The sequence below is a fragment of the Gopherus flavomarginatus genome, chromosome 4 (assembly GCF_025201925.1).
Source record: "Gopherus flavomarginatus isolate rGopFla2 chromosome 4, rGopFla2.mat.asm, whole genome shotgun sequence".
In the NCBI taxonomy this organism is placed as follows: Eukaryota; Metazoa; Chordata; order Testudines; family Testudinidae; genus Gopherus; species Gopherus flavomarginatus.
The window spans coordinates 206663295-206805243 of record NC_066620.1 but is presented as its reverse complement, the minus strand read 5'-3'; the positions used below and the strand labels follow the sequence as shown (position 1 = coordinate 206805243).

Genomic DNA, 141949 nt, shown 5'->3' with positions numbered 1-141949 from the left:
TTTCTCTGTTCGCTGTGCCACACTTCTTATTAGTAGCTCAGTCACCCAAGACTGAAATTCCTGCCTTAACTTCTCAGTGCCTCAGTTTCCCTACCTCCAAGAGGTGATACGCAGCTTGAGCTGCTGAAGTAGTTAGAGACCCTCGGATGGAAGATGGTAAATCAATTGGATACTTCCAATCAAATCCATCTTCTAGTGAGGCCTGTTGAATTGCAGAGATCTCTGCCCAGGCAGCCTGCCTGCACCCCGTTGCGGGGTTTACTGTCATCCATGCAATGCATGGAAGGCGCAAAGCTCTTGAAGTGCTCAGTGTCGCTGTTGATTGGCTGGCCCTGGAGACAGTAGCTGTGCTGTGTCGATAGCGTTTGATCGCTGTGGTCTGTCGGGATAGAGCCTGGAATGTCGGTTCTGGCTCTGCTATTCTAGAGCTGGGGAATTGCTTGATTTAATGCTGCCTTCTCCCAGGCATGCCCACTTTTGGGGCTCAGTTGAGCATTGGTGGCCCAGGCTTTGCTATGGGAGCGTGCGCTTCAGGACCTGCTCCCTTCCATCTCGCTCAGGGTCGGGTTTCTGGTATTGTTTTTGGTTCTGTTTCCTGGGGTGTGACGTAGGGAGTGCTGTCTCGCTCAGTGTCGCAGCCGCACCTCCCACTTGGCCTGTCGTTCGCTTGGACCCTGCTAACCAGAGGGCAGATGGATCCGTTTTGTGACTGAACACCAATGAAAACGCAGCCTTAGCTCTTGGTTCCAGATGGCTTGGTTGCCTTGTTTCCAACCTTTCTCCAGCTGAGGCTGGAGTCCCAGAGAGCATGGGAGCGATCAGAGCTCCGTGCTCCTGCAGTGAGGAACTGGAAACTAATACTTGCCTACCTCTCCTTCCTGCCCTCCACTGACAGACTTCACACTCACCTCTACGGCCATGCTAACCTCTCCCCGCCTGAGCTCCCAGTGCAAGCCTCCTCTCTTCTGGTTCTGGGCCCAAAGGTCGGATTGAGACCCAGCAGCAGTGTGAAGGTCAGACCCAGGGATGTGGCTTCCCAATCCCAGCCTTCCAGAGTTCTGGCCTTCCTCCCCACACTGGGCAGCCCTTGCTCAGCCCCAGTCTCGGCACCCTCCTGAACCCTAGAAGGCTCTTAGAGTAGCCAGCTTGCCAACAACTGAACTCACGTGGGATTTCAAGGAGCAGAGAGACCATGCACAGATGCTGGATGGACACTTGGGGTTAACATGCACAATACAGACACATCATTTTGAAAAATTTTAGCCCTGGTATCCTTGAGGTTTTGTGAGCAGGATAGAATTAACCCTGATGTGCTTACCAAGCTCTCAGCCCAAAACATGGACTTTACAGGATGTATCTATAGATGTGTGCCATCTGCAACAGCTTCCATTTGATTACTAAAGCTGCTTTTCCTCCCCACCCAAGGAGTGTTAACAAGCAGCTGCCGCTCTCCTCAGTGGTTCTGGCATGGCTAATCCCTGTGTCTGTCACCAGTAGGAGGGATTATTGTAAAGATCTGCTGGCTAAATCTGTTTACAATCTACAGCGCTTTGCACCCAGCACAGGGCTGAGGTTATTCTGGGGAGCCTGGGCATTCGTTTGTGAACCAAAGCCAGTCAACGTACTGTGCTGGTATCCCTAAGTGCCCATTAAAACCAAATAGTTTTCAAAGGCAAACACTAATGCTTTAGCCCTCTGTGATTCCTTCCCTTTTTAAGAGCAAGAGGCTGGGGTGTGTGAGTGAGGGCCTGTCCCTCAGCCTGATGTATTGCTCAGGCATATGGGGGCTTTGTCACACTATGACTAGAAATCCTGGCTCCTCGTTACAAGGCTCTGTGTAAAGCATCCTTAGATTGAACTGATCTTGCGTGATCACAGTGTGCAAGGATGAATGGAGCATGCTTCATCCTGAAGGACCTGGGAGCACTTCGGAGACGAACAAACGGGGCACGTCAGGGCTCAGGGAGTGTAATTCTGTCCTGATCGCTAGTTGTCACAACATGTCTGTACGCCTGTCCCCTCCCTGCGCTTTCCAGTGGGGCGCTTTGTTTCTTAGTCTGGCTGTTGGCATGGCTGCTCCGTAGTTAAGCTTAAATCCAGTTTAAGTCCGCTCCGTGATGTGACGACATGACTAGAATGTGGTCCCGTCTACCCCTTTGCCATTTCCCTTTTAAGCTTAGTCTTTTGCAGCAAGGTGAAGGCCCCAAAGAAACAGCTGATGCCTCTTGATTACCCACAGAAGTGGTGCAGTGGGGCAGGGTAATCTCCTCCCCCCATGCTGCCCTGATTTAAGGGATCTGCTCTAGGCGATGAGCTGCAATGATTAACAGGGGAGCTAATAGTGGTACCGGACTTCACCTGCAAACTGGATTGGACCGAAAGTACCAGCCTTGCCCAGGACACCAGCAAATCATAGTCTCCACCCACCTAGTCTCATAAATCAGTTTAGACTGTTGGCTGAGCAGAGGATCTGGACTTAACCAGCATGCACTGCAATGTGATTGGAGTTGGGACCTGTGACCCGGGGGAAAGAGGTTGCTGACAGGACTGGACTTTGTCTCCTGAACCGAGTTCCGTGTGATTGGTTACTGAGCAGTCGGCTTTGTGGAGCAAAGGCAGCTGGCTAGGAAGAGGCAGAGGGATACAAACAGATGTAGCTGGCTTTAAACAGGGGACCCTTTGCCATGAGCCATACAGAGCTGGGATTTCAGTGGGGACCGTTCCTGCAGGGTGGATTGTTCTGAGGATATGGGGAGGGGAACCTATACCTGGTTCATTGAAAATATTATGATTTACTTTAACCAGGTGTGTTTTTTTTTCTCTTTAACAGGCAACAGCCAAGACTGCCTTCCTATTCATCTTACCTCAGTACAACCTTAGCGTGCCTACAGCAGGTAAGAGCATCCACATCAAAGCAGCAGCCCTGCATACAAATCCTCCGCAGGACCTCAGCAGACTATGCCACTCACCCTCGTTACTAAGCATCCCCAGCTGCGTGGGATAGTCTCACATTCCATAAACGTACGTGACACGGGGGATTTTCTCATAGTAAAAAGCTACTTTAAAAAAACCAGGCTAGCAGTTAGGGAGCAGCTCAGTTACTGTTTATCTGGGCTGTTAATCCTCATGTGTCAGGACATAAACTTCCCTCTAGCTGGGGTCAGGAAGAAAATTTCCCTAATAATACACAGTAATAGTAATGCTTCTTCCATCCCTCTCCCACAAAAGCACTTGGCCAAACCAATCGAGGCACTTCACAGCATAATCCTCCCAAACTGTCTTAACATTCAGACAAAAAATAATTGCCTGGCTGTATGCACCAGATGTTTTTATTGTCTGCTAAGGAGCATTTGTTTGAGACAGCGTGTTGGACTTCATGGGCTATTGTCCTTTTCTGGTTTGCCAATTCCTACAACTTTCAATTCTTGATGTAGTTAGTTGCTGGATGGAAAGAAAAGAAAAAGAGAACAAGATCACTGAAAAACATTATTGTTTAATGAAGTCATACGTGAGTGCCCCAGTAAAAGAAATGCAACACAATCTACCATGCTCTGTTCAGACATATAGTAAATGCCAGTCCTTTTCCCCAAAGAACTCGCAGTTTCTGATCATCCTAGCCGCTGGAGATGGAAAAGATCTATTAGGCTGTCTTGCCTGTCTCTTACCCAGAGCTCTTCCTACAATATCTCTTCCAGTGCTCTGTCCAGTCTTGCTTTCATTGTCCTAAGTAATGACCCATCTGCTGTGTTCTCTGGGAGACTAGGTTTAAGCGTTTGCTATATGTAGCTTGGTTAAATGGTGCTTGAGGGGATGAGTGTCTGGTGCGTGACAATCTGCAGATATTTAATGTGTGTAAGCGCCAAGGAAGGAAAGGAGTTGTGAGAACTAAGGGCTGGTCTGCAATGAAATGTTACATCTGCATAGCTACCACTGGGGGAATGGGGGGTGACGCTTGAAAAACTCACCCCTCTGAGAGATCAAGTTAATTTAATCCAACACCCGTGTAGACAACCCTAGATCAGAGGAAGAATTCTTCTGCCAGTTCAGCCACCACCTCTTCAGGAGGTGGATTAACTAGAGTGATGGGACAGTCTCTCCCTGTCGCTGTCGTTGCTGTCTACACTGAAGTGTTGCAGTTGTGTTGCTGTAGCATTTGGAGTGAAGACATAGCCTAACAGTGTGGGGTATAACTAAGGCTAATGAGATGAAAGGGGACAGTTTCTGATCATGACACTAATGTTTAGGCTAGAAGGGCCCACTCTGATCATCTAGTTTGACCCGTATAGTGCAGGCCAGAGAATTCCACCCAGCGAATACTGCAGTAGAGTGAATTCTGTGAACCTAAGGCATAATCTCCCAAGGGAAGTAGGGGAAGCCCTGTTGTTTGGGACATGTAAAAACAGGACCAACCATTGGGTATTTTAGGGAACAGCTCCGAATTGGCAGCAGGGAGATGGAGTAGCTAGCTTCATAGGGCCCCTTCCATCTCTGACCCAATTGTTCTGTAGTGCAGTAGAACATACTTGTAGAAAACTTCTGTTGCTAGCTTCAGTTTTTCTTGGCTCAGCTTCATCTCCATCTCGAGATGAAGACACTGTCACACTAGCTGCTCATAAATCCAACAGACCCTAATTAAGTTACTCAGAGGTACCTTCTCCTGCAGTTAGCAAAAGAACAATTGCAGGTAGAAAGGTATGTGAAATACTTTAAAGGAAATGGGATGGTCCAACTGTGGTGTGTCGAGTAATGAAACTGCTAAAAGCCTCTCAAATCCTGCAACGTTTATTATAGGAATTACCAGACTATCTCAGACCCAAGCTCCATGGAGCCCAGTATCCTTCCTCTGATAGTGGCCAGCAGCAGATTCCTCAGAGGAAGATGTAAGAACCATGGCAGATCACACACAGGTTTTGTCCCTGTCTATGAGGGCTAATATCCTTTACAAAATGTTGTCTTTAATTAGAACTCTGGATATTCTTGTTATGAAGATAAACATCCAGCACTTTGAAACTTGCAAAGTTCTTGGCCTCAGCAATTTCCTGTGGCAATGAGTTCCACAGCTGAAGTTTTACATGTAGTAGTATTTCCTGTTGTTTTTTGAAATTGCCACCTTTCAACTTCATTGCATGTCCCTTGATTCTTGTGTTATGAGGCAGGAGAGTAGATGCTCTCAATCCACCTTCTTTAGACCAGTAATTTATTTTATCCTTTTTTTATCAGCACTCAGCTTATTCATCTGTAAGGTATCAGTCCCTTCCTAGGAGAGTTTTTCCAGGCCCTTGATCATTCTCAACTCTTCTCTCAGCCCCATCCAGTTCTTCAGTACTTATTTTAATAACTTAAATGTGATCAGATACCACAAGTAGCTGGGATTATACAGACTCCATATTTAAAATGTGACTCATGCTGTCTGGAGTAGCTCACAATTGTGAGTGCCAGTCTCAGTTCAGACTGTCAGAAAACAGGGTAGACACCCCAAACTGGTGGTATATTCGATAATTGGATTTTACCAAGCCAAGAACAATTGTGAACTTCTGGATCACTATATTAGCCTTACCTTGGAGTCACAAGCCGTTCCCTTAGGCTGTCCAGCCAATTTTGCCACTCAGACGAACTGGACTTTGTGAAATGGTCCCTGATACCAAATATCACTTGACATTATGTTACTCCCAACCTCAAAGGGTCAGTCACTTACTCCGGACTCAATCTCACACCAAAGATAGCTCTGGTAGCCAATTTTTCTAGTAAACTAACTAAAGGTCTTTTAGCTAAGAAAGGAAATGAGTTACTGAGAGGTTAAAACAGATAAAATACATTAACAGGAGAGTCAAAGTTTGCAAATCCAAAATGCTAGTGGAGATGTGGTGATCTGCAAGTTTTCCGTACCCCTCTCAGGGTTACCCAAAACAACTTTGAGGATCTTTGTCTTGTTTCTGGAGTGCTCTCCTACGAGTGTCCAAACAGTCCAGAGATACATGCTCCATCCCTGGATCCATCCTTACACCTGCTTTCTGTGGAAGGCAATCTGGCAAGTGTTTTCATCACAGCATGGGCTCTCTCTTTGCGGACTAAATACAAACTGAGCTTGTGACTTTCCATTGTCAAACACAACAAACCACACTTTGAAGTTAGCAGTCTTTTACATTTCCAAGGCCTCAATCTCGTGTGATGTATAAACCTAACGTAAAGACAATGTGATAGCCAGAAACAATCCATTAGTTTTCATGGAATTTATACATCCAGTACATTCACATTTTAACACTAACACACACTTTAATCTAGGGCATGGTCTACATGGGGGATCAATCTAAGATACGCAACTTCAACTACGAGAATAGTGTAGCTGAAGGCGACTTTGCTTAGATTGAATTAAAATATTACTTACGTCACATCCTCAGGGCATGCCGCGGCTCCTCCGTAAACTTTGCTTCTGCCTCTTGCTGAGCTGGAGTTCAGCAGTCGACAGGAGAGCGGTCGGGGATTGATTTTATCACATCTACACTATATGCGATAAATCGATCCCTGATAGATCAATCACTACCTGCCGATTTGGTGGGTAGTGTAGACGTACCCGAGTTTTATCTCGTTACCAGCTACACATAGTGTAAAGTGATAGTAAATGACAGGTTATAGGTAAGTGAAGACAATAATATTAACATTTCTTTGATATTCAAGGTGCTTTGGTCCATGGCTTTGATCTGAGCTGGCCTGTCAATGTGTCATTGACGTTGTCCACATTTGTTAGGCCTCAAACACCAAATTTGGCCCATTTAAAATGAGTCCTGCCTGTTTAAAAGATTAGGCCCCACTGTTTAAAAGTACTTAAGCGTTGCTGTTCTCAGCATCAAGATGCCTATCTGGTTTAGGAGCCTAAATCTTATTTTCAAAAGGGATTTAGGCACTTAGGAGTCTAATCACATCAGCTGCTTTTCAGAATCCCCTTAGGTGCAGATCTACATCTTTAGACACCTAAATCCCTTTGGAAATTTTGCCCAAAATGTTCATTAAAGATACACAGATTAAAGCTGTCAGTACAAACTATTTTAGAATATAAAAACCTAAGAATGCCCATACTAGGTTAGGCCAATGATCCATCTAGCCCAATATCCTGTCTTCCGACAGTGGCTGTTGCCAGATGCTTCAAAAGAAAATAACAGGACAATTATCAACTGATCCAGCCCCTGTCATCCAGTCCCAGTATCTGGCAGTCAGAGGCTTAGGGACACCCAGAGCCATGGGATTACATTCCTGACCAATCTGGGTAGTAACCTTTGACTTATCCTCCATGAACTTCTCTAATTCTTTTGGCCTTCACAATATCCCCCAGCAATGAGTTCCACAGGTTGATTGTGCATTGCCTGAAGAAGTACTTCCTTTTGTTTGTTTTAAACCTTCTGGCTATTCATTTCGTTGGGTGACCCCTCGTTCTTGTGTTATGTGAAGGGATGAATAACACTTCCTTACTCACGTTCTCCACGCAATTCAGGATTTCATAGAGCTCTATCGTATCACTTCTTAGATGTCTCTTTTCCAAGCTGAACAGTCCCAGTCGTTTTAGTCTCTCCTCAAATGGAAGCTCACGTTCATTATCATTTTGGTTGCCCTTCTCTATCTTTTCAATTTCTATTATCTCTTTTGAGATGAGGTGACCAGGACTGCACGCAGTATTCAAGGTGTGGGTGTACCATGGATTTATATAATGGCATGATATTTACTGTCGTCTTATCTATCCCTTTCCTAATAGTGCCTAACATTAGTTTTTTTGACTGCCGCTGCACAGTGAGTGGATGTTTTCAGAGAACTAGTCACAATGACCCCAAGATCTTTCTTCAGTGGTAACAGCTAAGTTAGACCCCATCATTTTGTATGTATTGTTGGGATTCTGTTTTCCAATGTACATTGCTTTGCATTTATCCACATCGAATTTCATCTGCCACTTTTTTTGTCCAGTCACTGTTTTTTGTGAGGTCCCTTTGTAGCTCTTCACAGTCAGCTTTCGCTTTAACTACCTTGAGTAATTTTGTATCACTGGCAAATTTTGTCACCTCACTGTTTACCCCTTTTTCCTGATCATTTATAAATATGTTGAACAGCACTGGTTCCAGTACCGATCGCTTCGGGACACCACTGTTTACCTCTCTCCCTTGGGAAAACTCACTGTTTATTCCTGCTCTTTGTTTCCTGTCTTTTAACCAGTTACTTATCCATGAGAGGACCTTCCCTCTTATCGCAGGACAGCTTACTTTGCTTAAGAGCCTTTGCTGAGAGAGCTTTCCATACTGCCTTTCCCAGCTCCCTCGCAAATCTTCCCTGAGCTGCTGCTGTTTGCTAGCTCCTCTGCTCACTTAGGAGCTGGCTTTTTAAACCCTCTGCTCTTCCTGAGTAGCCCTGCCTCCTGGTTAAAGGATCCTTGCACAGATATTAAGAGAGGGTGGAAACACTTAACATAAGCTACTACAGGAGAGTTAAGGCAGTTTAGCGTAGGGTTCGTCTACCTGGAGAAGCTATTGTGAAAGAAGCTGGGGTATGAATTTAAAGTGCAGTGGCTATTGTGCACTAGCCCCCATGAGGACATTTTTATTCTGCATTAAGAGTGTGTGTCTACTGTGGAGCTGAAGGCATAATTTCCAGCTCAGCTAGACATACACACGCTAGCATTGACCAAGCTAGTGCACCAAAAATAACAGTGTAGCCGCAGCAGCACAGATAGTGGCCAGAGTACATACCTATGGGATTGTATGAGGGTGCCCACCAGCTCATGCTGCTGTTCGTGCAGCCAGGGCTATGCTGCTGGTTTGCTTGGTAGAGCATTAGCTCAGTGGAAGCTGGAATGCATGTGTCTGCCTGAGCTGGAAATTACACTTCCAGCTGCTGTGTAGACGTACCCCGCCGAGTTTAGTTTAATCCTCTTCCAAAGTGGATTAACCTAGACTGGACAAAGGCATTCTGAAGTGGAGTAAGTGTGTCCATGCAGGGAGTTTTGCTGAGTGGCTACTCTGCACTTAGCTGTCCTGGGCTATTTCCCCATACAGACAACCCCTGCATGTTCCAGTGGCTTTACAAGGGAAAAGTAAAAATGGTGCCGCCTTTTTCAACAGATCAGCTCCCTGTATGTAGTCAAGCTGTGCTTGCAGACTTCAGTCACAACCTGGTTCCTAAACTTGATCCCGTTTAGGAAGTGCTGTGCTGACCCAGCTGTGGGAGGGTCAGCGGGGTTCCGGTCTGGTTTGTTCATCACCAGAATTTCTACCGGAGACACAGGTTGTGCTCTCCGTCACGCCAGTGAGTAAATCTGCGGTAACTCCATTGATTCAGGCAGCAGACATGGCCTGCACGCTCTGTATTATAGCTGCTAGTGCCTGCGTCCAAGAGAATCCTACCCGAGGTCTGATCTCAGGCAGAGCTTGCTGAGGTGGCAGTTAGGGAAAGCTGCAGTTCACTTGTGAACTGAGCAGTCTTGTCAAGGTTCAGGGAGAGGCGACCTGGGAATCCTCCTGGGCCCTTTTAGACCCCGATTCTGCAAGGTACATCAGCCTGCGAAGGAATCTCGTGGGGTTCCTCATGTGCCCTGCTGAATGAGTCTTACACTTATATCTTGAATAGTGATGCCTTAGACTCGCAGGCCCCAGCGAAGCTAAGCCCCTAGTGTGGGCTTAAGTGCATCTCTGTTCAGCCAAGCACCTACATGTGAGTTTAACCCTTAGCTTCAGTGCTCTGCTCAGTTGAGCCCACTCTTGGCAGGGGCCCTAAATGTGGGTTGCATTAACCAATACTGAATGAGAGGCATCTCTGTGCTTTTCTCAACATGAGCAAGTTCCTCTTTTGGGGGAGTTCAGTGCTACCATTCATGCCCTAATCCTAGTCCTTCCTGTTGATGTGACCCCATAGTCATAGGCGCCGACTCCATGGGTCCTCCAGGGCTGAAGCACCCACGGAAAAAAATTAGTGGGTGCTCAGTACCCATCAGCAGCCCAAGCTGCCCTCCTGCCCCCCCCCCCAAGTCCTGCCCACCAGCAGCCCCACCCATCAACTCCTCCCCCTCCCTCCCAGCTGTTCCAGGGTGTGCATGAGGTGCTGGGAGGGAGAGGGAGGAACAAGGATAGGGTGCGCTTGGAGGGGTGGGCAGAAAGAGGTGGGGAAAAGCCCGGGAAGGGGTGGGGCCTTGGGGGAAGGGGTGGGGTGGGCAGGGCCGGTGCAAGGCTATTTTGCTCCCTAGGTGAAACTTCCAACCCCCCCCCCCCCCGCACATCGGTTCATTGAGGGGCCTGAGGGGCAAATCCCAACGAGCCTTTATAGACCCCAGGGGCCAGCCGTGCCCAGAGGCTGCTCCCCAGACCAGGTTCCCCGCTCCCTGAATTCCCCTGGAGGGTGCACAGCCCCCCCGCCCGGCAGCCCTTCCTCTGAGTCTACTGACTGGCTTTGCTGGCCTTGGGCTGCTGCAGCAGCTTGGCAGGGAGTTGCCGCCTCCGGAGGCACTGGAGAGCCAGAGCATTGGCTTGCGGAGGCGGCGAGCCCCAGCCAGGAGGAGCCAGCGTGGTGCAGGGGGGTAGCAGCCCTGCAAAGGCGGCAGCTCAGCCGCTAGTGGGGAGCAGCCACACCCACACACACACCCCTCCTGCCCAGGCTGTGGCCCAGTGCTCTCTTCTCTCCACCTCCCCCAGCATTTGAGTATAACCCTGAGGTCCTACTGTAATTATGCAAAGCGTGGGTCATTAATGGTGGCTTGGAATCTTGATGGCTCCTATTGACTAGGACAGTTGACTGTAAATGGCCCTGTTTGCCTGCAAGCCTGCCTGTCTAGGTGTAGGCCAGCCCGTGGGTAAGGAAAAATGAGGTCTTGCAGTGACATGACCATGTCACCTGATACTGGAATCCATCTTAAACCTGGTGCTTTTCCATTTAGAAGGAGGGGTGGGGATCCCGAGAGACAAAGGATTCCCACCTTGTGCCAAAGCTATAAAAAGGAGTGGAGCAGGACAAACGGGGGTCCCAGTCATCAGAAAGCCCCTGCTTTTCACCTAAGTTGCCTGCTGGAACTAACAAGGACTGTACCAGGCCAAAGGATTGGGCCCAGATTAGGAAGGAGTCTAGTCTGTGAAAGAAGCTTATTGGAACATCTCTGAGGGTGAGATATTACCTGTAATCAGTTTCTTAATGTACTAGGCTTAGACTTGCGTGTTTTGTTTTATTTTGCTTGGTAACTTGTTCTGTCTGTTATTACTTGAAACCACTTAAATCCTACTTTTTATATGTAATAAACTCACTTTTGTTTATTAATTAATCCAAAATAAGCAATTTAATACCTGGGGGAGCAGACAGCTGTGCATATCTCTATCGGTGTTATAGAGGGCGAACAGTTTATGAGTTTACCCTGTATAAGTTTTATACAGAGTAAAACGGATTTATTTGGGGTTTGGATCCCATTGGGAGCCAGGTGTCTGGGTGCTGGAGATGGGTGACCTGCTGAGCAGTTCTTGGTTAGTCTGCTGCTTTGGGGGCATAGACCAGACCTGGGTCTGTGTTGCAGCAGGCTAACGTGTCTGGCTCAACAAAGCAGGGTTCTGGAGTCCCAAGCCAGCGGGGAAAATGGGCTCAGAGGTAAATTAAGCACAGCAGGTGACAGTCCCAAGGGGGTGTCTGTGACCGAACCCGTGTCACAGTGATGTAGTCAAGCAGGGTCTGTACACAGCTGTTTGCTTTGATACCCTGGTAGTGATTTTAAGTGAGTTTTAAGTGTAGTGACTGGAGAACAGTCAAAGTGGTTACTGGTTTGTTATTTTCTGTTTGCTTATTTCAAGAAAGGGAAGTAGGAACAGAAAAACAGGAAAATGAGTGGAAGCAGTGAAGTGATTGCAAAGTTGGAGCTTTTTAGCTGCAAGTTTTAGAAAAGGAGAGGGAGCACCAGAGATTAATGCAACTGAAAGAACTGGAGATAAAAGAGAAAGAAAGAGTCAGACAGAGAGGAGGCTGCATACAGAAGGGCTATGGAGGCAGAGGCAGCCAGGGAGAAAGCTGCACACCAGCAAGTTCTGGAACTCAGGCAGCTGGAGGCTGACGAAAAAAGGTAGGATAAGGAGTGAAAGAAGCAGCAAGCCCTGGAGTTAAAAGACAGATCTTGAGGCCCAGAAACAGGCTCAGATTGAAGTACAGAAAGCTTCCCCAGAGAAGAAGGAAAGAAAGAGGCAGCTAGTCCTGGAGTTAAGACACAGAGATTGAAGCCCAGATTGCAACCCAGAAGCATGAACTAGCTGTAATGGAGTGGAAGAGACAAAACCCTTCAGCAGCTGGCTCCACTTCTCAAAAAATCCACAAATGGGAACGAGTATGCCCGCAGTATGATGAATCCAGTGATATTGCCGAATATTTCATCACCTTTGAGAGAGACTGCACTCTCCTTGTGATTCCTGAAGATTAAAAAATGACTAATTTGGTTGCAAAATTTACTGGGAGAGCTCTGGACATATTCAATAAGATGCCTATAGTTTGAAGCATCATCAATAGTAAATTTAAGGAACTGGTTTTGAAACAGTTCCAGATTACACCTGAAACCTCTGCCAAGATCCTGGCTCCTCAGCTGGGCAACCGGCCAACCATGGTCCACATGGGTTGCTAACTGGGTTAGGCTTTTTGGGTGCTCATGAGAAATGGGCTTTAGGCCTGACCATCTGCTCCCCCCTCCATCTCGGCTATTGTATGCTAGTGACTCTCTCATGGGGTGGGGTGGATGTAGCTTTAGAGGAGGAAGCCTGTGGCTCCAGGTCAGCGGTGAACTCTACCCTCTAGCCCTGGGTCTGGGCTGAGGCACCAGCAGGGGTTGGGCGAGGGACATCTTCACTTGGAATCTGAATAGTGAGAAGTCACTGGTCTCTCGCTCTTTGAACAGTGACTACTGTGAGCTGTGGAATTAAAACCCTCTCTTATAAGAGTCCCTTGTCAAGTGGTTCTGTCTGTCGTGTGGGTAGTATTCCAGAAAACCTGCCCCAGGAGCCAGGCTTGCTGGAGGACTGTCCTGCGAGTGGTAGTTGTCAGCCAGCTGCACCCTTTTGTGACTGGGTGTCGTTCCCCTCCCTGCCCCCTTTTGGGTGATGCTTAAAACATCCAAGGGACAAATCTGAAGCTGGCTGTCTTATGCCCGTCGTAACCATAGTGTCTGAGCACCAACACTCCTGTGAGGCAGGGCACTTTCCCACAGCCCGGGAAGGCCGCAGCTATCTAGCACTACCGTGTGTGTTTCTAGTCCCATGGGAACAAGGGTGCCATTGACAGGGCAAAGCTTCACTTTGACTTCTGTCAAAAGGAAGGATGGCCCAATGGATAGGCTGCTAGTCTGGGACTCAGGAGACTTGGGCTCCCATGCTGGCTGTGCCACAGACTTCCTGTGTGTCCTTAGTCACTTGGTCTCTCTGTGCCTCAGTTCCCCATGTGTACAGTGGGGATAATAGCACTGCTCTGCCTCCCGGGGGTGTTAGGAGGATAAATCCATTGAAGACCGCAAGGCACTAGGGAGCTGTATCTTAGCTCAGCTACGTGTCAGTATGGGGGGAGCTTTCCCTGCCGCTGCCCATGCTGGGCCCTGATGAACAGAGGCCTCCAGGCTTGGCATGCAGCTTCTTTTTAAAAAAAATCATTTCATCTCTGGGTGCCTTTAAAACCTTACCCCTGCCCCCGTCTTTGGCGTCGGAAAACAATGGCCTCTTGGTCTAGCCCCAACGGCTGCTGTGATGATGTTTGTCTCTCTCCCCAGATGGCGAGCTAGTTCACTACCGCTACGGGCTAAAGGACTTGATCACCATCCTCTTCTACATCTTCATAGCAATCATCCTGCATATGGTGTTGCAGGACTACGTCTTGGATGTAAGTTCTGCTTCGGTTCTGAGGGAAAATCCCTGGAAGGCGTCTAAAGAGCCCGCAGGCCTCTATGTTGAGTTTTAGTGGCCGCAACTGGCCTCTGCATGTTGGCTGACCTTTCTGTGCTGGTTGGTTTGATTGGGGCAGCGGGGGGGTGTCTCTGGGGCTGACATGGTGGCAGGTGAGCTTTCACTTCAGGGGCAGGAGGGAGTGGCTGGTGTTGGGGAGTGAGGAGAGTGAATTGGTGGCATTGTGGCTTATGCCCTCTCTCTCATTTTTCCTCTAGAAAATCAACAGGCGGCTCCATCTCTCCAAGGTCAAACACAGCAAGTTCAACGAATCGGGGCAGCTGGTAGCGTTCCATCTCACCTCCATGATCTGGTGCTTGTATGTAGTGGTGACGGTAAGCTATGGCCGAGGACCCGGCCGAGACACGGCATGGTCCATTTCAGGTTTCCTTTTACAGAGATTGGACCTAGGTTGAAGGAGTCTGCAGCAGATACCTGCTCACATGGGTTCTTTAGCAATCCCTCTGCTGGGTGTTTTCTGTGCATGTTGGTTTGAGGCAGGCATTGCCCATACTCTCATTGGTAGGAATCCCTCCAAAGTTACTTACTGTGCGGGGTCGGGGAGTCTCAAGAGAGCAGGCGACCAGACTCCAGAGCTGCACATACAGTGGAGGCTCCGTGTACTGCTTGGCGAGCTGGACTTGGTCTCTGTCAGAGTTCGGGGATTGCACAGCAGATGGAAAATTCTGTGTCCGTTTCGCTGAGCTAAAAACGGGCTTGAATGAACTCAATTTGAGAGTGAATCATGTAGTTGGTGCGGCAACAACTGTGCTGTTCATTTTGACATTGCATTTAATTGATTTGAAGCTGTCTCCAAACTTTAAGTTGTCAATGTGACACCAACTCTGTATTGTCAAGACGTAATAATAATAATAATGATAATAAATACTGGCCTTTTACATAGCACTTTTTATGACCAGCTTGCAAAGCACACAATGAAACTGCATTGTACAAGTTGTCACAGGGAGCAATGGAGGATCTTGGCGTCTTGGGGAGGAGTAGGCGATAGTTTGTGACCAGCCCATGGAATGAGCACATTAGTTGGGTGTTTCTGCAAAAACTGTCAGCAGTGAGACAGCAGCGCTGGCATTTAAACTGTCACTTTAGGATTCAGAGTCAATACGTGTGCACGCACACGCACACACACAGTTAACCCCTCTAAGCTGTTGTTTCAGGCTGCCGGCAGACTCAGGCAGACATCACCATGTCAGTTTACATTTGGTTCATGTTTTCAAGGTTGTCTTTGCAAGCATGAAGGCTAGAAACATAGGATGAAATTCTGGCCCCACTAAAGCCAGGGGAAGTTTTACCGCTGACTATAAGGGCACCAGGGTTTCACCTAGCCTGTGTTGTAGGGAAAGATTCTGGAGCACATTTCTATAAGTGGAAGATTCTCAGGCAAAACCCCTAACCATGGAATTGCATTGTATCCTGGGCCCTGCTTTACAATCTCTTGGCAGGCTGCTCTCTTCCCCCTCTCTGGGAAGTCTGTTGTTCTGGCTTTCTGCTATGTGAGGCCCTTTTATTCAAGATGAGAGAGCTGGAAACGTTCAACCAGCGGAGCCATCTGATCGACTGGAGCCAACACATAGTACTGTATAGTCAACAAAGCTGCTGCAAGGAGTAGCTGTGGATGGGGCTAGCTGTGTGCATTTTAGCAAGAGCAGCTCTCTTAACCCCGGATACCAAAGCCCCTGGAATGAGCAGAGAGACGGGGATAAACTCTGCTAAACACAGTTAAGGTCTCTGAACTCCAAGTGTCTTTGTGCCAATTGCTATTCTGCTCACATTCTGATTCCAAGCTGGGGGAGCAGCATAGCATAAAAGACTGGAGATGCCAGGAGACTTTAACATGCATGAAAATGTAAACTGACTTTCCACTGGATTTGGATCAGTTTGCTGGGGGGCAGGGGGCTAGATAAGCAAGAGGCATTGTGCAAACATACTGTAATATGCGGGTTTAAAGCATTAGCCAGTGTCCCCCATCCATGCCCCCCTCTCCTCCGAAAAATCCCAACTGAAACCTACATAATTTCAACTTTAATGCCACAGAACATAAATGCAGTGGACAAAAGTCAGGCAATGCAAAAGTTAAGGATCCTCCTGGCAAGGCTAACTCAGCCGGGTGTGTGTGGAGGGGAGGTATGTTTGGATTGCTCTTAAATACAAGTCTCACACAAAAAGCTTCATGCAAAGAATTGAAAGGGTGCTAACAGTTCCTAGAGAGAGTTACCACTTTAACCACTTAATTGTATTAAGCCTCTCATATCTCCCAATGTCAGGAATGCCCCAGTATGTGGGATCCAGCCAGTGCTGGATAATAACTGACTATTCACTATCGCAAATTACATGCAACTCCAGCCCCTCGGTAAATAACCCTAAACTCCATCTACAGCACCTGCTCCACCACCCTAGCACCCATGTCCTTCCCAGCAGGCTGACAGCTGCATGCTGCCTCCGGCCCCAACTCCACCTCCAGAACGGCTGGCTCCACCCCCGTTTTACCTCTCCAGACGTAAGGCACCTCCACTGTGCTCTGAGAGGGGTGGGGGGGAGGTGGGTGGAGGGGGGATGGCTGTGACCAAGGAACCAGCTGTTCTCCACATCCCTCTTTCTCAGCCTGTAGTACTTTAAAGTCCATTCATTCCTGAGACGCCTGTGGCTGGTGGGTGCTCCTGTGAATGATATGGGGTCTGGTCCATTGAAACAGCTGGAAAAGCTACCGTTGGCTTCAACTGGCTTTGCATCCGCCCTATGGTGCCTGCTCTCTCATTGCTGGCAGTGGTCACCCTGTATCTTGTCAGTGCAGCGTTAACCCTTTGGACACTGCCCATATATGTACCTATTTCTGCTCCCCTCTCCCTCCCACCAGGAAAGGCTGGTGTCTGTAGGGTTAAAAAGACTCTGTCCATCCTCCAGCATCTCTTATGCCCCCGAGAGTGAATTAGCAGCATCCTTCTTGTTTGAGTGCTTCACGGCTACAGTCTCTTCACCCGCCAGCACCATCCTGCTTCAGATGTTTCCATTAGCCAGGGGTGGCAGAACTGGTAGGCAGGGGGGCTAGAGCTCCTGCAATGGAAATATTGTGGGGGCGCTGCCCCTGCATCAGCTTGCACGTGCCCAGGTGGATTGGGAGGGAGGGGGTTGCAGAGGTGAGGGCTGAACCCAGAGGGGCTAGACTTGCTGCATCAGGGCCTAGGACTGGGTCGAGAAGCTGAAATGGAAGCCCCAGGACTGTCCTTCCAAGCCTGAAGCTGGCTGCCCGCTCCCACCCCTGGCCAAGTCTCAGTACCTCCCCATACTCCTCCTCCTATTCCTTTGTCCCCCTCCACATTTTGCAGGGAGCTTCCACCCTCCTGCCTCTAACTGGGGGCTGCAGCCTCCTCTGTAAACATCCCAAGCTGCTGCTGTGCCAGGGAGCCCCGAGGGGCGGGCGCACCAGCTGACTGAAAGTAGCTTCTGAGCTTTCTCACTCTGTGCGCTCTGTCTCCCAGCCAGCCCCTCTCTCTGGCTGCAGCTCGGTATCCAGGGCAGTTTTGCAGAGAAGATGCTGTAAACGAGGGTGAAGTATCAGAGCTGGCCCTGGCTGCCTGTTTCGCCTCCAGATCCCAACTTCCCCCTAACTTCAATTTGGCCGCAGGTGGAATTATGTCCGACAAAGGCAAGATCTGTTGGGCTCCAGGGTGCCTCTGTTCTCCCGCACTTTCCTTAAGGGAGGGGGAGTTGATGGGAAGAGATTTCCCTTTGGTTTAGGGTAACCAGACAGCAAGTGTGAAAAATCAGGATGGGGTGGGGGGTAATAGGAGCCTATATAAGAAAAAGACCCGAAATTGGGACTGTCCCTATAAAATCGGGACATCTGGTCACCCTACTTTGGTTTGGGAGTGTGGGCTTGTCTACACGGCGAGAAAGCCTGGAATAGTTAGTGTGCACCCTAGCCAATCTGCACTAACCCCTGTGTGGACACTCTTACTCTGCACTAACAGCGCCTCAGTATGCTTCAGCTAATACGCTTCCAAGGTGCCCAGTCAGGGTGTCCACATGAGGATCTAGCACAGGGTAGCCATTGCGCTGTAAAATCACACCCTGGCTTAATGCACACTAGCTGCTCTGTGCAGACAAGCCCTGAATATTGAGCCACTTGTATCTCTCAATTCCAAAGCAGCCTGCAGTGTTGAAGACACATGTCTGGCAAACCAAAGGAAATATGGATTCCATGCAAAGGTGCTGCATTAAAAGAGCATTCAAGTTTGCAGAGCAAAGCACTATAAAATAAATCTGGGACTGTCCAAATTCAGGTTTCCTGCACAAGCATTATTATTTATTTGTATCATCCTAGCAGCCCGGAGCCCCAGAAGCCAGGACCGCATTGTGCTAGGCACAGTGCAAACACAGAATGAAAAGAGGGTCCCTGCCCCAAAGATCTTACAGTCCAAGACAAGTGACTACAGATGGATACAGGCCCACAGAGGAGCACAAAGAAACACTGAGACATAACTTGAACTTCATCCCTTTGGGCTTATGATGGATTTTAATTACAAGATCGCATCCGGTTACCTCTACCGGACCCAGAGCTCGTTCAGTGCGCTGGCCGGATGGTGCACACTGTTGTAAGCCATTTATAGCTTGGTGGAATCTTTCACTGGATCCCTAAAAGGCAAATGAGACCATCTCTGTCGTTGAACTATCAGGTTTCTGCCCTTTCTCACTGAGAGATTAGCTGGGCTGCAGCAGCTTTATCACAGAAAACGCTCCCTGCGTACAAAAATGGCTGAAGAAGTTTTGCCCAATCTTTATTTCAGTTCCCCTTCAGATGCAGAGGAGACCTGGAGAGGTGCAGCCCCATTATGTGGAAGTTGGACAAAATTATTAACAGCCGTAAGAAGCCTATTAGAATGGCAGTGTTTTGGCAACCTTAATGCTGGCCTTACCTAACGTGCTTCAGCTTGTAGTAATTGCAGCCGCTCTGAAAGGATCCAGCCTCCAGGCCCCTTTTCTCGGTGTCTCGTTATTGACCCGGCATTTAGCCCGTGCGGTTAGAACTGGCACTGACGTGAGTAACCTCAGAGCTGACACGGGCCGATGATTTCATTTGCCTAGAACTTGCCTCTCCTCTTCTCTTTCAGGAAGGATACTTATCAAACCCAAGAAGCTGGTGGGAAAACTACCCTCATGTTTTTCTCCCGTAAGCGCTCTGTTCTTCAGCTGACCATTTCCTTCCTCTTTTTAGGTTAATGTGGGGACGTGGCTTGAAAGTCAGTGCCGTGTGAATAGGCAGCATTTACCTTGCTGTGTATTTTCAAAGCACTGTACAAAGGATCTCACAGCCCCTTCCCATGCTGGGATTGCCGGTAAACCCTGCTTTCTACAAAGGTCTTGGGGGACATTTGAAATCTTAATACAAATTCAGGGGGTGGCGGGGTGTAGGGGTGGGCATTGTGTGTTCAGGCGCTTCAGAGCACGTCTGCCCAGGTGGTCTGGGACCCGAGAGGCCTGGGTTCAGTTCTGAGCTCCCAGTGACTTCGGGCAAGTCACTTAACTTCTGTGCCTTAGTTTCCCATCTGTAAAATAGGGATAATTCTCCCGTTCTCATAGGGATGCTGTAACGATGAATTTGGGAAGGTTTGTGAGGATGGGGGATAGATAAGTACCCAGCCGGAAAGAGGGAGCTCCAGTCAGTGTATAGCCAATGTCTGAGAACCATGGGTTCAGAAATTCAGTAGTCATCTGTCCACTCATTAGGATGCTAATAGGGGCAGAGAGATTGGGATTTGCCCAGCCACTCAGCAGCAGAGCTGGGGTTAGAAGTTAGGAGGTTCCTGGCTCCCACTTCCATGCTAGATCCCCAGGAGGAGCTCAGTGCGGTTAGGGGCTGGATGCAGGAATCCCTGGGTGGAATTTGCTGACCTGTGTTACGCAGGAGGTCAGCCTAGGAGGTGACCACAGTGCTCCTCCTGGCCTTGAAATCTGTGACTCTACGTTGTCCTGGCCCAGGACTCCCGGATCCCGTGAATGATTAAACCTTTATATCTGGCCCCTCCTTCCTATGTGTGCACTCCTCTGAATGCTAGTGGGTAACCCGCTCGTAGTGTATGTGCAAAACAGTAGGGTGTGGAGTGCTCTGCGGTGCCCCGTGCAGTGCAAGTGGAGCTTCAGCACCTGCAGGCCAAATCCAGAACGAGTCTGAGGCTGCCAGGCCTGCCAGCGGACACCCAGTGTTGCATTTTGGCTGCTGGCAAATTCTCCTCTCTCTTCCCTCGGGTGCCATAGCTATTAGCTCTTGAAAAGCAGGAACTCCTTGACTACTTCGCCTATGGCCCTAGGCCGGTGCCTTTTTCCCAATCCTCAAAAAAGAGATAACAAAACCAGCCCGAACCTGGCCTTCATCCCCCAGACTGTTTGGGAACCGCTGCTGCCTGCAGGCTCTCTGCCTTGCCCAAGGCTTCCAGGGAAAGTCGGCAGGGGACATACCTCCTGCTGAGTTAATTGGTGTAGTAGATCAGGCAGTCTTCTCCCCCAGCTGGGACTGGGGTAGCTGGTTTGATTTCCAGGGGTCAGCCTGGGGCATGTGCTTTCTGCTCAGAGGAGTTCTCCCCACAACCCCCAAAGGGGTGATGCCCCATCCCAGTCCATCGTATGGGGAGTATTTACACACCTTGAACTTCCAGTCTGGAGCTGGGTTTGCCTGCTAGGCTTTCACCTGTCCTGTCCTTGCGTTTCAGGTTCCAAGTGAAGTTTTTCTACCTTTGCCAGCTGGCCTACTGGCTGCATGCACTGCCTGAACTGTACTTCCAGAAGGTGCGCAAGGTGAGTGCCGGACAGGCCGCACTGCAGGCTTTGCAAAGGCTGCCTCATCCGGTGGAACCACTGGCCAGTGGATTTGCAGTAGCTTTAAGAAGCAAAATGCCAGACTGCATGTGTGGATCCTGGGGAGAAGTGCAAGGCTGGGAAAGGCACAGCTGCTGTGCGTTCCCCTTAGACTTACTGGGAGTGAGCTTGGCAGCTGCTTTCTCTCATCTGGCATAGGTGCCCATGCTACCACATTGCCTTTACACTTGGCCAATTAGATGGAATCTTCACAGCCGCAGGATGACGTTGCACATACCACCGGGAGCACTCCACAAATCTTAGAGGAGCAGGGAGAGCCCCGGACTTACCTCCGTGCTTTGCTGCTCCATTGTGTGCACTGATTCAGATTTCCAAATGTGGACGGTTGAGCTTAATCTTAAACCTTTGTTCCTTTGCCAGGAGGAGATTCCTCGTCACCTGCGGTACATCAGCCTGTACCTGATGCATATAGCTGGAGCATACCTCTTAAAGTGAGTGTTGTGGAGTTTGCTTTAGGGGGCCTGCTAAGAATGATGGGAAAATCCTGGTTTCCAGAGGGCGGGTGCTCAGTACTTGCTGAGGGTTGGGCAGCCAAAATCGCTAGTCGCTGTGAAAATCTTGGCCAACACATTGAGACTTGAGTAAGGGAGGTGATTTAAGAACCAGTAATAAACGCAACAAATGATTAGGCTGTGGAACTCCCAGCTACAGTGTGTTACTGAAGTCGACAGTTTCCAGATAGGATAATAGCTACTCTTAAGAATGAAATTGTCATGTCACGTCAGCTAGAACGGGTGACATGCCGGCACCTAATACTTTCAGAGCATCATACAACGCAAAAGTCTGCGAGCTGTAAGTCTCAGGCTGGAAGGTATGATCCTCTTTTTGGTGTCAGGAAAGTCTTTTCTCACAGGGTTGGTATTGCACAGTTGGACAAATGCATTCTAAAGGCTTTCATATGTGAGAAGAAGCAGGGTCCGGTGACTAGTGCGCTGGACTACAATTCAAGAGACCTTGGCTTCTGTTCCCGGCTCTGCTACCGATCTGCTCAGTGATAGTGGGCTCTGTGCCTCAGTTTCTCCTTAAACCATGTCATGTCTATTTCAATTGTAACCTGTCTGGGACAGGCATGTGTAAGTCCAAGGCCCAGCATAACTGAAGACTGAAGAATTTAGTCCGCAGAACAAACACAAAATAGTGGTAATATGGCAGATGGCTGACTGGAGCTCAGGTCTGTTCCAGTATGGCAATGCTTGTGTCTTCTCTCTTTAGCCTAACCCGCCTGGGGCTTATCCTCTTGCTGCTGCAGTACTTTGCTGAATTCCTCTTCCACATGGCCCGTCTCTTCTACTTCACGGACGAGAACAACGAGAAGCTGTAAGTGTGCCGAGCTGAGAGGAAAGATTCGCCCCTTGCCGGCCAGAACGGTCATCAAATGGAATCTAGGAGGAGCAGGGGAGTCTGTCTTCCTTCTCCAGAACGGATCTGCAAGGGGTCTCTCACCTTGGGGCTGGAGGGAGAGGTCATGCGTGCTTCATTTCCTGACTAGCTTGTTGGGAGTGGGCTGGGAGATCTCCACAGCATAGGTATGAAGAGGGCACTCGAGGCCGGATTAACTCCAGGTTTGATTTGGTAGGTATAAGAACACCTGATCAGTGGAGCCTGTGAAGAGCCTGGGACCTTGTGTAGTCATGTACAGTGGTGCAAAGTTGGGGAGGTGGTGTGGTCTAGTGGATAGATCATGGGCCTGGGAATCAGGAGACTTGGGTTTTATCCCTAGCTCTACTGCTGGCCTTCTGAGAGATATTGGGCCAGTCCCATCTTGTCCCCGTGCCTCTGTTTACCCTCCCACCCTTTGTCTTGTCTATTTAAACTCATCAAGACATACTCTCACTAGGTGTATGTGTAGGGCCTAGCGCAGTGGGGCCCTGATCTCAGTTAGGGCAGCAGCGTGCTTTCCTAACACAAAGAATAATGAATATAGAAAGATACTGGAATGGTAGTGACATTTGATGCTCCTGTTGCAGTGGGGTGCATGACCATGCACAGCAAAGGGTATCAGAGAATCGGACCCGAAGTCCACCCTGGGCCTGAAATTCACTAGTGCCAACTGTGGGCAAATGTGCCAGGAGACCCTACGTGCATGCACCAAGTGATGTGTTCTGGAGTGGAAGGTTGACAGCCTTGGGGACTTAAGCTCTGCCCATCCTGTTCAGCATGGGCACCAGCCAACCAGCCTCCCGCTTGACTTGGCAGGGCCATCTCATGCGTGGCCTGTTCAGGCAATGGCACCCGTGCTGAGGCTGCAGGAATGGGGCCGGCTGTGACAGTTGCATAGCACTCCTAGGCTGAAGTAACCTCTCTTCCCCCAAAGTTCAACCCTGTTAAAGGTGGGTCCCCATGAACAATGTGCTGCTCCTGGGCGTCTTGAGGCCGTTTCCTGGCCTGAATGTCTGCGTCTCGCGACTCCTGCTGCCCTGGGTAGGCTGGGTGTGCGCCCCCACTGCAGATGGAGGCTTGTCCCAGTGACGTTCCTGTTTGAATTCACACAGGTTTAATGCCTGGGCAGTGGTGTTCGTGGTCACCCGGCTCTTCACCCTCACCCTTTCCGTGCTGGTCATTGGCTTTGGGCTGGCTCGGGTGGAGAACCAGATGTTCGACCTGGAGAAAGGAAACTTCAACACTCTGCCTTCCAGGTAAGACATGGCCACATGCTGCTCCATCAGCTTCCTGCCCGTAGGCTGAAATTCTCTGCCGGATTGCTTAACGCATGCTCACATAGTCAGGAAAGGGACTGATGAAAGCAGTAGGGATGCCCGTGTTCAGGTTCTCTACCCATCCACTCTCACTCGACTCCTCAGGGCTGGCTGCAAAGTCAGAGGGGTCTGAAAATCCAACTGTCTTCTGCTTGGAACTTCTCCCGTACCGAGGGTTTTGTAGATGCAACATAACGCTGGGCGAGCAAGCTGGATGCTAGGCTGTCTTGAGGCTCAGCAAAATTGTCTGTGAACCGTACTGTTAAGAAAAGATAAAATCCTTGTTTGTTCAGTAGAGGGACAAAGAGATCCCTCATGTAAGGAGGTGGCATTTACGTACAATCACTTTTCTAGCCATAACTGCAATTTAAGGGACTTGGTCAACATGAATTCCCCTTCTGTCTGGCTGTGTCTTCCCTCCTGTTGTCAGAGAGGAGCCTAGGGACGTGACAGGTGTGATTGTACCTAAGCAAAAATTGGCGGCAGGGCTGGCACCTGGAACAACTACTCCCTTTCCTCAGGTGTCCTCCCAGGACTGGTCTGTGGGCTCTGGAGAGCACCAGCCTCTGCAGCATTGAGATCGCTGTGGTCTTTGGGTATGAAGGGCCATTTATTAGCTGGCTTGGTTGGGTTTGGAAGTGGCTGTAGGGATCCTGGCTTCAGCCTCTCTGCTCCGTTCTCAGCCTGGCTCTTCTCTGCCCCCACCCCCAGGATGTTTGTGCTGTCCCTGGTGTGCCTTTTCCAGGCCTGGATGATGTGGCACTTCATCCGGTTCCAGCTGCGGCGCTGGCGGGAGTACCGGGCCGAGCAGAGCGCCAGGCAGAAAGCCGCCGCCCTCACCAAACAGCAGTCCAAGCCCATCAAGAGGGAGTCGGGTAAGTGCCGGGGTGGGGTGCTGAGAGCAGGGCCGCGTGTGGCTGAGCTGGGGGCAAGAGGTAAGGGCCCAGGCTGCCGTCGGGTCCCTTCCTCTGCTGCAGCTCTGTCCTAGGGTTGTCAACTTTGTTTGCAGAGAACTGAACACTGCTGCCCTGCAGCTCCATCCCTTCTCCGAGACCCCACCCACCACTCCACCCCCCCGCCCTTCTTCCATCACTCGCTCGCCCCCACTCTCGCTCATTTTCACCAGGCTGAGGTAGTGGGTTGGGCCACAGGGGAGGTGAGGGCTCCGGCTGGAGCTGTGGACTCTGGGGTGGGGCCAGAAATGAGGGGTTCAAAGTGCAGGAGGGGGCCCAGGGGTGGGGCAGAGGTTGAGGCACAGGAGGGGATTTGGTGTACAGGCTCTGCGTGGCGCATAACTCAGGTGGCTTCCAGGAAGCAGCTGGCATGTCCCTCCAGCTCCTAGGCACGGGGCAGAGTTGGCCACAGGGGCTCAGTGCCCTGCCCTCATCTGCAGGTGCCGCCCCTGCAGCTCCCATTGGCCATGGTTCCCAGCCAATGGGAGCTGCAGAGCTGGTGCTTGGGAAGGGGGCAGCGCACTGAGCTACTGTGGCTACCCTTGAGCCTAGGGACCGCAGGGACCTGGCTGCCATTTCCAGGAGCTGTGCAGAGCCAGGGCAGGCAGAGAGACTGCCTTAATCCCACTGCACCACCGAGCAGACATTTAACAGCCTGGTCAGCAATGCTCACGCACCACCAGCATCCCTTTTCGAACAGGTGTTCTGGTCGAAAACCGGATGCCTGGCAATGCCACTCTGCCTGTCCAGCACTGTGGTGCCCTGAAGACTGTGCTGGGGCCTTGCTCAAGAGCGACAGTGTTCCATGAGGCAACCCAACCCTGTGGGGTCTGGTGGCACCACGGCACAAGGTGGAAGGGCTGCAGGGTGCTGATGTCCCCCTGCAATCCTGCATGAGCCCAGGGCAGAAGAAGCTGCGGACATGACAGTTCTTACCCCTGGCGCTAAGCGCTCGCCCCCTCTAGGCCAATGAGGCCCCAGTCAAGCGTCCCTGACTCGCTGTGCTCCCCTGCCCCCAGGTTACCATGAAAACGGAGTGGTGAAAGCCGAGAACGGAACCTCCCCCCGCACCAAGAAGCTCAAGTCTCCGTAGAGCTGAAGGCTCGTCTGCCAGGGAGGAGGGTGAGAGACCAGGACTAGGCACCAGCCCCTCCCTCGGCCTCCCAGGTGCTGAATGGCTTGGAAAGTCTCATCTCCCCTCCCTCCTCCGCAAACCATTTGCAATAAAACCAAAAAACCTTGCTCCATCACATGGCCTGCAGGAGCCAGACCCAAACCTCCTGTCCTCTCCTTCCTCTCAGTTTTATTGTCAATCAGCGTGCAATTTTTTTCCCCCTCTTTTTGAGTGTTTTTTCTTCCTGTTGTGTTTTTGTTACAAATGGGATGGTTCCAAGCAAACAGTCCCTTTCCTAAAGCAGGTTCTTCCGCTACCCTTTGGGCATTGCCCTGCATCCTGGCCTTGGAGGGGCAGGCGGCTGCTTTAAGGTGCCCAGTGACCATGAGGGTAGAGATTTGGGGAGCTGGGGGAGCCATGCCCTGTGCGCAGAAAACCTCTCGGTATCAGGGTGGCATCCTTGGGTGGTCTTGCCGCGGCTGGAGTTCCTGGGTGAATTGCAGAGCAGCCTTGCATCCAGCACGTCCAGCAGGATTGCAGAGGCAGGCCAGGTCTGGATTGGGCCTGTTGCATCAGGGCACAGGGCGGTGACCTCAGATGTGCTTTGCATCATGCTGGAGTTCCGGCAAGTGGCATCCCTAGCAGTCTGCAGCAGGAGATGAGCTCTGAGGCTAGTTCTGCCCACCTCTCTCCCTCCCTTAGGTCCGGTGATTAGACTCTGCCTCTGCCCTGGAATTGCTAGTGCCTTACTTGGGATGATGTCACTCAGGGAGTAGCTCAGGCCAAACTCAATTGAGGAGGTATAAGCCCTGAGACCCCCACCAGCAGGTCAGCTCTGGTCCCCCACGTCGCTGCTCCTTCAGGAGGTGCTGCTTTATCTCACCTAAGTGCTGGCTTAATCCTGTGGTGTTGTGTTCGGGTAGCACTCGTGCTGCATGCAGGAGAGCAGATTCCCTGCCACTCAGAGTTTATCTGTAAGGAGGCCTTTCACCTCATGCCTCATCGCTGCCCTGAGCTACCCCCGCCATCCCAGGCCAGCTGTGCCCTCTCTGCTCCAGCTACAGCGACCAGCTTCTGTCTTTCCGCTTCACAGGCCTCATATCCCCTGAGGGGATTGTTAATCCAGGATCCAGCCCATGCATCCCTTCCTGGGCTGGGTGAGAATAGCAGAGAGCAGCCTGTGGAAGTGGGAGTGCCTCTCGCTCGATCCATGCCACCTCCCTCCCCAGCTGGTGGATGGAATCATCTCAAATTTACCTCAGAGGCCGCCTCTTTCATATGATCACTCTCCCTCGACCCCTTGTTGGCTGCGTATGTTGGAAGGAGATGTGCGGGAATTGTTCAAGCACCCACTGATTTTGTCCCCTGCTCTTTTCTGAATGAATGGAGCCGTCCCACTTGAAGGGCTCTTTCAGTGCCATGTGCTGGTCAAGACTGGCCAGGTTGCCCTGCAGCAGAGGGTATTTCTCTCTGAGGAAAGTTCCCATAAGCCAGACTTTGCAGTGGGCATGGTTCAGTGCAGTGAGGTGACTTGGTGCTGCCCTTCTGATTCGCTGAGGTGGGAGCTTCCCTCTTGGCAAAGCTGGCTTAGCTGCCCTTTCTGTTGGGGTGATGGGTAGCATTTCCTTTTGGCTGAGCGTGGAGAGGGTGTCGCTGCTCCCAAAGGGGCAGGGAGAGAGGCAGGCAGGGGGTAGCAGGGGGTGAAGTGTCATGGAATCTCTTCTAATGCAGATTGGGATCAGGGTTCTTCCTTCCTAGCTGGGGTGAGTGACCTGGGCCAGAATAAACCAAACACGTTGTTCCTGACTTGTTTCATGCTCCTCCCCATGGCCTTCCTTACTGGAGGTGATTGTAACTCATGCTCTCTGGCCTTTTGTTTTTTTGGGGTGGTGAAAGGAACTGGCTGGCTGTGCTGCTTTCACAGATTTTGAGTCCTCTCCACACCTGTTCTCTCCCCAGCACGGGCAGGGGCTGCCAATGTGGGAGACAGAATACCTGGGAGCCTGAATGCAGCTGGTCAGATTCCATTCCTTCCCCCATCCCCCAGGAGCTTTGAATGTCAAAGGAGAGCCACTGGCTGGGATCTCCCAGGGATCTTCCTCCCGCTTCCCCAGTATCTTGGAGCAGAGCACCTGGGAATACCTTGTGACTGTCCCTCCTTGTCCCTGGCTGGACAGATACTAGCAAAGCCAGCACTTGGGCAGAGCAGCGGAACCAGGCAGGAAAGGAATGTTACACGAGCGAGCGAGCTGGACACATGCTGTTAGCCCCCGGACCTAGCACAGTTCACCCTTCCATCCGTCTCCCCTTTCTCGTCCGCTCCCAGCGGGGGATCGCTGAGCTCTGCAGGGACTGACTGCTCCCCAGACCTCTCCAGAGCCGGAGCTGGCCTTGCTTCTCTGATGTCAGAGACTTACTGCAGCTGAGGAGCTGAGCCTCCTGGTTAAAAGGTGGCTTGTTGTCAGAGCCAAATAAACCAGACTGCTGAATGATTCCTTCCCCCAGCCTGCCCTGCTCCAGGCAGCCTTTCCTCTGGCACAAGTCTGCGAGGCCGTAAAGTAGCTCATTGTCTCTATATACCAAGTGCCTTACATTGCGGTGTAGTCTATAATCTCTTGCCTACACACTGCCTCAATAGTTCCGTGCCCTCAGGCTCTGTGTATATGTCTGATGTGTATGTTCCATATTTAGTCACTGGGGAAAGGGACAGTTCACGCTGGAAGTAGCCCCTCGTTTTCTATGCCTTTTCGATTTGTAGAATGGTTCCTTCCTCGGTGGCTAAAATCTCCTTCCCTTTTTCTGCCTAGATCGGTTGGCCCCTGCAGTGATGCCCCTTGGCTGCCATTTCACAGGCATCACTGGGGTCATTTGTGGCTGGAGGGGCTCCCATCCCATCCCTCCCCTCCCTCCCAACACAGAAACTCTTGCGCTTCTCTCCTCCAGTGCACCTACCATCTCTGGCTCTGCAGACACTGGTGCAGCTCTCTTTGCATTTCCTAGCAAACCAAAACTTCCTCTCTATCCTGGAGAACCTCTTCCTCATAGAGATAGATTCTTTTCTTTTCCAGTCTCTAGCGTTAACTCTTTCATCAACCAATCCGTGTACAAAGGTGCAGAGCGCCGGGGGAAGGAGACCCACTTCTCAAATGGGTCCTCTTCTTGGGCCCCATCCCACAAAGTGCTGCGCATCTTCTGCAACAGTTTGAGTGCCCCCATCTGCTAGAAAGCTGAGGGCACTCAGAATCATGCAGAATTGGGACCTGGGTCCCGGATTCAGTGTTATAGCACTGCTACTCCACTCCCTCTTGGGTGGTGCAATAACCCGCCTGGATCGTGGTCACTCCTGCAGTGTTTGCATCCATCACCAAACCCTGGGAGGGGAGTATCCCTGAGATGAGGTCAAGTTGTGATAATTGCATGGAGCACAGAATGTCTCCTCACCTGGGCTGTGGCAAAGTCTCTTAAGAACCAGCAGTTCTTCTCCCTCTCCTTGTCCCAGATGGATCTTAGAGGGGTGGATGTTGGGGAGAATGTAGCATTTTGCAGATCAGTATCTTTTTAAAAAAAAAAAAAAAGTTTGTTGAATGAATCTTCCTTGCTCAACGGGGCATTGAAGTTTGTATTTTTGTAGGATGACTTTTCCTTGCCTATCATACACAGATGTAGCAAATAAGGGATGAGTTTCTCCCTGGTTTTTCTATTAAGTGGAGGATGGTCTCTCTTCAGAACTAGTCATGAAATCTGTAGATGGGTGGTCTTCATTCCAGTGGATTGGAGTTACAGCTACATCTGACTATGGAGTCCAGTAGTTGGAAGCTCCTGCTATGGCTGACTTCTCTCTATAGTAGAGGGTGTCTACAGCTGTTGACTGTACAGCTATAGCAGCTCCTTTGAGTGCATAACAGAAGGCTTGAGTTGGCAGTCTTTATATTGACACTATAAACTGGGTCACTTGTCTCCCTATGTCATGTGTACTTCTTGCCAGAGGGAGGGATGGACACAAGATGCAAAGTTTGGGTGGGTCCTTGTATCTCTCTTTTTAACCTGTTTAATTCTGCGGACCAAACTTCAACAAAGAAACTCAAGGAAAATTCTGTTCTTCCATATTTATGCTTTAGTGCAAACGTTCTCTTCCTTTGTTGTGTATTTTAATTTGGTTTGGTTTGGGGGGGGTTGGTTTTTTGGATAACTGTTTCAACTCCCCCCCCACACACACACACACATTTTTATTCTTTCTGTTTCGTTTAAAAAATAAAAACCAATTTTGTACGGATTTTTTTTTTTTGTTAAATGGCTTTTGTGAGCAAACTCTCAACAAAGATATTTTCTGAAATAATAAAAGGCATAGAATCATCAACTGGTGCTTAACACTGCTGTGTGTGTGTTTCCTCAATTTGCAAATACCTGATTGCTATGACTAGCGATTCTAGTGTTCCCAAAGCATGATGGGACAGACCCATCAGGTATGGCAGAGAAAAGCGCCATCTGCTCCATTTGGTGTTTGACCTTCTGTCTTTGTCATAGACAACACATCTTCTGGTGGCTGGCTCTTCCCATGGCTAGGACCTGTTCCGTGGTTTGGGTGCAGGCAGTGTATATGGGAAGTGATTCCTGCCCAATATGCTGAGAAAGCAAGTGGATTCTGAAGGGTGATTCTATGGCTTCATGCACCAGTGGCCTGTGCTAAGGGCCACATGTCCATGGAAAGACTCTCAGTGATTACGACAGGCTGGGGATCGGGCTGCAGCTCTGGACCTACTGGTGAGGGCTGGAAGCAGGTTCTGGAAGCTGAGGAGGAGCAGAGATGGCCCAGTGGTGGCCTTATCGATGTTCCGAATAAAGAACGACACAGATAGCCCCAGAAGGCGAGAGCCTAACCTAGAGGGTGGGAGCTGGTGTGCAGCTGAGTCCCGTGTGGGGTTGTGTGTTGGAATTCTCAAGTATCTGAGAGGAAATGGGAACCCCCACCCTGAAAAGGGATGGATAAAATAAGCATTTTGCTCAGAAGAGGTGCCTAATGGTGGAGACCTGCACCATCTCTATCCTAGTTGCTCCTCACTGGCGCAGTTGGCTGGCTGACCTAGGGCACAATGGGGGCGGGTGGGTCTGTGGCACCTTTCTTCATGTAAGGGGGAGCGACCAGACTTTTTAAACAGGGTGAGAGTGCTATAAACTCACCCTGACCATGTCTCTCTCTTCACTGTAGGGAAACAGCATCGCTTCCGCATGGAACCAGCATTTCTAGTAGGGCAAATAAAGTGAGGGAATGTCCTGTGGGGGGGGGGGGGAGAGGGAGAATATGTATCTAAATCCATTCTCCATAACCTGGGGCACGTTATTTAATCTGCTCTGAATCTCAGTTCCCCCATGTGTTAAAATCCCTCCTTTCTCCCATTACTTCGGGTATGGTGGGAAGTCTCTCCTGCAAAATCTAGCCCAGCAGGGCTGCTGCCAGGGGCCTGCCTCTACGGGAATTGCTGTCACGAACCACACAAGAGTGCAGCATTGAATTCTGTTTTAAGCCAGCAGAAAGCTATTTATTTGATCTTTTGCTGTAATCCTCAGCTATTCAGGCTACTTGGTGGGTGGATTTACAGCAGACACACGTATCTGCCATTTCGCAGCAGACATGGCTGCTGGGGTTCGGATACCAAAGCACCTTGCACAATGGGGTCCTGCTCCATGGCTGGGGCCTTTAGGCCCCTTCTGCTGCAACATCATAAATTGAAATGGTACCCAGTTGCTTTTTGCTTCTCAGGAGATTTAGTCCTCCTTGGGCAGTCTGTATGAAAGGCCTGGAGCTCTCAATCCATCCAGTCTATCCTGTCTCCCCTCAGAGCCTAGGAAGAGACAACCTGGAACAATGTGGAGTCATTTCTTTACTACAAATGAAGCCTTTTCTACAGGCTCTGCTAGCAGGCCCTGCATTTGGGACATTGAGCTCAGTGAGGCAGGAAGGTAAGTGGGGCAGAGATGAGGTGACCTGGTGCCGAAGGGCTGAGCAGCACTCAATGAAGCGAGGGGGGGAGTCTAGAGGTACAACCTTTGAATATGTGTCATTTCAGCTGGGACAGTCTTGGCTAGGTTGTCTCTCCCCTTCTGGGGGCAGCTCAGCAGGAGAATGCTCTGATGAAGTCATGGTAACTGATCTGGTTCTCCCCATGCGAACACAGGCTGATTAGCTGGAAAAGAAACAGCAGCGTGAGGAGAGGGGAGAAGTACAGTCACGTTTCCCTAAATAATAACTCCAGTGAGCAGTTCTGGGGGCCAGGGCAAAGGGCCCCATTCTTCCCTGTAGGGAGTAACCCACCTACAGGAGAGGAAAACTTTCCCTTATAATAAATAGCCCCATTCGCTTAGGAGTAACCTGCCCCATGAAATTTCAACCCAGCTTTCTCCTCATTCTAGCACGAAGAAGCCAAATGTTCCCCGCCCTTCACCTACAGACCTCGAGGGATCCACAGGAACGGAGAGGGACCCACATGGGTGCCCCTTGCCTCTGCTGTCCAGACGTAGAAGGTCCCACTGACACAGCTCCTAAGGAACCATTTCCCTGTTGCAGCAGCTCTCAGCCCCTGCCTAAAGGCAGCGGAGGGAACAGCATATATGAACTGCCACTGGCTGCATTACCGATCCTGGGGGCTTTTAGGGGGTGGGTAGAGTTTTTAATGGGGTAGCTAGTGTCTCCTCTGTAACACCATGGGATCATCATAACTCCTCTGAAAGATTTACTCACCCTCTGTCACCTTGTTTGCACGGTCACTTGTGTGATGGATACATACTTGGTTAATTATTTCTGGTTTGGAGGTAAGCGTTAGCTGCTGCTTGGTGCCTGCAGCTCTGGTATCTAGACACGGGCTCTAGGCACCTTATGTATTATACAGCTAGCCTAGAGGGGCGGTCCTGAGGCTAAGGCCCTGGCTTGGGACTCAAAGTTGGGTTCAATTCTTGGCCTTGGCCAGGGTGACCTGGGGCACATTATTGAATCTGCTCTGAATCTCAGTTCCCCCATGTGTTAGAATGGGGATAACAGTCCCTCCTTTCTCCCATTATTTTGGGTGTAGCGGGAAGAATCTTCCGCAGAATCTAGCACAGCAGGGCCCTGGTGATGAAATAACCTTGTTGCCTTTACTAAAATACCAAAGAAACAAGTCTTGCTCAAATGCATTGTTTTAAATCTATTTGATCCCTTGGCTATCATTCAATCTAATTTTTGCTAATTTTATTAAGAAAATGGGGGACATAGTCCCCAGGTTTTATACATTTCTTCAGCTGGAGAAGTTTTCTGCACTTGTATCTCTAACAGACACAGCAGTTTATGCTGAGGAAACCCAAGTTAACATTTGTGTTCAACTACCTTTGGTTTCTTCCCTCACACACATGGTTCTCGGTCCTGTTTCCTGCAAGGCAGCCTGTGATTTCTGCTGGCTTCTGCTCATGGCCCCATAGCTGTATTGCCGTTGACCCATATTAGCTAAGCCCATAAGGTTATCCAGCCTTAGTCGAGGCCTGAGGAGGAGATGGTGGAGATGCCATGCAGGCTTCGGCTTACTGTACCTTCTTGGCAGTTCAGCTGGGATGCGATATGCAAAGGCAATCGGTGATCAGAAGCTGCCCTGCAGGAAGAATGACTGTGGTGCCCATGACAACATACCCGTAGAGGAAGGCTAAATACTTGGCTTCCAGTGCTATCTTGAGGCCTATATGGGATTGGATTCCTCCCCTCTTCCACCCCTCCACTGCTTCTGTTTAACGCACTGGGGTGAAGTGGTTTTCACCTCAGGGTTTGAAGGAATTTCTCTCACCTCTTGCTAGTCCCAGTGCCAGACTGTCTGTGTGGGTCTCCTCTGCCTCTGGGGCCCTGAGCAGAGATGCTCCCGGAGGAGGGGGGATAGCACACAGTCTAGTTCATGGCATTGCCCAGGGATGGGGCACTGCCAGCAATTGGGCTTGGCTTGGCTGCCTTCTGTAAATGGAGAGGGAAGCTCCTTTGGAAGAGGCAAGGCAAGTGAGAGAGGACAGTGTTATGTGCAATATTATGTGGCTCCCAGGTCAATGTTTCAGCTAAAAGCCAAACTTCACACAAGCTGACCACGCTGCCTCCTGACCTTGTTAACCAGGGCGTCGCTGACCGGCAGGTTGAAGCGGTTGCAGAGGGCAAAGAACTCAGCTTTGTCGAGGAATCCGGAGCCATCCTTGTCATGGTGAAGGAACGCTTCCCGCATGCTGCTGTTACTCAAGTAGTTATGGTGCTTCAGCTGCTCCTGAACCTGCTTCACTAGCTCCTCCAGTTCCTGCCTGCCTGTTCCCGCTGCTGACTGGCTGTGGAGGGAGGAAGGAAGGAAGGAAGGAAATGACTGCATGCAGAAGTCACGCTTGACACATCTAAGCAAAGTCTTCTCTCATGTGTTCCACCAACTAAAATCTCTGGTGGCCAGTTGTGTTCCTGGGATGGCCAGCTGTTCTTCCTGAATATATACAGCAGTCCTCAAACTTGAGACACAATTGGTTCCTGAACATCTCGTCTTAAGTCAAAAACATCGTAACTCTAATTTCTTCTTCGAGTGATTGCTCACATCCATTCCAGTTAGGTGTGCGCGCCGTGCGTGCACGTTCGTCGGAAACTTTTTACCCTAGCAACTCCAGTGGGCCGGCAGGTCGCCCCCTGGAGTGGCGCCACCATGGCGCTCGATATATACCCTTGCCGGCCCACCCGCTCCTCAGTTCCTTCTTACCGCCGTGTCGGTCGTTGGAACTGTGGAGCGCGGCATAGCTGTCCTCCACATCCCTAGCTCTCCTTGTTAACTACCGTTATTATTACAGTTGTTAGTTAGGTCGTTAAGTATAGTTAGTTAATTAGTTGTAGTGTAAATAGTATTTGTATATAGTTGTTCGCCGGTCTGGGCTGTAGCCCTTCCCGGCACCCGGCACCGGGCTCATGCCTGGTTCGCCGGGCTTTAAGCAGTGTGCGGCCTGTAAAAAGCCTATGCCAACCAGCGACCCCCACGACGCGTGTCTGAAGTGCCTGGGGGAATCGCACAGGTCGGACAAGTGCCGCATTTGCAAGGCTTTTAAGCCCAGGACAAAGAAGGAGAGAGACCAGAGACTCAGGACTCTCCTAATGGAGGCGGCACTTGACCCAGCAGCTTCACAGGCCGTGATCTCGACGCCGGCACCGGATCGCACCGGCACCGGAAAGACTCCCCGGCACCGACCTTCCCCGGCACCGGGTGCAGAAGCGAGACCATCAACGTCTGCTACTCCAGCCAGGCAGACCCGAATGGAGCGCCCGGCATCGACATCGGCCGCGGCGCTACCGGCACCGTCTACTCCGGGCCCGGTGGGTCCGTCGAGTCCGGTGCCGCCAAGCTCCCCCTTAAGATCTGGGGTTGAGCTATTGGTCCCATCCACTCCGGAGACCTTCGCCTCGGCACGGGACCTTATCGCCCTGACTGAGTCTACTCAGCCGCCACCCCCGGTACCTCCGGTGCGGGTAGCATCTAGGGGCAAGCCCATGATGACGGCACCGTCTCGGGACTCGCGCTCGCGATCGAGGTCCCGACGCCACGGTCGCTCGAGATCCCGCCGCCGCTCGCAGTCCTGGCACCGCTCCCCTCGGCGGTACCGGTCGCACTCGCGGCACCGATCGACCTCCAGACGGTCGTGGTCTGACTCCAGCCGTCGATACCGGCACCGTGACTCTAGGAGCCAGTCTCGCCGTCACTCACCGCGCCGGTCGACCTCCCGGCACCGAGCTGGTGGCAGGTCCCGGTCCCGGTCGACCTCCCGGCACCACGTCGGTGGCAGGTCCCGGTCCCGATCCCGGCACCGAAGCAGCGGCCGGTACCGATCCAGATCCCGGCACCGAGACAGAACCCGGTCCCGATCCCGGCGCCGCTATGACTCCCGGTACCGATCCCCGGCACCGAGAAGATCTTCGGTGCCGAACCGCGCAGACCCTTATCAGCCGCGGTCAGCCCCGCCATGGCCTTCTAGACAGCCGTCGGTGTCGTCTCAAGCGGACAGCGTGTATGCGCTGGGCACCGACAGGCAGGCGGCATTATTTCAGGACCCTCCGCAACAGGACCAGGGTCCGCAGCAGTGGGGGTTTTGGACACCCTGGGCATACCATCAAGCCCAGGGCCCCCAACAGCTTCCTGCTAGGCCTACAACGGTGGAGCACAGGGTGCCAGAGGCTTCGTTGTCTCGCCCCCCTCCCTCCCCTGATGGAGAGGAAGGATCGAAGCAGCAAGACCCTGGTCTTGCTCCTGAGACAGAGGCGAGGGCTGAGGGGGACCCCCCACTGGACACTTTCTTGCCAGGGGTCTCCTCATCCTCCTCCCCCGACGAAGCGGTGGCTGGCACTTCCTCCAGTAGCCCTCCTCCGCTGGATCTCAGGGCGCACCAAGACCTCCTTAGGCGAGTAGCACAGAATCTGAGCTTGCAAGCCGAGGAGGTCTCTGAGATCGAGGACCCCATCGTCACCATCCTCTCATCTGATGCTCCCACCAGGGTCGCCCTACCCTTCATTAGGACGATCCAGGCCAACGCCAATACAATCTGGCAGTCACCGGCCTCCATCCCCCCTACGGCGAGGGGCATCGAGAGGAAGTACATGGCCCCCTCCAAGGGCTACGAGTACCTCCACGTCCACCCGACACCGTGTTCCCTGGTGGTGCAGTTGGTGAACGAGAGGGAGCGCCACGGACAGGAAGCTCCAGCCCCCAAATCCAAGGAGGCCAGGCGTATGGACCTCCTCGGCCGCAAGGTCTATTCGGCTGGGGCCCTTCAGCTCAGGGTTTCAAACCAGCAAGCCCTTCTCAGCAGATATGCTTTTAACTCATGGGTGGCAGCGGACAAATTCAAAGAGCTGCTGCCACAGGAGGCCCGCCAAGAATTTGCGGCCATTCTGGACGAGGGCAAGAAGGTTGCATGAACCTCGTTGCAGGCTTCTTTGGACGCTGCAGACTCGGCTGCCCGCACCCTCGCCTCGGGGGTAACGATGCGCCGTATCTCCTGGCTTCAGGTCTCTGGCCTTCCACCGGAGCTCCAATACAACATCCAGGACCTCCCGTTCGAAGGCCAGGGCCTGTTTTCAGAAAAGACAGACCCCAGACTCAAAAGTCTCAAAGACAATCGGGTCATTATGCGCTCCCTCGGGATGCACACGCTGGGAACGCAGCGCAGACCCTTCCGGCCACAGCAGCAACAGCAGCGCAGGCCATACCCCCAGTTCCGCCAACGGCAGGACCTCAATAGACGCCGTGGCAGGAATGGAAGGCGTAGACATTCAGGGAACCAGGGGGGGCAGAATCAAAGCTCCTCTAAGCCCCCGCCTGGGCCCAAGCCTTCGTTTTGAAGGTGCGCCCGAGGGCGCAGTAACAGTTTTCCCCACAGATCCTTCCCCCCCCGTTTTCCAACCGCCTTTCGTTTTTCCTCCCGGCGTGGACCCAAATAACATCGGACCGCTGGGTCTTACGCACGGTGCAGACGGGATACCGCCTGCAGTTTATATCATTTCCTCCTTCCCGCCTCCCTTCCTCGTCCCTCCTCAGGGACCCCTCTCACGAGCAATTCCTTCGACAGGAGGTACAGACGCTCCTCAACAAAGGAGCTATAGAGGCGGTTCCGGAAAACGAGAAAGGCAAGGGGTTTTATTCCCGCTACTTTCTGATCCCCAAGGCCAAGGGAGGCCTCAGGCCTATCCTCGACCTGCGAGAGCTCAACAAATACCTAGTGAAGTTGAAGTTCCGCATGGTATCCCTGGGGACCATTATCCCATCCCTGGATCCGGGAGACTGGTACGCCGCCCTCGACATGCAGGACGCTTATTTTCACATTGCCATTTGGCCACATCACAGACGTTTCCTTCGATTCGTGGTGGGCCGCCTTCACTACCAATTTGCAGTCCTCCCATTTGGCCTTTCTACGGCCCTGAGGGTATTCACAAAATGCATGGCCGTCGTTGTGGCACATCTTCGGCGCAGTCGTATCCACGTGTTCCCTTACCTAGACGATTGGTTAATTCGGGGCACGTCGGAACTACAGGTTTGCAGCCACGTCCGCAGGATCACCGGCCTGTTTGCTACCTTGGGCCTCATGATCAACATAGACAAGTCCACCCTGCTCCCCACGCAGAGGGTGGAGTTCATCGGGGCCGTCCTGGACTCCACCGTGGCCAGGGCTCTTCTGCCGTTACCGAGGTTCCAGGCATTGTCGGCGATCGTTCAGCGATTGCGGGCAGCCCCCTTGACATCAATACGGACATGTCTAACCCTGTTAGGCCACATGGCAGCATGCACATTTGTGACCGGTTACGCTCGGCTCCGCATGAGGCCCCTCCAGTTGTGGCTCATCGCACATTACCGGCCGGCAAGGCATCCACTAGACATGCTGATCACAATCCCCCAGGGGGTGTTAGATTCTCTCAGCTGGTGGCTAGACCAGTCCGTAGTGTGTGCGGGGCTCCCTTTCCACCCACCCCAGCCTTCAGTGTCCCTAACGACGGATGCCTCAGATCTCGGCTGGGGGGCCCACCTGGGATCCTTGAGAACACAGGGCCTGTGCTCCCCGCAGGAGGTGAAGCTGCACATCAACATGCGGGAGTTGAGAGCGGTCCGCCTTGCTTGTCAAACGTTCTGTCACCAGCTTCGGGGTCGTGGTGTCGCGGTGTTTACCGACAACACGACGACCATGTACTATATCAACAAGCAGGGCGGCACCAGATCCTCTCCCCTATGTCACGAGGCGATGCGACTCTGGGACTTTTGTGTAGCCCACTCCATTCACCTCACGGCTTCCTTCCTCCCCGGAGTACGGAACACGCTGGCGGACCGCCTGAGCAGATCCTTCCTCTCACACGAGTGGTCCCTTCGCCCGGACGTCGCCCTCTCAATCTTCCAGAGGTGGGGTTATCCCCGTGTGGACCTCTTTGCGTCTGGGGGGAACAGGAAATGCCAGGCGTTCTGCTCCTTTCAGGGCAGGGAGCCCGGGTCTATAGCGGATGCCTTCCTTATTCCGTGGACGACCCACTTGTACTACGCGTTTCCCCCGTTCCCACTGGTCCACAGGGTCCTTCTGAAGGTGCACAGGGACAGGGCTCGCGTGATCATGGTAGCCCCGGCGTGGCCCAGGCAACATTGGTACCCCATGTTGCTGGACCTGGCCATAGCCGACCCAGTTCCCCTGCCCCTTCACCCGGACCTGATCACCCAGGAACACGGGACTCTCTGTCACCCGGACCTACAGTCGCTGCACCTAGCGGCGTGGTTCCTGCGTGGCTGACCAGTTCTGAACTGCGCTGCTCCACCCCGGTACGGGAGGTACTCTGGGGCAGCAGGAAGCCTTCCACTAGAGCGACATACTCGGCCAAGTGGAAGCGTTTCTCCTGTTGGTGCGTGGAGAAAGGTCTCCGCCCTATGGAAGTTTCGGTGGCCAGTATTTTAGACTATATTTGGTCCCTCAAACAACAGGGCCTGGCGATATCGTCTTTGCGGGTCCACCTGGCAGCTATCTCCACCTTTCACCCAGGTGGGGATGGCCGCTCCGTTTTTTCTCACCCGACGGTGACTAGATTCCTGAAGGGGCTGGAACGTTTGTACCCTAACATCCGACTCCCTGCTCCAACCTGGGATCTTAACCTGGTGTTGTCTCGGCTCATGGGGCCCCCCTTTGAGCCGTTAGCTACTTGCTCCCTACTCTATCTCTCTTGGAAGACTGCCTTTCTAGTAGCTATCACCTCAGCTAGACGGGTGTCGGAACTCTGGGCTCTCGTGGTAGACCCCCCGTATACAGTCTTCCATAAAGATAAGGTGCAGCTGAGGCCACACCCTGCCTTTCTCCCCAAGGTGGTCTCAGCCTTCCACATCAACCAAGAGATATTCCTCCCGGTTTTTTTCCCGAAACCTCACTCTTCAGGCAGGGAGCAACAGCTCCACTCGCTTGATGTCCGTAGGGCTCTCGCATTCTATGTGGAGAGGACCAAACCGTTCCGCAAATCCCCCCAGCTTTTCGTGGCAGTAGCGGACCGCATGAAGGGGCTTCCCATTTCCTCACAGAGGTTATCCTCATGGGTAACGTCCTGTATCAGGACCTGCTATGAGCTGGCCCACGTTCCTACGGGCCGTGTGACTGCGCATTCTACCAGGGCGCAGGCGTCGTCGCTGGCTTTCCTCGCCCGTGTGCCCATCGAGGAAATCTGTCGGGCAGCGACCTGGTCATCGGTCCACACCTTTGCTTCCCACTACGCCCTGGTCCAGCAGTCAAGAGAGGACGCGGCCTTCGGATCTGCAGTGCTCCATGCCGCAACTTCTCACTCCGACCCCACCGCCTAGGTATGGCTTGGGATTCACCTAACTGGAATGGATGTGAGCAATCACTCGAAGAAGAAAAGACGGTTACTCACCTTTGTAACTGTTGTTCTTCGAGATGTGTTGCTCACATCCATTCCACACCCGCCCTCCTTCCCCACTGTCGGAGTAGCTGGCAAGAAGGAACTGAGGAGCGGGTGGGCCGGCAAGGGTATATATCGAGCGCCATGGCGGCGCCACTCCAGGGGGCGACCTGCCGGCCCACTGGAGTTGCTAGGGTAAAAAGTTTCCGATGAACGTGCACGCGCGGCGCGCACACCTAACTGGAATGGATGTGAGCAACACATCTCGAAGAACAACAGTTACAAAGGTGAGTAACCGTCTTTTCCCATAGGAACAATGTTGGATCGAGCATTGTAAAGTCAAAAGAAGACGTCATAAAGTTGAAACACAATGACAATTTATAAACGTAAGTGCCATTTGTTGCAACTGCAATGTCATAAAGTTGAGGACTGCCTGTATTAGGCTTCCAAAGACACGCTCCTTTGAATAACAAGGTCACCTGCTTGGTGCACAGGACATTGGGCTGGAAGGCAGGGGCCTAGAGGCCTCTGCCCAGCTCTGCCCCTTCCCCCTGTGCCTCTGTTTCTCTTCTCTCCTTTTGTCTGTCTTGTCTAGTTAGAGTGTAAGCTCCGTGGAGCAGGGACTGTCTCCTTTTGTGTGTTCATACAGTGCCAAGTGGCCCCATTCTCAGCTGGAGCCTCTATGCACTGCCATAAAAATCAGTGGCTGGAGCCCACAACAGCTTGGCGTTGTGGCGTGGTCTCCTAAGGGATGGGATGGAAGCCCTAGCCCCAGGGAGAGGAGAAGGGAGGTCATATAAAATAAGTCTGGACCCTGGGCAATAGGGTAGGGTCCCATCCTTCACAGGCCAGGGAATGGCCCAAATGACCTAATAGCAATGGTAAGAGAATTCTCAATTAGGCTTCTCTTAGCCAGAGTGCAACAACAGACTGGTACTGTGAGCAGCCACCATTACCGAGCGCCGCCATCCTCCACAGACGGAGGACTATTTAACTGCTCCTATGCAGTGCTGAAGAGAAATCTTTGCTACAGGCCTCAAGTCAGAGCCAATGCTCCCTAAGGGAGATTTCAGGCTCCTGGGCTGTGGCAGCCCCAGCTCAGCAGTTCTTATATAAGCAGCCTTAGTGGTACCTTGCATACTCTGAATTCCTTCTCCCAGTGTCCAAGGAGGGGTTCTCAGAGTGGAACAATCAGCTGATCAGTCATTAGCCAGCAATGCCCAGAGTAACAGGCTAGAGTGTGGTACCATTGGTTAATGACGCTCTACGCAATGTTGCACTAGAATGCACAGCACTAGGAGAGCTACTGCAAATAAATAATAGCCATTTGACCAGCTAAAAGCTGAATGACTTATTAACCCCAGCTCTCCCTGCCTCTTGGGTGCTTGCCATTGAAACCTACCTCTCAGCTGCCTGCACTGCCGTTCGGCGAGAGGCAAAGTGATCTCGCAGAGACTGCAGCGTTCTTGCAGGGAAACTCTCGGCATTGCTTTCCATGTAATTCAAGACGTACTCGTCAGCATCGCTGATGATAAACCTGTGGCCAAACACTGGGCAAGCGACAGCAAACCAAGTGTTACTCCCGTGTGTGGGAGAGTCATGTTACTGACACAGGAGAAGACAAGGTCCCTGCCCTGAGGAACTTGCAATGTCAGAGCCAAATCAGAGCAGTTCATGCAGTTTTTTGTTGTCTTGGTGTAGGAAAAGATCTCCATGAATTCCATGGCCTATGTCAGGAGCCACTGAGTAAAGCCCTCAGGATTGGGCCCAGAGGAATTATACATTTAACACTATTTTCTAACGTGCTTCAGGCAGGGCCAGCACTTCCATTTAGGCGACCTAGGCAATCGCCTAGGGCGCCAGGATTTGGGGGGGCGGCATTTTGCCACCCTCGGCAGCAATTCAGCAGCGGGGGGTCCTGCCGCGCTCCGAATCTTCGGCAGCAATTCTGAGGCGGGTCCTTCACTCGCTCCAGGACCCGCCGCTGAAGTGCCCCGAAGACTGGGAGCACGGAAGGACCCCACCGCCCCTCCGCAGAATTGCCGCCGACCGGGAGCACAGAAGGACCCTCGCCTAGGGTGCCAAAAACCCTGGTGCCCCTCCTGGCTTCAGGATCAGGGTTATTTTCCTCCATGGATGAACTGATGACCCAGGCTACTGGATTTCATCTAGCCCAGTGCTCCAGTGTTAACACTTAGAATGCTGGCATACCGCAGAACACCAGCTACACACATGCTAAGGAAAATATAGTGTTCTCTCTATATATTATATGAGATAACCAGCTAAATGAACGGAATTACACCATTTTCCCACAAGCTGCTGCCTTTTACACTTGATCCAGAACTAACAGTTTGTAGGCAGAGGACGTTGCGTGCAATATCTGTGCAAAAAGGAAGGGCTTGTCTACACTTACCAGGGGATCGAAAGGTGGCGATCAATGCATCAGCAGTTGATTTAGCAGGTCTAGTGAAGACCCGCTAAATCAGGGGTCGGCAACCTTTCAGAAGTGGTGTGCCGAGTCTTCATTTATTCACTCTAATTTAAGGTTTTGCAAGCCAGTGATACATTTTTAGAAGGTCTCTTTCTATCAGGGCCAGCTCCAGCGTTTTTGCCACCCCAAGCAGCAAAAAAAACCCAAAAAACAAAAAACCGCGATCTGCAGCTCTACCACCACCGCTAGAGCCTTCGGCGGCGGGTCCTTTGCTCCGAGAGGGAGTGAGGGACCCGCCACCGAAGACCCGGACATGTTCCCCCTCACCATTGGCTGCCCCAAGCAGCTGCTTGCTGGCCTGCTGCCTGGAGCCAGCCCTGCTTTCTTTAAGTCTATAATATATAACTAAACTATTGTTGTATGTAAAGTAAACTAGGTTTTTTAAATGTTCATGAAGCTTAATTTAAAATTAAATTAAAATGCAGAGCCCCCCAGACCAGTGGCCAGGACCCGGGCAGTGTGAGTGCCACTGAAAATCAGCTTGAGTGCTGCCTTTGGCACATGTGCCATAGGTTGCCTACCCCTGCGCTAAATCGACCACTGATCACTCTCCCATCGACTTCTGTACTCCTCCTGAACGAGAAGCACAAGGGAAGTCGACGGGAGAGTGTCTCCCATCAACATCGCGTAGTGTGGACCCCGCGGTAAGTCGATCTAAGTATGTTGACATCAGCTACGTTATTCACATAGCTGAAGTCGAATAACTTAGATTGATCTCCCCCTGCAGTGCATCAGAAAACTCATTTAAAACAATGAGCCTGCTCTAAAGAATAGATGCTCTAATGGCTCCATCAAGCCAGTTCCAGATCTACCTTCAACCGTGGCACCGATGGTGAGGTCTGCTGGCTCGTAGTAAACGGGGTTATCTGTAGTGGAGCCTGGCTTGGGGACTTTGGTCTTTCCTAAGTATTTGCCTCCAATGATGCCTGAATTGCGGACAGGTGGCTCATAGATGCTGATCATGTCAGTGGAGAGGAAATAGGAGAGGATGAACCGGCGCTTTCTCTCCTCAGGGTTTGGCGATTCCTAGAGAAGGGAAGGACCAGAGTGGGTTGCGTGGTCAGGAAACATGTATTTGGACATTCAAGGCTAGCTGCATACTCACAGATTACTCCTATACACCGCCAAGCAGCCAAGGACCGAACCTGGAGCTTTCATTTTTACACTGCAGCACTTGGTTCGAGCCCTTGCCTAAAGAAGGCAAGAGGAGTAACCAGCCTGCTGCACTGTAATAAAACCATAGACTACATTCAATGCTGGGATATCAGAGGCTTGTTGGACTACTCCCAGCTCAAGGTACCGCTCCGCATGCCTAACTGTGACAGAATCTGGTCCACTCATTATGTCCACATGCTCAGCACTCCAGGAGCAAGGCGTATCCTGTATGAAGTGATTCATCTCACAAAGAAGGATTAGCTGTAGAATTAAAGTCTGTACCTCCGTGAGGTCTGGACAGATCCTAGCTCCTAACCACAAGACGAAACACTCTGAGCACGCCACTGGATTTATGTGCTTAGATTAAAATTAGCTTTGATCTGAGCACTAAACTATGGCCTTCAGGAACAAATACAACCAATGAGAGAGAACAGCCATGGCATCCCCCTTAGACGCTGGGAAAGGCAGACATCAGCTGACCCACGGGTAGCATAGGAACTACTGCTACAGCACAGAGGCCATGCACATGGTGACCCAAAAGCTGCTTCTGTGTGAAGAGCACAGCTCTCAGCTGGGCTCCTTCGACAGCTTCCAAGCCTGCAAACCGCTGGACAGTCCTGATGTAACGAACCACAGCTGGCATCTGAAGCTGGGATTAGCCCCGGGGAGGAGGGGGCAGTGTGCACAGGTGCTGGCAGGTGTTACTGGAAGATGATGTAACGTGGCATGGAGGTGAGGGGCGAGGATGCATGAAAGTCAGGTTCAAGTGGCAATACTGCTCATCGGAGCATTGATCCAACACCTACTGAAGTCATGGGGAGTCTTTTCATTGACTTCAATGGGGGAGTGGTGGAGGCCCATTTAGTACTGTCTGGCCCCGCTTTTATTATGCCTTACTGTATTACCGCTTGTCCTAAAGGCCATGCTGGAACACGTGCCCATCCTCAAGCAGAGGGCTGTTCTCTGGTGGCTGCTGGAGCTCTTTCTTGTAGCATTAACACAGGATAGCACTTGGAGGCAGCTAACCAAGAACACACCACTTCCCCCAACCCTTCTGATTTGGAGAGTGTAACCAGGTAGCGCTTACTCATGGACCAAGCTCTCACCAGTGCAACCTGATAGCGCAGCACCTTGTGGTCGTTCTCTAGCATCTTAATAAAGTTTTTCCTGGGGGGCTGCGGCAGTAGAGAGAAGCAGTTCTGCAGGGAGTCTTCCAGGAAGCCATAACCATTGTAGGGAGGAATGATCTGCACACAGAAGAGACGGGAGACACGTGGTTACAACTAACAAAAAGACACTGGTCAGGAAGCAGCTCCGGGCAGCTGTTCTCTGCAGCGAGAATTGCGCCAGCACTGAATACCTTCCCCACGGGCAGTGCTGTTTTCCCCAAAGCTGTGCCATGATACCCTGGACAGTACAGCCAGGCAGCATGGGCCAGGACCTCAGCTGCTGTAAATCAGCTGGCCTTCCACGACTTCAGGTACAGCAGCTTGGCCCTATGTTTTACATACTCTGAAAAGAGGCTCTGGAAGAACAAGTCCGAGTTTTAAGGCCAGAGGGACCAGCAGGTCATCCAGTCTGACCTCCTATCACCACTCGACCCCCCCAGCCACCCCTTCCCCAAGCCAACAACCAGCCTTAGATCAAAGTATACCGGCCTGCAAGGGAGGTGCACCAATCCCCAAAAGCCCCTGCAATGGCAGGGAGATGAAGGCATTGCACGGTTTCAGGTTTATTGTCTCTGACTCCAGATCAAATGTGCTGCAGCCAAAAGATGTTTGTTTTCCTAGTTCCAAACCCTGCAAATTCAGCCTGAAGCTCGAGGCTCACGCTGGGTTCTTTCCTTTCCAAGCAACCCTATAATCTTTAAGGGGGTTGCACAGCTGTAACTGATTGAAGCCAACTAACCCATTCTGTTGACAATACAGATTCTGTGACTTAAGCTCCTAAATCACTTAGGCCCAATGAGAGTTAGGAGACTAACTATCTTTGAGGATCTGGGCATTAGGCATTCTGGCAAATGTTACCTATAATCCCATTTCAGAGCACAATGGCTCTGTAATATGGCAGCCGACCTGAGAGCTGAGAACATGGCCAAACTAACTGACTCACCAACTCAACCTGATCACCCTGCAATTTGGAGGTAACCAAACTACACAGATGTTTCCTACATGAGCTGTGACATTAAGCCTTTCCCCGCTGCTGGAATGGCATCCCAATGAAAGTACTAGCAGCTCTGGAATTGCCATAAGGGAACAGATCAATGTCCATCTACTCCCGTATCCTCTCCCCATGACGGGGCCAGTACCAGACATTCCAGTGAAAGACATGGGCCCCTTCTGCAATAATGTGCCTACTTGTGTGCAAGTCTACACTTTACAGGAGCTGCAAATGTCTCCTTAGCCCAGCTGCTCACCCAACCCCCTGAAGCATGAGGGATAATAGCCCCTGTACTTTTTAACCGTATGTATTCTCCTTGGCAAAAAGCCTGAGCTGTTTGGTCAGTTTTCATAGAGTCTTTAGTCAAGAAGTTCGTAGGACTCCACTCCCATAGAAATGTAGGGCTGAAGGGGACCTCAAGTCCAAACCCCAGCACCGAGGCAGGACCAAGGAAACAGACCATCCCTGACAAGCATTTATCCAACCTGTTCTGAGAAACCTCCAGCAATGGGCACACGTGAATAATTGCTGCTCTGTGAGTCAGGGCTGCAGAATTTGGCTCTGAGTAAGGACCTGTGGCGACTTATTCATATCAACGTCTAATGAGGTTTATTGGTTTTCAAATCTCAGTACTCAAAGCAAATTCCACAAGTCCACTCAACACTGTGGAAAAGGCACAAGGTGCGTTCCAGAGCACTAGTAGATGTGTTTTGCCTTCCAGCTGCTGTGTCATTCAGCAGTGGAATTAACCTTAGAACAAGATAGCTAACCAGTACTTCACTGCTATATAGGTTAAGACTCACAGCCCTACTGCCCTGGCTGACACACACTAGTCTTTCCCTCTGGCTTCCCCTTAATCTGACCTCTTGAGCAACACAACATTAGGAGAAAGTAATTCTAAAAGGCTTATGATAACAGCATTTAGGAGTCCTAAGGGTCTTTGCCCTGTATGGGCTGATGGGTTTCTTCCCCACCCCCCGTGAATTTTCTCCCAGTACCTGTGGCACTTCCTCTGGTGCCTTCTTCTTTACATCCACCGGCTGGAAGTCAGTGATGCCAAACTTCTCGTGATAGAACTGTCTTGTGAACTCATCACAATCATAGATGAAGAAGCTGCGACCCAGGAGGGTGATGGGCTTGCCAACTGCAAAATCTTTGACCGTGTACCACTCCAGCACCTCCTGATTGGAGATCTCCAGCACGCAGCGGGGGAAGGTTTCTGGGGAAGATCAGGGGTAGAAAAGGCAGCTCAGTGAGCTAGACGTAGTCTTTATTACTGCATATAAAGCAAGAGATGAGAAAAGCCTGTCTGAACATGACATGTATAAACAGCTTCAATGAACCAGTGGCGGAAAGCTGGAGACGTCGCACATGCTTTGGCAAATCGGCAGCAAAAGGTTAAATGTTTTAAAACCAATTGATTGTTTCTGTTGGAAAGAAACTGTAAACTCAAGAAAGGTTCCTCGGATTAATTACATAGACACTATATTTATAATATGAGATACGCAGGCCCTGCACATGTCCACCCATCTACGCTCATGTAAACACTCTCTCTCTCTCTCTTCCTGCTAACAGAAAACAGGTAAAACCCCCAGGAACAGACTCTTACTCATCTTGTCCACAAAGCTTTTGGGCAAGCGCTGGCGTCTGATCAGCACCGGGAAAGGGTCCCTGCCATCGTTGCGTTCGTGGAGTTCTCGAACCTCCACCGTGTCGTCAGCCAGGTAATAATGGATGAGGAAAGGCCGGTTCTCGCCAAACATGTTCTCGGTGTCATCCCACATGGCATAGAAGCGAAGGACCTGCAGGTGTTGGAGAGCCAAGCAAGGGCCATGAACCCAATATGAAACTAAAACATGCCCTGTCTGGATTAGGCTGATGCAATCTGGGGGCTGTTTATGCAGAAGGATCGTGCCCTGAGCACAGAGGTACCTGTCTGCCTATGTTAAGCACTGGTGAGAATGGCCTTGAAATCCTGCACTCGTTTCTGGGCTCTGGTCAGCAAGTCATTGAGGGAGGCAGTTCAGAGAAAAGAGGCAGAAATGATTCAGCCGCAGAAGGGTTTTGACTAAGAGAACCAAACAAAACTAGCTGGGCTAGGCAGCAGCTGAGGGGAGAGAAGACCCATCTACAAATATCTGAAACACCACCGAGGGACAAGAATTATTCAGGGTAGTTCAGGGGACAGGAGGAGGAAGAAAGTGATCAAAGGAAATATTGGGGGAAAATGCCCTAGCACTGGCCCCATGAGATGCACTAGCTGATCCAATGGGTGGCAGGCATCTTGCTCTCAACCATCAGGCTGCCTAAACACCATAGCTACTCTTGGGTGGGGCTGTGGTTTTTTTGCCTCAGAGGTCAAAATAATCACACAGCAATGGATGTTTGCAGTGCAACATCATTACCCAGTGAGGTAGCAGCTAGCTGCAGAGCTGGGTTATAATGTGCCTTTCATGACGGCAGATGTGAAATCAGGAGTCTTTAGATGCCAAACAATCACTGGCCCTGATGCACTCAGGCAAGTGGCTGGTTACCGTACCTGGACATAAGGCTTTCTGGAGCAAGAAAGAAAGAGGAGAATCTACAGTGTGGGCTGAGCTGTTCTGAAGAAGGAGCTCTAGAAGCAGCCAAGCCTGGGGAGAAGGTAAGAGCTGAACTTCAAATTCTCTTTTTATTGATTTCTTTATTGACAAAGACAGATCCCCAGAGAAGTAGGATGTGTTTGGCCTCTGCACAATGTATGGACTGCATTTGCAGAGCTGCCTGGGGGAGGCACCTCCTCACGGACACCCACAAGAGTCACATATAAGTACCACTCTGAATCACAGACATACACAGGGAACGACCCAGCCCAAGAAAAGGCACCTGCACCCCACTCACCTGCCTGTCAAAGGTCAGAAACTGTTTGAGCTGGTCGAAGCTTGACGGTGTGACGTACATGCGCATGGGCATCTTTCGGAGCTCCGTGTATGGATCGAAAATCATTTTCTCAGGAGGGTTCAGTTCAATTCCTTGGCTCTCCAGAAATACCTAGGGAAAGTGTCTGGGCCATTAATGCTGCGATGGGCTCTTAGGGTCAGGAGGCAAGGAAAGTTCTGGGCTGGGTTTGGGAGGGTATCAGCAGGGGCCTGTAAGCTCACTGCTTGCAGTTGCACCTAGAGGCCCCAATCCCAATATGCTAGGTGCTGTACAATAATCATAGACTCCTCGACTTTAAGGTCAGAAGGGATCATTGTGATCATATCATCATTCATAACTAATAAATGTTTTTAACTGCCAGTTGCCTCTTTGTTTCCATGGACCTTGCAGACCTCACCGCAAGCCAGATCTTGAAGTCCTGCCTCAGGTAGGACTCTGGCAAATCTCCCATTGACTTCACTCCTGGGAGATTTGCCAGAGTAAAGACTGAAGGACTTTAGATCTTGTCCCTTTTTATGTTTCTATTACAAATTGAGAGGGCAACTCTCTCTTTTTTGGTTTAATTTGCGATTCCCTGGAAGGCGCCAGCTCTGGAAAGCAGAGCCCTATTGTTATACTCACGGCACAGACCCGAGAGAGCCACTGAAGCCAGTGGGCCTGCTCGCCTGCCTACCTCACCAAGATTTGGCCCAGAACACATGCAGCTTGGGAAGCAGCAGCACAAGCTTCCCCACCAGGGAACTGACCCCTGAGTTGGAGAGATCACCACTAAGGCTTAGAAGGAAGGGTCGGGCTGCATGACTGAGCAGTTCTGGCCTTCAGGATGCCAAGTTATGCTAAATGTAGTGGCAGGTTTGAGATGCAGATGCTTTGAAATGGGAACTGGATGGCATCATCAACTCATTATACATAAGCCACTGAATGACCCTAGAATAATATCAGGGACTGGATCTACAGCTGGTGTAAAAAGGCATAACTCCACTGACTTCAATGGTCATTCACTTCCAGCTTGCACCAGCTCTATAAAAGAGATCAGTCTACATCAGAGGTTCTCAATGTGTTGTCACAACCCTGCAGGGTTGGAGTGTCAGAAATGGGCGTCGGGGGTCATGAGTGACCACCAGACCTGTCCCATGGTCTTATGTGGGGTGGGGCCCCAGTATGGAAGAGGCGGAGAATCCCTGATCTTACTCATGTGTGTGCTGGGAACAGAGCAGGGATTCTAGTGAGCTTTGCCCATTGCTAACTCCTAGGAGTCTCTTATTCGGCTAGTTTCCTGCATCACTGATGCACCTGTGTGAACGGGTCACAGTCGACTATGCGGAAAGTCTTTCCATAGATGGTGATGTTCATGCCCCGATTCAGGTCTTTCCAGTGGTAATGGTCCCCGCGGTCATTCTTGGGAATCTGCTGGCGTTTGATGAGCTTGCCCTGAGGAATACCCGAGTTCTCCACGATGGGCTCCATGACAGACATGCTGTCATCCTCCAAGTAGTAATAAATACCCACTTGGCGGATCCGGAAATGCTCTTCTGTGGATATAGGAACATCTTCCTGGAAATAGGCATCAAACTTCAACACCTGCAATGTGGGGAAGGACCCCAGAAAGAGAGAAGGAACTGACATGAGTGACAGCATTAATCAAAGATCTTGTTAACGTTTGCCCTCTGCTTTGACAACATGGGTCACTGGCATTAGTACTTATCATGCCATCGAGGGCCCCGGAGTCTGACCACGGACTGACTGCAAGAGCTTTCATTGCTGGTGGTTTTTCTAAAGCCCAATATTTTGTAAATTTTCCCTTGTCCAAGGCACGTAGGAACCAAGTGTAAGTGGCTTGAATAAACATAGCACCTGCCCCCCTAAAAGATCTCCAAGCCCTTTACAGCCAGGGGTCCTGTCTAGCATGTTGCTCTCCAGTTCCCATTGGTGGAGCTTACTAATATACATGAGCTTCTCTAATATGCTCAGCCCCTCAGAGGCAATTGGCTGCCAAGCTCCCAACAGGGGAAGCCATTCTCACATTCTCTGGCTCCACTACTGACGAGGATTCCTGTGCTCTACTGGATTTGAGACTGCCTCGTGCTCCTGCAGTTGCATTTACCCTGCAGGCTGACACCAAGAGCCAGACTGTACGTGGGGAGGTGGTGGCAAGGGAGGGTCAGGGCATAAGGCGACTGCCCTGTCTTGGTCACCCAAGCACAGCCACAATCACAGTTCCTGTACTTGGGCGAAGCACAAGGAATGTTTCCTCCATAAGACCCCAGGCTGCAAGGGGTGTGGAGTAGCTAGGGCCATGGACCTGCCTGCTTCTCCATACCAGCCCACAGAGCTGGCCAGGCATGCTGTGGGGAGCAGACGGTGCCACCCTAAAAGCTGGCACAGCCTACGCATTCCCCCTTGCGCTCTCATAGCGGGATTGCAACTTGTGGGGCATGATCCCTCCCAGCCTCTGCAAGGGGTGGTGCACCAAGTTCCTTAAGGACAAAATCTGGCCCAAAGCAGATACGCTGACGACGATTAATGCAGGAAGTCTATATGGGGCAGTACAGGCACACAGACGCTGTGGTGATGAGCACGGTATAAACTCCCAGATGACAGCTCAACAAACAGGAGATGCCCCCTTTGCATGGGCCCTTCAGGAGCTTGGCTCTGTTGCAGCTCCAGCATAATTTTGCAAGGAGAACATGAGAGGATGGGACTTACAGGGAGATGGTTATAAAGTGTAGTGTCTAGAGTTCATCCGAGTTCTCTTTAAACTACTGGAAATGTCCTTGCATAGCTCATGGGAAAAGCTTTCTAATGTTTACTTACTGTAATCCTTTTCGCACGCAAAGAAAGCCTCTTTCAACCCAGATGTCAGTTGTCTATGACTAAGGACTACGATATCTAGAAAATATATTCTATACAGTCTGTTCCCCAGACCTTGCCATTCATGGCTCACCGCCCTGGGTTTGGCTAGCAATGCTCCTGAACTAAGGCTCTCGTACCTTTTTGTCAAAAGCCACGTGTGCTGGAATGAAGTCAGAAGGTGGGGCCTGCTTGGCTTGCCCGTAGGTCAGCGTGGGTCTCTTGTTGGACAGTTCATCTAATTCAGCCTGGGAGAGCTGGTTCACATAGAGTCGCTCCCTGCCTATCCCCACCGTTGGTAGCCGTGAATAGGCAAAGCCATTCCTATAGCCCAGTGTCTGGGAGCGATGGAAAGCCGATTTCTAAGGAAAGCAATTCAACCATTAAATGCAATCTGGCACCAGCTAGATCTTGATACACAAAGCAAATTCTTTCATCAAAAAACAGCTCAAGGTGTCAAATATCCTGAAAAACAGCAGCGCATTTTACTGTAATCTCTTGCAACAATGATTACTTTAACCTTTCCTAGTCCCACTCAGCCAAAGGAGGTTGCAGAGAGGACTGGTGTTTTGGGGAGCAGGCACTGGTTTGGAAATCAGGAGATCAGTGTCGATAGATCCTCCTGCTCCAAAACCTCATGCCGATCTAGGAGAATCCCAATTTGTTTTTAGCAGGATAGAACCTCTGCCACACTGTTGAGCCGTTCTCGTTCAGTGCCATATAAGAAGGTGGGAACCAGCACACATGGAAAGAAAACTCCTTCCGAGCCCCAAATTTGCACTCAGTTCAGTCTTGAGCATGTGAACAAACCACCCAATGGTTAAGCCTCTAATCCTGTTTCTAATCCCAAAGCACCAATGGCATTCCAAGTACTTGTCCATTTTGTTTTAAACTCAAATACAGTGGCCTCTGCCGGCGCTGCTCAGGACAGAGCAGCAGTGAAGTAAGAGAGTTTATTTAAGGGAAGTTAATGGAAAGTTGCATAAATATTATACTTGCTGCAGAATAACCATTTCTTGGTGGTAATTAAATGCCAGGGAGAAGTGGAGGTGTTTGTGGGAAAGACAGGTGAGACAAAACCAGGACACTTATCTATAAAAGTGGGGAACAGTACATTTGAGCCCAATCCTGCAGCCCTTAAAGGCACTTAGGCAGTCACCTAGGCACCTAATGGAATTTTTAAAAGTGCTTATCTGTGTCTTTAGCCCCCTAACTGCCTTTACAGATCAGGCTCATAAGGACTCCCAGTGATGTTAACAGGACCAATCAAATGAGTCTGGCTTCCAGATCAGGACTCTCCTAGCAAATGACTGATGTGAATGTAAAGAGACAGCCCTAAATGTAAGCTTCTGCTTCTGGTCTCAGCTACACCAGCCATGTATCTGAAGGAACACCATTGACTTCAGTGCAGTTCCTCTGTTTGCTGGTTTGAAGCCCATTCTCCCCCTCAACCATTTTTTGTCTTCCTAGTGCAAATTGCTGCCACCAGGTCAGCGCTTCTGAGCAACTCTTTAATAATAAGCTGACTAGCCAATTCCTGCTTGCAGTGGATGTTTTTGCTAGAAGACACGCTCCAGTTCAAACAGAAATTAATTCAGCAAAGTTCTCTGGCATGTCCTATTGAGGAGGGGAGGCTAGATGGCCAGAGTGGGCCCTTCTGGCCTTCAAATCTAGAAGTTCCTGTGAGTTACACCAGTTGTCCTGCTGATGTCAATGAAACTACTCACATGTGTATGGCAAGCAGGATTTCTACAGGCCAGAGGAAAGAAACATTTGGACAAGGAACTAGATTTGAAGTTCAAACTTTCAAGGGGCTATAAATAATGGTGAGAAAAAAAATATTTAAAGGGTGAAGAGCTGGGACAAAGCCCTTTTAACTGTGTCTGATCGGTGTGGGGGCAAGGAGGGACAGCTCTTCCCTGAACAGCTGACCTCTCAGTGGCTTGTCAGGCTGATTGATTGTTTGTTTCAGAATGCAACTGGCCAACAACTGCATGATGAGCTGAGCCCCATGTTCCATGAAAATCATAATCCATGCAAATGTGAAAAAAGCAGAGGAGTGGTTAATGGGTCCTCGGATCCCATCAAGGACAATTGGGGAAATTAGGTCCCATTGTAGGACATTGAGTTTCAAAAGGAAGATGGGGGTATCCAATCAGCAGTAATGGGGTTATCATAGGTACCACTGGGGTATCAAGAGAGCATGGGGTCTTTGCCCAGGGGAAAATCAGATCCCTTCAGGGATAGCAGGCTCTATCAGGGGCCTGGGGGGGGGGGGGGCAGATATTCAACCACTGTGTTAGAGTGCAGTTGGAAGGGTATCTGGGGAACACTACAGCCCATTGGGGGGCATTGGGTTCCCATGGAGGTACCAGAATGCATAGGGTCACCATCATGGTGTATCAGGTCCCATGGGGCTATCAGGAGGGTACAGAGCTATCAGGCCCTATGGGGAACAGAGGTACCTATCCTGGGATATCAGCTTCTCATGGGGGGTCCCATCCCTATCAAGGAGGGTGTGAGGACCCATGGGGGTCTGAGGAGCACATGGTACTATTGGTTCCAAGAGTATTGGGAAGGCACAGGGATCCCTGTCATGGGATATTAGTTGTCATTGGGTACTGATTCCCATGGGAGGGCACAAGGTTCCCTGTTCTCAGGTTATTTGGTTCAGGAAGGGATCCTGTCCCAGGAAGTGGGAGAGTGGTTTTCAGGGGAACTTGGGTCAGTTTTGTGGGTATCGGGTTCCTAGAGTTGAGGGAATCAGGTCCTGGGGACTGGGTCCAGGGGAAGGGGGTATCCTGTACAGGGGAGTGTGTCATCTTGGAGGGCTGGAGATTCCAGGCGCCAGGAAACATTAGACATGCCAGGGGTATCAGTCTGGGGATATTGGGTCCCATGGGGGGAAGGGGGTAGATCTGGTCCTGGGATCAGGGGATTGGGTCCAGGGAGGGATAGTGGGAAGACATGGGGATCAGGTCCCGGGATATCCATCTGGCAGTATCTTGAGATCAGGGTGACCAGACAGCAAATGTGAAAAATTGGGTGGGGGGCAATAGGAGCCTATATAAGAAAAAGATCCCCAAATCAGGACTGTCCTTATAAAATTGGGACATCTGGTCCCCCTTCTTGAGATGAGGGGTACAGGGTAGGGGGGGAAGGGAGGACTGAGTTCCAGGGTCAGGCATGTCGGTCCATGGATATCAGATCTGGGGGAGGCGATTGGGTCTCAGGGTCAGGGGTATCAGTCCACTGGTATCAGGTATCAGGAGGGACTGGGTACAAGGGCTGGGAGTTGAGGGGAGGCATCCGGTCCTGGGAGAGTTTCTGTCCCAGGGGGCTGGGGGTGGAATTGGGTCATGGGATTGGGGGTATCAGCTGGGGGTACCATGTCTTGAGTTGGAGGTATCGGGTCCCGGGGGTATTGGTTTGGGAAAGGATCCAGTCCCAGGCTCAGGAGGGGGAGGGAACTAGCAGAGGGATTGGGTCCCAAGGGGTATCCGGTTGCAGGGAGGGATTGGATCCTGGTGGGATGGGGGGTGTTCCAGGGAATCGGCTGGGGGCGGAGAGTATGGGGTACCAGGGGAATGGTCTGGGGGGTGGGGACCAGGTACCGGGGGCCTCGGTCTGGGAGGAGAGGAATCGGGTCCCAGGGGGAGTGTCCGTCCGATGCGGGGGAGGGAGACTGGGTCCTGGGGGGTTCAGTCCGCTGGTGGTGGGAGGGAGCTTGGGTCCTGGGGAGAGGAGCTTGGTCCAGTGGTGGGGGGAGGGAGATTGGGTCCCGGGGGGGGAATCGGGTCCCGGGGGGTCTCGGTCCCTTGGGGGGGGGGGAGCCAGGTCCTAGGGGTGGCTCGGTCCGAGGGGTTGGGAGGGAGATCGGGTCCCGGGGGGGGGGGGTGTCCGTCCAATGGGGGGAGAAGGAGACTGGTTCCTGGGGGGGGCTCGTTTCGGGGGGGGGGGTGAGGGAGACCGGGTCCCGGGGGGGTTCGGTCCGGTGGTGGTGGGAGGGAGATCGGGTCCCGGGGGGTGTTCGATCCGGTGATGGTGGGAGGGAGATCGGGTCCCGGGGGGGAGGAGGCTCGGTCCGAGGGGGAGAGAGACCGAGTCCCGGGGGGGTTCGATCCAGTGGTGCTGGGAGGGCGATTGGGTCCCGGGGGGGTGGGAATCGGGTCCCGGGGGACACTGCCGGGGGCGCGGGCCCGCGCTCGCCTCACCGTGGGGTCGCTGAAGGCGCTGCCCGGCAGCAGGGGCAGCCCCTGCACGGGATGGGCGCTCATGGCCAGCGGGTGCCTGGCGCGGCGGCTCTGGTCCCCAGCCTGCCCCGGCGCCAGGCAACGCCGTCCCCCTGGCAACCGTAAACATTCCAGCGCTCGCTGGGAGCGCGGGCGGCAAGGGATGCGCCGCCTCTGGGCATGCGCGCTGCGGGCAGCCGGCTCCTGCCGCGGGAGTCGGGGTTAGTGCGAGTGTTTCCCGGGGGGGGGGCTTTGCCCAGAGACCGCTGCCAAGTGCCACCTGGCAGCGCCCCCCCCCCCGGTGCCAGGGTGCAGCGCAGCCAGCACGGGGCTGGGCAGGGACTCGCAGCACCAGTCCCCTGCCCCCCTGCGCTAGGCCCCTTCCACCTGCTGGGCTGCAGGGGGGGGTGTCACACACACTCTGGGCTGGCCAGTCTCCTGCCCCACTGGGTGTGCACCAGGTCCCCTCCACCTGCTGGGCTGGGGGGGGGGGTCACACACCCTGGGCTGGCCAGTCCCCGGCCCCCCGCCCTCCCTCACCTGTGCGCTAGGGTCCTTCCACCTGCTGGGCTGGGTGGGGGGGGTCACACACCCTGGGCTGGCCAGTCCCCTGCCCCTCACCGTCCCCCACCTGTGCGCTAGGACCCCTTCCACCTGCTGGGCTGCAGGGGGGGTGGGTCACACACACTCTGGGCTGGCCAGTCTCCTGCCCCACTGGGTGTGCACCAGGTCCCCTCCACCTGCTGGACTGGGGACAGGGGTCACACACCCTGGGCTGGCCAGTCCCCGGCCCCCCGCCCTCCGCCACCTGTGCGCTAGGGTCCCTTCCACCTGGGCTGGGGGAGGGTCACACACCCTGGGCTGACCAGTCCCCTACCCCCCGCCCTCCACCACCTGTGCGCTAGGGTCCTTCCACCTGCTCGGCTGGGGGGGGGGGGTCACACACCCTGGGCTGGCCAGTCCCCGGCCCCCCGCCCTCCCCCACCTGTGCGCTAGGGTCCTTCCACCTGCTGGGCTGGGGGGGGGGGGGGGTCACACACCCTGGGCTGGCCAGTCCCTGCCCCCCACCCTCCCCCACCTGTGCGCTAGGGTCCTTCCACCTGCTGGGCTGGGGCGGGTCACACACCCTGGGCTGGCCAGTCCCCTATCCCCCTCCCTGTGCGCTAGGGTCCCTTCCACCTGGGCTGGGGGAGGGTCACACACCCTGGGCTGACCAGTCCCCTGCCCCCCCACCCGCCTGTGCACTAGGGCCCCTTCCACCTGCTGGGCTGGGGCGGGGGTCACACACCCTGGGCTGGCCAGTCCCCTGCCCCCCCCCCACCTGTGCACTAGGGCCCCTTCCACTTGCTGGGCTGGGGCTGGGTGTGAGTCACACAACCTGGGCTGGCCAGTGCCCTGCACTGGAAGTGTGCACCAGGGCACCTCCACCTGCTGGGCTGGGGGGGGGGGTCACACACCCTGGGCTGGCCAGTCCCATGCCCTGTTAGGCTGGAGGGGAGGTCATGCCATTCAGGTGTAATCAGGGGGAGCACAGGAGGGAATGGTCCCGCTATTGTGAGGCACTTTCCTGGCTTATACACTACCCCGGTGGCCTGGGCTAGTGAACGGATCTGAGTCCTCCCAGAGGCCTGCCTGACCTCAAGGACTCCCCTTCCAGTCTTCTGTGTGGGAGAGTCCTCATAACCCCAGTAAGGCTGGGCCCAGGATTCCTGAGGGGCTAGACCCCCCCGCTCTTGTTGTGGTCATGTAGGACAGAGGCTAGGGTATCCCCATTCCGGGATACTCTCTCCACTCTGGATGCTTCCCTGGCTCACTGATCATTACGTATAGTTCAAGCAAATACAATTTATTAAACAGCAACCAATTTAAAAAGAAAAAATGGGACAGTTTAAAGGCAAACACATCACCCCGCTTTGTGGCATGGGGACATCACAAACAGCCATCTCTAGAATGTCAGGGAAGTTCAGTCTGTTCATCAGATGTGCCAGGCCTCCTTCCAAGGCCCTGGCTGTGCTGCAGGGATGCTGTGGGTTGAACACTTGCTCTGGCAGTGGCCACATGCCTTCAGGCTCTAGGTGGGAGATCTCTTCTTCCCAGCATCATCCCCTAGATGGGGTTATGATCCCCTCCAGGTCTGGCCTGCAAGGCCTCTTAGCTGGGGGTATCTCCCTGCATGGGGCCCGCTGCCCAGGGTCCCACCTCGCTCTTCCCAGCTGCTCATTGCACTTGGCTCCGGACTGCTCCAGCCCCACCACTGCTGCTTCTCCACCTCCAACACAGCTCTCTGGGTGGCTTCTCTGAATCTGGTTGCTTCAGCTCTGCTCCCAGCACAGCTCTGGGCTGCTTCTCTGGCCCCTCTGGCTCTGGCTCTGGCTGGTGAGACTCTGCTTGCCAGCTCAGACCGGGCTTCTGCTCTCTCCTTAGCCTGGCACCATTCTGGCCCAGGCAGACAGCTCCAGTCCACACTGGAGGGGACCCCTGGCCTCCTGACTCCTTCATTAGCCTGCCCACCCTGTCAATCAGGCTGACCTGGAGTGTTGGCCTCTCCCCATTGTCCCTGGGGAACATCAATCTTAGGGTCCTGGTTTCCCATCAACCCTTCCCCTTTTGGTACTGGGAGTTATCCAACCAACCCCATTCTCCCCCTCCACCTTTACTTCTGTGCTGCCTTCAGAGCTGGGGGGCCAGAGAGTGGCAGCTTTTGGCCAGGTGCCCAGCTCTGAAGACAGAACCCTGCCAGCAGCAGCACAGAAGTAAAGGTGGTAATACCATACCGTGCCATCCTTGCTTCTGTGCTGCTGCTGGCGGCGGCCCTGCCTTCAGAGCTGGGCTCCTGGCCAGCAGCTGCCACTCTCCAGCTGTCCAGTTCTGAAAGCAGCGCAGAAGTAAGGGTGGCAATACTGTGATGCCCCCCTGAAATAACCTGGTAATTCACTTTTGGGTAAGGACCCCCAATTTGAGAAACACTGGTCTCCCCTGTGAAGTCTGCATAATACAGGGTAAACGTGCACACAAGACCCCAGCCTCCCCCTACCATAATCTTGTGACCCCTCCTGCCCACACACAACTTCATTTTGGGTCAGGATCCCTATAATTACACCACCATGAAATTTCAGATTTAAATAGCTGAAGTCATGAAATTTATGATTTTTAAAATCCTATGACAATGAAATTGACCAAAATGGACCGTGAATTTGGTAGGGCCCTACTCATGATTTTTGAACATTTGGGGCTGGCCACACTGAAGGCCATCCCATAACCTCTCATTTCACACAGTCTCTTCGTGTCCAAACAGCATCTATGCAGGAGTGACCAGGTCTTCAATGGGAAAAACAGGGAGAGCTGCGATATGGGTAGGACTCAGGGGGTGCACCCAGGAGGGGTTTGTTATTTAGGGCAACAGCCCTCCATTCTCCCACACACACTCTGCGTGAGGGATCAGGCTGTCTCGGGAACTCATGTGGAGGGGGCAGAAGCTGGTGGGGAAAGCATGTGAGGGTTGGGAGGGCCAAGTGACAACATACAGCCGCTCTGCCTGGGAAGGCTCTGGGTTCACAGGCCCTCAGCCTGCCTGTTGTCAGTGTCACCATAGCAATCGGCTAATGGCTCCTGCAGGTGGCTGGGCTGCAAAGAGTTAGAAAACCTGGACAAAATACAACAGGGACATCAGGACAGGCCCTGACAACTGGGAAATTGCTGTTCTTCAAGGACACACAGTCACCTTAATGATCCACCAGCAAAACCTAAGAATCCCCATGCCACTGCTCTAATAGTGCTAATAAATAATAAAATGCAGAGACACTTAGAAATGATTCTTACTAAGCTGCATTTGAAGTATCTTTATTTACTGCCTAGTGTCCTTCTCGCTGTAAAACCCACCCTGGCCTGTGTTTCAGCAAAAGATCAAACATGGTGACCGAAAGGAAGGATTTTCTGCTACGTATGATTTTGTACCATAAATAAAACATTCAGGAGGGAGGGGAATGGCAGGTTGACTTTTAAAAAAGAAGCTGGCTCCTATATCTTTCATATGCCATTATCCTTTAATTCCTTGAAAGGCCCTGGGTCTGAACTGAACTGCGCACCATGGCTTTTTTCACAACATCAAGGCAGCAGCAGAAGCTATCCATCTGTCCATCTTCCTCAAACATTTCAAAGGCACCCATCACCATGATATTTAGGCCTGGGACAATTAAAGGTAGCATTAAATGGGCATAAAAGGGCTCTGGTCTCTCCTCCTTCCATTACCATCTGCCTTCCACTCCTTCCCCCTCTTCCTTTATTCTCCTCCTCCAACTGCTCTTCTCTCCCCTATGAGACGTCTTTCTTTTCTGAAAACACTCAACTCTTCCTGCTTTCGAATCACAGGAGCCAGAGGAGAATCTCCATGCATTGTCAGCACTACAGACTCTATGACACACCACTGAGCAGTTCCAATTGCCATTCTACTGTGGTGATATGGATACACACTGACCACTTCTTTGAGATACTCAGGAGAGTGTTGTCAGCCACAGGAACAATGGGTTTGCTGCATTATCTTGCACACAGCTGTCATTTATGTTGCAAATGTACATCATAATCTGCCACAGGGTAAGTGACTGCTGGACCCCTGCAACTTAACATTTCATGAACCAGGCCTGGTTCTGTTCCTATTACAGACACTTGCAAAACTCCCATTGGCTTCAAAGAAAGCGGGGATCGGACTCTGGTGAATTTTAATTGTGCGCTTTGCATTTCACACTGAGGTTTGTTCCCCTCCTCTACACATAACTTTTATCTCCTTCAAAAAGATGCAATAACAAGGGAGTGGAGAGACCTTCAAAGAAGATTGTTGTGAAGAAAGCACTCCTTGTCCCCAAATCCTTGAAGCGACAGACAGTGGAGGTGTGGATCAGTCAGCAAGGGGGATTATTTTCCTGCTGCCTTGCTTTATCAGAAAAGTACAACAAAGGCCACGCTGTAGCATGCGAGCGGGCAGTGAGACAAGTTCTTCAAATGGAGGTTGGGCAGGGAAAGACGCAACCCTGGCCCTCGAGTGGGAGAGAGAAAAGAAAACCAGCCGTGAGGAGATAAAAAAGGAGCCTGATGAGCTTGGAAAATAAAATGATAGATTCAAGGCCAACCGGTTCTGAAAGAAAGATTAAAGAGACGCACAACCAGCCGCTGGGCCTACGCTATCACGCTCATGTACTTATCCTCGTCATGGTGCTATCTGAGCACCTCATGGATTTATCCTCACCATACCCCTGGGAGGCAGGGTAGTGCGATTATCCCCATTGTACAGATGGGGAAACAGACACAGAGATGAAGGCCCAGATTCTCAAATGTATTTAGACTCCTACCTCCATTCAAGTCAATGAAAAATGAGGGGCCCAAATACCTTTGAGGAGCTGGGCCTAAATACCTTGCCCTCGGCCATATAGGAAAGCTGCAGCAGAGCTGGAATCTGAGTCCACCTGATGGTGAGTCAGTTAATCCCTTCTTGCCCCATGCTCCCAACACATTCCTATCAGGTATTCTGGGAGGAGTGGGACAGTTCGGAGAAACTATTTAATGACTGCAGTAAAGCAGAAAGGAGGAAAAACGGTCCTGTGGTTAAGGCAACAGCTTGGGACTCCAGACAGCTAGAGTCAGTTCCTGCCTCTACCCTTTGTGCCCTGAGCCAATCTTCCTGTGCCTCAGTACTGTACCTGTAAAATGGGAATAATAATGCCTCCTTTGTTTCTCTTATCTATTCAGATTTTAAGCTCATAGACTCATAGACTCATAGGTCAGAAGGGACCAATATGATCATCTAGTCTGACCTCCTGCACAAGGCAGGCCACAGAACCCCACCCATCCAATTTTATACAACCCCTATCCCAGGACCGAGTTATTGAAATCCTCAAAAATGGTTTGAAGACCTCAAGCTGCAGAGACACCACCAGCAAGCGACCCGTGCCCCACACTGCAGGGGAAGGCGAAAAACCTCCAGGGCACCTGCCAATCCGCCCTGGAGGAAAATTCCTTCCCGACCCCAAATATGGCGATCAGCTAAACCCTGAGCATGTGGGCAAGAGTCACCAGCCAGCACCCAAGAAGGAGTTCTCCGCAGCAACTCAGTACCCATCGCATGCAACATCTCCCCGCAGACCATTGAGCAGACCTGTCAGGTGGTAATTCAAGATCAATTGCCCAAATTAACGATCCTATCATAACATCCCCTCCATATACTTATCAAGCTTTGTCTTAAAGCCAGGAAAGTCTTTTGCCCCTACTACTTCCCTCGGAAGGCTATTCCAGAACTTCACTCCCCTAATGGTCAGAAACCTTCGTCTAATTTCAAGTCTAAACTTCCTAATATCCAGTTTATACCCATTCGTCCTCGTGGCTACATTAGTACTAAACTTAAATAATTCCTCTCCCTCCCTAACGTTAACCCCCTTGATATATTTATATAGGGCGAGCATATCCCCCCTCAGCCTTCTTTTGGCCAGGCTAAACAAGCCAAGCTCTTTGAGTCTCCTTTCATAAGGCAGTTTTTCCATTCCTCGGATCATCCTCGTAGCCCGTCTCTGAACCTGTTCCAGTTTGAATTCATCCTTCTTGAACATGGGACACCAGAACTGCACACAGTATTCCAGATGGGGTCTCACCAACGCCGTATACAACGGTACTAACACCTCCTTATCCTTGCAGGAAATACCCCGCCTGATGCATCCCAAAATCGCATTTGCTTTTTTAACAGCCGTATCACATTGGCGACTCATAGTCATCCTGCTATCAACCAGTACCCCAAGGTCCTTCTCTTCCTCCGTCGCTTCCAACTGATGCGCCCCCAACGTATATCCAAAATTCTTATTATTAATTCCTAAATGCATGACCTTGCACTTTTCACTATTGTATTTCATCCTATTTCTATTACTCCAGTTTACAAGGTGGTTCAGATCTTCTTGAATAGTATCCCTGTCCTTCTCCGTGTTAGCAATACCCCCCAGCTTCGTGTCATCCGCAAACTTTATTAGCACATTCCCGCTCTTTGTGCCAAGGTCAGTAATAAAAAGGTTAAATAAGATCGGTCCCAAAACCGATCCTTGAGGGACTCCACTGGTGACCTCCTTCCAGTCCGACAGTTCACCTTTCAATACGACCCTCTGGAGTCTCCCCTTTAACCAGTTCCTTATCCACCTTACAACTTTCATATTCACTCCCAGCTTTTCCAATTTAACTAACAGCTCCCCGTGCGGAACCGTGTCGAACGCCTTACTGAAATCTAGGTAAATTATATCTACCGCATTTCCTTTATCTAAGTAATCCGTCACCTTCTCAAAGAAGGAGATCAGATTGGTTTGGCACGATCTACCTTTAGTAAATCCGTGTTGCAATTCGTCCCAATTACCATTGACCTCTATGTCCTTAACTACTTTCTCTCTTAAAATTTTTTCCAAGACCTTACATACTACAGACGTCAAGCTAACAGGCCTATAATTACCCGGATCACTCTTTTTCCCTTTCTTAAAAATAGGAACTACATTAGCAATCCTCTTTGGAGCAGGGATTTAGAATGTGTCTGTACAACACCTAACACCGTGGGACACAGATCCTGATTGGGGCCAGTAGCTCATCCAGTCACACAGACACTGAGTAACACTACAAAGAAGTCAGACCCTGTGAACATTCAAGCCACAAAAGGAGTGAATAGGCTTCCCACATGAGCCACTTCACTATGTTCCACTGGCTGGTGCTGCATGAGGCTAATTTAACAGCAGCCGTCCTGTGACGTGCCATGACCTTGTTTCCCCTCTGAGCAAGTCCCTACTAGTTGACAAAGCTATGATAGCCAGGTAGTAGGAAGGAGTGATTTTTAGTGTTTTCTTATTTCCATCTAGGGGCATTTTCTGTTAGAGTGATAGAAAGTCTCTTATCCTCAGCCAGAACAAAGCAAAGAGCTGTGAGGTCCTGGAGATTGGGAGATGGCTGCACTGTTTAAGACCACAAGGAAGGGATTTGAGCTGTAAGTTTCAGGTTCAAACCGCTTATGGTCTGATTTTCAGAAGCAATGAACATCCACAACTTTCATTGAAGTCAATGGGAGCTCCAGGAAGTGATGGACATTGGTCTAGCTCTGACACAGGGAATGAGATTTTCTCCTTTAATGGGGTAGTTGGCTGTGGAAAGAATAAAATGAAGCCTGCATAATTTAAACCCATTTTCCAGCCCCTGGCCTATTTAAGGCATGTTAACAATAAGCTTCAGGAATAAGACCAGATAACACTTTTGAGTCACGGCGGATGCTCATTACGATAGTATCTGGGCGCCCAAGGTGACAAGTTATGCATTCAATAAAATCTTTCCCACTGCTATTAATAATGCCAGAAGATATTTTTAAAAACTCAACTGTAAACCTCACTGTAATTTTTCCCCTTGATGTTGTTTCACTCTTTGCACTTCACTCAGCTTGGGCTCGGTTAGTCAAGTCAACTTTTTTTCCTATTTATAGTCAGTTTCAGGTTTTCACGCAGCTGTTTCCAATATCCCTGAGATGTATAAATAAAAAAACCCTCTCCTCTCTGCATCCCAAAAATCCCAATCATTGATTTTTTTAAATCCCCTGTTCTGTTTTGTAAATTCCCCATCCCCTCAATTTTGTATTTTACAAACATTTAAGGTTTGAGCCTAAACCACTCATTTAAAAGGGAGTCTTTGTAACTTCCATGATGAATAACACTTTAAAGAGAGGAATCCCCTGCACGGGAATCCATCTATTTAATAAGAAGTAGTCACATTGCACTGAGCTGATGCCGACTCACATTCAATTTTTTTTTCTTAGTTCATTTGGAAGTTAGTTATGCAGATACTGCATTCGTGGCATGAAGCAGCATGCTTTCTGCTGCTAAGGGAGAGGAAATCTTGCCATCTGGTGGAAGGAAATGCAACCACAGACCCATGTTTTATATATGAAGGGCCAAACATTTACAAAAAAAAACTTGGTAGTAGAAGGAGGAAGTATTCCCATCTCAGATTCCTGGAGAGAACCTGTATGAGTCAAGCTTTCCTCCCACGGTTTACAAGCTTGCTGGGAAACAGCATGTAGTTGCAGGTGACCAGATGGCAATAGCAAGGATGAACAATGATCAGGAGTTCTGGCCTTAACTCAGCAAAGCACTTAAGCACGTGCTTAACTTTAAGCATCTGAGTAGTCCCATTGACTGTCAAGACCACTACTCTCCCGTGCTTAACTTTAAGCACACACTTAAGTGCTTTGCTGAATCGGGCCCTGCGTTCATAGCTCTGCCTAGTCAGTTAACCACTTTGTGCTTCATCTGTACAAGGGAGATAATGCCTACCCGTTGTGCAGCTTGAAAAGTGCTTTGAGATCCACAGATGGAAGACAAGTAAAGGACATTCATTGTGATTATTATCATTTATTATCAACTCTTTAAGGCCAAACTTTCTGCTGAACAACTTACAGCCATGACCATCACAGTCCCCCTTTTTGGTGGAGTTACAGGTTTCATGTTGCACCCCTTTGTCTTGCTTTTATAGATTTTATTACTGAGGAGTTTGAACAGCTGTCAGTACAGTACAAAGTTTTCAGTGGTCTCAACAATACAAAGTTGGGGGATGATTGGTGCATAATACTCACACCCCTCCCCCACTCCCAAAGAAAAAGATGCAAAACTCACTACTCATGTTTAGTAGGAAGCAATGCTTTTAAAACCCAGCCAGCACGAGATGTCAATACCAAGGCACACGTGTAGCCTGAAGCATGCACCCCTGTTCTGCTACATGAAGCACTCAAAGTAAATTAATGGTTAACTGACCCCCTCTGCCTTCACCCTCAATACCAAAGCAGCTCTCTTGGTAAAAAAAATCAACCAGTAAGTGTAATCATGAGTTTGCAGATGGCAAAGCTGTTGCTTCTAACCTACTCATTCCCAATGAGCAAGTCTGAAGAGTGAGCAGCGTAACACACTCTGGACCAGATCCGCAGCTGGTGTTAATCAGCATAGTTCCAATGAGAAACACTGATCCACACCTGTTAAAGACTTGGCTGATCCACTGATCCACACCTGTTAAAGACTTGGTCTCCACCTGAGGGTCATGTCCCCCAAGGAGGTTTGTGACCCCGTTTCCCATGGCCAACCTGCTGAAGCTGACATACTCAGCCTCTCGCAGCCAGGTCAACATCAGATGCCCTATGAACCACTGCATCAGTTCTAGCTGAGCTTCTTGTGCGGGGCCCCAGACCCGGTGCAAAGGACTCTAGGAGTGAGAGGAAGACCAGCTGCAAGTGGCCACGTGGGAGCTGTGACAGGAGTAACAGGCTGACAGCCGAACGTGACGGCATTTACGTCCTCTTAGGGCCAACCCTCACTGAAGTCAAAGGCAAGACTCTCGATGACTTCATTGGGTTTAGTATAGCACTGTCAGCGGCCTGCGGGTTCCTAGCCAGCCCAGGAGTGCACACATACAAGGTCCACATAAGCAATCTCCAGCCAGCTGTGTAAGGCACGAGTCCAAGACACCTTGGGAAGAGGGAGGGTTTGACAAGACTGGGTCTCTCACTGGGAGAAGGATGGCAGGGATGGCACTAACTCGTGTTGACGAAGCACCCTGTGTCCTTAGGACGTTATCTGAAAAGCAGCGTTGGTCAGTACTTCCTTGCAAAGTCAGCCCTATCATTCCCCGAGGAGGTCAGTTACTGGTCTCATTTGCAGGGGTGAATGGGGTAACTACTCAGCCTGAGAGTTAACAAGGACACAGAAAAAAAAACAACCCAGGAGGAAAGGTAACAGGAAAAAATAAGCTGCTCTGTGACACCAGTAGGTGGCGATATAGGGTTACAGAAAGCATCAGGCTCAGTCCTTCCATGAAGAGCGATCCACGTTCTTGTCCTCTGTGGTTTGCAAACACTTGCGCGGAGATTGCATGGGTTGGTGTATCCTCCTCTGTTGGGACACCATGTGCAGCCCAGTTTAAACCCTTTGGAGGAGCTAATGCTTGGGCTACACAAAGATTTCGTACCAGCATAACAATGTATTTAGGGTAGGGATGTTATGGTTATACCAGTACAACTTTCAGAGTAGATGCAGTTATATTGTACAAAGGTGCTTTATACCAGTATATTTTATTCCCATTCCTATACAGAAACACATTCACACTACTATAATTGCATCCACACTAGAGGGCTTGTACTGCTTTAACCCAATGCAATTACAGTGGTTCAACTTTAGAGTGTAAACAAGGCGAAAGAAGAAAGTCCGCTCTAACGGACTCTTCCCCAAAATTGACAAGAGACCAACAAGTAATTCTACAAAGGCCCCTGAGAAGCTCTCTCATAAAAACATCTTTTTATTGTTACCAACCTGGACTAAATTTGAATCAGGAATGCAGAGTTCACAGACTCTGTATCCTATTAGCATAATCCCCCTTGAGCCAATCCCCTCCCCCCCACCTCCATAAAGGTATTTAACTTGTTCTTAAGGCCAGTAGTTTCAGATTAGGGTGCCCAGATGTAGGCACTTATCCACAGAAAGGCACCTAAATTAGTGGCTTGGTCTTCAAAGAATCCAGGCATCCGCAGCTGCCATTGTCTACTGCTCCCCTCCACCAGTGAACCATTTCCCTCCCTGACTGACCTTCACCCTGCAAAAGGGTTTGCTAACATCAAAGCAAAACAGAGCCCTTCTGGGAGTTGTAACACACACAAAAGAGTTTAAAAATCCCCCAAACCAGACCAAACACTAAAGCTCCTTCAGTCACATCTCTAAGCCTCACTTCCAAGGTCAGTTTCAATTCACTCAAGTAATCCAGTTTTGCTTGGATTTGATAGGCCAGATCCTCTGCTGGTGTAAATCAGCGTAGCTCCACTGAAGTCAATGGGGATTTACACCAGGTGATGATCAGACCAGCTGAGTGTGAAGATATTGCACAGGACACATGGATATTTCAGTGGTATAATCTACTACAAGGCAACTGGGATTTAACACTGGGAGAGGACAGAATGGACAAGACAAATGCTTACCAGTTAGGCCTGTGAGGACTGTACTTAGTCGGAATCTCCTGGACAGCTGATGTAAGCGCCATTGACTTCAGTTCAGTTATTCCGATTCACCACCAGCTGGAGATCCGGCTCATAGCCTCCAATCACCTACTTCTCACTCAAGTAGATGAAGAAGGGACTTATGCAATTAGCGGATTCATTCTAAACAACCCAAACCTTTCTAATTCATTTGGGATGGTAAAAGGGACTGACGCATATTTCACGCTGATGGTTATGGAACTGTCTGCTACCCCCATTTCCATATTACAGGAGGGCTATACTACAGCGTCAGGGTTACGCATTGCCCTAAAGCCATATGATCCACTGACAGCTCACTCCTGCAGCAGAGGGCAAAGGCCTATTACACCATCCAGTCCATTTCTCTGCCAGGATGGGATTGTTCCTTATGGTACGTCCACTCCACTGGCATCAGTCGGAGTCAAATATTCAACAGAAATCTGCAGTGCAAATGGAAGAAGAATTTTGCTCTGAGTACAACAGACATTAGGGAACACCAGGTGGGATTACTGAAAGGAGAACGAGTGTACATTTTGCTTCCCCCCACACACACACACAGTTTTTTCTCCAGTGATTACGTTTTAATCTCTAATGTTATTTAGCACTGATGAAAGGTGGCAGACTAACAACCTTGAAGACCTCTGTTTACCCTCATTAAGTACAACACAAGCTATAGCAAGTGCCAGCTTCCCCAAAATGCCCCATCAAAGAGCACTTCTCCTGGCCAGAGGGGGGACTGTCCCTACAGGGAAGGGTCTTTGTTCTCTTTGCTCCACCAGTAACTGAGCTACGAGCGCAAACTCATTTGATGCAGGCCACCAAACAGTCACCGGCATCACTGCCGACCCAGGCTGGATTCAAACAACAGACGTACTAGGGAAAGGCTCCATATCCCATTACCAACCTCTGAGAGAGTCTGCCTCATTGTTTTAAATGTTCATGAGCAGCCCTGGTACTGAATATCTATAAACACCCATGGTGAAATCTCCCAGTGACAGAAGAGGGAATTTCACTCACATCACCACTGGGTCAGGTGGTTCCCAGAAGAAAAACTGGGTCAGAGTCAAAGAGTGAAGCAGAGATGGGCACGAAGCACGAAGTTCTGATCTGGTCTGGAAAATCCCCAAAGTCTGGAGATAGATGGATCTAGAGTTTTGGTCCAGACCCATCTCTACAACAAAGTCATCCTAAGAACCTGGTATAAATTCTGGAGAGAAGAGTTGAGAGAACATGACTCACAAGAATCTAACTTGGAGATATATAAAGGGCTTGTGCAGCTGTACGTTATATAGTACTGTGCCATCCAGACCTCTGCAGCTACACCCTGAAAATTTAGACTCATATGGCCCAATCCTGCTCCTGCTGAAATTTTGCTATTGACTTAAATGGGAGCAGGATCAAGCCCTCGTATAGCAGAGATGGAAAAGACCTAGTAGGTCATCTTGTCCATGTTCCCTGCCGGTGCAGGACTGATCCACAATGCACAGTCTCCTGTGCTTTGTAAAGTCTTAAATTACTCTAGCCACGTGCTTCCCCTAGGAGCCTGCTTTACAGTTTAATGACCCTCAGGTTTTCCTGATATTCAATGTAATATTCCCTGCAGATTTACTAGCGTGGAACAAACTAGAAACCTTCGCCTAATCCAAGCATCCTTGGTTAAGTGCCCCAATCAGGCTTAAAAAAAACACCCTACATTGCAAGGGGCAGCCACTCAAGTAAAAACACTTTAGACAGAAGGGCTCTCATAGAGCAACTCCAGCCTACGACCCATCCCTCAGTTATAAATTAGACAAACAGTTATGCAAACAAACCAATTTGTTATATCTCTATAAATGATCCTTCGCTGGTTTCCACCGAATTGGTACCAGCCAGACAGTGCCTCTCTAGTCTTTGCAATGGTCTCTCAGGAGTCTCTTTTAGCCAGTCCCGCTTTGATCCTGCACTGCAGGAAGTGAGCCGTGACGGCACTACAGGCCACCAGGCCAAAAAAAGAGGCACAGGACAGGTAGATGGAGAGAGGTCCATGTCTACTCCGGAAAATCTCCTGCCTCATCTTGTAATCCAGGAAGATGGCCTCCAGCTGCGAGAGCGTGCAAAGGGCCAAGAACATGTGGAAGATCTGATGGGCGTGGCCGATTATATCACAGGAGCCCGGGAAATACTTCTCGGGGACTGGACAGGAGAAGAAATAAGCGCTGATTAGAAAGAACAGTATCTGGAAGGTGTGGTACCAGGCAGCCTGCTCCTCGCAGCCCCCCAAGTGGCACATGACCACCCGGTGTGCAACTGGGCTGATGTCCAAGACGAACGCCAGCCCTGCTGGGATCACCTGACATATCTTCCTCATGAGGGGGTAGGGGCGCCGGTACCGGTATTTGGCGTAGCAGCAGCCAGCACAAGAGAGCCAGCCGCAGAAGGCAGCCGCGGGGAGGAAGAAGAGCCAGAACCTATCGTACCAGGCTTGGTCCGAGCTGTAGTAGAAATGGGCCAGGGCGCTGCCGTATTGATAGACGCTGACCCCGACGTAGTCCACGAAGTAGAAGGTGTAGTGAGACAGCTCTGACTTGGATTGCAGTAGGTGGGCCAAGAGGCTGCAGGTTAGGTAGGTGAGGGAGGACAGCACAAAGATGAACAAAGGCCAGGATGAGACGTCCAAGGACAGCTCCTCCGCTTCTGCAAAGGCCTTGAACCTCAGCAACACAGCCAAGGCCGCCAGCAGGTGAGTCCAGACGTTGACTACCTCGTTGTGCTTCTGGAACAGGCTGAAGAAGTAATAGCGCCACTCCTGGCCAATGGGGCGGTACCCCGTCTGGATGTATGGCTCCCGGAAGAGCTGGGGCACGTCGGATTCTTCGACGGTGCAGGGCATCTTGGGGAAGCCTTCCTCCAGGAGTCTGGGGAGGCGGCGGAGCTGCTGCCCGCTGACAGACAAGGTGCTGATACGCTCCAGGATGGCCGTCATCATGCTCCCCACGGCACAAGGGAGTCCGCAGATGGGTAAAGCCAATCCCTCGCTCTGCAGTGAGGAGAGAAATGGGAGCAGTGAACAGCAGAATAAAGCCAGGACGGAGCCAGGGAATGTAAGTCACAAAATCCCAGAGTGTGTGCTGGGCGCAGCTAACAGGAGGCTATCGGCCATGCAAAGGCCTGTGCTCAGTGGGGGTTCTACACAACCTAATGGGCCAAAACACAGCCAGAAGTAATGGGCCACAACTCCGTGGACAAGACTGTCCTGATCCTGGTGGCTCCTACAGCGCCAAGCACCCAGGATACCAAATAACAAGCAGCCCCCAGATTCCATCCCTTTGTCATCATCTGAGGGGGAAGTCTGAGAACTGCCATCCCCCATCTACTGAGATTGGAGGAGCCCAGCCGGCTGGTCCCCTCCTAGGAAATAAGCGCTCCTCGGACATCTCCCCCATTGCTCTCTCTCTGCTGTGCATCCCTCACCCCACCAGGAGGGTGGCAGCAGAAGAGAGTGGGGGAAACACAGGAGATGAGAGATAAAGGCCAATTGCTCAACAGGGCTTCTTCTCCTCTCAGTCTCCTGTCAGGTCTCTCTCCCTCAGTCTGGTCCTTCCTCTCTCCCCGTCACCTCCCCCTCTCCCCCACCTGAGGAAAGGGAAGGGCTTGAGCATCACCTGCTGCTCTGCTTGCCAGCCTGGGGAAGCCAGCAGGGGGCGCAGTGAGGGAGGGTTACAGAAGCGGCCAATGGGGCACAGCAGCCTCTAGTGGCCAGTGATGAGAACAGCAGGACTCTCCCCCTCCCCAGGCCAAGCTGCTCAGGGCAGAGGGGTGCTCTGGGTGGGGTTGGATCTAGGAGATTTTGCCCTAATTATTGGGAGAGTCACTGCACAATAGCAAGCAAAGGCCCACACCATGCTTTGAGCTTAAAAGTGCAACGGATTGCCCCCGTGGGTGCTGCGATACCATGAAGCACAGCATGAGAGCTGAACAGAGCTTGAGTTCCCAAGGCCGGGAGGTCCCAGTCTTAGTGGGGGGCCTCTAGCGGTGCGTCTATACAGCTCACTAAGCCGGGGTTTGTGGAAGCCTGCATTCACAGACCGTCTGATTCAGCTTTGTGGCTTGAGCTGCCTCTACACTGCAAAATGACAGGGCTTGGACCCAAGTCACAGCAGGATCACAGGATCTGGGTGCTGAGTGCTTGCTGACCGAGTCAACTGATTTGGGTGCGGACAGAAGTGGAGGTTGGGCTCAAAATTGAGTCAGAGCCTGGGCTTAGTGTGCAGAATACCACATATAATAGGAGCCTGCTGTAATTATAAATTAGCAATGCAGGCTGAGCCACTTAACTTCCAAACCAAATGCACACCTCCTCCTGGATGGGGAGCACTGGGATCCGCCAGATGGAGCCAGACCCCTCTCCACTACGGCACAAGCAGCTGGTTCAGGTGACATTCCAGACCTCTCCCTTCACTGGCAGCAGTTAAGCAGCTGCAGGTCAAGGGAAGCTCTGCAGCAAGGAGCAGCGAAAGAGAAGTTGCTGTTTTCAAGAAACAATGGTGATCTGATGCGGGGAGTGCTTAGCCTTGCCAATCCCTTCTCCTTTTTCTAGGACCTACTTTGAAATGCAGCCATGTGGCTTTAAGTGTTTTAAGATCCAGTCAGTCAGGCTTGGGGAGACGTGTACTTGGACGTGCAGAAAGCCTTTGAAAGGGGCCCTCATCAAAGCCTTTTAAGCAAACTAAGCAGTCAGGGATAAGAGGGAAGGTCCTCTCATGGATCAGTAACTGGATCAAAGATAGGAAATAAAGGATACGAATACATGGTCAGTTTTCACAAAGGAGAGAGATAAATAGCAGGGTTCTGCCAAGAATCTGTGTTGGGACCTGTGCTGTTCAACTTATTCGTAAATGATCCGCAAAAGGGGGTGAACAGTCAGGTGGCAAAGTTTGCCGATGATACAAAATTACTCAAGATAGTTGAATCCAAAGCTGACTGCAAAGAGTTACAAAGGGAGCTCACAAAACTGGGTGACTGGGGAACAGAGATCTAAATATCGTTTAAAAAGTTAATTGTTTAAATGATTAAAAAATATTTTGTGTAAACAGTTAACTGGTTAAAAGGGCCGGCTGGCGCAGGTGGGACCAGGACCACTTTGGCTGGGGCAGGCGTGGCTGGGGCTGCTCCAGCCAGCACAGGACCACTGGGGCCTGCTGGCCCGCCCGGAGGTTAACAGCTAAGGCAGGTTAACCGATAAGACTGATGCTTACCAGTTAACGGTTTAACATTTTATATCCCTACTGTGGAACAAAATGGCAGATGAGATTCAATGTTGATAAATGCAAAGTAATGCACATTAGAAAATATAATCCCAACTGTACATATACAATGAGGGGGTCTAAATTAGCTGATACCACTCAAAAAAGAGATCTTGGTATCACTATGACTAGTTCTCTGAAAACACCATTCCATGTGCAGCAGTAGTCAAAAAAGCAAACAGAATGTTGGGAATCCTTAGGAAAGGGTACGTAATAAGATAGAAAAGATCATAATGCCGCTACCTAAATCCATGATACGCCCACATCTTGAATACTGGGTGCAGTTTTGGCCTCCCCATCTCAAAAAGAGATACTAGAATTGGAAAAAGTACAGAGAAGGGCAACAAAAATGTTTAAGGGTATGGAACAGCTTCTGAATGAGGAGAGATAAAAAGAGTGGAACTGTTCAGCTTAGAAAAAGAGTAAAGGGGGATACGAGAGAGGGCTATAAAATCATGAGTGCTGTGGAGAAAGCGAACAGGGAAGTGTTATTTATCTCATCACATAACAAAAGAACCAAGGGTCACCCAATGAAATGGATAGGCAGTGAGTTTAAAACAAACATAAGGAAGTAGTTCTTCTCACAACGCACAATCAACCTGTGGAACGCATTGCCAGGGGATGGTATGAAGGCCAAAAGTGTAACTGGGTTCAAAAAAGAACGAGATAAGTTAATGGAGGATAGGTCCATCAGTGGCTATTAGCCAAGAAGGTCAGGGACGCAACCTCATGCTCTAGGTGTCCCTAAGTCTCTGACTACCAGAAGTTGGACAACAGGGGATTGATCACTTAGTAATTGCCCTGTTCTGTTCATTCCCTCTGAAGCATCTGGCATTTACTTCTGCCACAGGACAGGATACTGGGCCAGATGAACCATTGGTCTGACCCAGTATGGCTGTTCTTATGTTCTTACATATAACCTGAGTCTCACAAGCCCTAGTGGGCTGGCCTTCCTGGCCCCTAGAAACAGCCACCACTGTCTGGGATTCTTGCATCAGATTGCTCTGTTCCCTGGCAACCATCATTGCTAAGCTCCAAGGCACTGGGGTGGTGTGTGGTTGGGAGAGGGTCAGAGCTCCCCAACCACTCGCAAGGCCTGGGGCTAGGAGCTCCAGACACGTTTCTGCAGCAGATGGAAACTTGCAGCATGAAATTGTGGGGCCTATAGCACAGTCAGTCCTCAGCCTTGTCCCTGCTGTCTGGAGGTGAAGGGCTATACTGCATGGGAAGAGCTCCCTGTAAAAACCCGCAAAGCCACTTTCAAATCTTTCCTTAAAACTCCCCTCTGCGGCAATGCCTATGATGCCCTCAGTTATGGCCAGGCAGCTGTGCTACGACCGCTCTCTGTTATACTCAGAATGGGCTTACTAAGTGCATTGCCACAGGCGCTGTGCAAACCCATAACAGAGAGACGGTCCTTGCCCCCAAAGAGCCACAATCAGCTATCAGGCGTGTGCACCAGGTAATGAGATAATTTTCCCCATCGGTTTGTTGTGTCCACCGTTCGTTTCCCATTTTATTCTTAGACTCTAAGGGCATGGCTACATTACAACAAAGGACCTATAGCGTGGCTGCGACTGGTCCAAATCACATGTCTCGAGCTCGCAGTGCTCAGACTGTGGGTTAAAAATGACAGTGTAGATATCTGGGCTTCAGACTCAGGCTGGAGGTTGGGCTCTGATGCCCTCCCGCCTTGCAGGATCTCAGAGTCCAGGCTCCAGCCTGAGCTCAGATGTCTATCCTGCAGTTTTTAGCCCCATAGCCTGAGCCACGCAAGCCCAAGTTTATTAACCCAGGCTCTGAGCCGCAGATTTTTTATTGCAGTGTAGACAGCCCCTAAGCTCTCTGGGCCAGGGACCATCTCTTTGTTATAGGTCTGTACAGTGTCTAGCACAGGGACAGCCTCATCCCTAAACTGGGGCCTCTAGAAACACAGGTATTGTCAGACTGGATCAGACCCGCGGTTCATCTAATCCACTCTCATGTCTCTGACCGTGGCCAGCACCAGATGCCTCAGAGGAAGGTGTAAAAAACCCACAGTAGGCAGATGGAGGGTAACCTGCCCCCATGAAGGTCTCCTCTTAATCCCTTAGAACTTGGCCAAAACCCTGAAGCCTAAGGGTTAATTTCCTTTCCAAAATGCTTTTAGTTTAGCATTTACTATTACAGCTCTGGGTACTACTGTTGCCTGTAGACACGAATGTAATACAAACAATAATGACAAGCTATGGACCTGATCCTGCAAACACCTACTTATGCTTGTACTTTATGCATTTGAGTACTTCCATTGATCGCTTTACAGAGCTCCTATTCCTCAGATAAAGAGAAGTGCGTGTATCTATGTTTGCAGGGTCAGTGCCTATCTCCTTAGTGGACATGCACTCCTAAGAACATAAGAACGGCCATACTGGGTCAGACCAAAGGTCCATCTAGCCCAGTATCTGTCTACCGACAGTGGCCAATGCCAGGTGCCCCAGAGGGAGTGAAGCTAACAGGCAATGATCAAGTGATCTCTCTCCTGCCACCCATCTCCATCCTCTGATGAACAGAGGCTAGGGACACCATTCTTTACCCTTCCTGGCTAATAGCCATTTATGGACTTAGACACCATTAATTTATCCAGTTCTCCTTTAAACCCTGTTACAGTCCTAGCCTTCACAACCTCCTCAGGTAAGGAGTTCCACAAGTTGACTGTGCGCTGTGTGAAGAAGAACTTCCTTTTATTTGTTTTAAACCTGCTCCGTCGTGGAGATGGTTCATATATAAGTAAACACAGAGGAGTGTTTGGTTTGGGGGCATGAACTATTTCAAGGTTAGGTGAACTACGGCCCGGGGGCCGCATCCAGCCCTTCAGACATTTTAATGTGGCCCTCGAGCTCCTGCCGAGGAGCAGGGTCCGGCGCTTGCCCCACTTCAGCGCTCCAGTCGGGGGATTGCCCCGCTCCGCACAGTTCGTGGAAGCGTCGGCATGTCCCTCTCCAGCTCCCATACGTAGAGGCAGCCAAGGGGCTCTGCACACTGCCCCCATCCCATGTGCCACCCCCGCAGCTCCCGTTGGCTGGGAACCATGGCCAATGGGAGCTGCAGGGGCTGTGCCTGCGGATGGGGCAGCGTGCAGAGCTGCCTGGCAGTACCTCTGCATAGGAGCCAGAGGGAGGACATGCCACTGCTTCTGGGAGTCGCTTGAGGTAAGCGCCACCTGGAGCCTGACCCCCTCCCGTGCCCCAACCCCAGCCCTGATCCTCCTCCTGCCATCTGAACCTCTCTGTCCCAGTCCGGAGCATCATCCTGCACCCCAAACCCTTATCCCCAGCAACACCCCAGAGCCTGCATCCCCAGCTGGAGCCCTCACCTGTCCCCCACTTCCCAGCCTCCTGCCCCAGCCTTGAGACCCTTCCTGCACACTGAACTCCTCATTTCTGGACCTACCACAGAGCCCGCACCCCCAGCTGGAGCTCTCCTATATGCCAACCCCCAATTTCGTGAGCATTCATGACCCGCCATACAATTTCCATATCCAGATGTGGCCCTCAGGCCAAAAAGTTTGCCCACCCCTGAAATATTTTCTCCTTTCTCTGAAGCAACAGATACTGGCTATTGCCAGAGATGGGATATAGGGCTTGTTGGACTCATTGTATTATCTGGTATGGAAGGGCCTTCTAACTAATGGCTCCACAGATCCTCCCAAAGCTACTTCACTCAAACACAAAGGGAGAGAAGGCCGGAAGATGGCAATCACCACAGGAGGAGATCCACATTTGAGGCCAACGCTCTGAACTAAAGAAGTCCCTAGAAAAGCCAGAAATGAAGGTTCTGAGTCTGATTTTGCAGTGACCCGGCTTTTCCCACTTCCTCCAACAACCTAGCCAGTCCGTAAATAGAGATCTGGGTGGAACTTCCTGCTTCCAGCAGGCACTGGTCACCGCCGTTACGATTGCAAAAGAGTTTCTGGTAGAGCACCCAGTTCTTTTGCTTTCTGAAAATAACGCCTCGCGGGGCTGTCATCTGCCATGTTTGGCAACGGGGAACTTGTCAGGTGAGTCTGACTCAGTCCCCTTCGGTCACTTCAGAAGGGGAAATTTACAAAGTTCTTTTCGTTTTTTTGTTTTAAACAGGGCTAGGACAAAAAAGAAAAAAGCATGAAAGCTCTTTCGGACAGTGCCCTCACTAAGGGCCGCTGCCTTGGCAAGATATTGAAAGAACTGGTTTAGTAGGGCTCAGAAGGGTTCACATGCGAGACTCCTTCTGTATGCTGAGGCCATGACAACTGTGTTGTGCAGTGCTGCTGTCGTCACCCGCTGCTGCGCCGTTTCTTCTGTGAACATTGTGGTCCGGATCCTGGCCTGTGACTAAGCAGCATTTGGTGCAGCTCAGGAAAGGCAACACAAAAGGGTTTTAAGCCACATTTGGGTCCTATTCCCCCTCCCTGTCCCCCAATCCTGGAGTTATGTGAGTGCTGGGCCATCCCCTCCAGGAAGAAGGAGCAGCTTCAGGGCTGCTCTGTTTTATGCTGGCTGCCCATGTCGCTGTCCTGGCAGCCACACATCATCATGGCAGAAGGATGCACCAGCCAAACCCCTTTTTCTTCAGCCATACCCCCTGTACCGGCAGCCAAGAAGGGTCAGTTCAGTGGCTGCCACCGGAGGATCCCCCTGCAGAATGAATACCCTCCAGTGGCTCTGTCTACCAGAAGGGCACAAAGAAGCTCTAATAGACTGGAGGATCTGGCTCTAGCTTTTAGCTTTAACCTTTCCTCCTATCCCCAAGGATGATTGACCCGAACTCAGCTGCATCAGGGAAGGTGCGGAGATTGGAGCTAGACTAGTGCTTCTCTCCCACAGGAAGCAGCAGCACCCGGCGAGCGCTGCCTGGCACCCGGCTAGCGCTGCCTGGCACGGTGCTATCATCGCTAGCAAACAGCGAGAAGCAGAGCATCATGGGAAAGGAGGGGCCAGAGGCTAGAGGGGGAGTGAGTAGACAATGCTAAGCAGAACTCACTCGGAGTAATTTGTCTCCTGGTGCCTTGGATACTCATAAAGGGCCTGATCCCAGAAGCTGCTGAGCACCCACAATTCCTACCAACGTTCAGCTCAGCACCTGCCAGGAGCTGGTCCAGACTCCTCACACTAGGTCCTGAAAAACTCCCACTACAGCAAGGCTGTCTTGGATCCTGAGTGGGGGGAGAGTGCAAAGCAGCTGCCTCTCCTTGCACTGCTGTGTCTGACACTCGCTCCTGTGCAGGGGCAGCAAAAGGCCTCGGCTCCACTTATGCCCCCACACCAGAGCTTGAGATGGAAGTTAAGGATGCCTCGGCCTCACACTGGCCCGGCCTCCGCACAGGGGGGAATTTCATCACGGCAGTGCTGGGGCTGCACAAGACTATGTCCTGCAGTTAGGGTGACCAGATGTCCCGATTTTATAGAGACAGTCCCGATTTTGGGGTCTTTTTCTGATATAGGTACCTATTACCCCCAACCCATGTCCTGATTTTTCACACTTGCTGTCTGGTCATCCTACCTGCAATAGCCCTTGACCCTCCAATGGGCGATGGCTACTGCAGGGCCTTGCTTCCCTCATTGGCCCACCCAGCACGTCAGACCACAGAGCACAATGAGCATGTGCTGCACCTCAAGGCCATAGCAGCAATCACCTTCCCACCTGCCCACTTCAGGAACAATCCCTCCCACAGATTACACTGGGGTGCAGCTCTGCACAGACCCCAAAGCAGGACTGTGCGGTAAGGGCACAATAAAACCCGTAATATCACAAATGTGGCAGAGGTTTTCTGCATGGTATTTATGGGATATTGACTGCTCCCAGCATAGCGTATCATTGGTTCCTTGTACTCCCGCTTTGGGGCTACTCCAGTACAAATACCGGTAATAATAAAAATAACTCTCTGGAAGGAAAACACGACCACACATCTTGCAGAGAGGATGATCTCTATTGTAATGCAGAGATCCCATTCCCTGGTATCTCCAGCGGACAATCAAACAGTCTGTGGGTTTTGCATTATGCTCCTGCACCCTGTGCTGCACTCTGCACACCAGCTGGTTACACACCCTAACCTTGCACTCCCCCCGGGCTCCCAGTCCCTCTCCTGATATAGCCCTTTTTAATTATTATTGAGTTTTGATGCTGAAAACTCAACTGAAGTATTTCACCCTCCCTCAATGCCTTCCATTCCCATTTGCAGGGAGCAGCCAAACATGTTTCTCCCCGCACTACGGTTCTGGAGCTGTAACACCGCCTCAGGGCTCAGATGACTCTGAATTAGAGCAAGGTGAGGGCCGTTCAAGCCCCAGATTGGATTTCCATCCCAATAGCACTCTCCAAGTTCACAATCCAGCACCGATGGTCCCCAGCAAGGTCCAGAGGTGAGGGTCGCCTGCTGGAAATGTCCTGCACCAGGCCCCTGATGTTTAAACTCGGGCACTGGGTGCTCGAGCACATCAGCTGGCCTTCATGGTCAGGGGGAGAGAGGCAGTCACAGCACACGGATCACCAAGGGCCAAGCCACATGGAGAGGCAGTTGTGTAGCAACTTCCTACAACAGCTGTAGCTTCCACATGCAGGCACTTGGTACTCACCTGTCAGCATATCATCAGCCTCTCTTCTGTGGAATCATTGCTTGGGGGATGCCCACTGGCCCATTTCAAGGGAGATGGTGTGTAACCAAAGCACCATGCTAACCTTTTCCCATCTCTCCTTTAAGCAAACAGCAGCCAAGAATTCAGCCCTACCGCGGAAAAGTGAAAGCTGGGTGGTAATTGCCAGACTACCAGTGAGCACAACTCATACCGGAACAGGGAGGATGGAATGGGTATCGCTAGCTTGACTGACAACATCCAAGGCCCTTGTTAACCCTTTGGAGCCTGCAGACCTGGCTCTACACAATACAGATCTGTTTATCCGAAGGGCTTGGGGCCCAAACCTCCTGGATGGCCCCAGGGGGATCACTGCAGCCACTTGCACTGGGGTCAGAAGATGGCACTGGGGCTCTGGTTGAGAGTTCAGGTTAACCAACTGACCACTGTGGCACTGACATAAGAGGAGCCAGATGGTGGCTAGCACCTAGCTGATCGGACAGTATGCTGGTGGGCGCAATATACAAATCTAGCTAAGCAGATGGATTAGACAGACACGGGTGTGATGACCTCTTCTCCTGAAAACAGGGCACTAATACACGGCCAAAGCAACATGATTGTGCGGTTTTGAAGCCTGGTTCAGCCTATGCAGGGCTCCTTGCCCATTCTGCTCAAAGACTGGGGGAGACTGTGCAGAGAGGTTAGGACCAAGTCAGGCCAGCTGGATACAAGCATGTTCATGTAGACTACACAACCCTGGGTCGTGGTCACACCTGTTACATCCCTTTGGCACTGCAAGTCACAGAGGACATCCAGAGAGGTCTCTGCAACTTTTGGTACTATCCAGACAGCCAGCATCTGTACTAGACTAGTACTGGCTACAGTTAGTACAGCGTGTGTCAAAGTGTAAGCCATCCAGAATCTAGGCATGGCCTGCTTTTCAAAAGTGCTGAGGCACCTCAGGCACCCATTGGCTTCAAGTGTATCTGCAAATGCTTAGCTGATGACAGACAGACAGACTGACACTCCAAGCAGTCATGTAGCTAACAGTCTGGAAAGCGCTAGTGTTTAAAGGGATAAACCACGGCTAGACATTTTTACAATAATATCCTGGCACTAAAGAAAAAAAATCACAAGAAACACACTTGAAACCTGGATAAACAACCCTAAGTTAAGAATCTCCTAGGTGGCTTATTTTAAACAGAGCCCATGTGAGCAGGAATAAGTTGGTAATTTCCAGCAGTCATGTGGTGAACAAAGCAACAAGCAATTAATGTTACAGAGAAAAGAAATCCAAGGTCAGCACTGGCTGTTTCCCTTTCACAGAGCTTCTATTCTCTCCCTTTCGCGGGGGTGTAGTCTCAGTTGAAAGCTGCATTCATTTGTAGGGCATCTAGTTCAGAATCTGTCCTCATCCCGCTCTCTGGGGGATTCAATTATTTTGGCTGTTACCAAACAGCAGCAACTGAGTGTCATTTGTTTCGGATCTGAGAAAAGGGAAAGACTGAGGGGACCACAGCCAAGTTGTGTCATTACAAGCCCAGTAAAATGTGCAAATTCAAGGAGAAATGATCCTTTCCCCCTTTTATTAATGCCACAAAACAGGTTTAAAAGAGTTAGCAAATCCAAACTGTTTCCAGACCTTTACTTTTGGTCTAAGTCTAGAGGGGAGGTTTGAATGAGGAAAATCTGATGCTATGTGACAATTCTCTATTTCCCCATCACTTTGGCCTCAGAACTAAGAGACAGAGATTGTACTGATCTGGTATGTTTACTTGCAGTATGTTATTCAGTCACTAGATGTCTTTGTGTGGTACCTGCTAAACAAGGGTGACAAAGCTGGAACTGGAGCTGCATGGAAGTCTGTTTGTATCTGTATTTGCAATTGTTTTCTTTAATAAATGTCTCTTGTTTAAGAAAGACTGTGATTCTCTATAACATGACAATAGCAATGGTGAATGATCTCCGCCGAGCAAATGCCCAGGTTATTACTATTTCTATTTATGCAGCGCTAAAAGCATGCTTGCCACTTATGGCAAGGTTCTAGTGCCATGGCTACAAGGTTTTGTTGATTTGCTTGCTGGCTCTTGTGAAGATGGATGGGGTGGCCCTTCAGCAAAATCATTAGAGGTTGTTGACATTTTTTGAAGTACAAAGTTTTTGAGCTGAAAAGGGGCCATTTTTAAAAATCAAAATATTTTTGCAAAAACTATCAATGTTAGCTAATTGTTTGTGAAATTTTCTGAAGCATTTTTCATGGGCATCTTTATCAAACATCATTATGGAAACTTTTCATTTACAAAACAAGGTTTTCGGTAAATGTAAAGTTTTGATAATTTCAATTCACAAAAATGTTGCCAAAAGTTTATTAAAAATGCAAAGTGGGCCCATTTTGAAGCCTATACACAAAACAATTTAGGAATTTGTCATAAAAGTTTTCTCCCTGACTAGCTCCAGAATTCCTTCTCCTCAAAGAAACTCTGCCTTCCGTCTTGCCATCCCTCCTGTTCGATGTGTATGTGAAGCCACTAAGGGGGACTGCAAAAACAAAGGGGCACAGTTTTATTAGCTGACACTCAGCTCTATGTCTCCTTTGAATTAAAGCCAGGTTCTGCTGGCTCATTACCTTCCCACTATCCGGCTGAGACTGGGAGCTGAGAGAGAGTGATCAAACCTGCACAAGATATGCCTAGTGCTTGGTGGCAGTGTGTAGAAGAACAGAAGTTGAAGGGTTAAGTCTACCTGTCATCATGACAGATAATGGCCTCCGTCCCTGTTGGAGCCATGGCTGCCCAGTGGGGCCACTGCTTCCTTTCATTCCTACTATCTGTAGCTGGCCAGAAGTTGTGACCATCCCTCTTTAATGTGGGCCACACCACAGCTACACATGTGGCTGTCAATTCCAGGCTCAACAAGTATAATGTTCTTGAATTGAGATGACCCTGATAGTCCCCCTAGGGCACCAGCGGATGCTGAATGCAGCTGCTTAATGGCTGAGTGAGGTAGGTCACAAAGGGTATGTCTATACTGCTGTAAGCATTGTCAGGATGAGCTCTACCCTGACATCTGGTGGTGAATTATGGGAAGTGCGGAAAGAAATTCAGGAATAGTGAATTCTCAGATATTTGCATGGGCACACCCAGCATAGCCCAATGCAGCCCGGGATGGTTATTTTGACAGCTCTGGGATCCCCAATTTCTTTGTTATTGGGGCAGGATAAATAAAGTGTTGCCAGCTGGTTATGTGAATGAGGAACTACAAGACTGCTTTATGACAGAGATGTCTCAATATAACTTAAGTGACACTTGCTAAACAAGGGATATGGGTTCCAATACCCACTGAATTGAGAGAGGTTGGGGGCTGGTATGGGTCCTTTTTGAGAGACTGGAACACCAATTGCACAGCTTCTTCTCTCCACTGTAAAAAAAGTAGAACTAATTTTAATTCTATTAGGAGACCATCTAGAGACTCCTGAGCTGAGTTTATGTTAGGTCAATGGTGCACCAGCACCAGGGCTCCCCTACTAAGAGCTGAAATCACTGAGTGCTGTGTTAACTAGTGGGGGAGTCTGAAGACCTATTGTTAAGTGGCTGGCAGAGAAGAGCAGTTCGTAGTGTGTTGGAGCAGCCCATGGAACAATGAAAGGAGTGAAGTGCTTGGCAGGGACAGCTGGAGGAGCGGCACAGCTGGTGTAGTGGAGCTGGTGTGGTGAAGGCTGCAGCAGAACTCCATGGAGAGGTGGAGCAGTTGGCCCTGGCCCATGTAAGGTGCCCCTTAACACCCTGTGTGGACACCCCCTCATTTCCACCCAGGCTGGGAGAGGTAAAACTCTGCAGATAAACTCTTGAATTCTGGGGTGGCACTGACCAGAGACTTTTGGGTTGTTGGACTTTGGGGTGATTGGACTTAAGACCCTAAGGGGAAAAGGACATTGCCAAACGTACTTGGAGGTGGGTTTTTGTTTATGGTTTGTGTTATAATCCTGTTTGTGGTGTTTCTCCAATGGGATGCCGCATTGTTTCCTTCCTTTACTAAAAGGATTTTGCTGCACTCAGACTCCGTGCTTGCGAGAGGGGAAGTATTGCCTCCTAGGGGCGCCCAGGGGGGTGTGGTATGTAAGTGTCTCAGGTCATTGGGTGGGGGCTCGAGCCAGTTATAAATTGTGTTATTGAAACGGAACCCCTGGATACTGAGCCCGGCCCTTGTTGCTGCCAACTCAGAGGGGCAGAAGGGTTACACTGCAATGTAAACCTGCACTTGAGCCCAGGCTCAAAACTCAACCCCCTTATGTCCATACTGCAATTGCGCTTACCCAGTCCCGGAACCCTGCAGGGCTGGAGGGTCCGAGCTCAAGTCAAGCTGGGAAACAGGGGACAACTTCCTTAGTCCTTTCTATCCCAACAATCTGCAATCCACTCTATTGAAAACAGAAGCCCCCACTCCTTGGCAAAGGGCAGCAGCTCGGACCAATGTTCACCTATTCTCTTCTGACCACCGATCTGCAAGCATGTTATCGGAGAGCCTCCTGAATTTGCAAAGGAGAGCGAACCTGTAACATGCAGGGCAGACAATAAAGTTTTCCCACAGTGCACCACAGTCTAGAGTGGCAACATGGAGGGAAGGAGCACTGCCGTCTCTGGGATGTGGTTACTTTGACTCGGGTCTTGCACTGCAGATGCCAGAGCCCTAGGTTTGAGCACAGGTTAGAAAATCCATAACGCAGGGTTTAAATACAATGTAGATGCTCAAGCCCCAAGGTTCCCAACACAGGTTACCTGACTCCAGTCCCACTAACCCTGGGCTTACACTGCAGTGTAGACATACCCTAGGAGCACGTAGGTCTGGTGACTGAATCTCTGCACTGGCTTCTGCTTGCAGTTCAAGGTGCTGGCCATCTTTGGCTTCTCTGCGACAGTGATCAGAAAGAAACTGTCCTTTCTCAGCCGTGAAGACCAGTTGGGGGAGACCTGCTGTCAGTTCCTTGGGCTAGACACTGACGGGGCTCTCTCAAGTGAGGAGCCCCCCTGCATCTCACCCTGAAAGGCATCCACTAGGAACTAGACTGAGAGCACCACCGCCCACCAAACAGCCACCAGATGATCATGTCTTTGGGTATCGACTGAGCTGAGCTTGAAAAGATGTAGTGAGAAATGCACTCGCAATGGACTTGATCCAGAGTCCACTGAACCAGGAGTCTTTCCACTCGCTGCTCTGCATTTCTAATCAGGCCCACTGCCCATTTGCACTCCCCAGTCAAATCACCTTAGAACAAACTCGTTCCTCTACAGTCGTAGAAGTAACTTAGTTTAGAAGCAAATAGCGGGGGCGGGGGGAGAAATGGAACTTATTTTGAAATAAGCAGCCTAGCACGACCGTAAATATTTCCCAGCCCTAACCCATGTGACCCCTGGGAACCACTATTGCCCTTGGCTGCAAAACAGAGAGAACATCACATACTTGCTGTCAGTGGCTCCCTGTACTCTCAGTCGTCACTTCCTTTTCCTGTGGTGCATAAACCTGTCACCTCCACATTTCCTGCCAACTGCTACAGCTTGACGGTGGTGAGTGCTGGGCATTCAGATAACTAAGGGACAGATGCTGATCTCAGCTACACCTGTGCAAATCCAGACTTCACTTGAATTATTCTGGATTTACACTCACGTAGCTGAGATCAGAATCAGTTTCTGTGTTTGCACTGTCCGCGTAGTAACATATAAGAGGGCAGATTCAATGAATTTACACCAGGGATGAATTTCACCCAAGGTCTAACAGGTGGCAGTAAAGGATACAGTGATATTTTGATCATCTAGTCTCCAGTTGTCAGACAGGCTGAGCACCCACACCTCTCACAGACAGGTCTCACGCTGAGCATCCAAAAATCAAAGCACCAACGTTAGAGGGCACAATTGGGAATACGTTTCTTAACTTCTCCGTGTCTCAGTTTGTGAATCTATAAAACAGGGCTAATAATACCTACCAGCTTTACTGCCACATCCTTGTGTGTGTGCTTTGAAATCCTTGGACAGAAGGTGCTCAAAGTGCTGTTATTACATCATATATTAAATAGATATGTTTTATTTCTACACAAAGGGGCAATCCAGGACCCACTGAAGTCAGTGGGAGCCTTGCCACTTATTTCACTGGGGCCAGGATTTCTCCCAAACTCCATCTGATTTCTATCAGTCAAAAGACACATTCAAAGCGCTCACTGAATGGGTCAGGACATTAGAATTGGGTTGTAGAACCTTTTACCTACAGGTCACGCCTTCAAACCCAGACTAGGCAGAGACCAAAAGCTATTTCAACCTGTTGTTTACTTGGTTCTCCATAATGAGTTGGTGGCTCCAATCTGGTTTCTACTAGATGGTAACCATCTCCACTACTGGATCTCTCAGATGAGAGGGGAAGGACGTAAATAGGCACATTTCATAAGCCCTAAAACTTGCTTGGGCCAAAATGCTCTAATGTGGGGGCTGTTGGGCACCCATATTAAAGTAGTCGGGTTTCCAGAGTTTGCTGGCCCCACAAATCCTACCAAAGTCAACAGGAGCTGCAGATGCTTGGCAGCTCTGAAAATCAGGCTGCTTTTGCTTAAGGGCCTAAATGATGGATTTAGATGCCTAATCGTAGGCACCCATGTTGGAACATTTTGGCCTGAAGGTTTCAAAAGGAAAGGTGTGTTAACCAGGGGCAAAGCTCCACAAATCTGACTTTATAATATCTCCAGCCATAGCATCTGTAGCACAATGCATTCAGCCTGAGGTGTGTGGAACTGGGATGGGTACTACAGAATCTTATGGCAACTCCCACGTCCTGTGCATCTGCTTAGATTTGCTGCTTAGGAGGCATGGCTGCTGTTCTGTGTTCAGCCTCTGGGCTGTGAACTCAAACAGTACATAGAGCACAAGGTGGAAGCGTTGAAACCCTGAAAAGATAGCTCAGTGAGACAGAACTGTACAGGGAGGCTATTAGAAAGGGCAGAGCTGCAGAGGAGAAGGCTCTTGCACCAATAGAGATGAAAGTGTGTGAAGTGAAGAGGTGATGGAGGGAGCAGGAAGTGATGGAGAGAGAGAAGGTGCAAGAGAAAAGACTAGAGCAAGTCTGCGGAAGGTTACAAAAAAAAAAAAAAGAAAATGGGCCTAATTCTGCCCTCAGACACACAAATGTACAGCTCCAAAGGGAGCTGAATACAGGAAGCTGAAGGCAGGATTTGTATTGGGTATTGGGAATTGGTGCCTCACAATTTACTGAGATTAGCCATCAAAAATGACAAGAGCTGGAGTCACTATTTATATCCTGGGACAGTCACTGGAAAGTCAGGTCTCACTGTTTTCTGGCCTGAAGGCAGGCTCAGCTAGCAGCCAGCTCAGCTGCGCTGAGCCATGTACTTCTCAACACCAACACTGCATTGTCTCAGTTGTGTTGTCTCCAGCAAATGAGAGTTGTGCATCTGGTACAACAAACAGAGTACTAGGGCCTTGGATGAGGGTGAGTTATGACAAAACCGTGCAAGGGCATCACCAGACAAAAACATCAATGATCCTGGAGCTCCAACACAGGGAAAGGCAGTTTTCAAAGTCCTGCCAAGATGAGATGTGCTGGAGAAATCTTCATGGGGTTTTTTGGTGCCTGGGGGACAAGAGCGGGTAAGTAGATTGAACTCATTCATGGCTGCGAGCCAGGAACTGAGATTAAATCCTGACTGCTGACTCTGCCCTCTGTGCCCTGGGGAGTCACTATGTCACACAGTTTTAACCCTGGATACCTTAAGTTAGATACCAAATACATGGCCTGATTTGCAGAGGTACAGAGCTCCCAGAGCAACTCCTAACTTGCTCAGCACCTCTGAAATGCAGGCTACGGATTTAGGTGTTTCACTTTATGCATCTAAAAAATTGAGAACTTTGGCCAGAATCTTTCTGTGGCAAGACACTATCGCTCATTTGTACAGTACGGGGCGTAGTCCTAACCAAATTCCAAATGAAGTCACTTTCTGCCTTCCCAAATTGTAGTTTCAATATAGGATATAGGATCCTTCTTCACCTCTTGTCCAAAATCATTGTGCAGTGTTACTATGTACCCCAGAGGTGGCTGCATTTCAGAGCAAATGCACATATATAGCCTGCAAAGTAGTTTGCAAGAGATCATCACCACTGCCCTTATCCCCCTGGACGATGCCATGCACCTTCAGCGTCAGCCAGTGGTTGGGCTGGCACACCGTGGAAATGAAGCAGACCAAGGTCCGTTATGGATATATATTCCACCAGGTATAAGCAAAATTAGAGTGCAGAGTCAGCATTGTTAACGGTTGCTATGGCGGAGGTGAGTCATGGGAATCGGTAACAACGAGTGTGAACAGTCAATGATATGCTTCAGCAACCACAGTTAGGAACTACCCTCCTAGGCCTGGGAGTTATAAGAACATTTTAGAAGGCAGCTCCTGACTCTTTGTATACTCTCCATCTGTCCATTTCCTTCTTCCTGAATCAGTACAGGACTAATACCCCTGTACGGGAGTAAGGGGTGCTAAGCTGCTGGAGGGGTATTGTAGAGGGGTCTGCTACTGTAGATGCAGAATCAGGAATCAGTCCAGCAAACCCTCTCTCATACAGGTAGATCCATTGACTTTGTGGAGATGACTCATGTGAGCAAGGCCTAGTCACACAAGAGTTTGCCAGATCAGGCCCTCAGAGAGGTCATTTGATGAGAGCTAAAGAAGTGCTCTTAGTTCTGTTACCCAGACCAGAGCGGGTTTACAAGTGTGCTGCACTGAGTGAACTGTGCTCCTAACTGCATTATATTTAAATTCTGGGTGGGATTTTTGTGATCAGGTGACCATCTGCAGCATGCCAAATAAACAAAACAAAACTGTGAGACCAATGTGAAAAGCAACAGGGTGGTTGCTAAGAAGATCTCCCACAGCACGTCCTGCTGGACTGATTATTTTGCTATAAACTTGTCATCACCACAAAGATAAATGCACAGAAATACTTTTAAGGCTATGAATTCTGGTGCCACAGTCACTAGAAAAAAATGTACACACATCACGCTTATCATCAGCCACGCCTGTAAGCAGAGAATGTGACACCCGTGAGTAAAGTTTCTAACCCTCCAGGATTATCCTAGAGCCTCCAGGAATTAAAGATTCATTTTTAATTAAAGATTACATATGTGATGAAACCTCCAGGTATACCTCCCACCAAAACTGGCAACCTAACCAGTGAGATGTTCTCAGTCCTACCCTAATTGCCTAGAGCTGTGGATATTTTCCACATCAGGTCTCATTTACATACTACCACCTCCATCCCCCACCCTCCTCCAATCTAGCAAGGAGCCCCTTCCCATTTTGCTATACGAAAAGGACAAAGTGATCACAACGCCCTGACACCTGTTTGTGATACTACCCCCCTAAGAGTCACAACCCCAGGCAAAGAAGCCCTGGCTTAGAAACTCTTCACAGGAACTGATAAGTCTTGGAGAATGTATTGCACAATTGTGAACACTATCATTAAAGGGCTGGTAAAGGTTGCTGGGAGAGGGTTCCTGACACAGCTATAGCTAAACCCTGTAAATTATTCAGAAACATCAAATTGTGCACATAGCTGCTTGTGCAACCACATGATCTCATTGTTACCCGCATCCTCCCACATCTCCCCCCCCCCGTTGTTTGTTCTGTTCACTTGCTGCACAATGTTGCAATTGGACTGTAAACTCTTCGAGATAGGGCCCATATGTCTGTGTCTGCAGAGCACCTAATGCAAAGGTGCCCTGATCCCGACTGAAGCCATTGGGCACAGCCTCAGTGGAAATATTAAATAATAATAAATGATGCATAGGATATTTTTAGAGTCTGAACGTTCTTGCAAACACATGGGGTTGGTGGGAAACACCCTTAGCAGCAAACAGGAGTAAATAAAAAATGTTTTTGTGGTTTGGCTTGATTTTTCTCTGTGTTTCTAGGAATTCTTAGACAACATCTGGATAAATTCACACTGCCCCTTAATGCTAAAGCCGGAGCACAACCTATTTATATAATCCATTGTTATGTTTCTCTCCCATATACAAAGAGGTAACCATATACTTTCAGCCTGAATTATTTTGTTATATTAGATTTAGGGAAACAATCAAACAAGAAGAAACAAGAGTGATGTCTCCACAAGACAGCACAGCATGCATGCCATGTCTGTAACACGCTGCACTCACCAGCAGCTGCCCTCTAGACAGGCAGCCCTGTTAGAAATGAAAAGGGGAGTACAGTATACAGAAAACCAGTAATACTTGCTACAGAGCAACCAACACCACATTTACCTTGTATTGCGTTTTCCATAATTGTACAGTACTGGCAAGTGGCCTTTTTTTCAAACCCAGCAACCATGTTTTCATGGCTAATGATACTTTGTGTGCCTAGAGCTCTTTTTCGGCAAAGTACTTTACAAAGGCTGGTGAGGGTTACTGCCTCCGTTTACAGATGGGTAAACTAAGGCACACAGAGGTTAAGTGAGTGGCCCAAGTCACTTTACGAGATGGTGGCAGAGATAGGAATAGATCTTAAATCTCCTGCTGACAATCCATTAGATCAGCAATACGAATCACAGTTGTCCCCGTTCAGAAGCCGAGAGTGCAGGAGGGTTTGTCAGATTGCCATGTAACTCAAACACATGTTAAATCAGAGGTGGGCAAACTACAGCCCCTGGGCCACATCCGGCCCGCGAGACTGTTCTGCCCGACCCTTGGGCTCCCCGTCAGGGAGACTAGCCCCCAGACCTTCCCTGCTGTCCCCCCGCCCCCACAGCCTCAGCTCACCGTGCCGCCAACGCTCTGGGTGGCAGGGCTGCGAGCTCCTGCCGGGCGGCACGGCGGCATGGCTGGCTCCGGCTGGGTGGTGCGGCTGCCAGGCCTGCTGCTCTGAGCGGCATGGTAAGGGGGCGGGGAGCTGGGGGGTTGGATAAGGAAAAGGGACTCCCAGGGGGCAATCAGGGGAAAGGGAGCAGGGGGTGGTTGGATGAGGCGGAGGTTTGGGGGGAGGTGGTCAGGGGATGGGGAACAGGGCGGGTTGGATAGGCATGGGAGTCCTGGGGGGCCTGTCAGGGGGTGGGGGTGTGGATAGGGGTCGGGACAGTCAGGGGACAGTGAACAGGGCGGGCTGGATGGGGGTGAGGTCCTGGAGGGGCAGTTAGGGACGGTGGATCCTGGGAGGGGGCAATCAGGGGACAAGGAGCAGGAGGGGTTGGATGGGTCAGAAGTTCTGAGGGGGGAAGTCAGTGGGCGGGAAGTGGGAGGGGGTGGATAGGGGGCAGGGGGAGGGGTCAGGCTATTTGTTTTCGGAACCCCGATGTGGCCCTCAGGCCAAAAAGTTTGCCCATCCCTGTTTTAAATCTTAATTGGTCAAGGTAGAAGTGCAAGCTGTGGTTCTCAAACTGTGGTCTGTAAACTCAGGCTATGCTGAGTATTAACTGCAGAGTTAATTCAAGTTATCTACCCTCAAGTTAATTTCTTTTGAGTGAGCCTTACTAACGTGGTCCGGAGCTGGGTGCAGTGAGCAGCTGGGGAAAGCGAGGGGACCCTGGGCAGTGGGCCCAGCACAGGGAGATGCCTCAGTCAAAAGGCTCTGCAGGCCAGACTTGGAGGGGGATCAGAACCCTGACAGGGCGGGGGCGATGCTGGGAAGAAGGGTCCTGCCACCTAGAACCTGAGACGTAGTCACCACCCGAGCAAGTGTCCAACCCACAGCATCCCTGCAGCACAGCACAGTCGGGACCTACAAGAAACAGACTGTGAACTGCCCTGACATTCCAGAGACACTCTTTGTGATGTTCCCTGCCACAGAGCAGGGTGATGTGTTTCCTTCAACCTTTCCCATTTTCCATATTCCTTTTTAAACTAATTGTTAATTAAATAAACTGTATTGTTTTAAATCACATGTAATGATCAGTGGGTCAGGAAAGCACCCAGTCCAGAGAGAGTACCCCGGAGTGGGGACATCCTAGCCCCTGTCCCAGGTGACCATAGCAGGGTTGGCGGTCAAGCCCCCCAGGAATCCTGGGCTCAGCCTTACTGGGGTTACGAGGACTCTGCCAGACAGGAGAGTGCAAGGGGAGTCCTCAAGGGCAGGGAGGCCTCTGGGTAAAGGAAGTGGGAGCGAGGACTCAGATCCTTCCGCTAGCCCATTTCACCGGGCTGGTGCAGAAGCCAGGAAAGTTCCCCACAATAGCAGAACCATTGCCTTCCTTACATACAAAGGCAGAGAAAGTGGCCAAAGGAAAAAGCAAATTCGGGCTCACTTTCCCTTAAGTGCAAGGTTCTTCTTTTCCAAATACTAATGAAATATACAAGCAACAAAGGCCCTGATCCAAATAGGGTGACCAGATGTCCTGATTTTATAGGGACAGTCCTGATATTTGGGGCTTTTTCTGATATAGACTCCTATTACCCCACACACACCCTCCGTCCCAATTTTTCACACTTGCTATATGGTCACCCTAGATCCAAAGGTCACTGAAATCAATGGAAAGACTCACATTGTTTGACTTCAGTGTGCTTTGAATCAGGTCCACAGCTAATACACACCTCGCAACTGTGTGTGATGTAAAACAACACATTCCAGAAAAGACACAAACAAAATAATGCATCTTGAGACAGGCAGATCAGAAATGTGACCAGCTGATGTACTAATAGTGAGCCAAATCCTCAGGTCCTTACTCAGTTGTTAATCAAAAGTTTTGTTTGAGCAAGTGTAACCCACACACCAAGTGGCACCGAGACCATTTAAAGAGAGACAACGAGTCTGCTCTACAGCCTTAGCTAACAAACAGATGGATATAAGCTCATGCAGTAGAGGCTCACACTGAGGTCTCAGGTTCAATCCCATCCACCAATGACCAGGGTCTGTAGCAGTTTCAAGTGAGGGCTTCTCTGTAATTTCAACTGGGAAGTCTTTGAAGCTCAGGATGCGCTTCCTCAGCTAGGGGAAGTATGTAACCTACACATCTGCTGTGGGGTTCTGTCCCATCTAGTGGCACCAAGACCACTTAGAGAGAGAGAGAGAAAATGACTCTGCTCTGCAGCCTGAGCTAACAGCCAGCTGGCTTTTAGTTCATGCACTAGGCTCCAGAGGTCTCAAGTTCGATGACGACTGAGGTCTGTTGGTGTTTCACAAGGGCTGCTGGTTTTGGCCCAGGGATCTGAAAGCTTCCCAGGTTTATTTCCTAACCACTGGACCATCCTTCCTTTCACACCACCAAGATCAACACCATGTGGAGCGTAGTACAGACACAGCTATTTCTGTGGGTGTGCAAAAGGTGCCCAACTGAAAAGATGTCCATCTCTGGGATGCACAGAAGTACTTATCTATCCTTTGGGCATACGAGGGGTGTTCACTCTAGGTGCTCAGCTGAGTGGGGGTGGAGCACAATAGTATCGATCTAGGTTGGTGTAGAAGGGGAGCATCTGGGCCCTAACTGAGGCGAGGGCAGACAGTGGTGCTGTCTGTGTGCCTCTCTAGGGGTGCCCATCTCTGGGAGGGACACACAAGGGGTGCTCATGTATTTCTGTGCCATGGGGTGCCCATCTCTGGGGGAGGGGTACATGGGGGTGCCCATCTCTGGAGGGGTACATGGGGGTGCCCATCTCTATCTGTGCAGGGGTGTTCCCATCTCTGGGAGGGATACACAATGGGTGCCCATCTATTTCTGGGCAGGGAAGCCCATCTCTGGGGGAGGGGTACATGGGGGTGCCCATCTCTGGGGAGCGGTGCACGGAGGGTGCCCACCTATTTCTGTGCAGGGGGCCCACGGGACCTCCCAGACTGGGCGGTGCTGCTGCCCCGCGCCCTGTGGGCCCAGCCCGGGATCGGTGTCGCTGCAGACTCACCGCGCTTCCTCCAGCAGCAGCAGCTCCCTGCGATCCTGGAGCGCGGCAGCGGCAGCCGCGACCCTGGGGCGCCCGGGATGGAGCCGCCGGCCGGCCGGGCTGCGCATCTCCTGCCGGGGCTGCCTGCAGGCGGGCGGGGCCGGGGGCTGACGGGGAGCCCTGCCCCGCGCATGCCCTGCCCACGGCGGCTGCCGGCTGCGCCGCCTTCCCCGGCAGCTTCGCTCGGTACCTGGCCCGGCCGGTTACGCGTCCAGCCCGGGCAGGGACCCGGCATTGCAGCGGGGCTACACCCGCATGGCCCCGAACGGCCCCCCCCACCGCCTGGTACACAGTTTGCCCCACACACTGCCCAGTGAGCCCCCCACCGCCTGGTACACAGTGACCCCCCACACTGCCTAGTGAGCCCCCCACCGCCTGGTACACAGTGACCCCCAACTCCAGCCTCACTGCCCGATCAATACTGACCCTCCTCTAACCCCCAGTGACCCCCCCACTGCCCAGTGAGCTCCCCCACCGCCTGGTACACAGTGAGCCCCCCACCGCCTGGTACACAGTGACCCCCCACACTGCCTAGTGAGCCCCCCACCGCCTGGTACACAGTGAGCCCCACACACTGCCCAGTGAGCCCCCCACCGCCTGGTACACAGTGACCCCCACACACTGCCCAGTGAGCCCCCCCACCGCCTGGTACACAGTGACCCCCACACACTGCCCAGTGAGCCCCCCCACCGCCTGGTACACAGTGACCCCCACACACTGCCCAGTGAGCCCCCCCACCGCCTGGTACACAGTGACCCCCACACACTGCCCAGTGAGCCCCCCCACCGCCTGGTACACAGTGACCCCCACACACTGCCCAGTGAGCCCCCCCACCGCCTGTAACACAGTGACCCCCACACACTGCCCAGTGAGCTCCCCCCACCACCTGGTACACAGTGACCCCCACACACTGCCCAGTGAGCTCCCCCCACCGCCTGGTACATAGTGACCCTCAACTCCAGCCTCACTGCCTGATCAATACTGACCCCCCACTAAACCGCAGTGACCCCCCCCCCGCCTGGTACACAGTGACCCTCCCACACTGCCCAGTGAGCTCCCCCCATCACCCGGTACACAGTGACCCCCCCCACACTGCCTAGCGACCCCCCACACCGGGTACACAGTGACTCCCAATTCTAACCTCACTGCCCGATCAATACTGACTCCCCACTAACCGCCAGTGACCCACCCCCCTCCCCCACCGCCCGGTACACAGTGACCCCCACACACTGCCCAGTGAGCCCCCCCACCGCCTGGTACATAGTGACCCCCACACACTGCCCAGTGAGCCCCCCCACCGCCTAGTACACAGTGACCCCCACACACTGCCCAGTGAGCTCCCCCCACCGCCTGGTACATAGTGACCCTCAACTCCAGCCTCACTGCCCGATCAATACTGACCCCTCACTAACCCGCAGTGACCGCCCCCCCCGGTACACAGTGACCCCCCCACACTGCCTAGTGACCCCCCACACCGGGTACACAGTGACCCCCAATTCTAACCTCACTGCCCGATCAATACTGACTCCCCACTAACCCCCAGTGACCCCCCCCATTGCCTGGTACACAGTGACCCCACACACTGCCCAATGAGCTCCCCACCGCCTGGGACACAGTGACCTCCCCCCACTGCCTGGTACACAGTGACACACATACACACTAACACCCAGTGAGTCCTCCACTGCCTGGTACATGATGACACCCTCCCTACCCCCATTGACTCCCCAGTGATCCCCCCCGCCTGGTTCACAATGACCCCCCCCAGTGAGACCCCTCCTCCCACCACCAGATACACACTGACTCCCCCCATCCCCTCGGCCACACACCCACTGGCCCTTTTAGTGAGACTACCCCTTGTACACATAGACACCCCACACACACACACACAATGAGACCTCCCGCTGCCTAGTACTGATCTCCTCCTCCCAGTAAAACTTCCCAACTGCCTGGTACACACTGATCTAACACACAAACTAGCCCTCTCCCCCGTGAGACCCCCCTCCAATGCCTACTATACACGGATCCCTCTCCCACTGCCTGCTACAGACACTGATTGCCCTCAACACGCAAACCATGGTACACACACTGACCCCACACATTGCCTGGTATGCACACTGACTCCCTCCCCCCACCCCGGTACACACACAGTACAATGCCCCCCAGAGTGAGCCCTCCTTTCCCCGGTATATGCACAACAGTGCCCCCCTACACCTGGTCCATACTCAGTGACCTCCTCATACTGCCTGGTACACACACAGCCCGCCCGCCTGCCCAACCAACCAATCCCTCCCCCGCAGCCTGGTACAAACACAGCCTGATTCCCCCACACAATGACCCTTTCACAACTCCCAGTACACACACAGTGATTTACCCCACATTTCCTGGTATACACACAGCCCAATCCCAATCCCAATCCCAATCCCTCCTCCTCCCTCCCCCCGCTCAGTTTGGTACACACACAGCCTGATTCCCCTACACAATGACCCTTTCACAACTCCCGGTACACACACAATGACTTACCCCACAGTTCCTGGTACACACACAGCCCAATCCCTTCAACACAGTGACTTCTCCACACCCACTGATACACACACATAGCCCAATCTCTCCCCCACACAGTGATCCCTCCACACCCTTGATCCATACACAGCCTGATCTTCCACACACAGTGATCCCTCCACACTCCCTGATACACAACCCAATCTCCCACATACACACAGTGATCCCTCCACATCCCCGATAGATACACAGCCCAATCTCCCCCCCCATGCCGCACAGTGACCCTCCCACACTCCCTGCTGCACACACAGTGACCCCTCCACACTCCCTGATGCACAACCCAATCTCCCACATACACACAGTGATCTCTCCACACTTCCTGGTACACACACAGCCTGATCCCCGCAACATAGTGACCCTTTCACAGCCACTGATACACACACACAGCCCAGTCTCTGCCCCACACAGTGCACCCTTGATACAAACAGCCTGATCTTGCACACACACACACACACACACACAATGACCCTCAGCACCCTCTGATACACACATTGCCTGATCCCCACACAGTGATCCCCTTGACACTCCTGATACACACCTAGCCCAACCCTCTCCCACAGTGACCCTTCATACACCCTGATACGCACACAGTCGGATCTGACATACATACCAATCTCCCTCCTCATATGCACAAACGTATATTGACCCCCCCAAAAACACATTCTGACACACATGCACATAAAATACACATTTTGACCCCCCCCCTCATAACTTGACACCCAGGAATCACATTCCCATACACTCTTTAAAACACACACATACACACATGCACAGACCCTGACACACAGTCACATAAACACAAGCAATTTAACACGGTCACATTCACAGGCATACACCCACCATGTTACCTAGAGGCGCACACATAAAAATCACATAAAACCTCACATTTTAACACAGACACAGAGTCACATTCACATATTGTCACATGGAGACATACACAAATCACATAAACACACACAGGTTAAGATAGACACACAGTTACATTCATCTGAACACACACACAGTCACATACAGGCAGGCATACACTGACTCGGGTGCACCCACCCCCACTTTAAACTGTGCTTCCTGTGTAATACCACAATATAGCACTCAATAAACCTTTATCCCTGCTGCCTTTCCTCCTTTACTAATCTACATTATTATCGGTTACTGACAAAAATCAGTAATCCTCAGCTCTAGAAACCAGCAGCAGAAAGCCTATTCGCATCCCCTATGCGAAGGTTTGATCCCTTTTAGATGATTGCATTTTCAGTAATATTTCCAGACCTGTGTATTCTGTTCTGGCAATGTACGAAAAAGGTGACATTGAAACACACCATTTTCTAGATAGGAAGAACTCACAAGATCCTTGTTATTTTCATCTGAGACGGAATCTGAGTCATACCATGATATTGCAAAATCATAATGGCATTTCTGTGATAGCCGCAAATCATGGTGTTCTGACCCGGCACCCAGCTCAGAGTACACATGTGTGAAGCGTTAATATCCTAACGGTAGTTTTATGGGGCATGGAATAGACTAAAAAATCAGGCATCTCCTGTGAATTTTGAGGGGGCTAGATGGCAATCCAGAAAAAAAAAGTCTTGCCCCTCTGCAGCCATTCAGATACGCAGGCTCCAGTCCTGCAACTACTTGCAAGAGGATGGAATACTGCCCCTGCACAGATTTCAGTGAGGCTTCTGCCCGGAGTGACTGTCCCATTGAAATCAATGTAACTCCAGACAAGCACTTCAGGAAGCTGGAAGATGCGTGTCTACAGCTGTGTGCAGGAAGTTGGAGGATGAGTGTCTACAGTTGTATTGATTCTAGGCTTTTCCCACTAAAGTTTGCCACTGTTAATACCTCCAGTACAGCTCCACCAGTGGACCAGCAGTAGGCATTCCAATGTAGACAAGGTACCAGCAGCTGCTGCCATTTTAGTCACCATGTCACTGAAACCTGTTCAGCCCAGGTCTAGTCTTGCAACATATAAATATTCTGGATCCTTAATAATTTTCTTTGCTCACCATGGACCAAATTCTGCCCTGCCCAACCTCAGGGGTTTTGATGAGAGTGCATGGGAGTGAAGATTCTTTTGTTTTAAAAGGAGAACTGGTTTGCAACAACTTTGATGTAAATGCAGTAGATTAGGAAGTTAACTAGTTTCACAGCTGCTTCTATACTAAACCCCTTTCTGCATCCTCCGCTGAGCTGCTGTTTTGTAATTTCCGACATGGGGAGACAGTTTATTGTATCAAATAACCCTGTTTCCTAGCATGATTGTACTCACACATGACTGGTTTCTTAAGCAGCAGTTCTCAACCAGGGGTCCGAGACCCCCTTGGGGGCTGCGAGCAGGTTTCGCGGCATGGACCAAGCAGGGTCGGCATGGAGCCCAGGGCAGAAGGGCTTCAGCTTTCTGCCCTAAGCTTTACCACCCGGAGGGGAAGCTGAAGCCTGAGCAATTTAACTTTGTGGGAACCCTGGACAATTGCCTTGCTCGTCACCCCCTAATGCCAGCCCTGGCTTTTATACAGGGGCTCTGGAACAATTTGTATAATGGGGGTGCTGTGAACCATGGAACCAAACTGTAAACCCTGTATATGATAGAAACCACTTCAAGCCAAGGGGTGTGGCTGCACCCCCAGCACCCCTAGTTCCAGCACCTATGCTTTTATATGCAGAAAAATGGTTGTTGTGGCACAGGTGGGCCATGGAGTTTTTATAGCATGTTGGGGGAAAGAAAGAAAAAGGGTGTGACCCTGCCAGCAGGTAAGGGATCTTGGGGGACAACTACTGCACTGGTGGGGTACAAAATAAACTTTATTAAGAAAATGCAAAAACAGGGAAAATTCAATAGTGAGGGATATGGGGTTTGTTAAGGTAGACAATTGGGGAGGGGTTTCTTTTAGTGTGTGTTAAATAACCAACAACTTTAGGTAAAAATGTGTCACAGTGGTGTAAATGTAAAATGTGAGGTGTGTCAGAGAGAAAAAGGGTAACCAATGGGGTTTTATGCTAGACTTCAGTAATACAATTGAGGTTTGGCAGCAGTAGGAGCGGAGTGAACACGTGGGGGAAGGGATTAAAAGAGAGAGAGAGAAAGAATGGCAGTGGTAGAGGAATGAGGTTAGGGGATGGGGGAAGAGGAGCACGTGGTGGAGCAGAGACCAAAGGCAGAGGCGCTGCGGAGGGAGATTTAAACTCAGGGAGACACAGAGAGCAGACAGGCTGCAAGTTTAAAACAGCAGAGAGACTGCAACGAGTGACTAGGGAGCTCGGGGGGAGACACGGGCAAGCTTGGGGGGGGTGGATTAGGGCAGCAGGAAGACAGACTTAACCACAATTATACAGAACACAGCAAAATCTTATTTATGATCTAACTTAGCCAAGACTACACAAATTAGCAAGTAACAGAACACAATGCAACAATTCTTTTTTAAACCTAACTTACAGAGCACAATACAAACAATTCTTTAAACCTAACTTAACCACAGCTATGCAAAATGAAATTACAACTTATCTAGACTAAGAACCTGATTCTAATAGGTGCACCTTACATTATGCCGATTCTTTGATCGGGAGGGGGGAGCAGTTCCAGAGGGCAGAGTGGTGTGTTACCAGGGTACAGCCCCCAGGGGGGCAGCAGGGCTGCAGCAGTGGAGCGGCTGCAAGCCGGCGGCCCAGGATACAGTCCCGGAAGGCACAGCTTAGCAGCGGCACAGGCTTATTTTTAGCAGCAAAGGCGCTGCAGAGCAAGAAACAGATTACAGATACAGACCAAGGACTTAGCTTGGGTCTGTCTGCTGGGGAAACAAGGCAGCAGCTAGGACAGGGGGAGTCTGCAAGAGGGAGTTCTTACCAATCCCCAGGACAGCAGCAAGCACAGAGGCAGGAACAGCAGTAGCATCGGAGGATGGAGAGAGGACTCGATTGGCTTACAGTAATCAGGAGATCTCCAGGCACAAATTCATTGTTCGTGGGAGGGGAGTTTAAAAATGGGGGTACGCTCAAAAACAAACAAGAGCGGGAAAACAGCCCCCCAAAGACCCCTAGCTGATCAGACCAGGTGGCAAAGCAAGGACCTTCTCCAAGGTCTGATCCAAAAATGTCCGGCTTTAAAGGCAAACTCAGGCAGTTTCCCACCAGTACTTTTGATTGGCTCCTCTTGATACGGGGAGGAGAGAAGGCAGGGAAAGGCTGCAGGTAAGCATAGGCATGTTCGGAGCCACAGGTATGACTCATATGCTTAATTAGTCGGCCACTTCAGGTCTTGCATTTCTGGGCAGCACCCCCCACACCGAGCCCAGGTCTGAACAAAGGAGCCAAACAAAGAAGCAAGAAGCCCCCTCCCTAGGCAGAGCAATGGCTCCAGTTAGTCTGTACAAGCCATTCCTATGAATAGGGCTGTGACTTTAGTTAGCACAATGGCCGGGAGGGGCGGCCGCACAGGACAAACAGAAAGGAGAGGGGAAAAAGGAATGCAGCAGGGGGACAGCTGTAACAGACAGGGTGAAAACAGCTGGTTGGAGTATTATCCCATGCTGGAAAAGAATCACTTAATATTCTAAGCACCAGGGGCATGATCCTGAGAAGTGTTTAGTGCCCTCATTGCCCCAGTGTTCTGTAGGCTGGTTTCCTCCCCAGAAGTGGGACCATGTATAGTTAATTATTCTTTTTGAGAAGGAAGATGTATTAATTCCGGGAGCTAGTTGGTGACATAAACTGTTCTAAATCCAGCATTTGTTCTTTACACTGATGCTATGTCACACACAGGGCCTCAATCCATGGTTACAGCCCCCACTGACATCAGTAAAATTTCCCATGAGGCTCAAGAGCAGCATAGAGCTTGTAAAGTGCACACCTAAAAGTAGACATGAAACAAAATTCAGTACGTGTTAACTCCTCATGCTTAAACAACGTGTTCCACCTTGCATTTAGCAGTACACTCTGAGTACCTTTCCCAGACCTGAAGGAAAGCTCTGTGGAAGCTCAAAAGCTGGTCTCTCTCACCAACAGACATTGGTCCAATAGAAGATATTACCTCTCTCACCATGTATCTCTAATATCCTGGGACCAACATGGCCACAACAGCACTACAAACAGAATTCAGTAGGTGTTTGTAGTCTGACTGATACACTCCTGTGTTTCGGTCTCAATTATTCACCCTGCTTACCGTCTCATTCCTGGCTGCATGCAGGGTTCCTGGCCACTCCAGTCCCACTAGCTCAATGGTACTTCATGTGCATTGGGATTGGATCACAATCAGATCAGCATCCAAGAGCTACTTGGGACTGTACAGCCACAGATTGTGCGATCCAAGGAGGTATATCACTAGGAGGAATAGAAAGAAATTGAGCAGGGGAAACAGGCTGAAAATTAGGGAAAAAAATCCTAAAAACAAGGTCTATTAGATTGTTGGGAAACGGGTGGAACCACCGTGGGTTGAGTCATTGAGTTACATGATTGCACTACGCAGACCACAGCACAGGGACAGAGCTACAGAAGCAGTGGCTGTGGACTAGGTAACCTAACTGGTCTTTTCCAGCTCTGATTTCTGTGGTTCTATGGTGTTTTATTTATAACATAACTTCTCTTATAACTCTAATTACAGTTATATATCACTGCCAAGGTGCTAAAATCAAGCCATTTAAAAATGTAATGAAATAGCCTTTCGCACAAGTTTAATCCCTGTTGTTCCCCCTCCCCCCTTCCAGTCTAAATGCATCTTGATTTGTTTATGTAGGGTTGCTCATGATGCCTAGCTCAATGGGGTCCTGGTCCATGACTGGGGCTCCTTGGTGCTACAGTAATACAAAAAAATTATTCTGGGAGAGCGGGAGAGTCACATATAAAGAATTATATGCAAAAATCTGAGGAAAATATGGCCCCATTTTGAGCCTACTAGTCTTGCAAACACCTCCCTGACCCTCTGGAGGCTTCAGCTCATCTTTCTAAGCACCGATGTATCTGGTCAGCTGGAAGCTGCCAGCATTCTGTGAATTAACAGTAGGTCGCAATTATGACCAACTACAGTGACATGGTTTTAGCCTGCGAGCCACAATTGGGTAAGAACTCAGAGCCAACGGTGAAAGGGACCAGAGGAACAGATCTCCTTGACTGGCTGTCAGTACATTATAACCATGGCAATAATCCTTGCTAAATGGCAATTCGTAGCCCACTGAAGTCAATGGAAAGACTCGAAGGCTGGAAATGCCTGCTAGTGGCACGCAGAAACAAGCAAGATCCTTGTGAGTTTCCCTTCAAGGATGTATAGTCTCTGGATGGAACTTACTTTTCCTTTCCTCACAGCAGGGTGGCCAGGACGAGCTGGCTCCTATGCTTTATCTGCAATGCGGGCACCAAAGGGCATATCAACACAGCCCACAGCAGCGAGCCTCTCAGCCTAGGCTTACAGGCTTTGTTTTGTGGGGTTCGCTCTAGTGCTCTAAAAATAGCTGTGTAGACAGCACTTTGAAGGTGCGTCTTGGGCTGGAGCCCACCCTCCACCCTGGGCATCAGAGCCCCAGCTGCAACATCTATGCAGCTATTTTTAGCAATGTAGCACAAGCCTTGTGCACCCAAATCTGTCAATTTGGGCTGGGAGGTTCATTGCTGTGGGCTGGGTAGACATAACTAAAGGGTCAGACAGGAATAGCTGAACAATCAAGTAGTGCGGTTTAGTCAACGGAGCACTGGGCTGGAAATCAGAAGGCCTGGCTTCTATTTCTCGCTAGACTCTTGGCCTTCTGGATGACTTTAGGTAGGTCATGTCATGCTGTGCCTCAGTTTCCCTATCTGTAAAATGGGGTTAATGTAAAGCGTTTGAGATCTGATGAAAAACATTGTGTAAGGGTGACGTGATATTATAGCCTACAGCTTCCCAAATTGTAGCACTTTGCAGATGTCAAATTAAGGAGTATCTGCTTAACTGGCAGACTGAGGCCAGAATGAATCTGTAGGGAAAAGTACCATGAAGAGATCTATGAGAGAAGGTAGACTGGGCTTGGCCAACCTGCTAGAGGACCTGATTTGTAAAGCCTATATCAGGTTTGTCCTTGCTTTCTCTCTTGTATGGTTTGCAATATAGATTGCTTTTCCCTATTTATCTTAAAACATGCTTGTGAATAATCTGTGAGTAACCTTATCACACAGCTCACTGCACTTTAGGGTCTGTTTGTTTTGCATGTTAACTTCTGCTGATGCTGAAAAGTGGCATTGGTGACCTGCAGCAACAGTTAGTCCATTTAATTACCTGATTTCAGCTGAATATCCCAGGTATGCTAACACAGCTGCCATGGTACTGAGTGCTCTGGCTACAGAACACTTAACCTCTGCTGCAGGTGCACCCAAAATCCTGCTGAATATGCAGGTTTATGTTGATAGAAAACCCCTGCTGTGCTGCTCAATGCTATAGGTATTTTCAGGAAGATCACACCTGCCCTGCTGACAGATGTTCTTTAGGTAGAATGCACCTTCTCATGATGACAACTGTTCCAGGAATATCCAGGTAGAACGTATCAGCTACTCTGCCAAACACAATGCAAGGATACCAGGTAACGGATGGTCTAGAGAAGGTAGATCTGGCATGTCTATTCACCTTCCTCAGAAGCAGTTGGTGCCGTCCACTGTTGGAGACAGGATGCTGAATTAGATCAGCTCCAGTCTGGCAATTCCTATGTTCCTAATTATGTGATCTGATAACTCGTAATTCATACAACCATCTCTCATCACCCAGCAGTGGTAACGTGCATGGTATTGCTCTAAGGAGGTGAGACTATCTCCTTTCTTTTTGTGTCTTATTCAGTGGTTAGCACATTGTGACTACTAGACATCAAATAATTATTGTTATGCTACAATTATTATTATGGCTTAAAAAATGACTCAGCCATGTTTCTGACATTTACTATTTTCCCAGTGCTGAAAATAGACTGTGGAAGTGGCCTGGGAAATTTCCCTTCCCCAATGGATTTTCCATGCCGGCTGGGAGCTGATCCTGGAGGGTGCTGTAGCTGAAGCAGAGGGCAGTTTTTGAGATAACTTAAAGAAAATCATGCTTTAAACATCTTTTACTCTTAAAGATGAGCCGTTGATTTTGAGAATTAGGCAAAAGAAAATAAAAATAGCTACTTAAAACCTCAGAGGCTCCATATACAGAAGTGAATCCTGGCAGGGGATCAGCCTTCAGCGCATAGGGAAAGGTGATACATACATTCTTAATTACGTGTCACCACTATCACATACACACGCCCAGTCATCTATGCTATGGGGACTTTTGTTGACCCAACCACTCCTCAGTTTCTGTTTGCCATGGTGGTGACATTTTTTTTTTTATCACTAGGAGTCACAATCTGTTTTATTCGTTGTCCCAGACAACATGGAAACAAAAAAGCAACAAGCTGAACACATACGCCCCACAGTAGCATCTGGAGGTAGCATGTCCACCCATGCATTAACAGCAGGGTTCAAATCAGAACAGGTTAGAATACAGGATAGCATTGTAGTATGCACTTCCTCGAGCATTTCAATACAGAAATACCAACAGTAGTCTCCTGACGGTGTTTTATTTTCTTCCCAGTCTGTAGAAGAAACAGACAAAGCCTTAGTCTCTAGCTACACTGGAACCCGAACGACAAAAGTTTTGTCATTCAGAAATGTGACACCCCCCACCCCAGCCCCAAAGGACAAAAAGTGCTGGTGTGAAAAGCGCTGTCGGCAGGAGAACTCTCCTGCTGACAAAGCTACTGCCCCTTGTTGGGCGTGGAAGTATTTTGTCAGTAGGAGAGCTCTCTCCTGCAGACAAGCAGTGGCTACACTGCGTGTCTTTTAACGGCACAGTTGTGTCGCTAAAAGGTGCATAGTGTATACAAAGCCTAAGAGGGAGAATGGGTGTAGTGTGTGTGCGTGAAGCCAGTATTGAGGGAAAGCAAAGTCAAAGATGCCTGAACTGGATGTAGGAATCATTGAGTGGAATTCCCTGGCCTGTGTTACGTAGGAGGTCGGCCTAGTTCAGTGATTCTCAAACTTTTTTTTTACTGGTGACCTCTTTCACATAGTGAGCCCCTGAGTGCGAACCTCCCCCCATCCACTAAAAATGCTTTTAAATATATTTAACACCATTATAAATGCTGGAGGGCAAAGCGGGGTTTGGAGTGGAGGCTGACAGCTCACGACCCCCCCATGTAAGAACCTTGAGACCCCCTGGGGGGTCCTGACCCTCAGTGAGAATCTCTGGCCTAGTTAGTCCTAATGGACTCTTCTGGCTTTAAAATCTATTGAATGAGTTTTGCACTGTAAGGCTGTGATCATTCTTCTCTCTTGCAGGAGCGTGTTCCATAGTCTGAGTCCAGTTCCTGCACTCATGAGCCACCCCCAACATCAGTGTACAGTTCTGTTGTGTAAGTGGAACATGGCTACTGTGGGAAGTTGCTCTGAGTATGGACGATTCAGCAAAGACAACTCCCAGTGAGGACGGGAGTGAACATGATCCAGAGTAGCTCTTTCCTTTTTGTCCAATTGATTTTTGGACAAAAGGGAAGCCAATCAAGCAAGATAGAACACAGGTAAACTCCAGGATAGTCCTTGGGATGGATGTGTCTCCTTCATAATAGGCTGCATCTGAACTCAGCACACAATGGTAGATGTCTCCAGGTGACTCCTATAAATTTAAAGGCATAGCACATAAAAAAAATAATAAATTATATGGCTACATACACTGAAGAAATAAACACCCATTTAGGACTCAAAGAAACTGTCCCACCATAGATTAGGAATGAGGCACATTGGTTGCAGCCGCGTAGGGGAAGCTTCTGCACCTGCTGCCTGCACTGTACCAGTGCTGCATCTATGCTAATAACTTTGTTCTCCAGAGCTGGCAGGCAAGTACTTTTCAACCTCTCCACTGGCTCCCTTGCCTGGGTTGTTAACTAAAGTCAAATCAGCCCGCACTTTTCAACAGGGTGATATAGACTAATTCAAACCAAAAAAGTTAGCAATCCTAGGAACGATGCATCAAATTCTTCTCTTGTTTACACTAACCCAGCTGTGCCCAGGGCTTTGCTTTTCTGTGTGTACAAGGCTTGCTGGATCACTCTCTGGGAGCATTCTTAGTATTGCATGTCTGGAGATCGTCTGTTTGAAAGCTGCCAGGTTCGGTGTTATAAGTCAGGTTCACCTGCTGCATGGTGACCATTTGTCCTTTCTGTTCTGCACATACTTGGATGGACACATTTTTATTTCTCAGTGGAAATGCTTTGCCAAGCCTCCCAGGCCCCTTTTATTGCTCTTTAAGTCTCCATATTAATTATTAACAGCTCTAGAGGACAACCACACACCATCAGCTTGTTCCAACAAAGGTTCTACTCACTGGAAGGCCACTGTTTATGTTTACTTAAGAGCTTAAATTAGTCAGCAAGGGTCAGCACCCCAGGGGTAGCAGCCTAGCGAGTCTGTAGAAATAAAGCCCCTTTTCCATGCTGCCCCAAGGGATGGAACACTCTCCCACCACTATTTTGCCACATTCCACCTCCCCGACGTCCAGACCCCTCCTTAAAACTCACTTCCGCTGCAATGCCTATGAGAAGTGAAACAATGAAAACAAAAAGGGAAGGGTTCCTGACCTAACCAAGTCACCACTGCATGATCTGATTGCTTCTATCCCATTCAACTCCCTCTCTCCTCCCGTCTTCTCTGATCTCACTCTCACTGGCTGGGTCATGTCTAACTCCTAGAACACAAGGCTACGGTGGGTCAGACCAGTGGTCCATCTAGCCCAATAGCCTGTCTTCAGACAGTGGCTGGTACCAGGTGCTTCACAGGGAATAAACAAAACAGGACATTTTCAAATGATCCATCCCTTATTGTCCTGTCCCAGCTTCTGGCAGTCAGAGGCGTAGGGACACTCCAAGCGTGGGGTTGTGTCCCTGACCAGCTTGGCTGTTAGCTATTGATGGATCTTGAACATATCTAATTCTTTTTTGAACCCAGTTACACTTTTGTCTGTCACAACATCCCCTCGCAAGTTTTGCAACAAGTTCCACAGGATGACTGTGAGCTGTGTGAAGTACTTTGTTTTAAACCTGCTGCATATTAATTTCATCGGGCGATCCTTAGTTCTTTTGTTATGTGAAGGGGCAAATAATACTTCCCTTTCACTTTCCCCACACTAATCATGATTTCAGACACCTCTATCATATTCCCTCTTATTTCCTCTTCTCTAAGCTGGAAAGTCCCAGTCTTTTTAACCTCTCCTCATACAGAAGCTGTTCCATACTATTAATTTTTGTTGCTCTTCTCTGTACCTTTTCCAATTCTAATATATCTTTTTTTGAGACAGGGTGACCAGAACTGCATGCAGTATTCAAGGTGTAGGCATACCATAGATTTATATAATGGCATTATGATATTTTCTCTTATTATCTGTTTCCTAATGGCTCCTAGCATTCTGTTAGTTTTTTTTGACTGCCACTGCACACTGAACAGATGTTTTCAAAGAACTAGCTACGATGACTCCAAGATCTCTTTCTTGAGTGATAACAGCTAATTTATACCCCATCATTTTGTATGTCTAGTTGGGATTATGTTTTCTAACGTGCATTACTTTGCATTTATCAACACTGAATTTCATTTACCATTTTGTTCCCAATGACATCTCTTTGTAACTCTTTACAGTCAGCTTTGGGCTTAACTTTCTTGAGTAATTTTTTATCATCTGCAAATTTTGCCACCTGACTGTTTGCCCCCTTTTCCAGATATTTTATTATTTATAATCCTATTCCGTAAGTCAGGGATCGGAAACCTTTGGCACACAGTCCATCAGGGAAATCTGCTAGTGGGCCGGGCCGGTTTGTTTACCTGCAGCTTCTGCAGGTTTGGCTGATCGCAGCCCCCTCTGGCCGAGTTTCGCTGTTCCGGGCCAATGGGGGCTGCGGGAAGTGGCGCTGGCTGAGGGATGTGCTGGCCACTGCTTCCTGCATCCTCCATTGGCCTGGAATGGCGAATCACAGCCAGTGGGCACTGCAATTGGCTGAACCTGTGGACGTGGCAGGTAAACAAACCGTCTCGGCCCGCCAGTGGATTTCCCTGATGGGCCGCATGCCAAAGGTTGCCAATCCCTGCTGTAAGTTCTTCAGGGTAGGGCTGCCTGTTTGTTCTGTGCAGTGCCTAGCACACATTTGGGCATAGCACCAATCATTGTGCTCAGTCAGAAGGCCTGGTTTCTCTTCCTACTTCTGGCACAGACTTTTTGTGCTTTTCGGTGAGTCACTTAATTTCACTGGGGCAGATTGTGCTGTTCCTACCATCTCCAACAATGGCCAAAATGAGCTGAAGGTGCAAGGAACCCTGAAGGAAGTAGTCAGATAACCTGCCTGCACAGAAAAGTTCCTTTGACCCCCAAAATTTAGAGATTGGCCTAAACCCTACCCAAACTCTTTATTTTTATTATTGCCTATAACTCCAGGTTTTCTTGATATCCATATAAATGTTCAGTTTAAAAAATCCTACTAAGCTCTTGGTCTCAAACATCATGCGGCAATGGATTCCACAGGCAAACTGTGCCACTCAAGGGGTTTTGTGAAGCTTCATTATCATGTGTAAAGTGCTTCAAATCTATGGATGATCAATGCTATATAAAGGTAAAGCATTACTAATTATTATTATTATTATTATTAGACTGGATAGTTTAGTTTCTATGGTACCATGGTGATCTCTGAACCTGCTCTGGGATTGGAGAACAAAGTAATAGGAGTCAATTCCATTATCCCTGCTCTCTCTGTCTCTTTTCATTCCTAGAGACTGAATTGCTCAAATAAATTATTAATACAACTGCTACAGTATATGAGCAACTGCCATGGGGCACTGCCATGAATAACAATGGGCTGCTATTTTTAGCCCTAACTCTTGTTATTTTGAGGCTTGGAGCCGTAGCGTCTTCTGACTTCTCAGGCGCTCTACCTGTTGTGTGTAAGGGGGAGGAAAGGTGTTAGTATTTGTTCTTAATATCAGAACAAAATCATAGCCATGAAGGGATTTATAGGTTCCCCCTGCTTCACGCCACAACCTTTATGAGCTTCGCTGTGACAACAAGGGTAGAACTCAGATCCTACTAGTCTAAAAAGCACAGGACCCCACCATTTAAGCCAGAGGAGACTTTCCCTCAGCTAACAGCCGTACAGGGCTTATGATGCTCAATAGAGCAGTTCTGAGACAACCCACTAAGGGGCAGTGGTGTCTAATCACAATGTATACTAAAAAATCAGCCCCCTCCTCGCCCTCACATTAGTGGTAGCAATTTACACTTTGCACAGATGTAAATAACTACGCATAAGGGGCAAAGCAGCGAAGAAAGATGCCAATAACCTCTCTGATGACATATGTTATAAATACATTACATGCTGGCAATTTACGACGAGTCACTACTGTCTTCATTGGTGTTCATGGCTTGTTTTGTAAGCAAATCCACAGGTGCACTGAGAACTGGCTTCTGCTGAAACAAATATGTGGTCAGATCTCCTCCTACTCCATCAAACACGCATGTCTATTCTGTTTATAGTGAAAGAACTTTCCCTTCAGTGACCATGTAAGGTACGATACTCAGTCTATGCTGTCTATTACTGTCATAAACAGATAGTTAAGGGTTAATGTCTCTTTTACCTGTAAAGGGTTAAGAAGTTCACCTAGCCTAGCTGACACCTGACCAGAGGAACCAATGGGGGAACAAGATGTTTCAAAAGGAAGGAGGGAAGTTTTTCCTTTGTTTAGAGTCTCAGTTTCAGCTGGAGTGAAAAAGATCAAGGAAACAGCCTCTTATCAGAGTAGTAAGTTTTAGAAAGGGATAAATAGGTTTATGTTTATTTTCTTTGTAACTTGTCTTGGTACCATTAAGGGAATTATCAAATTTGGGTATTCTTGTGTGTATTAAAGTTTTTGTCCAAGGGAACATCCTCTGTGTTTTGAATCTGTCTGTGAGAGTAGCTGGTAGGCTAATCTCTCCCAGAGGGTTTTCTTTTACCTTTCTTTTCTTTAATTAAAAGCCTTCTTTTTAAATACTTGATTGATTTTTTCCTTGTTTTTAGATCCAAGGGGGTTGGATCTGGATCCACCAGGAGTTGGTGTGAGAAAGGAGGGGGGATGGTTAATTTCTCCTGGTTTTAAGATCCAAGGGGTTTGGATCTAGGTTCACCATGAAATTGGTGAAGTCTCTCAAGACTACCCAGGGAAGAAAAATAGTGCTTGGGGGTGGTGGGAGCGATACCAGATCTAAGCTGGTAATTAAGCTTAGAAGTGTCCATGCAGGTCCCCACATCTGTACCCTAAATTTCAGAGTGGGGAAGGAACCTTGACATGGTGAGCAGCGATGAGGGATTTTTTAGGAACCAAAAGCCAGATTTTTTTCCCTCCTTTGAGATGCTGGGGAAGCAGTGAAGGAGAGATACCCTGAAGGCAAACAGATAAAGATTTTTCTAACAAGGCTTTGTTAGAAAGGATTACAGCTGGGCTTAGCTGGAGAGTAATTAACAGTTTGCAAAAGACAAGTTACAAACCAGTTTTTCTGGTCTCTTCTCATTCTGAGAAGTCCAGTTAAAAGCTGTGGGTTTTCTTTTTTACCTCACAAACCAAGATAGCTCAGGCAGAGCAGGGAAACATGTCAAGAAAAGAAAAAAAAAACATACAACAGGAGCTGGAATTAGCCAAACTCCAGGCTGTGGAGAGCCAAAAAGAACATGATAGATGGATGGCCAGAGATGAGGCCGCCCACCAGAGAGAAGAGAAAGCCAAAAAGGCTGCCCACAAAAGAGCTATGGAGGAGAAACAAAAAGAGATGGAGGTGAGAGAAAAAGAGATGGAGGAGAGAGAAAGAGAGAGAAAGCATGAACTGGAATTAGCAAGGGCTAAGCAGGATGTACCAGCCAACCCTAACAACCCTTCTCCAGGTACTGTTTCCCATCCCAGAAAATTCCCCACCTACAAGGCAGGTGATGATACTGAGGCCTTCTTAGAAAATTTTGAAAGGGCCTGCCTTGGGTACAGCATCTCTACAGACCAGTACATGATAGAGCTGAGGCCACAGCTCAGTGGACCCTTAGCAGACATGGCGGCTGAAATACCTAAGGAACGCATGAATGATTATAAACTTTTTCAAACCAAGGCCAGAATCAAAATGGGGCTAACACCTGAGCATGCCCATCGGCGGTTCCGAGCCCTAAGGTGGAAACCAGATGTGTCATTTACCCGACACGCCTACCACATTGGAAAGAATTAGGATGCCTGGATATCAGGAGGAAGTGCTAACTCTCTGGAAGCTGTGTCCTTCCTAGTGCAAATGGAGCAGTTCTTAGAGGGTGTTCCTGAGGAAACAGAAAGGTACATCCTAGATGGGAAGCCCAAAACTGTAACCGAGGCGGGGGAGATTGGAGCCAAATGGATGGAAGTGGCAGAAAAGAAAAAAACTACTAGAAGTTGGAGCGAATATCAGAGAGGGCAAACCGAAACTATACCCTATCACCGAGGACAACCCAAGGCCCCACCTACAACCCAAGAAAAGCCCCAGACACCCTATCGTCCCACCTCACCAGTCTCCAGCAACCCACCTCAACCCAGTGACCAGTCAGCTGGGTGATGTTTTAAATGTAATGAACTGGGACATATAAAGGCCCACTGCCCCAAGAACCCCAACTGATTACAGTTCATTACACCACAATCACACCAAAGATCCCCAGGCCCAGATGCCTCTCAAATACCCTCAGAGCAAAGGGAAACCTTGAGAGTGGGTGGAAAGAAGGTTATCATGTGGAGAGACACTGGGGCACAAATGTCAGCTATCCACCAATCCTTTGTGGATCCCCAATTCATCAACCCAGAGGCACAAGTGACATTTCACCCATTCATGTCAAAATCTTTAAACTTGCCTACAGCTGAGTTGCTGTCCAGTACAAGGGCTGGTTAGGAATGTGGACTTTTGCAGTCTATGACAATTATCCCATCCCCATGCTACTGGGGGAAGACTAGGCCAACCATGTGAAGCTGGCCAAGAGGGTTGGAATGGTCACACACAGCCAGGCCAAGCAAGCTTCCACACCCATCCTTGTTCCTGAGCCGTCCACCAGGGCCCCATCTGTGTTACCAGAGACTCAGACAGAGGTGGTGGAACCGGATCTTCTACCCATGAATACTACAGCCGTAGAGAATCCAGTCCTTTGGATGTCTGCAGTGACAGCAGATCAAGGAGCTGTGCACTAGCTTTGCGCCAATGTTCTCAGCCACCCCAGGACGGACCCAATGGGCATACCACTCCATTGACACAGGTAATGCTCACCCAATTAGAACCCCACCCTCCCGGGTGTCTCCTCATGCCCAAGCTGCTATAGAACGGGAGATCTAAAGCATGCTACAGATGGATATAATCCGCCCCTCTAAAAGTGCATGGGCATCTCCACTGGTTCTAGTTCCCAAACCAGATGGGGAAATACGCTTTTGCGCGGACTACCGTAAGCTGAATGCTGTAACTCATCCCGACAACTATCCAATGCCACGCACCGATGAGCTACTGGAGAAATTGGGACGTGCCCAGTTCATCTCTACATTAGATTTAACCAAGGGGTACTGGCAAATACCGCTAGATGAACCAGCCAAGGAAAGGTCAGACTTCATCACCCATGCAGGGGTGTATGAATTTAATGTGCTTCCTTTTGGGCTGCGAAATGCACCTACCACCTTCCAAAGACTTGTAGATGGTCTCCTAGCAGGATTGGGAGAATATGCAGTTGCCTACCTCGATGATGTGACTATTTTTTCTGATTCATGGGCAGAACACCTGTAGCACCTGGAAAAAGTCTTCGAGCGCATCAGGCAGGCAGGACTAACTGTTAAGGCTAAAAAGTGTCAAATAGGCCAAAACAAAGTGACTTACCTTGGACACCAGGTGGGTCAAGGAACGACAAATCCCCTGCAGACCAAGGTGGATGCTATCCAAAAATGGCCTGTCCTAAAGTCAAACAAACAGGTCCAATCCTTCTAAGGCTTGGCCGGATATTACAGGCGATTTGTACCACACTACAGCCAAATCGCTGCCCCACTAATAGACCTGACCAGTAAGACATGGCCAAATGCAGTTCAGTGGACTGATGAGTGTCAGAAGACCTTTAACCAGCTTAAGGGGACACTCATGTCTGACCCTATGCTAAGGGCCTCAGACTTTGACAAACCATTCCTAGTAACCACAGATGCATCTGAGCGTGGTGTAGGAGCAGTTTTAATGCAGGAAGAACCAGATCAAGACTTCCATCCTGTTGTGTTTCTCAACAAGAAACCGTCTGAGAGGGAAAGCCACTGGTCAATCAGTGAAAAAGAATGCTATGCCATTGTTTATGCCCTGGAAAAGCTACGCCCATACGTTTGGGGATGGCGTTTCCAGCTACAAACCGACCATGCTGCGCTAAAATGGCTTCATACTGCCAAAGGAAACAACAAAAAACTTCTTCGATGGAGTTTAGCTCTCCAAGATTTTGATTTTGAAATTCAACACATTTCAGGAGCTTCTAACAAAGTAGCTGATGCACTCTCCCATGAAAGTTTCCCAGAGTTGACTGGTTAAATTTTCGTTAAAATGTGAAAAATCTTGTAGTTTTACATAATTAGTAGTATATGTAAAGGTGCATATGTTTTATTAATCTGTTTATTCTAAAGTTCTAGGAAGAAATCACCGCCAGTGTGGTTCCAGACTGTCCGAGATTTGGAGGGCGTGTCATAAACAGATAGTTAAGGGTTAATGTCTCTTTTACCTGTAAAGGGTTAAGAAGTTCACCTAGCCTAGCTGACACTTGACCAGAGGAACCAATGCGGGGACAGGAAGTTTCAAAAGGAAAGAGGGAAGTTTTCCTTGTTTAGAGTTTCAGTTTCAGCTGGAGTGAAAAAGATCAAGGAACCAGCCTCTTATCAGAGTAGTAAGTTTTAGAAAGGGATAAATAGGTTTACGTTTTCTTTCTTTGTAACTTGTTTTGGTACCATTAAGGGAATTATCAAATTTGGGTATTCTTGTGTATATTAAAGTTTTTGTCTAAGGGAACATCCTCTGTGTTTTGAATCTGTCTGTGAGAGTAGCTGGTATGCTAATCTCTTCCAGAGGGTTTTCTTTTACCTGTCTTTTCTTTAATTAAAAGCCTTCTTTTTAAATACTTGATTGATTTTTTCCTTGTTTTAAGATCCAAGGGGTTTGGATCTAGGTTCACCATGAAATTGGTGAAGTCTCTCAAGACTACCCAGGGAAGAAAAATAGTGCTTGGGGGTGATGGCAGCGATATCAGATCTAAGCTGGTAATTAAGCTTAGAAGTGTCCATGCAGGTCCCCATATCTGTACCCTAAAGTTCAGAGTGGGGAAGGAACCTTAACAATTACAGAGAGTGGAGAATACATACCATGCTTTACAAAGAGAGGAAAGTTGCCCCAGAACTGATATTCAATGTCATGTCCTGATAACATTTATGAACAGCTCCAAATGTCCTCTGGTGATTTGTTATGATAGCTGAATCTGCCAGCCAACTTGCAGGCATATGGTTTGTCTGCTCCTGCCCCATTCTAGCCAATGCCTGTCACCTGTGTTTACTGCACACATTGGTTCATTCCAGTGGCTGGGGTTTTATTTACACACACATTAGCCAGCATATTCCTGGATGTTTCCATCCAACAAGCTCTTTTCAGTTTCTCAACTATAAAAATATAAGGCTTGATCCTGTTCTCTTTGCTCTCGATGGCAAAACTCCTAATAGCTTCAGGGGGAGCAGGAGCAGGTCCTTATTCCTTTCTTCTTCTGCTACTGCTGCTTTTCTTCACCATGGTTAAACAGGACTATAGATGTGCATGGTGCTTTAGAGAGAAAATAAAGACATGCGGCCAAATCCTCATGTGAACTTGAGCCCTGATTGGTGCACCCCAGTAGGGAGCATAGGTGGCTTTTTACCACCTTTCCATCAACTCTGATTTTGGAGGTTGCGAAGAGCTAGTATGATCCCAGGCATGAATTGGAGCAGCCTCACCCTCAAAGGTGCTCTAACTGGCCTCAGCTGGAATGGGCTTCTGGGACTGTTCTGCTAACCCAGATCTCTGGAGTGTATTGCGCTTTGGTTATACTTCCTTCTGCCTCCAACATGCTTCCTTGTCAGTGGAGCCAAGGGCAGGTGGTATAGAGTCAGCTATGCTGGGTTTATGTCACCCAGAGATTCCCTTCTCTGAGGGGAATCTCCAGCTTCATTAGGGTTGCTTTCTAGTACTTCGTGCCATCAGAAAGACACAAAGCAGCCAGAGCAAGGACCAGAACCTGGTCAATAAGACCTAATTCTCCACTACCGTGCATGCTGTGTAGTCATTTGCAGTGAGTTACCATCCTGACTAGGTAGCGTTTTATACCTACTTTGTGAAATATCAGGTCCAGAGTCACTGCTCCAAACATCTTTCAATCTAGGTTAGACAAAGGATGAAATGCTGGAGGGGAAAGCACAGGACATGCAATATGGTTATGCATTTGCTTGCATTACAAGGGTTGCGTTACATTGCATTAGTTTAGAATTTACATTTATATGTGGCTAGAATGCCAAAGGCCAGCTTGGAGGTGTGTGACATTGGGCCCAAATCCTCCCCTTCACAGCCCCATTGAAGTCACTACAACTTCATTGACACAGCCCCATTGAAGTCACTACAACTAAGGAGAATTTAGCTCATTCTGAGAGAGTTTGTGGAGATACATTTGAAGGACCAGGAGGCTGCAGAGAACATGGGATCAGGCAGGCTATTGTAGGGGGACAGCACAGGAGATAGCAAAATGGTCATGAACAGAAGCAGAATTGATGGAACGCAGCATCTGAGTGGAGGAATTGCAGGAAAGGCCTGATTCTCCACTCACACCAATTTTACACTAGTGAAGCTGTACTGAATTCAACTGAGTTATTCCAAGAGGAGGGGAGAGAGCAACTGGACCTAAGAGAAGTAAGGAAGGGGCAGAGCTGTACAGTTTCAGTTGCAGAACCAGTAAAAGACTACAGGAGTGGGGTGATTATACTTGAGGATTGGGTATCATTCTAATTCAGTAACAAGAGCTATTTAGCAGATTTCAGATGTCTAGGTGGAGCTGATCCAGATACTTAACCCAATAAAGATGAAACAGGACACCTACTGGTTATCTACTCTAATTTGTACACACAGACAACAGTTAGCTGTGTTTGATTTGAAGCTGCTTCCCCTAGTGGGACTGGATAGGAATGAATGAAGATTTTGCTGTAGCATTTTACATAGCTGATAATATCCTGAATGTGAGAGTGACAAGGTGCGTGAGGTAATATCTTTTATAGGACCAACTTCTGTGGTGGAATGTACAAGCTTTGAAGCTACATAGAGCTCTTCTTCAGGTCTGGGGAAGCAGAGTATCTGCACTAAATATTGCAAACAACCTGTTGAAGTATTTGCAGTGTTGTTGTCGCCATACTGGACTCATGATATCAGCGAGACAAGGTGAGTGAGTTAACAAGATGTTAAAAATAATAAAAGACATAATTTCACCCACCTTATCTTGCCACTATCATAGATGGAGATTTAAATCATCATAATCGCCACCACCATTTTCTATTATAGTGGTGCCTAGAAGCCCCAGTGAAGTACTGGGGACCCTCTGTGCTAGGTACAATGCACACACAATGAAAAGACAGTCTTTCTATCATTTTTTTTCTTTTGTATGGAATTTTAATTGCAGTGAAACAAGCCTGTTTTTAAAAAAGAGATTCCAATGGGCAGCTTATAAACTTAGCTCAAAGAAATTCATTGTGGAAAAACTAGTTGCCTGCAGTTGAGAGGCGCTGGGCCTCTGCAATTGACATCAGCACATGGAATCTCTCAAAATCAGGTCAGCAGCGTCGCCAACACTTGCGACTTTACTGTGAGCCTTGCTCGTGATAACTGGTGTTTTTCCGAAAGCCCTAGCTCCTGGAGCTATAAGAATCTCTGTGAATATGTAAGAATCTCTGTTTCCACTGTAATAACTTATAAAGTTTCTAGCCCATGAAAATGTGGCCCTCAGTTCATCCTAAAGGCTGAACAACCAGAAGGCAAATAGCACAAAGTCTCCATTTATTATTATTACTAATCTCATGAGTTTGGGGGCCTCACTCATGGCTTTTGAGTGGAAGGGGCTGGGTTAGCAACGTCCTAGATGCCTGACTTGCTATGCTTCAGAGAATCAGAACTGATCCCAAACCAGCCAACCCTGATGGACTACATATCCCAGCATGCATCTGGCAGGAATACACTCCCCAGCATGCAATGTTCAAATAAACTACATATCCCACCATGCCCTGGGGCGGAGTGGCGAGGGCACGGCGGGGCCCTCTCACTTGCTACCGCCCCCTCCATTCGCAGTTTACCACGCCCCTCACGTTCCACACACTCCCCGGTGATTGGCTGGAACTGGGAACCATTCCCGTCCTTCCAGTTGGGCTCCTCCTCCCACGCTCTACTATTGGCTGGCCGCTAGCAAGTACGGTCTCAGCTGTCCAATGGGAGAAGGCCAGGGCGGGAACCTTTGTGACCTTTTCGTTGGCGGGAAAATGCATCGCGTTTTGGCGCCAGGGGCGGAGCCAGCGAGAGCGCGAGCGCGAGCGCGGCGGTGCCGGTCTGCGCCCTTCCAGCCTCTGCCCCGCCGGTTCGCGCTCGCCTCTGAGCGGCGTCTGGCTCCTCCCCCCGCCCCCGAGCGCACGGACCCCCGGGCAGGGCCCGCTCCCCAGCGCAGGCAGCATGGCGGCCGCCCCGGCGGGGCTGGAGGACGCGGAGCTGCGGGAGGCGCAGCGCGACTACCTCGACTTCCTGGACGATGAGGTGGGGCGGAATCCCCGAGCTCCCGGCGCTGCTGCGGGGTGCGGGACCCCCGAGCGTCGCTGGTCCAGGCTGGGCCAATGGCGCCTCTAGTCGCGGCTGGGGAGGCTGCAGAGGGGCTGGAAAGCGAATGCGGGGTGTGGGCGGAGCCGAGGGGAAGGATGCAGAGGGGATGTGGGGGCTGGAAAGGGAACTCCTAGGGGGAGGGGTGCTGGGGGGGGCGGTATGGAGGAAGGCCGAGGGGTGCTGTGGGGGAGGAGGGTGGCGGCTGTAGTGGGGGGGGTGGTATGGAGGAAGGCTGGAGGGGTGCTGGGGGAGAGGGCGGGGTCTGCAGAGAAGATGTGGGAGGAGAGGGGGCAGTACGGTGGAAGGTCGAGGGGTGCTGGGGAGAGAGGAGAGCTGTTCTTGGGTTTCCTGTTTACTTTTCCAGCCCTACAGAGTGAGCTGTGGGGTCTTAGCTCTCCCCCACCCTCCCCCTTTTTCACCCTGGCCTCTGTTGGGTTTAGATCCCTGCTCCCCATTACAAACTGCGATTCTTGGGCTAGCTCTGATTGAGCCAATGTACTAAAAAAAGATTGTAACTCTGGCTGCGGTAGGGTACTAGCCACCCCAAGTATGTGCCTGTGGTCTCAGATGGTACATGCTTTGGATGGTTAGCCTCTCCCTTGGCTCACGCTGGCATGGCTACACTCTATATTTAGTGAGCCACCTCCATCAGAGTTAGTGTGAGTATGTCTCCATAAGCTGGGAACTGCACCTCCAACTCAAAAGTGCAGACATAACCCGGGGTGGAGAGGGGATTGAGAGTGCGTCCTTCTATCTGGCCTTTCCTTGCAACAAAGATAATCTGGTGTCAGTAACAGTTGGGGACATTCCTCTGAGCCACTAAAGACATTGATTCCTCAAATCATAGGAGCTGCATCTCACTGGCTTAGTTTTGTAAAATGGAATCCTTTTCCCATGGTGTATTGCAGGAGGATCAGGGGATTTACCAGAGCAAAGTCCGGGATGTGATCAGTGACAATCAGTATCGTCTGATTGTCAGCATCAATGACCTGCGGCGGAAGAATGAGAAGAGAGCCAACCGGTGAGAGTGACCTCTGAAGGAACTGGATAAGAGCGGTTAACAGGATACTTCTCATTCAGCTACTGCACAGCATGCAACCTTCTGAATGTCCTTAAGTTTTGTGATGGCATGAGAGGAGAGCCATTACAGTTGCCCTATTGGCAAACTTTGTAGGCAGGCCAAGGGGTTAAGCTATTACTTTCTCTCTAAAGCCCAGTCTGCACTGGAAAAGGTTTGTCTATGTACTTATACCAGCAAATCCTACTAATGTAGACGCAGCTTACACTGATATCTAAAGTGCTTTTGCCACTATACCTTATAGCGGGTCCCTGAGCAAAATAAGATGCATCAGCCAAAGCACTTATGCTGGTATTACAGCATTTACAGTAGGCCATATTAAAATGGTCCCCCCCACCCCATTTTTTTTTCCACACGAATAGACTTTCAATGCTGGCAAAAGTTTCTTGTGTGGACCTGGCTTAAGGTTATGTCTTCACTGCCAAAAGGAGGTGGGGGGGCCGAGTCTTTTTTACAGAAGATTACTACTGTGCATTAACCCTCTTGATGTAAAATCACAGGAGATGAGGCACAGGTAGCTTTTAACATGATGTAGTTAAATAGTGTCAACACTATACTCCCCACCAGGGTTTGACCTTGGCTAGCTACATTGTGGTAGAAATTAGAGCCTTATCTCCCATAGGATTTTAGCACAAGAAAGCTAATGTGCTATAAAAATACACCTTTTTTGGGCAGTGAAGACAGATGCACCAGATCAGGAGTGGGGCAGCTTGGTGGAAACTTCCCCTGCTGAATCTGATGCTAATGTTGTACCTGTTCTGTCAATGAATGGGGGCCTTAACCAGATGCTGAGCATCAAAATCTTTTCATATCTAGAACACTTACGCAGGTGCCCTCTGGTTGCCCTAACAAATGCATTCAGGTTTACTGACTTTATATAGTAAAATGTATGGACAATCAGTGGAGTGAAGTGATTTTTCCTTAAGTATTAACTTCTAAAATTAGTAGTAAATGCAGAACTCTTTAAGATGACTCTGAATTCCTCCTGCCAATGAAAATATAATAAGGCATTTCAATACTCTTGAGGCTTCCCTACCGATATTTATAGAGGCCTCATAGTTAAGGTTGATTTTTTTTTTGGAAGGTTCAGGCCCATGAAATACAAACTCCATTCTATGCGTATTGGTTGGTGTGATTCTCCAGCTCATATTCTGCTGAGAACGTCACATCTGTTACCAGATGGCGCTGAAGGATGGAGTCTGCCTAGGCAGAGTCCAGTCTCCTATTCTAAAGGACATTCAATCTGTATGCAGTTCTAAGCCTGGGACTTGCCTTCTCCCCATGTGTGACCCTGTGTAGCACTCTAGCACATGTGCATTTGTGATAAGATAGCCTGGTCGCTGAGATGTTTGGAGAAAGTGAATATAGAGGATGGGAACACATTCAGAAGCACCCAAGTAATTTAGGAATCTAATGGATTTAGGGCCAGACTTAAACAAATATTTCAGCACCTACCTAGTGAGACTTTCAAAAGTGCCTTAGTCACTTTGGTTCCTAAATCCCATAGACTTGCAGTAGGGGGTTAGGGGCCTAACCTGGTTAGGAACTTCTTGACTGAAGTGAATTCTCATATGGGTGGTGAGGAAACATCTGTTGGTGATTGCCCAGCTCTGCTATTAATCTGTCAAGGCATTAGGAATTGCCACTGTGTAAGGAAGGGTCTTCCTGCTGCGGATGTGCTGGCAAGGTCCACTCCTAGCGGCTGAACTGACCAGAGTCCTGCTGTCCTTTGCTCTAGGCTCCTGAGCAATGCCTTCGAGGAGCTGGTCGCCTTTCAGCGCGCCCTGAAGGACTTTGTTGCCTCCATCGACGCCACATACGCTAAGCAGTATGAGGAGTTCTACATCGGGCTCGAGGGCAGCTTTGGATCCAAACATGTGACACCCCGGACGCTGACATCCTGTTTTTTGGGCTGCATGGTCTGCGTGGAGGGCATTGTGACAAAATGTGAGTATGGGATGGGGGGGCTGAGATGTGCCCTCTGAATACTCATGTGGGAACGTGGGAGTGATAGCTATCTGTAGACACGGGAAGGGTGGGAAACATCAGGGATGGTTAGGATGATCTAGAGTATAACTAGGAATCATGGAGTGAAAGGTAGCTGAGAAGTTTAGGCTTGTTGCCAAGAAGTGTGCACCGAGAGCTGTTACGCTGTGGGATGATCTCTCAGTGGAACAGCTAGAAACCCCATTGCTGGCGTCATTGTGAACAGTAGGCAAAGTCTAAAGGATTTCTTCGCTCCTAACTTTCCTCCCACAAACAATCTAAATGCAGGCTCTCTGGTACGTCCAAAGATCGTCCGCAGCGTCCATTACTGCGCTGCTACCAAGAAGACCATTGAACGCCGATACACGGACATGACAACTCTCGAAGCTTTTCCATCCAGCTCTGTCTACCCCACTAAGGTGAGCAAACGGAGGCAGCGTCAAATGTTCACCAGAGGTCTGGGGGAGGAAATGACTTGCCCAAGGCCATACAGTAGGCCAGGGGCAGAGCTGTGTATAGATTCCAGGTCTCCTGAGTCCCAGTCCAGTGGACGTCACTGCAGTTGTCCCATATAGCTATTGGCAGTGAGTTACCTCCCTCTGGCTTCATCTGTGGGGCATGCATGTTGATTAAACAGCAGTAATATACAGGCTTTTCTGTGGCAGAGGTGCTGATGTATTTGGAGCCTCTCCTAGCGGCCAGTCGAATGCTCTCCCAAGAAACAGACATCCACATTGGCTAACACAGTCTCAGCCTTGAAGGCAGCAGCATAAAGGAGGCAGCTTTTGAATTGTTTTGCAGTCTGTGCTGGATTTGATGGAGTTCAAACCTAGGCTCCTGGTCAGAAGGAAGCATCTGTTAGTCAGACTGGATCGAGTGGTCTGTAAGGCAGAGTGATCACTCAGTCTCTGGAGAACATAGTGGGTAACTGGGCTGCTAGTGACCAAATAACGCGCTTCTCACCTGGCGGTCTTGCTCATGTAACTGCTCTTGCACAGGTGATCTGTGACTGCCTGTCTGGTGTAGCCAGCAGGCCTCTCCGTGAGGTCTTAATCCACGCTAGTGCTTGGGTAGGCTGAAGGGGCTCGCACTAGGTAGTACAGACTGAGAGTCTGGGAGCTGGAGCGCCTGAGTGAACCACAAGGTCTCTGTGTCCAGCAGCCTCCATAAAGCAGCCCCTTGCAGCACAATCCTGTCCCACTGCTACCACAAGGGACACTCCAGCCTCCCTTCCTGCTGCCCTGTTTGGGTGACCCCATCTGCCCCCAGAGACTCCTTTGCCATGCTCCTGTGAATGAGGAGTCTCATTACTATGTCGCTAATCCAGGATGAAGAGAACAATCCCCTGGAGACGGAGTTTGGCCTCTCTGTCTACAAAGACCATCAAACCATCACCATCCAGGAGATGCCTGAGAAGGCCCCAGCTGGTCAGCTTCCTCGCTCTGTGGACATTGTTCTGGATGATGACCTGGTGGACAGGGTGAAGCCTGGGGACCGAATCCAGGTTGTTGGGACTTACCGCTGTCTGCCCGGGAAGAAGGGGGGCTACACATCAGGGACATTCAGGTGAGGGACACAGTATAATCACCCTCCCTTCATATTGCTGCTTTCATCCTGAAAGATCCCAGAATGCTCTGTAGCTTTTGTAGGAGGATCACTTCACTTGCCACTGAGATGCAGCCAGCTCTGGGGTGGGATGTAATAGCTGTTGACCAGCAGCACAGTGTTGTAATTAGGCCAGAACCTTGGGTAAAACTTCCTGAATCTCTTGGATGGTCCCGTTATCTCTCTAGTGACTGGATGGGCAGGACCAAAAGAACGATAGGAATGTGGTGCTGCAGACACAGATGAAGGGTAATGCAAGTCTTCAGAATGGTTGTATTGCTCAGTTAATTAAGCAGACACTCAGCTTGAGGAGTTGACCCTTATGGAAGGACACTGTGGGTGATTGCTGTATTCTGTAGGTCCTTGGATGGTTGGGCTGTCTGCAGGGTTTTTGTGTTCTAGACTTAACCATAGATTCTAGTACTGGAAGGGACCTTGAGAGGTCATTGAGTCCAGTCCCCTGCCCTCATGGCAGGACCAAATACTGTCTAGACCATGTACTCTTGGAACTTGGAACATATACTCCAACCTCCCTCTCCTTTCCAGAACCATTCTGATCGCCTGCCATGTGAAGCAGATGAGCAAAGAAGTTCGGCCTCTCTACTCTGCCTCTGATGTAGCCAAGATCAAGAGATTTAGCAAAAGTCGCTCAAAGGTATTAAGCTTTATTTTCAAACACACCCTGTAGAAAATTGTATATTAGAGATGGGACCATAAACACAGTCAGCTAACCCATCCCCACGGCACAAGGCAGGATTGCTCTAAATGTTTTCTAGTGTTTTGTCCAGCTTTTATATGGCTCTAAAGATATAGCTTTCCCCACTTATCCTGTGCGGGGGTTGGGGGAGGCTCTTTCTCGGTCGTCCCAGTATCATTTACTTAGTTTCTTCTCGTCACTTAGGCCCAGCATAAACAATTCCCTTGCTTCATGCCGATGCTCTTCCGATACTAGCTCAGCGTCCATCTGATCAGACATCTCTCTTGTCCATTCGCTGATCAAACTGGAATCCAGTCATGTCTGCTCTTCGCAGAAGTCTTAGGTTTTCTCACTCTCAGACCCTCCCCTTCTCCTTAGCTGATCAAAGCTTGAGCATTGTCAAGACCCAGAGGAGACAAGGTCAAATCCTACACTTACCTATGAGAGAAACAAATCAGCCCTAATCCATACCCATCCTCCCTTACTGCAGTAACTGCAAGTCTTTCAGACTGTACCCTCAGACTGACTTCCCCTTCAGAACCATGTCCTGGAGAGATTTCCCAGCCTGCATTGCTCTTACAGGGATCGCTGCTTTACCATGAGGGAGAGAACTTGAGCAATGGGCAGGAATGTTAAAGGAAGCTCAGAATCCTTTTCTCTTGTAGATAACATTGATGTACAGTCTGACCCAATATTAACAACAAAAAAAAAAAAACTCTCCTTTTTTTGTCTCTGAGGTGCACCCAGGTTAAAATCATACTGTAAAAATTCTTTCCCTTAGGTCACTGCTGAAGGGATTTAAAACACCCTTTTTAAACTCTGTTGCTGTTTACCTTTTTTCTCAGCTGGTTGAGGTATAGTGGACTAGCTGAATCAGTGTCTTTCTAGTTCTGGCGTCGTCCTGTGCTGTTGGGGACTCCTGTCCGGCAGGGGAATGTACCTGACCTGTAACAGTTGCCAGTGAAAGCCCCTTCCTTTCCTGTTGATTTTAAGCCCATGCATTAGACTAGCAAAGTCTGAACTACCTGATTGTGTCCCTTTTAAGGGGAAGCCATTCTTATTGGTTGGATTTTTTTATGTGGTGCACCTCATTTCCTCTGCATTAGGATGTCTTTGACCAGCTGTCGAGGTCTCTGGCCCCCAGTATCCACGGGCATGAGTATATCAAGAAGGCGATTCTCTGCATGCTGCTCGGAGGGGTGGAGAAGGTCCTGGAGAATGGGAGCCGCATCCGAGGAGACATCAACATCCTGCTGATAGGTAGGGCGGAGAGGAGCGGCATTGGGATGCTATGATGAAGGGAGGGCAAAGCCTGTGTGGTGGGACGCTTCATAATCGCTCGGGCTTGTCCTTTCCAGGAGACCCTTCGGTTGCCAAGTCTCAGCTGTTGCGTTACGTGCTCTCCACAGCCCCCCGAGCCATCCCGACCACCGGCAGGGGCTCCTCCGGGGTTGGTCTGACTGCTGCCGTGACCACAGACCAAGAAACCGGTAAGGTTATGTTGAAGCGCTCTGCTGGCAGAGGATGCTGGGAGGAATGAAGTAAAGAGAATGGCTCTGTAAGATGTGAGGCTGTTGTAACGTCTGTCAACCATCACAGAACCATTAGTTGCTCTTGCTGGAAGCTTTTATGTGATGAGAACTTCTCCGATGCCAGAGCATATTGGTGGATGTCGGCTGGGTTGCAGCTTCTTGCATCTTCTCATGCTGCATGTCTCTGAGCAACACCTGCCTGAGGAAGCTGGGTAGATGGCTCTCAGCTCTCCCATATCCTGTGTGGGATCCCAGTAGGCAGCAGGAGCTGGTTGTGCCATGTCTCTAAATCACTGCACAGATGTTCTTGGTCTCCCTGTTGCTGGAAATACCTGTGAGAGAACTAATGGTACTTAAAAAGAACAGGAGTACTTGTCTCTAAGGTGCCAGTAACAAATTTATTTGAGTATAAGCTTTCGTGGGCTACAGCCCACTTCATCAGATGCATAGAATAGAACATATAGTAAGGAGATATACACATACATAGTTCTTTGAATAGGATCTGGTTACTTTCAACCCAAGGTACCATCCCACGCCCTTGTCCTGCCATCCCTGTCTATCTCAAAGATCCATCTCACTTGACTTTCCCTGCATTATCCCCACCACTCTGCTTTCCGCTGTGGAGAGCTGTCTCTGAAGCCAGGATTTCATGTACTTCTTAGGCACCTGAGTTTTGGGGATTTGAACCCCAGATGCCAGGGACCTGCCAGACCTCTGAATTTCAGAGGGAAGGGGAGGGCTTACAGATGATGGCCCGTATATAACCCTGGACTTCTCCCCACTCCACCCCCCAAGGTGAACGCCGCTTGGAAGCGGGAGCCATGGTCCTGGCTGACCGGGGCGTGGTCTGTATTGATGAGTTTGACAAGATGTCTGACATCGACCGCACGGCCATCCATGAGGTGATGGAGCAGGGCCGCGTGACCATTGCCAAGGCAGGCATCCATGCCAGGCTCAATGCCCGCTGCAGCGTGCTGGCTGCAGCCAATCCTGTCTATGGCAGGGTGAGTTGGGGTGAGCGCTGGGGGTCGGGGACTCTCTCAGATCAGCTCTTCTCATAGTAGCTACTGAGACCTGGAGGTGACCCAAACCACCTTCCAGGAGAGGATCATCTGATCTCTCGAGGGGTGAGCAAGAGGCCCTGATGGAAATTCTGGATGGTAAAAACCCTTCATCCAAATAACAGGGTTCTGTATAGGTCTCTGTGCAGCTGCGGATGCCAAAAGTGTATCCTAATGTCCACACTGGGCCCAGACTCTGCCTTCACGTCCTTTGCACCCCCATCTTGAAATCAATGAGCTGGAGACTCAACGTGGCCTCTAGCCCGTTCTTTGGAGTTCAGCCCAAGAGCTGTTAAACTGAGCAATTAAAGCAACATGTGGTTTTCGGCTCTGATCTGGAAAGCGCCTGTCTTGGTGTTGACTCTGGGGAAGGCAGAGTGTAAATGTACCAGTTCCCTTTGTAAACGGGGCAACAATGCATGGTGGGGCGGGATGATGCTGCGGCATTTGGCTTCCAGGGGCAGCATTCAGACCAGGATGGTGTGTTAGCACCTTCGTTCTTAAATCCTGTGACTGGAGGGTTCTCCTAGCCCTTCGAAAAGCCACAATGTCCCAGCGCTTCTGATAGTTTCAGGGTCCCCTGTAAGTCATCTCCCTGCTCTTTGCAGTACGATCAGTACAAAACTCCCATGGAGAACATTGGCCTTCAAGACTCCTTGCTGTCCCGATTCGATCTGCTCTTTATCGTCTTGGATCAGATGGACCCAGAGCATGACAGGGAGATCTCGGACCACGTCCTGCGAATGCACCGGTACCGAGGACCCGGTGAGCAGGATGGGGATGGTGAGTTCAGTCTTCTCTCTTTCACCCTAACTCCCCAATCCACTGTGAAAATATCTGCTCAAAGTGCAGTGGCAGTCAGAAAAGCTACCAATATTACAAATCATTAGGAAAGGGATAGATAATAAGAATCATAATGCTAATATATAAATCCGTGGTATGCCCACGCCTTGAATACTGTGTGCAGTTGTGCTCACCCCAGCTCATAAAAGATATATTAGAATTGGAGAAGGTAGAGAGAGAGGCAGCAAAAATGATTAGGGGTATGGAACAGCTTCCATATGAGGAGAGGTTAAAAAGACTGGGATTTTTCAGCTTAGAAAAGAGACAACTAAGGGGGGATATGATAGAGGTGTATAAAATCATGACTGATGTGGGGAAAATGACACATCACATAACACAGGAACCAATGGTCATCTAATAAAATTATTAGGCAGCAGGTTTAAAACAAACATAAGGAAGTATTTTTTTCACACAACGTGCAGTCAGCCTGCGGAACTCGTTGCCAGGGGATGTTGTAAAGGCCAAAAGTATAACTGGGTTCAAAAAAAGAGTTGGATATGTTCATGGAGGATAGGTCCATCCCTAGCTATTAGCCAAGAAGGTCAGGGATGTAACCTCATGCTGAATGTCCCTAGTCCTCTGACTGCCAGAAGCTGGGACTTGACAATGGGGGATGGATCACTTGATAACTGCTCTGTTCTGTTCATTCCTTGTGAAGCATCTGGCATTGGCCACTGTTGGAAGACAAGATACTGGGCTAGATGGACCTTTGGTCTGACCCAGTCCTACTGACAGTGTTTCTTCTCCCTTGCCCAAGACCTTGGGATTCCTCCTCCCCATCCCGCCCACAAATTCCTCCAGGCTTCATGTTGCACCAACCATCTGGGGACCGATCGTCGGTCTGTTGGAAGCTTCTTTTCATTCCTTTGCCTTGAGGGGCTGGATTCTGATCTCCCACATTGCAGTGCATTGACCATTAAGCAGTCTAGCTCTCGCCCTCCAGTAACTTGCTGCATGCCTGGTTATCTGAACAGTCATGGCAAGTGTGGTGGAAGAGAGCCAGCAGCAGAATAAACAGCAGGCTGAGCTGCCAGGAATGGCTGAGGTGTTTGACTCAGGCAGAGCCATACTAATCAGACAGCTGCAGCAGCACCGGAACCAGCAAACAGAGCTGTAAACAGGGAAGTTTCAGTGGGAGTTTTCTGGGGGGAGGGTGCGGGGGAGACCAGGACAGAGGAACCGACAAGCAAGTCAAGGATAGGGTGGTGGTCTGGTGCCTGCTGGGGGCTTGTGTTGTGTTGACTACCAGGCGTCAGGTGGGAAGGCCATGACTGATACAGAGGCAGCAGTGAAAGACACAATGAGGATGACTGGATGTGGAAGCTGCGGCATGTACGTGATCCTGGAGGGGACCCTGAAAAGAGCTTTGTCTGCATGAAGTGCCGCCTGATAGAGCTGATGGAAGAGAAGATCCGAGGACTGGAGATGCAAGTGGAAGCTCTGGTTGAGTTCAGAAGGGGGTTTGAGCAGACGATGGAGCACAGACACGAGGGGGCTGAAGGGATAAGCTCAGATGTGCAGATGAAAGCAGGACCAAAGAATTCAGAGGAGAGACTGCTTGGTGAGGAAAGTGGACGGTGGAAGCATGTGACTAAGAGAACCAGGCAGAGGAAAAGACGGGCCAGTGAAGGAGAAATAGAACTCAGGAACAGGTTTGCAGAGTTGGAAAATGAAGAAGGGGCACAGCGGGTGGTCGCTGAAGGAGAGAGGGCAAGGAAAAAGAGAAGAGCTGAGGCAACACCAAATATGAGCCCCAGGAGGATTGCAAGGGGGAATAAGAATCGAGAGGACTTGCAGCCAGTGGGTGCGGGAGATAGACCGGAGAAGCGCACTGTCACCAGGAAAAGACAGGTCTACGTGATTGGAGACTCCTTACTGAGAAGAATAGACAGGCCTGTAACTAGAGCTGATCGGGAGAACAGAAGGGTGTACTGTATGCCGGGTGCTAAAATACAGGATGTGGACCTGAGGCTGAAAAGGATCCTAGCGGGAGCGGGGAAGAATCCGTTGATTGTCCTTCATGTGGGAACAAATGATACGGCTAGATACTCTCTGGAATATATCAAGGGAGACTGTGCCAGACTGGGGAAGACGCTTAAGGAAATCGAGGCTCAGGTGATATTCAGTGGGATTCTGCTAGTTCCTAGAGAAGGGCAACGAAGGTGTGACAAGATTATGGCTATCAACAGATGGCTCAGGCAGTGGTGCTATAAGGAGGGCTTTGGGATGTACGGCCATTGGGAAGCATTTACGGACAGAAGACCGTTCTCTCGGGATGGACTTCACCTGAGCAAGGAGGGAAATAGACTTCTAGGATGGAGGCTCGCCGACCTGATTAAGAGAGCTTTAAGCTAGAAATTTGGGGGAGATGGTTGGAAGATGTTCGGGAGATCTCCACGTCGGAATTTAACCTTGAGAGGAAAGTAAACAAAGTAAGAGGGGATTAAGCCGTGGACAGAAGAATTGGCATAAGGAGGAAGGGTAGTGTAGATAACAGGTGGTGATGGTGGTAGAATGTCTGTGCCTAACAGGGTACAGAATGTGAGTGAAGCAAAACGGCAAAAATTAAGATGTCTGTACACTAATGCGAGGAGCCTAGGGAACAGAATGGAGGAACTAGAGCTACTGGTGCAGGAAGTGAAACCAGATATTATAGGGATAACAGAAACGTGGTGGAATAGTAGTCATGACTGGAGTACAGGTATTGAAGGCTATGTGCTGTTTAGGAAAGATAGAAATAAAGGCAAACGTGGTGGAGTAGCATTGTATATCAATGATGAAGTTAACTGTAAAGAAATAAGAAGTGATGGAATGGACAAGACAGAGTCTGTCTGGGCAAAAATCACACTGGGAAAGAGAGCTCCTAGAGCCTCCCCTGAGATAGTGCTTGGGGTGTGCTACAGACCGCTGGGATCTGATTTGGATGTGGATAGAGACCTCTTTAATGTTTTTAAGGAAGTAAACACTAATGGGAAATGTGTGATCATGGGAGACTTTAACTTCCCAGATATAGACTGGAGTACAAGTGCTAGCAAGAATAGTAGGGGCTCAGATTTTTCTGCATGTGATAGCTGATGGATTCCTTCACCAAGTAGTTGAAGAACCGATGAGGGGATGCCATTTTAGATTTGGTTTTGGTGAGCAGTGAAGACCTCATAGAAGAAATGGTTGTAGGCGACAACCTTGGTTCGAGTGATCATGAGCTAATTCAGTTCAAACTAGATGGAAGGATAAACAAAAATAGATCTGGGACTAGGGTTTTTTATTTCAAAAGGGCTAACTTTAAAGAATTAAGGCAATTAGTTAGGGAAGTGGATTGGACTGAAGAACTTGTGGATCTAAATGCGGAAGAGGCCTGGAATTACTTTCAGTCGCAGCTGCAGAAACTATCGGAAACCTGCATCCCAAGAAAGGGGGAAAAAACCATAGGCAGGAGTTGTAGACCAAGCTGGATGAGCAAGCATCTCAGAGAGGTGATTAAGAAAAAGCAGAAAGCTTACAAGGAGTGGAAGAAGGGTGGGATTAGCAAGGAAAGCTATCTTAGTGAGGTCAGAACATGTAGGGATAAAGTGAGAGAGGCTAAAAGCCAAGTAGAGTTGAACCTTGCAAAGGGAATTAAAACCAATAGTAAAAGGTTCTGTAGCCATATAAATAAGAAAACAAAGAAAGAAGAAGTGGGACCGCTACACACTGAGGATGGAAAGGAGGTTAAGGATAACCTAGGCATGGCCCAGTATCTAAATAAGTACTTTGCCTCAGTCTTTAATAAGGCTAATGGGGAGCTTAGGGGTAATGGAAGGATGACAAATGGGAATGAGGATATGGAGGTGGATATTACCACATCTGAGATAGAAGCCATACTTGAACAGCTTAATGGGACAAAATTGGAGGGCCCGGACAATCTTCATCCGAGAATATTAAAGGAACTGGCGCATGAAATTGCAAGCCCGTTAGCGAGAATTTTTTATGAATCAGTAAACTCAGGGGTTGTACCATACGACTGGAGAATTGCTAATGTAGTTCCTATCTTTAAGAAAGGGAAAAAGAGTGATCCGAGTAACTATAGGCCTGTTAGTTTGACATCTGTAGTATGTAAGGTCTTGGAAAAAATTTTGAAGGAGAAAGTAGTTAAGGACATTGAGGTCAATGGTAACTGGGACCAAGTACAACATGGTTTTAATAAAGGTAGATAGTGCCAAACTAACCTGATCTCCTTCTTTGAGAAGGTGACAGACTATTTAGACAAAGGAAATGCGGTAGACCTAATTTACCTCGATTTCAATAAGGCATTTGACACGGTTCCACATGCGGAATTATTAGTCAAATTGGAAAAGATGGGGATCAATATGAGAATTGAAAGGTGGATAAGGAACTGGTTAAAGGGGAGACTACAACGGGTCATACTGAAGGGTGAACTGTCAGGCTGGAAGGAGGTTACTAGTGGAGTTCCTCAAGGATCGGTTCTGGGACCAATCTTATTTAACCTTTTTATTACTGACCTTGGCACAAAAAGCGGGAATGTGCTAATAAAGTTCGCGGATGACACAAAGCTGGGGGGTATTGCTAACACAGAGAAGGACCGGGATATCATACAGGAAGATCTGGACGACCTTGTAAACTGGAGTAATAGTAATAGGATGAAATTTAATAGTGAAAAGTGCACTAATAGGGATTAATAATAAGAACTTTAGATATAGATTGGGGACGCATCAGTTAGAAGCAACAGAGGAGGAGAAGGACCTTGGGGTATTAGTAGATCACAGGATGACTATGAGCCGCCAATGTGGTATGGCCGTTAAAAAAAACTAATGCGGTTTTAGGATGCATCAGACGAGGTATTTCCAGCAAAGATAAGGAGGTGTTAGTACCGTTATATAAGGAGCTGATGAGACCCCACCTGGAATACTGTATGCAGTTCTGGTCTCCCATGTTTAAGAAGGATGAATTCAAACTGGAACAGGTTCAGAGATGGGCTACTAGGATGATCCGAGGAATGGAAAACCTGTCATATGAAAGGAGACTCAAAGAGCTTGGCTTGTTTAGTCTAGCCAAAAGAAGGCTGAGGGGGGATATGCTTGCTCTTTATAAATATATCAGAGGGATTAATATTAGGGAGGGAGAGGAATTATTTAAGCTTAGTACCAATGTAGATACAAGAACGAATGGGTATAAACTGGACACTAGGAAGTTTAGACTTGAAATTAGACGAAGGTTTCTAACCATTAGAGGAGTGAAGTTCTGGAACAGCCTTCCAAGGGGAGTAGTGGGGGCAAAAGACATACCTGGCTTTAAGATTAAGCTTGATAACTCTATGGAAGGGATGGTATGATGGAAGAGCCAAATTTTGGCAATTGATCTTTGATTATTGCCAGATAAGTATGCCCAGTGGTTGGTGATGGGATGTTGGATGGGATGGGATCTGAGATACTGCAGAGAATTCTTTTCTGAGTGCTGGCTGGTGAGTCTTGCCCACATGCTCAGGGTTTAGCTGATCACCATATTTGGGGTCGGGAGGGAATTTTCCTCCGGGGCAGATTGGCAGAGACCCTGGAGGTTTTTCGCCTTCCCCTGAAGCATGGGGCATGGGTCACTTGCTGGTGGATTCTCTGCAGCTTGAGGTCTTCAAACCACAATTTGAAGACTTCAATAACTCAGGCATAGGTTAGGGGTTTGTTATAGAACTGGATGGGTAGGGTTCTGTGGCCTGCTTTGTGCAGGGGTCGGACTAGATGATCACATTGCTCCCTTCTGACCCTAGAATCTATGAAACTATAATCTCAAGGGCTTTCCTGCATTGTTGTGTGTCTTGGTTGATTTGGTGACAGGGTGAGCTCAGCTGAGTAGTGCACACAACTTCTGGGGACTTCCCCTTTCCCAGAGTCTTAAATGAGAGGAAAATCCTATTAGATCTAGTTGGTCCCTGGGGTAGGACCAGTGCAAGACTCTTGCCTGCAGTGCATTCTCCACTGGCTTGTCCTGTCCAGTTGGGCGTTTCCTCCACTCCCCCCGGAAGGTACTCACATCTCGCAGGAAATGAGCTTTTCCTGATATTTGGCCTACAGTTTCCTTTGTTCAGTCGCATCCCATTTTGCCTAGTTGCACATGCCCTGTTACCACCCTAAACCTTGGCTCTCTTGCCTTGGTGCCAGCCAGCTGTAGAGGTTTCTGGAGTGATATCTTTGGCTTAGCCAAGCTATGTACTAGCCTCTCAAGGGTTCGGGCCTGGGTGACATGTAAATGCTGCTCTCTTAATGTGTCTCCCAGCCATGCCCCTGGGCAGCGCAATAGAGATCCTGGCTACGGATGATCCTAATGTGGTGCAGGAGGAGGACCAGGAGCTACAAGTGTATGAGAAACACGACAACCTTCTGCATGGCCCCAAGAGGCACAAGTGAGTGTGTCCCTGTCTTCCCCATCCCTGTAATGATTTGGTCGTGAGCAGGCTGCCGTGTTGCTCTCAATGCAGAGGGCTGAGCCTCGGACCTGCTGCTCTGCTCCTGGTTTTTATCTTCGAGGAGGCTTATGGTACGACTGGTTGTAAACTGCTGGGGATTCAGCACGACCGTCTGAGCTCCTTTGTGGGCTTGCCAAGGAAGTGGGAGAAACGTCGCCTGCAGCAGTAGTACCTTGCCTTTATATAGTGCTGTTTGTAAGGAAGGATCCCTGGAAGGTTCACTAGCCCACTACTGACGGGTGTCCAGCCCTGGGGTGGAATATGGCAGCCGTTTTGCACCTAGCTCATACCACAAGTCTGTAAGAGGATCTTGGAGAATGTTGTATGTGGCTGAGCATCCCATGCATGTGTACGTTCCACATACAGTGTTCCTGTTCTTTGTGTGTTGCTCGTATTGGTGGGGGGCTTCCTTTTGGAAGGGAGTGGCATGGTAAAAATGGAGTCTCTGGTCCCGTTCCATAACTTGTGTACCTGTCTCTGTGTGTCTGCCAGAGAGAAGATAGTTAGCATGGAGTTCATGAGAAAATACATCCACGTGGCCAAGATCATCAAGCCGGTGTTGACCCAAGAGTCAGCGAATTACATAGCGGAGGAGTACTCCCGCCTCCGCAGCCAGGACCAGATGAGCTCTGATATCGCCAGGGTGAGCAAATCTTTCCGGAGTTGGGGAGGCAGGAGCAGACAAGGAAAGAGACCAGAATGGGTCAACTCCATCCTTTTCCCATTGGCCAAGGAAACAGAGTCACACATCCAGCCCTGAGATGTTCTCTCTGTGAGACGACTACTAGGGGGGTGATGCTCCAGAGAGGTGAACTCCTCTCATTCTCCCAGGCTTTTGCTGCTAATTCTTGGGGGGAGACATGTTGGCCTATTTCCCGTGCCCCAAGGTTGGCTTTCAAGCAGTGTCTCTTCCCTTGAATTGCAGTCTGGAGCCTGCTAGAGGCTTCCAGAGCAGCACATTTCTGATGCTGATCCTCTGACATGGGGGTGAGGGGAGAAAATTGTATGCACTTAGTTTTACATGGTCCTTTCTCCAAAGACACATGTTGAGCCTCAGGCAAAGGCTCACTCTGGCCTAGTACACTGGGATGCTATGGATCACATGAGGCTATAGCCCACAGCATACCATATACATACTATTCCTGTTCCATGACTGGCACTGCCCCTGAACTCTTTGAGTGGTGTGTCTTCCATAGGCTTCCTTTGCGTCCTAAGACACATGTATAGTACAGCAAAGATGCATGTGACCCAGGCTTTGGGGGTGTGACCTTGCTTGATCTGTGCTGGGACTCTGCCTGCAGCTGTCCAGCATGGACCATAATAAATGTGTGGGCATTGCCGCAACATGGAGCCGTTGTCTGATCCCTCAGTCGCTGGACTGTCTTCTCTCCCCTCCCAGACCTCCCCTGTCACGGCCCGAACGCTGGAGACGCTGATCAGGCTTTCCACGGCCCACGCAAAGGCCCGGATGAACAAAACAATCGACTTGCAGGACGCAGAAGCGGCCGTAGAGCTGGTGCAGTTCGCCTACTTCAAAAAGGTGAGCGTATAGCCAGGGTGCTTGTGAGTAGTGGGAACCCTCCAGGGCTCCTGGTGCCAATGGGTTAAATTAAAGGGGCAAACCCCCTGCTGGAACTTCCAGGATCTGGCTTTTCTTTGTATGGTTCTCAGCTGTGGAGCTGACTGTTGCTGGAGTCCAGGCTGAGTGCTGGGGCTTGGCAGCTGTAGCACAGGGTAGAAGACTCCCTGCTGCGAGCCACCTTCCAAGACACCAGCTGCGATGGGCTCCTCACTGTGTGATCTAAGAAGCAAGCAGCTGCGGTTGCTCTTGGCGGTCTTAATCTGGGAGGGATTTGGAGCTTTTCTCTTTTTTTGTGGCAAGTTGACTTAATCTTGCGTCATGGTGCTTGGAGACTGCAGCAAGAGGTTCCATAGGAGTAAGTATTGTAGTAATTTTGGAATACTGGGTGTCAGGACTTCTGGGTTCTGTTTCTGGTTATGCTGCTAACTGTTGGCAAGTGACTCCACCTCTGTGCACGTTTCTCTGTGTGAAATGGGCATGATAGGCTACATCTCGGGCTTAATTAAGATACACAACACTCTGAGCTCCACTGCTACATAAAATACCTTCTGTTCCCAGACCACTGCTGTGACTTCTCTGTTGGAGACTCAGCATGTATCAAATGCCTGAGGGGTTGACTCTCTTGTTAATCTGCTTGGCTTGGGTGGTTTGGCTCCCTTTTGCAGGTGCTAGAGAAGGAAAAGAAACGCAAGAAGCAGGCGGAGGATGATACAGAGACTGAAGAGGAAGAGGAACCAGAGGGTGGCGAGAGAAGGAAAAAGAGGTGTGTTGGAGGGAGAGGGGGGCTGGAGATGCACGTTGGGAGGGAGCACTAGCTGGGACTGGCAAAACCAACTGGGTGGGAGAGACTGAAATTGACCAGCCGTATCTGTGTGCAGAAACAACCCCAGGAAGGGATTTTCTTGGAGAGGTCCAACTGTATTTAACACAGCTAAATCCCTAGAGGCTGTTGGCTAGAGGGTATTTCACCAGCTGTCTTGGAACCTCTGTCTGGGACTTGGGGGTACAGGGGAAAGCTTTAGAGAAGGTCATGTCTTTTGGGGGGTGGAAATCTGAATCTTTTTATAAACTTCCAAATGCTTTGGCCAGCCTCAGGGCTGCTCCTCCTTTGTTACCAAACTGGCTCAGGTGTCTTCAGTGTTTGAAGAGAAGCACTGAGTTCACCAGCAGTTTGCAGGCGGCCCAGTTGTATCCCCACCCCGTGGTTAGAGGTGTGAAGTGCCTCCCCTGTGGCATTGGAGGCTGTTGCCTAGAGTGGTGAGGAGTGGCAGTAACCTCCTGTTGCCCTGCAGGAGGAAGAAGGCGCGCCCTGGGGATCAGGATGCCAAGGAGGGGGAGTCTTATGATCCCTATGACTTCAGTGACACAGAAGAGGAAATGCCAGAAGGTGAGTGGCTTTCTTTCCCTCTCCTGTGTGCATAAGGGGCTGAATGTTGCTGTCTTCTGCCTGATGATGATGGAGAAGGGCACTGGTGCTGGACTTGGGCATGCTATGGAAGAGTCCCCTGGATGGCATGTTCCATTTCAAGCTGTCTACTGAGACAGCTTTCTGGGCAACAAATGAACTGAGCTTCTCTCAGATGCTGGAAGGTGGGAGCGAGACACCTTGGGTGATCAGCTCCAATCCCTGGGGCCAGTGCAGGATTGTTCCCTATAGACTCTGTCCAGTTGTTGAAGTGGACTTCTACCACTTTTCTTGGGAGACTGGTCCAGAATATAGCAGCCCTTGCTGTTAGTAGAAGTGTACCGTTGTCATTACATGTTGATGTTGCGCTTTACAAGGGCCACTTTCAAGTGTCTGTTATTTTTAGGCACTGTCCAACCATGGATGAAGACCCTGCTCCCATCCCAAAGAGTATGCATAGGGCAGGTCTTCCTGGGAGGAAGATCTCTTAGGCTGTGGAGCAGTTTCTTGGCCATGATGAGCACCTGAGACCTCTGAAATCCAAACTGAGTACCAGGGTGGTGTGCCGTAGGGAGCAATGCTGTGTCATCGTCATGTTCCCATTTCCCCAAACGTCTGAACGTAACCACTACAGAAATCAGATACAGCTATGGATATCATCAGTGCATACCAATGGCATTATTCCTTGCATGGATTTTGTGAGAGAGTGAATATTAATTATTATGGTAGCATCCCAGGGCCCCGTTCAGGGTCCTGTTGTGCTAGACATTGAATTAACAGCAAGACTAATTAGCCACTGTAAAACTACATGGAAGGAATAATATCCTTGCTCTGGAAAGAAGTTAGGAACAAGATGCTGTACAGATCCAGGCTAAAAGATGGTAGCAATCTCCTGGTTGTTGCAGCACATGCAGGCCTTGGAGGGGTGACGTGTATCTCTTAGTTGCCAGCTGTCTCATCTTTGCTTTCTGCTTCCAGTCCAGGCACATACTCCAAAGACCCCTGAACCTGCGGAGACTGGAGGGAGCAAAAAGACCGAGTTGGCTGACTCAAGGTGAGTGGTGGGCTAAAGAAGCCATGGGGAGTTGTCATTGGATCTCAAAGGGGTCAGCTCTGTGGCTTAGCATCAAATAAATTCTTATCCAGAAACAAAGATGGAAATCCTGGGGGATTCACCACTCTTCCTTTTAATAAATTACTGAGCCTGCATGACAGCGTTGGAGACTGATGGTCACAAAACAGATGCAGCCCAGTCAGGGGCAGTGTGAGTTGACCCACCCTGTGTGGCTTCTCTCCCTGCTTGGGGAAAAGGAGGGGTAGTCCAGACCTTCCCCTTCCTGCTGAGTGTGTATAGAAAGGCTACCTTTGATGCATACTTAACTAGCCCTCTACTCGCTTCAGATAGGCATCTGGATGGTAGCAACTCCTGGTCATTACTGGCTTGGGTGGATTTAAGCCAGCCCCCTGTGGGTAACAGGTTCTTTGCCCTGCTAGCAATATATTGAGTCTTTCTTGTGGGGTGGGTGGGTGGGATAGGCGCTTACATTGCAGACAGAAATTAGGGTAATGTACTCCATCTTCATGGGATTTAACTCCAGCTGGGGGAGCTGTCTGGGTTTTGGAAGACTTCCATTCCTTAGAGTAAGAGAATAAGGAGACCAGCTCTGGACTTGCAAGTTGCATCTGAGCCTGCAGTTCCACGGGCCAGGGAAACGTGTATGCTCCAGTGGTATCTTGCGCTCAGATACACCCAGAGCATAGTGATTTTTCTGGGCACTAAGTCTGCCTGAGGTGGAAGTTAATTACTGTATTATGCATCCATAGCCCCATCTTGGCTTAAATCTCCTTAAGCCTTATAAACTCAGCAGGGTTGGCCTGGAGCAGTATTTGAATGGGAAGCCTCTGGTGAATTCCCAGGAAGTGGTATGAGTGACCCAGTTAGCACCTCTGATTAATTGCCAAGCCCTTGCCCCACATGGCGCTAAGCGGGGGGACTGTGTTGTTTGAGGTGCTTGCTGTCACTTAGGGCAGATGTAAGGTATGGTCAGGGCTTCTGGTTACATGGCACTCTTTGTGACAGTTCCGTGTCTGTAACACCTGTGTTCTCAGGTCTCCAGCCATCCCCTGTCTCTGGGCAGGGTCCTACGTCCCACTCCCTTCTAACTGGCGGTTGTAAGGCAGCCCAGCTCCTTTCCTTACACTGTGATACCTCCAACCAGCCAGTCTGCCTTAAGGCCAGCACCTGGGCTTTGCATTGTCACCAAAGACCGTTACAGGTCGCTACACAGCTCTTCCAAAACAAAGTACTTTTATTCTTTGAGTAAAAGCATTACAGCGAAAACGTTTCGAATCACAGGTTGTACATGCTTACTAAACCTGTCAGAATTCACCCATCTCCCACATGGGGCGTCTGATAGGCCAACGTCCTTTCCAACCCTTCCATGAGCGTTGTCGCTGTCTGTTTGTTGAAGCCTTGGGTCTGTTCATTCTTTCTTGCTTGGGGCTCTGGCAAACCCAGTTTGAACCAAACCACCCCAGAAGAGGGTCCTTCTCCGTGGAAGTTTTACAGTCTTAGTGACTTGCCTTAATCACCCCACTGTTTTTAGTTCTTGGTGGAGCTGTGGTGACCTTTCCCCCATGGAGTAGAACACAATCCTGCATAAACCATTCATACATATAATATGGCATGGGGTTGCAATAGGTGTCACAAGAGTTAGGGGACTTTAACCCCTGTAAACTGACTAGATTCTGAATTGGGTAAAATACCAGCTGCAGATCAGTTGGAGAATTATTTGCTTCCTGTCCTGAACAGCATTTCCGGGTCAGGTGCAGGAATTCTATCTAGTTTGTAGAGCACTTTGGAATCCTGCTGCTTGGAAGGCTCTCTGTCAGATAGTAGTTACCATTGACCCTGACTCATGTGGCTGGCAGGTAAGGCACTAAGGTGATAAGCCCCCTTAAAAATTCCCAAGATAGGTTGCAGGTGCTAGAGTTTTCAATCTTTTGGTCTTGTGCTGGGAGCTGTGACTCTGTAGGGAAGAACTAATGTCTGGGAATGAAGAATGTTTTGAGTCTAGCTTCTGGTTCTAATTGTCTTTCCTCCTGCTTGGCTAGGCTGAAAGCTTTCAAGACTGGCCTCCTGGAGGTGTTCAGAGCTGCCCATGCACAGTCTGTGGGTCTGAAGAGCCTGATGGAGTCCATTAACCGGGACAACCCTGACCCCTTCTCAGCAGCTGAAGTCAAGGTGGCATTGGAGCGAATGCAAGACGATAACCAGATCATGATGTCTGATGACATTATCTTCTTAATCTGAGCTTCGGGGTGGGAGATGCTAAATTCTCATGAATTGGCATTGGAAACTCTTCTCCTCTGAGTCCTCAGACCCATCCTGAATGCTTTACTTGGCAGAACTGAACTTTCTGCCACTTGTAGCCCAAGCTGGAATTGGCAAACTCTGCAGCTGTAGCTCTGTACTGCCTCATGGAGCTTGAGGAGGAATAAAGAAGCTGGTTCTTGAAGGCCTGGGGATCCAAAGTCTGTTTGGGTTAGTTTGATTCCAAAACCATTGGAATGTTTTTGTTTTTATGAGTAGCAAAAAGCCATGCATACAAATTTTTCTTCTAAATGTGCTTTAGGTGAGTCTCAGCTGTATGTATCTGCTCATGAGCTTCATTCAGGACACAATAGTTGAGATTGATTTGAGATTTTTATCTCCGTGTGGAGAGCTCGGGATACAAGTTCTTGCTATACACTTTCACGTGGCACAGATTTCTCATTCCGAAGTGGTCCTTTTAAATTCCACTTCCATTTTTTAAGTGTCTGCCTAAAGTGTTACTTTTACTTTTTACAGTGGTAATGCACAAATTCACCATTTGGTGGCGACAGTTTTATAAATTCTCATACTTTAAAGTTTTTAAATGGGATATTAATATGCACTCAGGAAAATGACCGTCAAAATGACATTGGATTCCATAATTTCTAGTGATTCGAGACCTGAATCTACTCAGTTTACGAGTCAAGATAATTTGTCCTTTTCCCTGAATACTTGTGCTGCAAACTCAACCTGAGCTGTGATATTCGGACCATTCTGAAAAATGATTCTTCAATTGGATCTTAATTGATACTCCCAGGAGTAGGCAGGTTTGACTTGGCAAGTGTGATTCAAAGGCTCTTCCTGCTGTGCAGTGTTAGACTTGGTAGTAGGTGAGAGAAGCCAAGGATGAGTTACTCACAGTCCTATCTGGAATTTCAAAGCCAGATTGGTGACAGGGTTTGGAAAGGTTACCACGTTGGTAACATGTTTCAATACCAGGGTTCTACATATTAAGGCATTTAAGGCTGCAGAGGTTCTAAGGGATACATGTGGTTCCAGATCAGCCCAGAGTTCTCAACCACGTCAGTAACAGTTCTGCCTTTAGAATGATGTCAGAACAAGACGTGATACATTGAAAGCCATGTCTAATAGTGGAAACAAAGTAAAGGCTCCCTAAATTGTTTTAGGTGCTTTTGAGCCTAGGTCCCATTAATTTTCAAAGGGATTTAAGCACCAAGTCCCACTGAAAGTTAACAGGACTCAGGCACTTGAGAAAACTTGACCCAGTGACTCCATAAGCACTGTCGGCTGAACTAGTACTCACTCTATCACTGCTCTCCAGCGGCAAGCAGAGAAGGTTGTAAAGTGTTCCTAACTCCCTTTTAGCCAGTGATTTGTAAGACTGAAGATTTGGGCTTCTGCATTTTATGGTGTAATAGGCATATACACAAAGAGATGATTATCTATTCATAGAAAGCTCCAAAACCATAAACCCAGAGTTATGTTTCAGATGACTGGTGTACAGTGGAACCTGTCCTGAGTAACTTTCCCATGGTACCAGCACTTGCCTAGCAATGTTGGTGCAAGGTCTATCAGAACTGTATTAGTAACTCTCTGTAAAGGGTTCTCAGCAGGAGTGGCTATTGAAAGTGGTCCTTGCTATTTCACTCTCTCTCTGTACAGCTAATACTGCTTTTTCCTTTGTGTAACTGTTGTCTCAGTCTTGTGTTCAATGATGGGGATGCTCCAATACTTATTCAAATAATAAAATGTCAAGGTCAGGTCTCTCCAGTGGTGTGCCTTATGTTGCGGATGTTCTGTGGGATTGAACTCTGCTCAGCAGAGGGCATGTAACTTGGCTGTGTTTGGAAGCTCTGCACCCAACATGCTAGCTTCTGCACACATGGACAGATCCTTTTCTTGAGGGGTGGCTTAGAAAGTGGTACTACCTACCTGTTGGCAATGAAAAGAAGGAAGGTATGATCAAACGCAATGGAAGACTTATTTACATAGAAATCACCAGGGAGATGTGAGGCTCATGGGAAAGGAAGAACAGCATGAGGTCAGTCATCCTGAGCTGGGGACAAACCAGTGAGCTTGGCAAGAGATAAGGGGAGAGGAGAAGCTATCTTGGCATCCATCACTGGACAGACAATGGGCCATACCTCATGGAAGTTGAGAAAGATGTGTCCTTCAACCAAGGAGGGGTTAAAGTCTCTGAGAACTGAATATAAGGGGAGAACCTACTTTGGCAAGATCTTTCACTTAGAAAAACAAGAGAAGCCAACAGCTTGTACTTCTGTGGAAAGTCCTGACTGAAACAGAGTCAGCCATGGCTGGAAAGAAGAAA

The 141949-nt window shown here is 49.7% G+C and overlaps 4 protein-coding genes across 6 annotated transcripts in view; 2 read left to right on the top strand and 2 right to left on the bottom strand.

The window, feature by feature from the left end:
- The window catches only part of TRAM2 (translocation associated membrane protein 2), a 53617-nt gene extending 23693 nt beyond the window's left edge, over positions 1-29924 (top strand). The window contains exons 2-11 of the mRNA XM_050948910.1: positions 2831-2894; positions 13745-13854; positions 14135-14251; positions 19043-19101; positions 20639-20723; positions 21165-21235; positions 22017-22121; positions 23297-23440; positions 24212-24375; positions 25473-29924. Coding sequence (XP_050804867.1) covers positions 2831-2894; positions 13745-13854; positions 14135-14251; positions 19043-19101; positions 20639-20723; positions 21165-21235; positions 22017-22121; positions 23297-23440; positions 24212-24375; positions 25473-25546 — 993 coding nt within the window. The 3' untranslated portion in view covers positions 25547-29924. The remainder of the gene's footprint in view (positions 1-2830; positions 2895-13744; positions 13855-14134; positions 14252-19042; positions 19102-20638; positions 20724-21164; positions 21236-22016; positions 22122-23296; positions 23441-24211; positions 24376-25472) is intronic.
- EFHC1 (EF-hand domain containing 1) lies at positions 29735-55841 on the bottom strand. Its single transcript, XM_050948821.1, has 11 exons — positions 55749-55841; positions 51675-51896; positions 49978-50265; positions 48646-48795; positions 47375-47567; positions 46764-46984; positions 44712-44852; positions 43263-43476; positions 41362-41509; positions 33676-33889; positions 29735-31749 (listed from the first exon to the last, which is right to left on the bottom strand). The coding sequence occupies exons 1-11, from the start codon at positions 55809-55811 to the stop codon at positions 31678-31680; spliced, it is 1926 nt and encodes a 641-aa protein (XP_050804778.1). The 5' UTR covers positions 55812-55841; the 3' UTR covers positions 29735-31677.
- A 9273-nt stretch (positions 55842-65114) lies between these two features.
- Positions 65115-100228, bottom strand: PAQR8 (progestin and adipoQ receptor family member 8). Of its 3 annotated transcripts, none has more exons than XM_050948895.1 (2): positions 99987-100228; positions 65115-70825 (listed from the first exon to the last, which is right to left on the bottom strand). In XM_050948895.1, exons 1-2 carry the CDS (start codon positions 100032-100034, stop codon positions 69713-69715), a joined length of 1161 nt encoding a protein of 386 aa, XP_050804852.1. In that variant the 5' UTR covers positions 100035-100228; the 3' UTR covers positions 65115-69712. The 3 variants fall into 3 exon arrangements, with proteins under 3 accessions (XP_050804852.1, XP_050804854.1, XP_050804853.1); XM_050948897.1 differs by having other exon boundaries at positions 100067-100228; XM_050948896.1 differs by lacking the exon at positions 99987-100228 and adding an exon at positions 93548-93629.
- Positions 100229-117810: 17582 nt separating this feature from the next.
- Positions 117811-141380, top strand: MCM3 (minichromosome maintenance complex component 3). The gene is made up of 17 exons (XM_050948767.1): positions 117811-117980; positions 118952-119064; positions 120860-121068; positions 121396-121526; positions 122435-122673; positions 123259-123367; positions 124516-124669; positions 124768-124899; positions 125737-125945; positions 126611-126785; positions 133110-133236; positions 133792-133942; positions 134699-134839; positions 135547-135644; positions 136174-136268; positions 137265-137340; positions 139401-141380. Exons 1-17 carry the CDS (start codon positions 117900-117902, stop codon positions 139597-139599), a joined length of 2439 nt encoding a protein of 812 aa, XP_050804724.1. The 5' UTR covers positions 117811-117899; the 3' UTR covers positions 139600-141380.
- The last annotated feature ends 569 nt before the right edge of the window (positions 141381-141949 follow it).

Bases quoted from the DNA above. Each gene is read 5' to 3' on its own strand.
- EFHC1 (XM_050948821.1), bottom strand. From the start codon at position 55,811: ATGAGCGCCCATCCCGTGCAGGGGCTGCCCCTGCTGCCGGGCAGCGCC. The intron at 43,477-44,711 runs GTGAGAGCTTGG...TCCCTTCTCTAG, and splicing joins TGCGCTATCAGGTTGCACTG to GAATCGCCAAACCCTGAGGA. The intron at 33,890-41,361 runs GTAGGTTTCAAT...CTCCCTCCACAG, and splicing joins GCAGTGCAGGCAGCTGAGAG to CCAGTCAGCAGCGGGAACAG.
- PAQR8 (XM_050948895.1), bottom strand. From the start codon at position 100,034: ATGCTACTGCTGTTCCTGCCTCTGTGCTTGCTGCTGTCCTGGGGATTG. The intron at 70,826-99,986 runs GTAAGAACTCCC...TCCTCACTGCAG, and splicing joins TGCTGCTGTCCTGGGGATTG to AGCGAGGGATTGGCTTTACC.
- MCM3 (XM_050948767.1), top strand. From the start codon at position 117,900: ATGGCGGCCGCCCCGGCGGGGCTGGAGGACGCGGAGCTGCGGGAGGCG. The intron at 121,527-122,434 runs GTGAGCAAACGG...TCGCTAATCCAG, and splicing joins GCTCTGTCTACCCCACTAAG to GATGAAGAGAACAATCCCCT. The intron at 133,237-133,791 runs GTGAGTGTGTCC...TGTGTCTGCCAG, and splicing joins CATGGCCCCAAGAGGCACAA to AGAGAAGATAGTTAGCATGG.